The 144,179-nt window shown below is 48.4% G+C and overlaps 2 protein-coding genes across 5 annotated transcripts; one reads left to right on the top strand and one right to left on the bottom strand.

The window, feature by feature from the left end:
• Positions 1-1,159: 1,159 nt before the first annotated feature.
• RMND5A (required for meiotic nuclear division 5 homolog A) lies at positions 1,160-16,466 on the bottom strand. Of its 2 annotated transcripts, none has more exons than XM_073562087.1 (9): positions 15,994-16,466; positions 6,851-6,996; positions 6,257-6,391; positions 3,518-3,618; positions 3,240-3,406; positions 3,008-3,173; positions 2,673-2,775; positions 2,192-2,346; positions 1,160-1,977 (listed from the first exon to the last, which is right to left on the bottom strand). In XM_073562087.1, the coding sequence occupies exons 1-9, from the start codon at positions 16,133-16,135 to the stop codon at positions 1,914-1,916; spliced, it is 1,179 nt and encodes a 392-aa protein (XP_073418188.1). In that variant the 5' UTR covers positions 16,136-16,466; the 3' UTR covers positions 1,160-1,913. The 2 variants fall into 2 exon arrangements, with proteins under 2 accessions (XP_073418188.1, XP_073418189.1); XM_073562088.1 differs by having other exon boundaries at positions 6,851-6,993; positions 15,994-16,465.
• Positions 16,467-32,118: 15,652 nt separating this feature from the next.
• On the top strand, positions 32,119-131,236 carry LOC141074831 (charged multivesicular body protein 3). 3 transcript variants are annotated; one of them, XM_073562085.1, is made up of 8 exons: positions 32,140-32,353; positions 35,042-35,305; positions 37,335-37,474; positions 117,576-117,636; positions 120,644-120,823; positions 121,366-121,487; positions 122,073-122,187; positions 130,075-131,236. In XM_073562085.1, exons 2-8 carry the CDS (start codon positions 35,080-35,082, stop codon positions 130,215-130,217), a joined length of 987 nt encoding a protein of 328 aa, XP_073418186.1. In that variant the 5' UTR covers positions 32,140-32,353; positions 35,042-35,079; the 3' UTR covers positions 130,218-131,236. The 3 variants fall into 3 exon arrangements, with proteins under 3 accessions (XP_073418184.1, XP_073418186.1, XP_073418185.1); XM_073562084.1 differs by lacking the exons at positions 32,140-32,353; positions 35,042-35,305; positions 37,335-37,474 and adding an exon at positions 110,369-110,570; XM_073562083.1 differs by lacking the exons at positions 117,576-117,636; positions 120,644-120,823; positions 121,366-121,487; positions 122,073-122,187; positions 130,075-131,236 and adding exons at positions 40,845-40,960; positions 42,145-44,076 and having other exon boundaries at positions 32,119-32,353.
• The last annotated feature ends 12,943 nt before the right edge of the window (positions 131,237-144,179 follow it).

Below are 144,179 nucleotides of genomic sequence, written 5' to 3'. Positions count from 1 at the left end.
CACTTTATGTCTCGTGTTTACAGCACTTTTTTTGCACCTTTTCTATTGTTGCCTAAACCTACCCTTACCGGCGACACCTTTACACTCCTTTCCTGGTTAAATGGTGATTGTGTGTTGCACCAAATTGAATTTTTGAGCTTACGTTTCCAATTCTGATATAATAAAAGCTCCAATCAGAGCAGGAGAATGGAGAGGTCCTGAATCCCAGAGGAGACAGGAGCAGCTATCCGAGGAGGAAGGACCGGTGATCGACTCAATCTGCCCAGCTAAGGAAAGGTACTGTGATCAGTGTCTGCTGCCAGCCACAGACCACACCAAAGGCTGACCTCTTCATGCCCCATGGGGACAGGAAAAACACTGATAGGAAGTCAGAAGGCACTTTTTGACCTTCAAGTCTCCTGTCCCCATTAGGATGAGGTGTCAACTTCCTGCAGTACTGTCATGGAGGATGACTTGAGGGGAAAAAAAAAAAAAATCTATTTTGACAACTTTTTCAGGTTACTAGCAAATGCTGGTTATATACCTTATTTTTTGGACTATAAGACACAATTTTTTTCTGAAATTTTGGGGGAAATTGGGGTGCGTCTTATAGTCTGAATGTAACTTACCGGGAATGGGGGCAGCAGGGATAAGAAGATACTGTGGGCCCTGGGCTGGGAGCAGGGGGGGTGTTCGGAGGTGGTACGCTGAAGAGGGCTTCTGAGAGTCCCAGATGTTCAGTAGTGCGAGGGCTCTGTCGACATTCAAGCCCCTTCACTTCCATGGTTTCGATGCTGCGTACTCTGGGAAAATGTCCGCCGGAGGCGTCGCCTGCACAGATTGAGATGTTGGCATCAGGATCTTGTCTCCCGAGATCAAAATCTGTGCATGTGTTGCCTCCAGTGGCCATTTTTCCCCAGAGCCCACTGCATTGAAACCATGGACTGCAGGGGCTCTGGGCTTTCACAAAATGACACCCCCTTCTACAAGCCTGGAATGGGACTCGCAGCATCACCCTGCAGCGCTGCACCTCCGACCCCCTCATGTATGTGATTTTCCTCCAGGTACCACTAAATCAGACAGGTCTGGTCTATCCTTTGCACACCTGATGGAATGGCTGCTGTTGTCCAAAGATGACGGAGCGCAGTGCAGACCCCCCCCCCCGACAAACACCCCAAAGTCATATTATTTTTTATTGAATATTCTGTTCACACAAACATTTCTTATCTCAGTAAAAGCACAATATACCCCCGTTATACCATAGCAGCAAAAAGCTCCTCACTCTTATTAATTTATAGTCACGGCGCTCGGCTTATTTACATTTTTTTTTTTTTGTTGTGTTACGTACAGAAGAAAAAAAAAAAAAAGGGGGGGGGAAATCAAAAAAAGTTAACTGTGGAGATAATACAGCAAGTTCTCTTAGCAAAAAAATATGTTAAATCCTCTATGTCCTGTGCTAGACGTCTCTGCAGAACGGTCCGGTTATGTACAACATACGGGGGGGGGGGGGGGGGGGGAGGACACACGACATTGCTCTATACTGACAATGGGGTGGGATAGGAAGAAGAAAAGGGGGGAAAAAAAAGAGGCAAGGGGAGGAGGAAGGGGCTTTACCAATAGAAACTTTACATCATCTCTTGCTTTGTAAGTACAAATACACCTGCATTGTGCGGCAGCTGCCGGAGCGCGGCCGTGTACAGAGTTACAGGAAGGTCCTTGGGACGCACGTTTTTCAAGACTTCAACCCTGGCGCGCGCTGGCCTGTGGTCAGGATTATAATCGTCGGTAGTATCCACGTTGGATTCGCTTTACCAAAAAAAAAAATTCAGGGTTTTTTGTATTAAATGGAAATTATGGAAAAAACTTCCCCAAGCTTTCTTCCAAAGCACTAAAAACCTAGGAGGCCGAACGCCAACGCAGCGAGCTCCCCGTGTTCAGAAGAAGATCTGCTTGGCGTCTCCGGGACTCTGCTCCATAGGGCAATACGGGCACTTTAATCTGCAGACGAGAGAGAGTTAATGACCATTGAGATCCGTACGAGCAGCAGACTGGAGACCCCCCCCCCGTGGACTGTCCTAGCACCGTCCCATGTGGATCTAATAGAGGTTTGCCGGGGCAGGAGCAGACATACTGCCTTATAATGGGGAGGAATCCTCTGAGGTGGATAAAGACCAGAGGTGATGGACTTGGGGTGGTGGGTTCACATACTTACTTGCTTCCATTAAACATTTTATTTAATGCATCTCTTGATATTATATGTCCACAAACGAGTTTCATGGGAGGATTATTGTCCGTAGTTTGCTGACGGAGGATCGGGCAGGCGAATATTGAATGGTACCAGCACTTTTTACCTAGATCCACTTCAATCTGAGGAGAGAGGGAAAACAGAAGACACGTGACCTTCACTTCATTCATGGCCGTCTCCGCCACAGAAGTGAAGGGAGTGGTAGTCGGGTTCACACTCCATTCCAAAAAGACTCTCAGGACCCAGGTGGGCAGCCCATGTCTGCTGGACCAGAGCACCGTGAACCTCCCTGCTATGCTCCTCTTCTGAACAGTAGGCCCTGCAACAAGCCAACTCATCTGATGACCCCACCAAGGATGCCGCAGGTAGGAGATTCTTTCGGTCGCAGACTAACAACCAGGGTCCTGGTAATCTTTTGCTCAACTCTGTGCACAGAAGATCCACTCACCGGTAACTCATCCTTCTGGTTCCACACTCCGGTGCACTGCCGCTGTTCAATTACCGCCTTTATGTTAATTAACGCTGGAAGTGCCACGCACCCCGCCGAAAAGCTGCAAAACAGAGGAACTCACACGTCATCCCCTACATCCAAACTGATGCAGCGCACAGACTGTTCGACCTCCGTCTGCAAACTGGGGAGCTCAAAGAGGCTACTGTCACTACTAGCTCTCCAATTTGGCTCACAGAGGGGTGTGTAGAGCAGGAGACCCCCTGCATGATACCCATATAGTAGAGAGGGGGCTTCGGGGCCATCGGGGGATCCATAGACGCGGCAGTGCTCACCTAACGCTAAGAGGAGACTCTACCGAGAGCCCCAGCAGGGCGCAGGCGTCGCGGGTGAAGATGTCGCAGATGTCTGCCCACTGGTTGGCATCCAGCAGATGAACGTAGGGCGAGTTCTCGATCCCCTGCCGCAAGTACACCAGGCTTCCCATCAGCACCTGGATATCTAGGAGAAAGGCGGACAGATTAACACCTGGACGAACCATGCGGCACCCGGATGATGAACGCTCACCTTTCTGATGATTTATCGCAAAAGGCTGGAAGTTTTTGGCATACTGTAGCGCCTCCCTTTGGTTGGCTGCACCCCCCATCAGTAAACTGATGAAGTACAACCTATGAAGCTTGAACTCCAGTGAGCTGTTCTGGGCCATCAGCATCTCCCGGTTGGACACTGCCCATCTAGGAAGAAAAGGAAAAACGGATAATCGGCTCTGGTCAGCGAACGATAACGCGATGTGCAGCCAAAGGCAAGAAACCACCGCAGACCCGAAATACAAGCAGATCACTCACTCCAATGCCGGCCGGAGGACCCGGACCTTCAGCGCCTCCAGGATCCTGTTCAGCTCCACGAACGGCTCTTTCTGGCAGGGGTCTATGGCGAGGCCGGCTTCCTGCAGACCAGAGGACGCAGCAATGACAATGTGCCCTGAGACACTGTAACAGAAGGGCAGCAAGGACAATAGGACGGCCCCAATTGGCCGCGTGTGTCGCCCCAGGCAAATGTCATCCGAGGACTCAGTGGAATATGTACTGGGGCCGAGAGGAGATTATTGTGTGTGACTATGCCGCGTCAGCAGGGGGCACCGCCATACAAAGGGGCATCCAAAGGGGGGACAGCTCCAACATGAAAGGGGGGAGAACATGGAGAACCTTTCCTAAAAGGAACCAAAAACCTCATTCAGCTGACAGCTCTGCAGTATAATACAGGGTAATGTAATGTATGTACACAGTGATTCCACCAGCAGAATAGTGAGCGCAGCTCTGGGGTATAATACAGGATGTAACTCAGGATCAGTAATGTATTATACCCAGGGGCTGCACTCACTATTCTGCTGGTGCAGTCACTGTGTACATACATTACATTACTGATCCTGAGTTACATCCTGTATTATACCCCAGAGCTGCACTCACTATTCTGCTGGTGCAGTCACTGTGTACATACATTACATTACTGATCCTGAGTTACATCCTGTATTATACTCCAGAGCTGCACTCACTATTCTGCTGGTGCAGTCACTGTGTACATACATTACTGATCCTGAGTTACATCCTGTATTATACCCCAGAGCTGCACTCACTATTCTGCTGGTGCAGTCACTGTGTACATACATTACATTACTGATCCTGAGTTACATCCTGTATTATACCCCAGAGCTGCACTCACTATTCTGCTGGTGCAGTCACTGTGTACATACATTACTGATCCTGAGTTACATCCTGGAGTATAATATGACTCAGGATCAATATAGGATATGAGGCGACATCCTTGCTCATATAGTATAGTTTTTACAACCAATAATCTGAAGTAGTAGCCACTAAGGGATGGTCTGTGCTCCTGAATTGATCTCATGTATAGTTGTATTCTCCATTTCGAGTTGTAATGTAGGTGACCGGTTTTGCCTAAATGTTGTAATAGCTCTTTCCCCCACTAGAGGTCGCATTGTGGAGATTTACGTTGCACACAGAGCAGTGTTTGGCTGGACTAGTGTGCGGAGATCCTCAAGTGCCAGAACAGCAGAAAAACTACAAAAGGGAGATCACATCCCTCGGGGAATTCATCTACGGCTGCCGTGACTATTTGGGCCTCACGTGTGTTTATAATTTGCAACACACCTGCCATGCTTTTTTTATTGGAAAAAACGCAAATATGTAATTGTAGTGCGCCATACATTGCCGTGGCCCCAGACATTATAGTGCCCCATGTATTGACCTGCCCAGCTCGTGCTTCTGGAAACACACACTCTAAAAATTAAGGCGGGCCCTCCTAGCTACAGTAATGTCGAACATGGACTCGAACTGTGGTTTAGACACACTGTGGGGCTCAGAGGAGAGTGAGTGTAGCGCAGAACATATTTGATTTCTTTGGGGGGGGGGGGTGAGGAGCCATAACGCTTTTCCAGAGCCTTTGAACTACCAGTAATGTGGACACCTCCTATATTTCCACTGACAGATGACAGTCCTGAGTGGGGACTTACCTTTTGTGGGTTGAATTGGTGGCATTTTAGGGTACAGAACACTTTGGATCATTTTTAATTCTCAGTTCACAATTATCCTGCACTCTACACTGAGCACTTACATTGGGGTTTCTGTTTAAACCCCAAAAATGGAGATTCAGATGAAACCCTGGATGGATCCACTCACTAACACCTGGCATCTGGTCAGCAGTGCTCGGTCTCCTTAGTGGTGTGGTCAACCGTTGTTTGATGCATGCCTAAAAAACAGGAACACTGCCAGATCCCAGACCAGACGGGTGTCATCTGCCTCAGTACATTGAACGTTCGTTCAGTGGTTCCAACAGAGTTGCATTTTTGTAGCAGAGGGGGGGGGAGGGGATTTGACAGAAATCCCGATGTAAGCGATCAGCGCAGGAAAAATGTGAGCTGAGCCTAACTGAGATGTTTGGGAGGCAGAATGAACAAATCAACAGTACAAAACTTTTTTTTTTTCTTTACGCCATTCGATATACGAGCTGAAGATCTGATAAAAAGTTTTCTTTAATTTTGTCATGTCTGTTGCGGAGTTATCGACTTGTAAATCTTAGTTGCCAATTTCCACTAGAACCAAGGAGGTGTTAGAGCAGAGCCGTGTGTCATTGCAAACACCTCTCTACATCTATCCTATGCTGCAAATCTGCTAGATTTCACCCTCTAACATTGCACAGTGAAAACCAGCAGCATAAATGCACATGCTTTTTTATGGCAAGGTGTGAATTAGTATTTAGTAAATCTCAGCCCGCCTTGCCGTAACTGTGATACCTGGAAAATATTTGCCAGGGTCTGGTATGGACAATATGAGTTGTAGAAGCAAATTACCAGTTCGGACAGCTCGGTAGGAGAATATAACAGGCTGGAAACTACGCCTGTACAAAGGGACGCTACTTCTTAATGTATGGAAAGAGAAAGTGAATCCTTCCCATGTTACCTCTCCACTACATTCCCCCCCTCCGACATAGCTGGGTGTATACGGCCGCTGCACCCCTTTATAGTAAGCACTGCCAGTATATACTGTTCCTCCTGAGGCTGTGGGTACCTGGCACAGCTCCTCCGCCACATCCAGCATTCCCTGCCGGAAGAAGTGCTCCACCATGACTTCATTGAGCGTGCGCTGGCTGTCCGCCTGCCAGCAGCCGTCGATGCCCACACTGCTGATGTCTGCATCGAAATTCTGCAACAGAGAAATAAAACCTGGGCATGAAAGATCCGGGAGAGCAATGGACCAGATTTATGGACATGTTCTCAGTAAGCGAGTCTTGTCCAGATTGGTGGCGCTCCCCCAATGGTGAAGTGTGCCCATCATCATGGCCGGACCACTCAGTCCATGCTGCATAGAGAGGAGGAAGGTGACCACCAAACCTCACCACCTTCTAATACAACACAGACACCACCCCGAAAATAACATCCAAACTGTCGGGGGGGGTCAGCTTATTTTCTAGGAAGTCAATCGGTCAGAAAGTCACCGTGCTCCTCTATGAATGCAGCAAGCGACGCTCCCGGCCGCCATCCACACCCTGCACCACCGACATCCACCATCGCTCAGTAGGTGCCATACAGCGTTCTGCGGTGGTCCATCGGATGCTGAACACGGAGGGAAGCCACCGCCCGCCATGCCGTACACATACTGTACCTTGTCTATGGCCTTCCCCACCCTGGACACGCTGCTGTGGATATCCTTGTGGTCGGAGGCCAGCTTCTGCACGGTGTCCTTTATCCGCTTACAGCACTGCGTTAGCACCAGAGACAGCGTCCCGGATAATTCTTCATCCTGTTCTACTGGAAAGAAGGAGATGGTCACTTATGGATAGAGGTGGGCGCACACAGCGCAGTACACAGGCTGTGCACGCACACACACGAGCTACACGCACACAGACACACAGAGCTGTATACAGGCTGTGCACGCACGCACACACACACACAGCGCTGTATACAGGCTGTGCACGCACACACACGAGCTACACGCACACAGACACACAGAGCTGTATACAGGCTGTGCACGCACGCACACACACAGCGCTGTATACAGGCTGTGCACGCACACACACGAGCTACACGCACACAGACACACAGAGCTGTATACAGGCTGTGCACGCACACACACAAGCTGCACGCACACAGAGCTGTATACAGGCTGTGCACGCACACACGAGCTGCACGCACACAGACACACAGCTGTATACAGGCTGTGCACGCACACACGAGCTGCACGCACGCACACACAGCTCTGTATACAGGCTGTGCACGCACACAGACACTCTGTATACAGGCTGTACACACACACACGAGCTGCACGCACGCACACAGACACAGCTCTGTATACAGGCTGTGCACGCAGACACTCTGTATACAGGCTGTACACACACACGAGCTGCACGCACGCACACAGACACAGCGCTGTATACAGGCTGTGCACACACACAGACACACAGCTCTGTATAGAGGCTGTGCACGCACACACACGAGCTGCACGCACACAGACACAGCTCTGTATACAGGCTGTGCACGCACACACAGACACTCTGTATACAGGCTGTACACACACACACAGCGCTGTATACAGGCTGTGCACGCACACACACGAGCTGCACGCACGCACACAGACACACAGCGCTGTATACAGGCTGTGCACGCACACACACGAGCTGCACGCACGCATGCACACAGACACAGCTCTGTATACAGGCTGTGCACGCACACACACGAGCTGCACGCACACACAGACACACAGCTCTGTATACAGGCTGTGCACGCACACACACGAGCTGCACGCACGCACACAGACACACAGCTCTGTATACAGGCTGTGCACGCACACACACGAGCTGCACGCACGCACACAGACACACAGCGCTGTATACAGGCTGTGCACGCACACAGACACAGCGCTGTATACAGGCTGTGCACGCACACAGACACGAGCTGCTCGCACACAGACACACAGCGCTGTATACAGGCTGTGCACGCACACACACGAGCTGCACGCACACAGCGCTGTATACAGGCTGTGCATGCACGCACACAGACACAGCGCTGTATACAGGCTGTGCACGCACACACGAGCTGCACGCACGCACACAGACAGCGCTGTATACAGGCTGTGCACGCACGCACACACAGCTCTGTATACAGGCTGTGCACGCACGCACACACAGCTCTGTATACAGGCTGTGCACGCACGCACACACAGCTCTGTATACAGGCTGTGCACGCACGCACACACAGCTCTGTATACAGGCTGTGCACGCACACACGAGCTTCACGCACACAGACACACAGCTCTGTATACAGGCTGTGCACGCACACACACGAGCTGCACACACACAGCTCTGTATACAGGCTGTGCACACACACACACGAGCTGCACACACACACACAGCTCTGTATACAGGCTGTGCACGCACACACGAGCTGCACGCACACAGACACAGCTCTGTATACAGGCTGTGCACGCACACACGAGCTGCACGCACACAGACACAGCTCTGTATACAGGCTGTGCACGCACACACAGACACTCTGTATACAGGCTGTACACACACACGAGCTGCACGTACACAGACACACAGCGCTGTATACAGGCTGTGCATGCACACAGCGCTGTATACAGGCTGTGCACGCACACACACGAGCTGCACGCACGCACACAGACACAGCTCTGTATACAGGCTGTGCACGCACACACACGAGCTGCACGCCCGCACACAGACACACAGCTCTGTATACAGGCTGTGCAAGCACACACACGAGCTGCTCGCACACAGACACACAGCGCTGAATACAGGCTGTGCACGCACACACACGAGCTGCACACAGACACACAGCGCTGTATACAGGCTGTGCACGCACACACACGAGCTGCACGCACGCACACAGACACACAGCGCTGTATACAGGCTGTGCACGCGCACACACACAGCTCTGTATACAGGCTGTGCACGCACACACACACAGCTCTGTATACAGGCTGTGCACGCACACACACACAGCTCTGTATACAGGCTGTGCACGCACACACACACAGCTCTGTATACAGGCTGTGCACGCACACACACACAGCTCTGTATACAGGCTGTGCACGCACACACACAGCTCTGTATACAGGCTGTGCACGCACACACACAGCTCTGTATACAGGCTGTGCACGCACACACACAGCTCTGTATACAGGCTGTGCACGCACACACACAGCTCTGTATACAGGCTGTGCACGCACACACACAGCTCTGTATACAGGCTGTGCACGCACACACACGAGCTGCACGCCCGCACAGACACACAGCTCTGTATACAGGCTGTGCACGCACACACACGAGCTGCACGCACGCACACAGACAGCGCTGAATACAGGCTGTGCACGCACACACACGAGCTGCTCGCACACAGACACACAGCGCTGTATACAGGCTGTGCACGCACACACACGAGCTGCACGCACACAGACACACAGCTCTGTATACAGGCTGTGCACGCACACAGCTCTGTATACAGGCTGTGCACGCACACAGCTCTGTATACAGGCTGTGCACGCACACAGCTCTGTATACAGGCTGTGCACGCACACAGCTCTGTATACAGGCTGTGCACGCACACAGCTCTGTATACAGGCTGTGCACGCACACAGCTCTGTATACAGGCTGTGCACGCACACAGCTCTGTATACAGGCTGTGCACGCACACAGCTCTGTATACAGGCTGTGCACGCACACAGCTCTGTATACAGGCTGTGCACGCACACAGCTCTGTATACAGGCTGTGCACGCACACAGCTCTGTATACAGGCTGTGCACGCACACAGCTCTGTATACAGGCTGTGCACGCACACAGCTCTGTATACAGGCTGTGCACGCACACAGCTCTGTATACAGGCTGTGCACGCACACAGCTCTGTATACAGGCTGTGCACGCACACACGAGCTGCACACACACAGCTCTGTATACAGGCTGTGCACGCACACAGACACACAGCGCTGTATACAGGCTGTGCACGCACACACACGAGCTGCACGCACACAGACACAGCTCTGTATACAGGCTGTGCACGCACACACAGCTCTGTATACAGGCTGTGCACGCACACACAGACACTCTGTATACAGGCTGTACACACACACATGAGCTGCACGCACACACACACAGACACAGCTCTGTATACAGGCTGTGCACGCACACAGCGCTGTATACAGGCTGTGCACGCACACACACGAGCTGCACACAGACACACAGCTCTGTATACAGGCTGTGCACGCACACACACAGCTCTGTATACAGGCTGTGCACGCACACACACAGCTCTGTATACAGGCTGTGCACGCACACACACAGCTCTGTATACAGGCTGTGCACGCACACACACAGCTCTGTATACAGGCTGTGCACGCACACACACAGCTCTGTATACAGGCTGTGCACGCACACACACAGCTCTGTATACAGGCTGTGCACGCACACACACAGCTCTGTATACAGGCTGTGCACGCACACACACAGCTCTGTATACAGGCTGTGCACGCACACACACAGCTCTGTATACAGGCTGTGCACGCACACACACAGCTCTGTATACAGGCTGTGCACGCACACACACGAGCTGCACACAGGCTGTGCACGCACACACACGAGCTGCACACACACAGCTCTGTATACAGGCTGTGCACGCACGCACACAGACACTCTGTATACAGGCTGTACACACACAGCGCTATATACAGGCTGTGCACGCACACACACACACGAGCTGCACGCGCGCACACACACACAGCTCTGTATGCAGGCTGTGCACGCACACACGAGCTGCACGCACACACACAGCTCTGTATACAGGCTGTGCACGCACACAGACACACTCTGTATACAGGCTGTGTACGCACACAAACACACGAGCTGCACGCATGTATACAGACACAGTGCCCCGTATACAGGCTGTGCGTACACACACTTACACGAGCTGCAGGCACGCACACAGAGCCGTATACAGGCTGCACGCAAGAGTGCACACACACACAGTGCCGTATACAGGCTGCACGCACACATTTTTTCCTATATTCTACCCAACATTCAATAGTTTCCATTTATGTTCCCAGCCTGAAGAAAATAAGACTGTACCCTACCCCTCCTCCCCAGGTCCGGCACCAAGTCTCCCTCACTGCTTCCGGTGTCTCCAGCCGGAGGACAGATTCTGACGCCTTATGGCTAATGGTTACTGGCACAGGCTCCAGCTTACTAGAGTCCATCATGGCCGACTCCCAGATAAACACCCAAGAGCAGGCTGCCTGGCATGCATGCTTACTGCGGGATAAGTGGTGGCCGGGGATTTGAAAGGGGGGTGTCCCACTAAATCCATAGATCGCCAGGTACAATCGCTGGGGATGGAGGGCACAGGTGTGAATTGTAATCAAGAGTGCGGCCCCCTCTGAGCGATGGTCATACATCCCTGATTAGCACCATTACTGGGGGTCCCTGCAGCCAGCTATGTGCTTCCTATGCTGATAAATGCCCGGAAACATCTTTGAGGGTCTGTCACTGATGTAACACTGCTGCCCCTGGTTTTAGGTTCTTTCCTGTTTATCCACAAGTCCTGGGAAGCGCATCCGCTGCTGACTGCTGGTACAATCGCACCCATTGTGTCCGGCGGGGCGAGACAACCATTGTCCCCACACGGGTCACTGTGGCCTCCGAGACAATGGGCGATGCAGAGCCGTCACCCGCCCTGATCCAAAAATAAGAACCAGCGTGTGATACAGTCCCTGTGTGCGGAGCGGAGGCCGGATCCCCCCAGTCACGTGCGGCGGGCACAAGACCACAATTCGGGCATTATCAGCCATCAGGTGGCCGTCTCCCATGTGGGCACTGCCGCTGATCGCCCCATGAGCCGCTTCTCACCAGACACAGACCCTCTGTGCAGGTAGAGGACGGTATCACGGGGTACAGCGTGCAGGGCCCCACTGATCCCGAGAGTGGGGTGTGGAGCCCCCATCTGACCTGTGTGGCCTCTACAGACTGGCGCTAAGTCTATGGGACATGGAACCAGCTGAGCACCTGACCGACAATACTACTACACGGGGACATAAGACCCCCACTGTGATCCTAGACCCCCTAGGGCTGATCCTGTCAGGTCAGGGTACAGACTCCCCAAATCTGGGGGAAGAGAAGGGGCACCGGGCCGCAGATCTGGGGAGTGGGGGGAGGAAGGGAAGGGGCACCCGGCCGCAGATCTGGGGAGTGGGGGGAGGAAGAGAAGGGGCACCCGGCCGCAGATCTGGGGAGTGGGGGGAGGAAGAGAAGGGGCACCGGGCCGCAGTTCTGGGGAGGAGGGGGGGGGGGGAGGAAGAGAAGGGGCACCGGGCCGCAGTTCTGGGGAGGAGGGGGGGGGGGGGGGGGGGGGGGAGGAAGAGAATGGGCACCGGGCCGCAGTTCTGGGGAGGGGAGGGGAGGGGGGGAGGAAGAGAAGGGGCACCGGGCCGCAGATTAAGGGGGGAGGAAGAGAAGGGGGGAGGAAGAGAAGGGGGGAGGAAGAGAAGGGGGGAGGAAGAGAAGGGGGGAGGAAGAGAAGGGGGGAGGAAGAGAAGGGGGGAGGAAGAGAAGGGGGGAGGAAGAGAAGGGGGGAGGAAGAGAAGGGGGGAGGAAGAGAAGGGGGGAGGAAGAGAAGGGGGGAGGAAGAGAAGGGGGGAGGAAGAGAAGGGGGGAGGAAGAGAAGGGGGGAGGAAGAGAAGGGGCACCGGGCCGCAGATCTGTGGGGGGGGGGGGGGGAAGAGAAGGGGCACCGGGCCGCAGATCTGGGGAGGGGGCACCGGGGCCGCAGATCTGTGGGGGGGGGCAAGGAAGAGAGGGGGCACCGGGCCGCAGATCTGTGGGGGGGGAGGAGAGAGGGGGCACCGGGCCGCAGATCTGAGGGGAGGGGGGGGGGGAGAGGAGAAGGGGCACCGGGCCGCAGATCTGTGGGGGGGGGGGAGAAGAGAAGGGGAACCGGGCCGCAGATCTGGGAGGGGGGGGGGGGGGGGAAGAGAAGGGGCACCGGGCCGCAGATCTGGGGAGGGGGGGGGGGGAAGAGAAGGGGCACCGGGCCCGCAGATCTGGGGGGGGGGGGGGGGGGGGGAGGGAGAGGGGCCACCGGGCCGCAGATCTGGGGGGGGGGGGGGGGGGGGAGGAGGAGAGAGGGGCCACCGGGCCGCAGATCTGGGGGGGGGGGGGGGGGGGGGGAGAGGGGGCACCGGGCCGCAGATCTGGGGAGGGGGGGGGGGGGGAGAGGGGGCACCGGGCCGCAGATCTGGGGAGGGGGGGGGGGGGGGAGAGGGGGCACCGGGCCGCAGATCTGGGGAGGGGGGGGGGAAGAGAGGGGGCACCGGGCCGCAGATCTGGGGAGGGGGGGGGGGAGAGGGGGCACCGGGGCCGCAGATCTGGGGAGGGGGGGGAAGAGAGGGGGCACCGGGCCGCAGATCTGGGGAGGGGGCACCGGGCCGCAGATCTGGGGAGGGGGGCACCGGGCCGCAGATCTGGGGAGGGGGCACCGGGCCGCAGATCTGGGGAGGGGGCACCGGGCCGCAGATCTGGGGAGGGGGCACCGGGCCGCAGATCTGGGGAGGGGGCACCGGGCCGCAGATCTGGGGAGGGGGCACCGGGCCGCAGATCTGGGGAGGGGGCACCGGGCCGCAGATCTGGGGAGGGGGCACCGGGCCGCAGATCTGGGGAGGGGGGGGAGAGAGGGGGCACTGGGCCGCAGATCTGGGGAGGGGGCACTGGGCCGCAGATCTGGGGAGGGGGGGGAAGAGAGGGGGCACCGGCCCGCAGATCTGGGGAGGGGGCACCGGCCCGCAGATCTGGGGAGGGGGCACCGGCCCGCAGATCTGGGGAGGGGGCACCGGCCCGCAGATCTGGGGAGGGGGCACCGGCCCGCAGATCTGGGGAGGGGGCACCGGCCCGCAGATCTGGGGAGGGGGCACCGGCCCGCAGATCTGGGGAGGGGGCACCGGCCCGCAGATCTGGGGAGGGGGCACCGGGCCGCAGATCTGGGGAGGGGGGGGGGGAGAGAGGGGGCACCGGGCCGCAGATCTGGGGGGGGGGGGGGGGAGAGAGGGGCCACCGGGCCGCAGATCTGGGGGGGGGGGGGGAGAGAGGGGCCACCGGGCCGCAGATCTGGGGGGGGGGGGGGGGAGAGAGGGGGCACTGGGCCGCAGATCTGGGGAGGGGGGGGGGGGGGGGAGAGAGGGGGCACTGGGCCGCAGATCTGGGGAGGGGGCACTGGGCCGCAGATCTGGGGAGGGGGGGGGGGAGAGAAGGGGCACCGGGCCGCAGATCTGGGGAGGGGGGGGAAGAGAAGGGGCACCGGGCCGCAGATCTGGGGAGGGGGGGGGGGGGGGAGAGAAGGGGCACCGGGCCGCAGATCTGTGGGGGGGGGGGGGAGAAGAGAAGGGGCACCGGGCCGCAGATGTGTGGGGAGGGGGGGGGGGGGAGAAGAGAAGGGGGCACCGGGCCGCAGATCTGGGGAGGGGGGGGGGGGGGGGGAAGAGAGGGGCCACCGGGCCGCAGATCTGGGGAGGGGGGGGGGGGGGAGAGGGGCCACCGATCTGGGGAGGGGGGGGGGGGAGAGAGGGGCCACCGGGCCGCAGATCTGGGGGGGGGGGGGGGGAGAGAGGGGGCACCGGGCAGCAGATCTGGGGAGGGGGGGAAGAGAGGGGGCACCGGGCCGCAGATCTGGGGAGGGGGGGGAAGAGAGGGGGCACCGGGCCGCAGATCTGGGGAGGGGGGGGAAGAGAGGGGGCACCGGGCCGCAGATCTGGGGAGGGGGGGAAGAGAGGGGGCACCGGGCCGCAGATCTGGGGAGGGGGGGGAAGAGAGGGGGCACCGGGCCGCAGATCTGGGGAGGGGGGGGGAAGAGAGGGGGCACCGGGCCGCAGATCTGGGGAGGGGGGGGGGAAGAGAGGGGGGCACCGGGCCGCAGATCTGGGGAAGGGGGGGAAGAGAGGGGGCACCGGCCCGCAGATCTGGGGAGGGGGCACCGGCCCGCAGATCTGGGGAGGGGGCACCGGGCCGCAGATCTGGGGAGGGGGGCACCGGGCCGCAGATCTGGGGAGGGGGCACCGGGCCGCAGATCTGGGGAGGGGGCACCGGGCCGCAGATCTGGGGAGGGGGCACCGGGCCGCAGATCTGGGGAGGGGGCACCGGGCCGCAGATCTGGGGAGGGGGCACCGGGCCGCAGATCTGGGGAGGGGGCACCGGGCCGCAGATCTGGGGAGGGGGCACCGGGCCGCAGATCTGGGGAGGGGGCACCGGGCCGCAGATCTGGGGAGGGGGCACCGGGCCGCAGATCTGGGGAGGGGGCACCGGGCCGCAGATCTGGGGAGGGGGCACCGGGCCGCAGATCTGGGGAGGGGGGGGGAGAGAAGGGGCACCGGGCCGCAGATCTGGGGAGGGGGGGGGGGGGGAGAGAGGGGGCACCGGGCCGCAGATCTGGGGAGGGGGGGGGGGGGGGAGAGAGGGGGCACCGGGCCGCAGATCTGGGGAGGGGGGGGGGGGGTTAGAGAAGGGGCACCGGGCCGCAGATCTGGGGAGGGGGGGGGGAGAGAAGGGGCACCGGGCCGCAGATCTGGGGAGGGGGGGGGGAGAGAGGGGGCACCGGGCCGCAGATCTGGGGAGGGGGAGGGGGGGGGGGGGGAAGAGAAGGGGCACCGGGCCGCAGATCTGCTGTCATTCCCAGGGTGGTCTCTCCCATACAACTGAGGTCACATGATCACGTCGGTGATGACGTCACGTCTGCCCCGTCTCCCCCGGTGTTCTCACCCGCCGCCTGCACGATCTCCCGCCTCAGGCCGCCGGCGTGCTCGATCAGCTCCTCCAGGCTCCGCTCGCAGTGCTGCCCGTACCCCCCGAACTTCTGCAGCACCTTCTCCAGCTCCCGCTCCACCGTCACGCACTGCTCCATGTCCCCGGGAAGGCCTGAGGACGGCGCCGGGGGCCCCGGTAACACGGGGCGGCGGGGGGGCGGCCCCGGGGCCTCCTCTTCCTCCGACAGCAGCAGCAGCAGCTCCTCGGCCCGGGCCGGAGCGGCCCCCGCCAATGCGACCTGCGGGAGAGGGCGAACGAGCGCGGCCTGACTCTGCCTCCCGGCCCGGCCTGATCGCACGGTGCCGGCGCTTGTCGGCCGATGCTGACGGCTGCGCTTCACGGCCGCGACCACCGGCAGATCTCCGTCAGCGCCGCTTGTTTTTGTTTTTTACCGGAGCTCATCATTGACCTGTTTTACCGGGATTGAACCACTGTACAATGTGGGGGGGTTCTAAGTAACTGTCAACCTAAATGTTCACAGACATCCTACACAGACCTGCCCGGGATGTCAGCTCACGATTACAGAGCGGATTACTGCACGTTCCGGGCAGACATTAACCTGCGTTTCTTATTCATCAACATCAAACATCCCATTCTTTAGCCTCCCTCCTGGAATAATGGAATATTCCATCTGATGACGTCAGCTCTACTTCCCTCTGCCCGTAGTTGAGTCCAGCTTTTTTTTTAACATCCGGGTCTCGACAGTTGTTGCTGGGCGGGGCTACAGAAGCTGCCACGCTGACGTCACCACGTCATTCTATTAGCTGCAGCACAGGGACTTCCCACGTTTTGATTGGCTGCTCATGAAAGAAGCTTGGACGTTAACCCCTTAACCACCATGGGGCATTTTTGGACAAGGCCAAACTTTTGCATGAATATTTTTATGCTAATAATGGCATTTTTAAAATCTAAATATTCATTTTTTGTATGTTAAATTTTTTTTTATACTTTTTCTATTATTTCTGAAAAAAAACATTTCTGGCTTTTTGTAAGTGTTCTTACATGATTTCATTTCCTATCCAAATCACAGCTTTAAAATATTCGTGTCACGTCTCTCGGTGCGGTGGATCCTCAGAGCACTTTAGTGCGCAGTGCAGTGGGGAGACTGGAACAACGGAGGCAGATGTAGCAGAGCTGGAACTCTGACGTAGCAGAGCTGGAACAACGGAGGCAGATGTAGCAGAGCTGGAACAACGGAGGCAGATGTAGCAGAGCTGGAACACTGACGTAGCAGAGCTGGAACACTGACGTAGCAGAGCTGGAACTCTGACGTAGCAGAGCTGGAACACTGACGTAGCAGAGCTGGAACTCTGACGTAGCAGAGCTGGAACACTGACGTAGCAGAGCTGGAACAACAGAGGCAGATGTAGCAGAGCTGGAACACTGACGTAGCAGAGCTGGAACATTGACGTAGCAGAGCTGGAACACTGACGTAGCAGAGCTGGAACACTGACGTAGCAGAGCTGGAACTCTGACGTAGCAGAGCTGGAACACTGACGTAGCAGAGCTGGAACAATGGAGGCAGATGTAGCAGAGCTGGAACACTGACGTAGCAGAGCTGGAACATTGACGTAGCAGAGCTGGAACACTGACGTAGCAGAGCTGGAACTCTGACGTAGCAGAGCTGGAACAACGGAGGCAGATGTAGCAGAGCTGGAACTCTGACGTAGCAGGACTGGAATGGTGATGTAGGAGAGCTGGAACAGTGATGTAGGAGAGCTGGAACTGTGACATAGCAGAGCTGGAACACTGACGTAGCAGAGCTGGAACATTGATGGAACTCTGATGTAGCAGAGCTGGAACACTGATGTAGCAGGACTGGAATGGTGATGTAGGAGAGCTGGAACACTGACATAGCAGGACTGGAACGGTGATGTAGGAGAGCTGGAACAGTGATGTAGGAGAGTTGGAACAGCGATGTAGGAGAGCTGGAACAGCGATGTAGGAAAACTGGAACAGTGATGTAGGAGAGCTGGAACAGCGATGTAGGAAAACTGGAACAGCGATGTAGGAGAGCTGGAACATTGATGTAGGAGAACTAGAACACTGACAGCAGGGCTGGAACAGTGATGTAGGAGAGCTGGAACAGCGATGTAGGAGAGCTGGAACAGCGATGTAGGAGAACTGGAACAGCGATGTAAAAGAACTGGAACAGTGATGTAGGAGAGCTGGAACAGCGATGTAGCAGACCTGGAAGAGCGATGTAGGAGAGCTGGAACAGCGATGTAGGAGAGTTGGAACAGCGATGTAGGAGAACTGGAACACTGACAGCAGGGCTGGAACAGCGATGTAGGAAAGCTGGAACAGCGATGTAGGAGAGCTGGAACAGTGATGTAGGAGACCTGGAACACTGACAGCAGGGCTGGAACAGTGATGTAGGAGAGCTGGAACAGCGATGTAGGAGAGCTGGAACAGTGATGTAGGAAAACTGGAACACTGACAGCAGGGCTGGAACAGTGATGTAGGAGAGCTGGAACAGCGATGTAGGAGAGCTGGAACAGCGATGTAGGAGAGCTGGAACAGCGATGTAGGAGAACCGGAACACTGACAGCAGGGCTGGAACAGTGATGTAGGAGAGCTGGAACGGTGATGTAGGAGAGTTGGAACAGCGATGTAGGAGAACTGGAACAGCGATGTAGGAGAACTGGAACACTGACAGCAGGGCTGGAACAGTGATGTAGAACAGCTGGAACAGCAATGTAGGAGAGCTGGAACAGTGATGTAGGAGAACTGGAACACTGACAGCAGGGCTGGAACAGTGATGTAGGAGAGCTGGAAGAGCGATGTAGGAGAGCTGGAACAGCGATGTAGGAGAGTTGAAACAGCGATGTAGGAGAACTGGAACAGTGATGTAAGAGAACTGGAACACTGACAGCAGGGCTGGAACAGTGATGTAGGAGAACTAGAACAGTGATGTAGCAGAGCTGGAACAGCGATGTAGGAGAGCTGGAACAGCGATGAAGGAGAACTGGAACAGTGATGTAGGAGAACTGGAACACTGACAGCAGGGCTGGAACAGTGATGTAGGAGAGCTGGAACAGCGATGTAGGAGAGCTGGAACAGTGATGTAGGAGAGCTGGAACGGTGATGTAGGAGAGTTGGAACAGTGATGTAGGAGAACTGGAACACTGACAGCAGGGCTGGAACAGTGATGTAGGAGAGCTGGAAGTGCGATGTAGGAGAACTGGAACAGCGATGTAGGAGAGTTGGAACAGCGATGTAGGAGAGCTGGAACACTGACAGCAGGGCTGGAACAGTGATGTAGGAGAGCTGGAACGGTGATGTAGGAGAGTTGGAACAGCGATGTAGGAGTACTGGAACAGCGATGTAGAACTGGAACACTGACAGCAGGGCTGGAACAGTGATGTAGGACAGCTGGAACAGCGATGTAGGAGAACTGAAACAGTGATGTAGCAGAGCTGGAACAACGATGTAGGAGAGCTGGAACAGTGATGTAGGAGAGCTGGAACAGCGATGTAGGAGAGCTGGAAGGAGAGCTGGAACAGCGATGTAGGAGAGTTGAAACAGCGATGTAGGAGAGTTGAAACAGCGATGTAGGAGAACTGGAACACTGACAGCAGGGCTGGAACAGTGATGTAGGAGAGCTGTAACAGCGATGTAGGAGAGCTGGAACAGCGATTTAGGAGAGTTGAAACAGCGATGTAGGAGAGTTGAAACAGCGATGTAGGAGAACTGGAACACTGACAGCAGGGCTGGAACAGCGATGTAGGAGAGCTGGAACAGCGATGTAGGAGAGCTGGAACAGCGATGTAGGAGAGTTGAAACAGCGATGTAGGAGAACTGGAACACTGACAGCAGGGCTGGAATAGTGATGTAGGAGAGCTGGAACAGCGATGTAGGAGAGCTGGAACAGCGATATAGGAAAACTGGAACAGTGATGTAGGAGAACTGGAACAGTGATGTAGCAGAGCTGATACGGTGATGTAGGAGAGTTGGAACAGCGATGTAAGAGAACTGGAACACTGACAGCAGGGCTGGAACAGCGATGTAGGAGAGCTGGAACAGCGATGTAGGAGAGCTGGAACAGCGATGTAGGAGAGCTGGAACATTGATGTAGGAGAACTAGAACACTGACAGCAGGGCTGGAACAGTGATGTAGGAGAGCTGGAACAACGATGTAGGAGACCTGGAACAGCGATGTAGGAGAACTGGAACAGTGATGTAGCAGAGCTGGAACAGTGATGTAGGAGAGCTGGAACAGTGATGTAGGAGAGCTGGAACGGTGATGTAGGAGAGTTGGAACAGCGATGTAGGAGAGTTGGAACAACGATGTAGGAGAACTGGAACACTGACAGCAGGGCTGGAACAGCGATGTAGGAGGGCTGGAACAGCGATGGAGAGCTGGAGCAGCGATGTAGGAGAGCTGGAACGGTGATGTAGGAGAGCTGGAACGGCGATGTAGGAGAGCTGGAACGGTGATGTAGGAGAGCTGGAACAGTGATGTAGGAGAACTGGAACAGCGAAGTAGGAGAACTGGAACACTGACAGCAGGGCTGGAACAGTGATGTAGGAGAGCTGGAAGAGCAATGTAGGAGATCTGGAACAGCGATGTAGGAGAGTTGGAACAGCGATGTAGGAGAACTGGAACACTGACAGCAGGGCTGGAACAGTGATGTAGGAGAGCTGGAACGGTGATGTAGGAGAGTTGGAACAGCGATGTAAGAGTACTGGAACAGCAATGTAGAACTGGAACACTGACAGCAGGGCTGGAACAGTGATGTAGGACAGCTGGAACAGCGATGTAGGAGAGTTGAAACAGCGATGTAGGAGAACTGGAACACTGACAGCAGGACTGGAACAGTGATGTAGGAGAGATGGAACAGCGATGTAGGAGAGCTGTAAGCAATGTAGGAGAGTTGAAACAGCGATGTAGGAGAGTTGAAACAGCGATGTAGGAGAACTGGAACACTGACAGCAGGGCTGGAACAGCGATGTAGGAGAGCTGGAACAGCGATGTAGGAGAGCTGGAACAGCGATGTAGGAGAACTGGAACACTGACAGCAGGGCTGGAACAGTGATGTAGGAGAGCTGGAACAGCGATGTAGGAGAGCTGTAAGCGATGTAGGAGAGTTGAAACAGCGATGTAGGAGAGTTGAAACAGCGATGTAGGAGAACTGGAACACTGACAGCAGGGCTGGAACAGCGATGTAGGAGAGCTGGAACAGCGATGTAGGAGAGCTGGAACAGTGATGTAGGAGAGCTGGAACAGCGATGTAGGAGAGCTGGAAGGAGAGCTGGAACAGCGAAGTAGGAGAGTTGGAACAGCGATGTAGGAGAGTTGAAACAGCGATGTAGGAGAGTTGAAACAGCGATGTAGGAGAACTGGAACACTGACAGCAGGACTGGAACAGTGATGTAGGAGAGATGGAACAGCGATGTAGGAGAGCTGTAAGCGATGTAGGAGAGTTGAAACAGCGATGTAGGAGAGTTGAAACAGCGATGTAGGAGAACTGGAACACTGACAGCAAGGCTGGAACAGCGATGTAGGAGAGCTGGAACAGCGATGTAGGAGAGTTGAAACAGCGATGTAGGAGAACTGGAACACTGACAGCAGGGCTGGAACAGTGATGTAGGAGAGCTGGAACAGCGATGTAGGAGAGCTGTAAGCGATGTAGGAGAGTTGAAACAGCGATGTAGGAGAGTTGAAACAGCGATGTAGGAGAACTGGAACACTGACAGCAGGGCTGGAACAGCGATGTAGGAGAGCTGGAACAGCGATGTAGGAGAGCTGGAACAGCGATGTAGGAGAGTTGAAACAGCGATGTAGGAGAACTGGAACACTGACAGCAGGGCTGGAATAGTGATGTAGGAGAGCTGGAACAGCGATGTAGGAAAGCTGGAACAGCGATATAGGAAACTGGAACAGTGATGTAGGAGAGCTGGAACAGTGATGTAGGAGAACTGGAACAGTGATGTAGCAGAGCTAGAACAGCGATGTAGGAGAGCTGAAACGGTGATGTAGGAGAGTTGGAACAGCGATGTAGGAGAACTGGAACACTGACAGCAGGGCTGGAACAGCGATGTAGGAGAGCTGGAACAGCGATGTAAAAGAACTGGAACAGTGATGTAGGAGAGCTGGAACAGCGATGTAGCAGACCTGGAAGAGCGATGTAGGAGAGCTGGAAAAGCGATGTAGGAGAGTTGGAACAGCGATGTAGGAGAACTGGAACACTGACAGCAGGGCTGGAACAGCGATGTAGGAAAGCTGGAACAGCGATGTAGGAGAGCTGGAACAGTGATGTAGGAGACCTGGAACACTGACAGCAGGGCTGGAACAGTGATGTAGGAGAGCTGGAACAGCGATGTAGGAGAGCTGGAACAGTGATGTAGGAAAACTGGAACACTGACAGCAGGGCTGGAACAGTGATGTAGGAGAGCTGGAACAGCGATGTAGGAGAGCTGGAACAGCGATGTAGGAGAGCTGGAACAGCGATGTAGGAGAACCGGAACACTGACAGCAGGGCTGGAACAGTGATGTAGGAGAGCTGGAACGGTGATGTAGGAGAGTTGGAACAGCGATGTAGGAGAACTGGAACAGCGATGTAGGAGAACTGGAACACTGACAGCAGGGCTGGAACAGTGATGTAGAACAGCTGGAACAGCAATGTAGGAGAGCTGGAACAGTGATGTAGGAGAACTGGAACACTGACAGCAGGGCTGGAACAGTGATGTAGGAGAGCTGGAAGAGCGATGTAGGAGAGCTGGAACAGCGATGTAGGAGAGTTGAAACAGCGATGTAGGAGAACTGGAACAGTGATGTAAGAGAACTGGAACACTGACAGCAGGGCTGGAACAGTGATGTAGGAGAACTAGAACAGTGATGTAGCAGAGCTGGAACAGCGATGTAGGAGAGCTGGAACAGCGATGAAGGAGAACTGGAACAGTGATGTAGGAGAACTGGAACACTGACAGCAGGGCTGGAACAGTGATGTAGGAGAGCTGGAACAGCGATGTAGGAGAGCTGGAACAGTGATGTAGGAGAGCTGGAACGGTGATGTAGGAGAGTTGGAACAGTGATGTAGGAGAACTGGAACACTGACAGCAGGGCTGGAACAGTGATGTAGGAGAGCTGGAAGTGCGATGTAGGAGAACTGGAACAGCGATGTAGGAGAGTTGGAACAGCGATGTAGGAGAGCTGGAACACTGACAGCAGGGCTGGAACAGTGATGTAGGAGAGCTGGAACGGTGATGTAGGAGAGTTGGAACAGCGATGTAGGAGTACTGGAACAGCGATGTAGAACTGGAACACTGACAGCAGGGCTGGAACAGTGATGTAGGACAGCTGGAACAGCGATGTAGGAGAACTGAAACAGTGATGTAGCAGAGCTGGAACAACGATGTAGGAGAGCTGGAACAGTGATGTAGGAGAGCTGGAACAGCGATGTAGGAGAGCTGGAAGGAGAGCTGGAACAGCGATGTAGGAGAGTTGAAACAGCGATGTAGGAGAGTTGAAACAGCGATGTAGGAGAACTGGAACACTGACAGCAGGGCTGGAACAGTGATGTAGGAGAGCTGTAACAGCGATGTAGGAGAGCTGGAACAGCGATTTAGGAGAGTTGAAACAGCGATGTAGGAGAGTTGAAACAGCGATGTAGGAGAACTGGAACACTGACAGCAGGGCTGGAACAGCGATGTAGGAGAGCTGGAACAGCGATGTAGGAGAGCTGGAACAGCGATGTAGGAGAGTTGAAACAGCGATGTAGGAGAACTGGAACACTGACAGCAGGGCTGGAATAGTGATGTAGGAGAGCTGGAACAGCGATGTAGGAGAGCTGGAACAGCGATATAGGAAAACTGGAACAGTGATGTAGGAGAACTGGAACAGTGATGTAGCAGAGCTGATACGGTGATGTAGGAGAGTTGGAACAGCGATGTAGGAGAACTGGAACACTGACAGCAGGGCTGGAACAGCGATGTAGGAGAGCTGGAACAGCGATGTAGGAGAGCTGGAAGGAGAGCTGGAACAGCGATGTAGGAGAGTTGGAACAGCGATGTAGGAGAGTTGAAACAGCGATGTAGGAGAGTTGAAACAGCGATGTAGGAGAACTGGAACACTGACAGCAGGACTGGAACAGTGATGTAGGAGAGATGGAACAGCGATGTAGGAGAGCTGTAAGCGATGTAGGAGAGTTGAAACAGCGATGTAGGAGAGTTGAAACAGCGATGTAGGAGAACTGGAACACTGACAGCAGGGCTGGAACAGCGATGTAGGAGAGCTGGAACAGCGATGTAGGAGAGTTGAAACAGCGATGTAGGAGAACTGGAACACTGACAGCAGGGCTGGAACAGTGATGTAGGAGAGCTGGAACAGCGATGTAGGAGAGCTGTAAGCGATGTAGGAGAGTTGAAACAGCGATGTAGGAGAGTTGAAACAGCGATGTAGGAGAACTGGAACACTGACAGCAGGGCTGGAACAGCGATGTAGGAGAGCTGGAACAGCGATGTAGGAGAGCTGGAACAGCGATGTAGGAGAGTTGAAACAGCGATGTAGGAGAACTGGAACACTGACAGCAGGGCTGGAATAGTGATGTAGGAGAGCTGGAACAGCGATGTAGGAAAGCTGGAACAGCGATATAGGAAACTGGAACAGTGATGTAGGAGAGCTGGAACAGTGATGTAGGAGAACTGGAACAGTGATGTAGCAGAGCTAGAACAGCGATGTAGGAGAGCTGAAACGGTGATGTAGGAGAGTTGGAACAGCGATGTAGGAGAACTGGAACACTGACAGCAGGGCTGGAACAGCGATGTAGGAGAGCTGGAACAGCGATGTAGGAGAGCTGGAACATTGATGTAGGAGAACTAGAACACTGACAGCAGGGCTGGAACAGTGATGTAGGAGAGCTGGAACAGCGATGTAGGAGACCTGGAACAGCGATGTAGGAGAACTGGAACAGTGATGTAGCAGAGCTGGAACAGTGATGTAGGAGAGCTGGAACAGTGATGTAGGAGAGCTGGAACGGTGATGTAGGAGAGTTGGAACAGCGATGTAGGAGAACTGGAACACTGACAGCAGGGCTGGAACAGCGATGTAGGAGGGCTGGAACAGCGATGTAGGAGAGCTGGAATAGTGATGTAGGAGAACTGGAACACTGACAGCAGGGCTGGAACAGTGATGTAGGAGAGCTGGAACAGCGATGTAGGAGAGCTGGAACAGTGATGTAGGAGAACTGGAACACTGACAGCAGGGCTGGAACAGTGATGTAGGAGAGCTGGAATAGCGATGTAGGAGAGCTGGAACAGTGATGTAGGAGAGTTGGAATAGCGATGTAGGAGAGCTGGAGCACTGACAGCAGGGCTGGAACAGTGATGTAGGAGAGCTGGAACAGCGATGTAGGAGAGTTGGAACAGCGATGTAGGAGAGTTGGAACAGCGATGTAGGAGAGTTGGAACAGCGATGTAGGAGAATTGGAACAGTGATGTAGCAGAGCTGGAACAGCGACGTAGGAGAGCTGGAACAGCGATGTAGGAGAGCTGGAACAGTGATGTAGGAGAACTGGAACACTGACAGCAGGGCTGGAACAGTGATGTAGGAGAGCTGGAAGAGCAATGTAGGAGAGCTGGAACAGCGATGTAGGAGAGTTGGAACAGCAATGTAGGAGAACTGGAACACTGACAGTAGGGCTGGAACAGTGATGTAGGAGAGCTGGAACGGTGATGTAGGAGAGTTGGAACAGCAATGTAGGAGTACTGGAACAGCGAAGTAGAACTGGAACACTGACAGCAGGGCTGGAACAGTGATGTAGGACAGCTGGAACAGCGATGTAGGAGAGTTGAAACAGCGATGTATGAGAACTGGAACAGTGATGTAGCAGAGCTGGAACAACGATGTAGGAGAGCTGGAACAGTGATGTAGGAGAGCTGGAACAGCGATGTAGGAGAGCTGGAAGGAGAGCTGGAACAGCGATGTGGGAGAGCTGGAACAGCGATGTAGGAGAGTTGAAACAGCGATGTAGGAGAGTTGAAACAGCGATGTAGGAGAACTGGAACACTGACAGCAGGGCTGGAACAGTGATGTAGGAGAGCTGGAACAGCGATGTAGGAGAGCTGGAAGGAGAGCCCGAACAGCGATGTGGGAGAGCTGGAACAGCGATGTAGGAGAGTTGGAACAGCGATGTAGGAGAGTTGAAACAGCGATGTAGGAGAACTGGAACACTGACAGCAGGGCTGGAACAGTGATGTAGGAGAGCTGGAACAGCGATGTAGGAGACCTGGAACAGCGATGTAGGAGAGTTGGAACAGCGATGTAGGAGAGTTGAAACAGCGATGTAGGAGAACTGGAACACTGACAGCAGGGCTGGAACAGTGATGTAGGAGAGCTAGAACAGCGATGTAGGAGAGCTGGAACAGCGATGTAGGAGAGTTGAAACAGCGATGTAGGAGAGTTGAAACAGCGATGTAGGAGAACTGGAACACTGACAGCAGGGCTGGAACAGTGATGTAGGAGAGCTGGAACAGCGATGTAGGAGAGCTGGAACAGCGATGTAGGAGAGTTGAAACAGCGATGTAGGAGAGTTGAAACAGCGATGTAGGAGAACTGGAACACTGACAGCAGGGCTGGAACAGTGATGTAGGAGAGCTGGAACAGCGATGTAGAAGAGCTGGAAGGAGAGCTGGAACAGCGATGTGGGAGAGCTGGAACAGCGATGTAGGAGAGTTGGAACAGCGATGTAGGAGAGTTGAAACAGCGATGTAGGAGAACTGGAACACTGACAGCAGGGCTGGAACAGTGATGTAGGAGAGCTGGAACAGCGATGTAGGAGAGCTGGAACAGCGATGTAGGAGAGTTGAAACAGCGATGTAGGAGAGTTGAAACAGCGATGTAGGAGAACTGGAACACTAACAGCAGGGCTGGAACAGTGATGTAGGAGAGCTAGAACAGCGATGTAGGAGAGCTGGAACAGCGATGTAGGAGAGTTAAAACAGCGATGTAGGAGAACTGGAACACTGACAGCAGGGCTGGAACAGTGATGTAGGAGAACTGGAACACTGACAGCAGGGCTGGAACAGTGATGTAGGAGAGCTGGAACAGCGATGTAGGAGAGCTGGAACAGCGATGTAGGAGAGTTGAAACAGCGATGTAGGAGAACTGGAACAGTGATGTAGCAGAGCTGGAACAACGATGTAGGAGAGCTGGAAGGAGAGCTGGAACAGCGATGTAGGAGAGCTAGAACAGCGATGTAGGAGAGTTGAAACAGCGATGTAGGAGAACGGGAACACTGACAGCAGGGCTGGAATAGTGATGTAGGAGAGCTGGAACAGCGATGTAGGAGAGCTGGAACAGCGATATAGGAAAACTGGAACAGTGATGTAGGAGAGCTGGAACAGTGATGTAGGAGAACTGGAACAGTGATGTAGCAGAGCTGGAACAGCGATGTAGGAGAACTGGAACACTGACAGCAGGGCTGGAACAGCGATGTAGGAGAGCTGGAACAGCGATGTAGGAGAGCTGGAACAGCGATGTAGGAGAGCTGGAACATTGATGTAGGAGAACCAGAACACTGACAGCAGGGCTGGAACAGTGATGTAGGAGAGCTGGAACAGCGATGTAGGAGAACTGGAACAGTGATGTAGCAGAGCTGGAACAGTGATGTAGGAGAGCTGGAACAGTGATGTAGGAGAGCTGGAACAGGGATGTAGGAGAGTTGGAACAGCGATGTAGGAGAACTGGAACACTGACAGCAGGGCTGGAACAGCGATGTAGGAGGGCTGGAACAGCGATGTAGGAGAGCTGGAACAGTGATGTAGGAGAACTGAAACACTGACAGCAGGGCTGGAACAGTGATGTAGGAGACCTGGAACAGCGATGTAGGAGAACTGGAACAGTGATGTAGCAGAGCTGGAACAGTGATGTAGGAGAGCTGGAACAGTGATGTAGGAGAGCTGGAACAGTGATGTAGGAGAGTTGGAACAGCGATGTAGGAGAACTGGAACACTGACAGCAGGGCTGGAACAGCGATGTAGGAGGGCTGGAACAGCGATGTAGGAGAGCTGGAACAGTGATGTAGGAGAACTGGAACACTGACAGCAGGGCTGGAACAGTGATGTAGGAGAGCTGGAACAGCGATGTAGGAGAGCTGGAACAGTGATGTAGGAGAACTGGAACACTGACAGCAGGGCTGGAACAGTGATGTAGGAGAGCTGGAACAGCGATGTAGGAGAGCTGGAACAGCAATGTAGGAGAACTGGAACACTGACAGCAGGGCTGGAACAGCGATGTAGGAGAGCTGGAACAGCGATGTAAAAGAGCTGGAACACTGACAGCAGGGCTGGAACAGTGATGTAGGAGAGCTGGAACAGCGATGTAGGAGAGTTGGAACAGCGATGTAGGAGAGTTGGAACAGCGATGTAGGAGAGTTGGAACAGCGATGTAGGAGAACTGGAACAGTGATGTAGCAGAGCTGGAACAGCGATGTAGGAGAGCTGGAACAGCGATGTAGGAGAGCTGGAACAGTGATGTAGGAGAACTGGAACACTGACAGCAGGGCTGGAACAGTGATGTAGCTGGAAGAGCGATGTAGGAGAGCTGGAACAGCGATGTAGGAGAGTTGGAACAGCGATGTAGGAGAACTGGAACACTGACAGTAGGGCTGGAACAGTGATGTAGGAGAGCTGGAACGGTGATGTAGGAGAGTTGGAACAGCAATGTAGGAGTACTGGAACAGCGATGTAGATCTGGAACACTGACAGCAGGGCTGGAACAGTGATGTAGGACAGCTGGAACAGCGATGTAGGAGAGTTGAAACAGCGATGTAGGAGAACTGGAACAGTGATGTAGCAGAGCTGGAACAACGATGTAGGAGAGCTGGAACAGTGATGTAGGAGAGCTGGAACAGTGATGTAGGAGAGCTGGAAGAAGAGCTGGAACAGCGATATGGGAGAGCTGGAACAGCGATGTAGCAGAGTTCGAACAGCGATGTAGGAGAGTTGAAACAGCGATGTAGGAGAACTGGAACACTGACAGCAGGGCTGGAACAGTGATGTAGGAGAGCTGGAACAGCGATGTAGGAGAGCTGGAACAGCGATGTAGGAGAGTTGAAACAGCGATGTAGGAGAGTTGAAACAGCGATGTAGGAGAACTGGAACACTGACAGCAGGGCTGGAACAGTGATGTAGGAGAGCTGGAACAGCGATGTAGGAGAGCTAGAACAGCGATGTAGGAGAGCTGGAACAGCGATGTAGGAGAGTTGAAACAGCGATGTAGTAGAGTTGAAACAGCGATGTAGGAGAACTGGAACACTGACAGCAGGGCTGGAACAGTGATGTAGGAGACCTGGAACAGCGATGTAGGAGAGTTGAAACAGCGATATAGGAGAGTTGAAACAGCGATGTAGGAGAACTGGAACACTGACAGCAGGGCTGGAACAGTGATGTAGGAGGCTGGAACAGCGATGTAGGAGAGCTGAAACAGCGATGTAGGAGAGTTGAAACAGCGATGTAGGAGACCTGGAACAGTGATGTAGCAGAGCTGGAACAACGATGTAGGAGAGCTGGAAGGAGAGCTGGAACAGCGATGTAGGAGAGTTAGAACAGCGATGTAGGAGAGTTGAAACAGCGATGTAGGAGAGTTGAAACAGCGATGTAGGAGAACTGGAACAGTGATGTAGCAGAGCTGAAACAACGATGTAGGAGAGCTGGAAGGAGAGTTGGAACAGCGATGTAGGAGAGTTGGAACAGCGATGTAGGAGAACTGGAACACTGACAGCAGGGCTGGAACAGTGATGTAGGACAGCTGGAACAGCGATGTAGGAGAGTTGAAACAGCAATGTAGGAGAACTGGAACAGTGATGTAGCAGAGCTGGAACAACGATGTAGGAGAGCTGGAACAGCGATGTAGGAGAGCTGGAAGGAGAGCTGGAACAGCGATGTAGGAGAGCTGGAACAGCGATGTAGGAGAGTTGGAACAGCGATGTAGGAGAACTGGAACACTGACAGCAGGGCTGGAACAGTGATGTAGGAGAGCTGGAACAGCGATGTAGGAGAGCTGGAACAGCGATGTAGGAGAGTTGAAACAGCGATGTAGGAGAGTTGAAACAGCGATGTAGGAGAACTGGAACACTGACAGCAGGGCTGGAACAGTGTTGTAGGAGAGCTAGAACAGCGATGTAGGAGAGCTGGAACAGCGATGTAGGAGAGTTGAAACAGCGATGTAGGAGACCTGAAACAGCGATGTAGGAGAACTGGAACACTGACAGCAGGGCTGGAACAGTGATGTAGGAGAGCTGGATCAGCGATGTAGGAGAGCTGGAAGGAGAGCTGGAACAGCGATGTGGGAGAGCTGGAACAGCGATGTAGGAGAGTTGGAACAGCGATGTAGGAGAGTTGAAACAGCGATGTAGGAGAACTGGAACACTGACAGCAGGGCTGGAACAGTGATGTAGGAGAGCTGGAACAGCGATGTAGGAGAGCTGGAACAGCGATGTAGGAGAGTTGGAACAGCGATGGAGGAGAGTTGAAACAGCGATGTAGGAGAACTGGAACACTGACAGCAGGGCTGGAACAGTGATGTAGGAGAGCTAGAACAGCGATGTAGGAGAGCTGGAACAGCGATGTAGGAGAGTTGAAACAGCGATGTAGGAGAGTTGAAACAGCGATGTAGGAGAACTGGAACACTGACAGCAGGGCTGGAACAGTGATGTAGGAGAGCTAGAACAGCGATGTAGGAGAGCTGGAACAGCGATGTAGGAGAGTTGAAACAGCGATGTAGGAGAGTTGAAACAGCGATGTAGGAGAACTGGAACACTGACAGCAGGGCTGGAACAGTGATGTAGGAGAGCTGGAACAGCGATGTAGGAGAGCTGGAACGGTGATGCAGCAGAGCTGGAACAGTGATGTAGGAGAGTTGACTTAGCAATGGGGAGGCGGTGTAGGAAATCTGAGTTTACAAGGCAGGATCACTACTGCAGAGCTGGAACAGCGATGTAGCAGAGTTGACCCAGCAATGAGGAACATGTGTTGCAGAGCTGAAATGGAGTCTCAATGCAGAAGAGCTAAAAGATTTAAATAGCAGAGTTGAGTCAGCAATGAGGAATCGTAGCAACAGAGGCTGGAACAGTGCTGTGGTGAAGCTGACTCCGCAATAAGGAGCCAGTGTAGCAGTAGAGTGTCATGGCAGCAGAGCTGGCACTGCCCCTCATTGTAGAGATGACTCACCCCTAAGGAGCCAGTGTAGCAAAGCTGAGTTTGCAATGGAAGCAGCAGATCAGACACAGTGATATAGCAAAATAACTCAGCAATTTGGATCCAATCTAGCAGAGCTGAGTTTGCATTGGAGACTCCACTCATCAGAGCCTAAACAATGATAAAGCGGAGTTGACTCAGCGACGAGCAGCAGATGTATACAGAGCTGATTTTGCAATAGTCACAGCGATGTAGCAGAGTTGATTCAGCAAACTGAACACCGCCATGTAGCAGAGCTGAGTTTGCGACGGAGACTCAATACAGAAAAGCTGTCAGAATGATATAGCAGGGCGGAATCAGCAATGGGGAAGTGTTGTAGGAGAGCTGAGTTTGCATTGGAGACTCCATTCAGCAGAGTTGACTCTGAGTGAGGAGGAAATGGTGCAAAAAATAAGCACTCTCCTCCCTCTCCCCGGGTCCAGCCATGCGTGTCCGCCGCTGCCCCTAGTTTCTGATATTTGGCTGCAGCGGTGATATCACGTAGACAGCGCTGCAGCCAATCACTTAGCATGTCTTGCCCAGAGCTGCTGAGCTCAGTGATTGGCTGCAGCGCTGTCTACGTGATGTTACCGCTGCTGCCAAATATCAGAAACTAGGGGCAGCGGCGGAGACTCAGTGCCGGACCCGGGGAGGGTGAGGAGAGCCGAGGCTGTCCGGTCACAACATACTGATGACCAATCTTCACTATCAGACCTCCGCCCCCCACAGTCAGTGCTGACGCCATATCTATAGCGCTGAGGGGGTTGTTTTTAATATCATTCATTGTGCGGTAAAAAGGACCCGAAAACATGAGACCAAAACAATGTATTGTGTGTCAGTGACCACATCCGGCCACAGTGGCGCTGCTGCACCGATGCGTGACTTCCTGTCTCATGTCTATGGTGAGCGCCTGTTCCCTCTATCTCTCAGCTCCTCTCTACGGTTAGTCCCCGCCCACACGCAGAGGCATACACACAGCCGGGGTCGGAGGTCGCGGTGACGTCACAGCTGTCTTGTTGCTCAGCTGATCGCAGCCCGGAGATCGCCGCCCGTGATAGCGGAGCAGCCGGGGATGGACCGGGGAGTCGCGCCCTGCAGCGCCTGAGACACCGCTCCTCCTGATCCTGCCGCTGATGAGGTAGGGGGTGTGGGCCGGGGGAGGCTCGTCCTGGGCACGGTGCAGCCCTGCTGGGGGGCTCTGTACGCGACTCCTGCAGCTGTCACAGTTCATGTATCCCCCCCCCCCGTGTCCTGCCTCACTACCTCCGCCCACAGTCACATGTAGGGGGCTGCACTTTGTCTGCCTATGCAGAACGCAGTGGTGGAGAAGAGTTTGTCAAGGGCTACAGTGCTCTGCATAGCAAGTGATCAAGTTAAAGCTCTGCCGTCAGCTCTGTCATCCCAGTCTCCGCCTATGCAGAGCTCTGGTTAGTGAGATTGCTGCTCTGAGACACAAATCCTCTGCTATTCCTCCTGGAAATGTCTCTGTCCGCTCACAGCTCCTCTGCCCTGGTCAGGAGTTGTCCTCTGGGCCGCCTCGTCCGCACTGTCTTCTGAGCCGCCCCGTTCTCTGGGCCCCCCTGTCCACTTATTAATAAGAGATTTTCTGTTCACTTGTCAGTTTCACACATTTCCAGGAGGAATATCAGAGGAGCGACACTGCCTGGCCGAGGGATGTCAGCTGCTTCTCCTAACTCCCCCCCCCCCCCCCCAAACGCACACAGTCACTGGCAGGAATACCCCATCCTCCTCCTGGTGCCGCGTTTCTTCTGAGCAGTTATCGTTCGTTTTGTTACCCTGAGATTCCAGTAAAACAAGTTTTGTCCCATGTGATGTGCGGCCGGAGCGCTGCGGTTACCAGGCTTGTAAATGTTTATATATACTTCTCCGATATTGGAGCAACCGCACCGCCCCAGCCTGTTTCCCCTCCCCCCACTCTCTAGGATTGCTCTGGCCTGTCCCCCCTGACCCACTAGGGCAGCTCTGACCTGTCCCCCCTGAACCACTTGCACAGTCCCCAGCCTGTCCACCCTCACTCCCCCCTACCCCCAAACTGGATGGACTACTCTTGCCTATCCCCCCCTGCTTGGACTGCCCCCCCTTCCCTTCCCCCCCTTCCCTTCCCCCCCCTTCCCTTTTCCCCCCCCCCTTCCCTTCCCCCTCTTCCCTTTCCCCCCCTTCCCTTTCCCCCCCCTTCCCTTTCCCCCCCCTTCCCTTTCCCCCCCTTCCCTTTCCCCCCCCTTCCCTTTCCCCCCCTTCCCTTTCCCCCCCTTCCCTTTCCCCCCCTTCCCTTTCCCCCCCTTCCCTTTCCCCCCCTTCCCTTTCCCCCCCTTCCCTTTCCCCCCCTTCCCTTTCCCCCCCTTCCCTTCCCTTTCCCCCCCTTCCCTTCCCTTTCCCCCCCTTCCCTTCCCTTTCCCCCCCTTCCCTTCCCTTTCCCCCCTTCCCTTCCCTTTCCCCCCCTTCCCTTCCCTTTCCCCCCCCTTCCCTTCCCTTTCCCCCCCCTTCCCTTCCCTTTCCCCCCCCTTCCCTTCCCTTCCCCCCCCTTCCCTTCCCTTTCCCCCCCTTCCCTTCCCTTTCCCCCCCTTCCCTTCCCCCCCCTTCCCTTCCCCCCCCTTCTCTTTCCCCCCTTCCCTTTCCCTCCCACCCTTCCCTTTCCCCCCACCCTTCCCTTTCCCCCCACCCTTCCCCCCCCTTCCCTTCCCCCCCCTTCCCTTCCCCTCCCTTCCCCCCCTTCCCTTCCCCTCCCTTCCCCCCCTTCCCTTCCCCCCTTCCCTTTCCCCCCTTCCCTTCCCTTCCCCCCCTTCCCTTTCCCCCCCTTCCCTTCCCCCCCTTCCCTTTCCCCCCCTTCCCCCCCTTCCCCCCCTCCCCCCCTTCCCCCCCTCCCCCCCTTCCCCCCCTTCCCTTCCCCCCCTTCCCTTCCCCCCCTTCCCTTCCCCCCCTTCCCTTCCCCCCCCTTCCCTTCCCCCCCTTCCCTTTCCCCCCCTTCCCTTTCCCCCCCTTCCCTTTCCCCCCTTCCCTTTCCCCCCCCTTTCCCTTTCCCCCCCCTTTCCCTTTCCCCCCCCTTTCCCTTTCCCCCCCCTTCCCTTTCCCCCCCCTTCCCTTTCCCCCCCCTTCCCTTTCCCCCCCCTTTCCCTTTCCCCCCCCTTTCCCTTTCCCCCCCCTTTCCCTTTCCCCCCCCTTTCCCTTTCCCCCCCCTTTCCCTTTCCCCCCCCTTTCCCTTTCCCCCCCCTTTCCCTTTCCCCCCCCTTTCCCTTTCCCCCCCCTTTCCCTTTCCCCCCCCTTTCCCTTTCCCCCCCCCTTTCCCTTTCCCCCCCCTTCCCTTTCCCCCCCCTTCCCTTTCCCCCCCCTTCCCTTTCCCCCCCTTCCCTTTCCCTTTCCCCCCCTTCCCTTTCCCTTTCCCCCCCTTCCCTTTCCCTTTCCCCCCCTTCCCTTTCCCTTTCCCCCTTCCCTTTCCCTTTCCCCCTTCCCTTTCCCTTTCCCCCTTCCCTTTCCCTTTCCCCCTTCCCTTTCCCTTTCCCCCTTCCCTTTCCCTTTCCCCCTTCCCTTTCCCTTTCCCCCCCCCCTTTCCCTTTCCCCCCCTTTCCCTTTCCCCCCCCCTTCCCTTCCCTTCAGACTAGCTTAGTGGAGGAGCGTGCAGCTGATGTGGTGGAGGTGTCACCGTTCCATTCCTGCACACGTCACACATCGTTACTCATGGCACGTGCGGCCGCGCACTCATCACACATCTCCGCAGCCTCCGGGGACGACGTTGGGATAATTAAATGATTGTGTGACATCTTGTGGTTGTTTTTATTAACACTCGCTGTACCTGTGTCTGATCCCACAGGGCAGGGCACATACGCTGCCTCCACAAAGACTGGCAAGATGTGGCTGAAGCTCTTACTCCTCCTCCTCTACTTTCTCATCCTCTTCGTCCTGGCAAGGTTCTTCGAGACCATCGTGTGGTATGAGACGGGTATTTTTGCCAGCCAGCTCGTGGATCCAGTGACACTAAGCTTTCACCAGCTGAAGACCATCTTGGAATGCCGGGGACTGGGGTACGCTGGGCTGCCGGAAAAGAGAGATGTCCGGGAACTGGTAGAAAAATCAGGTAACAAACGCACTGTGTGGGGAGGGCGCCGCTGGCTGCCGGTGTGTGGGGAGGGCGCCGCTGGCTGCCGGTGTGTGGGGAGGGCGCCGCTGCCTGGCATAGAATAAACATGTTAGGTGAACGGGAGGGCGACACACTGTGGAGGGCGACGCACAGCGGAGGGCGCAGTACGAGGAGGGCGACGCACAGCGGAGGGCGCCGTACGAGGAGGGCGACGCACAGCGGAGGGCGCCGTACGAGGAGGGCGCCGTACGAGGAGGGCGACGCACAGCGGAGGGCGCCGTACGAGGAGGGCGCCGTACGAGGAGGGCGCCGTACGAGGAGGGCGCCGTACGAGGAGGGCGACGCACAGCGGAGGGCGCCGTACGAGGAGGGCGACGCACAGCGGAGGGCGCCGTACGAGGAGGGCGACGCACAGCGGAGGGCGCCGTACGAGGAGGGCGACGCACAGCGGAGGGCGCCGTACGAGGAGGGCGACGCACAGCGGAGGGCGCCGTACGAGGAGGGCGACGCACAGCGGAGGGCGCCGTACGAGGAGGGCGACGCACAGCGGAGGGCGCCGTACGAGGAGGGCGACGCACAGCGGAGGGCGCCGTACGAGGAGGGCGACGCACAGCGGAGGGCGCCGTACGAGGAGGGCGACGCACAGCGGAGGGCGCCGTACGAGGAGGGCGCCGCACAGCGGAGGGCGCCGCACAGCGGAGGGCGCCGCACAGCGGAGGGCGCCGTACGAGGAGGGCGCCGCACAGCGGAGGGCGCCGTACGAGGAGGGCGCCGCACAGCGGAGGGCGCCGTACGAGGAGGGCGCCGCACAGCGGAGGGCGGCGCACAGCGGAGGGCGCCGTACGAGGAGGGCGGCGCACAGCGGAGGGCGCCGTACGAGGAGGGCGCTGTACAGCGGAGGGCGCCGTACGCGGAGGGCGCTGTACAGCGGAGGGCGGCGCACTGCGGAGGGCGCTGTACGTGGAGGGCGGCGCACTGCGGAGGGCGCTGTACGTGGAGGGCGGCGCACTGCGGAGGGCGCTGTACGTGGAGGGCGACGCACTGCGGAGGGAGCTGTACGTGGAGGGCGACGCACTGCGGAGGAAGCTGTACGTGGAGGGCGACGCACTGCGGAGGGCGCTGTACGTAGCTCAGGTGCTCTGGAGGCCTGTCTTCCATGCAGCTTTATAACCTGACTGCAGGTGATTATCTCTTGCTTGGGGAAGTCTGGCGCTCTGTACATTTGGATTTCTCCGCTCTCCCTTCAGTAAAGTCTGGGCCGTCTTCTCCCCACCGCTCCTTGCTCCCCACTTGCTGTCTCTGGGGGGATCATGTGTCACATACTTGGGGGGCCCGTGGTGCAGTCAGTGAGATGCAGGATCCCAGAGCATCTGATACCTTCTGATAATGAGACACCAGGCGGCTGTAACCAGAGGCAATATATAGTCTGCCAGACGGAAAGCATCATGGGACCTGTAGTCCATGTGGAAGCATGAAAACAAAGGTTCAGGGCAGGAATCAAGTAATCAGTGAGGGACGCATAAAGATTTTACTTTTGTGTGTTTTTGTTCATTGTTTCCTTGGTCTGCGCCGGCCCGCGCTGTGCTGGCAGCATGGTCTGCGCCGGCCCGCGCTGTGCTGGCAGCATGGTCTGGGCCGGCCCGCGCTGTGCTGGCAGCATGGTCTGCGCCGGCCCGCGCTGTGCTGGCAGCATGGTCTGCGCCGGCCCGCGCTGTGCTGGCAGCATGGTCTGGGCCGGCCCGCGCTGTGCTGGCAGCATGGTCTGCGCCGGCCCGCGCTGTGCTGGCAGCATGGTCTGGGCCGGCCCGCGCTGTGCTGGCAGCATGGTCTGCCCCGGCCCGCGCTGTGCTGGCAGCATGGTCTGGGCCGGCCCGCGCTGTGCTGGCAGCATGGTCTGGGCCGGCCCGCGCTGTGCTGGCAGCATGGTCTGGGCCGGCCCGCGCTGTGCTGGCAGCATGGTCTGCAGTGATTGTGTATCTGCTATTTTGCCTGTTGATGTATTTTACAATGTGACTGTCATTACCAGGAGATCTTATGGAAGGGGAGCTGTACTCCGCCTTAAAGGAAGAAGAGGCCTCCGAAGCCGGATCCAGCACCAACTTCAGCGGAGAAATGCACTTTTATGAGCTGGTGGAGGACACGAAGGACGGCATCTGGCTGGTGCAGGTATCTGCTTACCCCTCCGATTAGCATAACCTAACAATGGCACGTGATAGTTGGGGGACACAGCGCTGACACCGCAGGATCGGCACCCATCCAGGACAGGAGTCTTTTCTCTTTTATTCTTATGAAGCAGTTGAGGAGGCATTATCGAGGCGATAATCAGGAATTAGCGCTTGAGATTTGGTCGCACCCAGTATAAACGAGTCATAGGTGCAAGTTCACATCCCTCCTGCAGTCAGTGCCTGTAAAGCATTTTCTTCGTGCCAGATCCCAGGGTATTTCCATTATACAATGAGATCTCAGGTTTTATTATAATTTCTAGATTATTCTTTGTTGATTTAAATCCGCTTTGGCAGCTGAAATCCCCAGCGATCAATCAGTCGCTAAAGAAAGCTGCAGTGACCACTAGAGGAATAATGTGGCATTACATGACACCCATAAAGGCTACTCCAGGATGGAGGCCGCTCTCTACCCCTTTAATTCCACTGTGCACGACCAAGTACTGGGATAAAAAAAGGCAGTTTTGGCAGCACAAGTGATGTGGATGCAGTGACCCATGACCCTGATTGTCAGCATTGTCTTTTTGTTATATGCAGCTTATGTTTGTTTCTAAGTGAAAGGGTGTGTGCAATTTTGTTGCATTTGGCGACTCTAAAATCACAAGAACTTGTAGAACAAAATGAATTTTTGAAATTTTAAAAGTTTGGTGGACACCCTAGGAGATTTGTGCTCAGATAAATTTTTGACCAAGGTTTCAGACCTTAAGTAGCCTGTTAGGGTTATGGCTTGCTCACTATAATCGTCAGGAAAGGCCAGGTGATGCAAATTTTCCAGCTACGTGAAAACCCAGCGTCCTCTAACCTTGTGCCAAAAAACAGCAGCCATGGGCTCTTCTAAGCAGCTGCCTAGCACTCTGACAATGGAGGAGGCCCACAAAGCAGGAGAAGGCTATAAGAAGATAATAAATCATTTTCAAGTTGCCCTTTCCTCAGTTTGAAATGTAATCAAGAAATTGGCAGTTATCAGGAACAGTGGAGATCAAGATAAGGTCTGGAAGACCAAGAAAAATTTCAGTGAGAGCTGCTTGCAGGATTGTTGGAGAGGCAAATCAGAAGCCCCCCCCCCCCCCAGCTTTGAAAGTTTTTCTTTAAACCATCACAGCATTTTAGAGAGAACCTAGTTTTAAGAAGGCAGCTGGGGGCCATCGGGGGAGAGCTGTCAATCATCAGCTTGAGCAGGGCGGGCAGTGCTCTCTATAGTCCATGGTTGTCTTTCAAAGCACTGCAGCTGTAAATGCCGGGCTGTATTAATCTAATCTTCCAGGATATAATAATGCATTGTAGGGATGATGATGGTGTATGGATGAGCTTTAGGAGCCGAGCCCCGACCATAACCCGTTGTATGCAGTCGCCACCGGGAGCTAGACTCCAGCATTTAAGCTACGCAATCCAGTGCTCATGCAATTTTGTGCTCCCATCTGATATCCCTCATAACGCAATCGTTGGGCTCCCCGATGGCACCTGTCATGTCAGTGCTCCAGTGAAGCCCAGGCTGAGTTTCGCACTAGTCTGTGATTTTACTCTGTATACTGCAGTACTGAACTATCCGTTCTCTAAAAGGACTTTAACAAAAAGAAAATATTTTTAAAAATATGAAAAAGTAAAAAAAATGTTGCCCCCCTTCTATTAAGAATAAATAAAAAATAAACATTCAGTATTGCCGCGTCCGTAAAAGTCCGATCCATAAAACTATGCATCATTAAGGGGTTGAAGAGTTTGTACGTTGTCTCCTATCCTATAAATAGGGAGTAATTAACTGTATATACCCGTGTATAAGCCGACCCCCCCCCCCCCCAATTAAAAAAACTGGGAAAACTTATTGACTTGCGTATAAGCCTAGGGTGGAAAATGCAGCAGCTACTGGTAAATTTCAAAAATAAAAATAATGCCAATAAAAGTAAAATTAATTGAGACATCAGTAGGTTAAATGTTTTTGAATATCCATATTGAATCAGGAGCCCCGTATAATGCTCCATACAGTTCATGATGGCCCCATAAGATGCTCCACACAAAATACACCCCATATAATGCTGCACTAAGGTTAATAATGGCCCCAAAAGATGCGCCATAGAATATGCTGCCCCATAAGATGCTCCACAGATTATGCCCCCATAAGATGCTCTATAGAATATGCCCCCATAAGATGCTCCATACATTATGCCCCCATAAGATGCTCCACAGAATAGGCCCCATATGCTGCTGCAAATAAAAAAAAAAAAAATGACATACTCACCTCTCCGTCGCTGCTGGCTCAGGACCTGGCACCTGAGATATTCACCTGTCCATGTTCCCACGCTGTCTGCCACGTCATCTCTCAGTGACGTTCAGGCAGCAGAGAGCACGGCGCTCACTAACAATGTCACCCCGCCCTCTGACCTGAATATCACAGACAGAGGACGTGACAGACAGCGATGAGCAGCGTGGGAATGGGGACAGGTGAATATCGCTATACTTACCCCCTCCTGGCGCGGTCTCTGCAACCCCGTTCGCCCACGGTCTCCAGCGCCTGCTTTCAGCAGTCATGTGATACCGCTCATTAAAGTCATAAATATGTGCATATTCATGTCTTTAATGAGCGGTACCACGTAACCGCTGAATGCCGGAGACTGTGGGACAAGCAGGGGGGCTGCCGAGACCGCACCAGGAGGTGGTAAGTATGATCTCTGACACCACCACTCCCCCTCCCCTGCCGACCCCGGTATATGACTCGCGTATAAGCCGAGAGGGGGACTTTCAGCCCCAAAAAATGGGCTGAAAATCTCGGCTTATACGCGAGTATATACGGTACTAATTTCTTGGGTGCGCACTGATGGGACACCGCCAGTCCCAAGAAAGAGGCGCTGCTCTGAATGGGGCGTTATCCCCTCTCTATGGGACTGCCGGAGATGGCTGAGGAGCTGTATCTTAGACACTCTATGGTCACCCAGTCTTGTAGTTGGTGGGTCACAGTGATCAGACCCCCAACGATCAGAAAGATATTACCTATTCTGTGGAGAGGGAATAACTTAAACCTTCGATGCAGGAAATTAGTCAGCCACCATCCAGTTGTTTGGGTGTAGACACCGGTCACTTTGCTTTGGGGCACAGTCACACGGCCATATAAATTGGACCACAATGCACAGACTGGCCGGCGACCCTCCCGACCCGAGCGTAACAGCTGCATATATTTCTATCCTCTGGCCGGGGAAGTCGCCGGCTAGTCTGAGCATCGGGGTCCGATGCATATGGCACTCTGACTGCGTGCGCCCTTATTGTTATCTCATATTCTTTTTATTCCGGTCTCATCATGTTGTCGCCTCTCTCATCACTTCCAGGTGGTCGCACACGACAGGAGTCCTCTTGTGAGTAAAGTCCATTGGGAGAAAATGGTGAAAAAAGTGACCAAATTCGGCATCCGGACGGGAACTTTCAACTGTTCCAGCGATCCTAGGCGAGTGCTGCATCCCAACCATTGTTACTGGTCCCATCGTATGATGCGCCTGAGTAAGCGGCGTTCTAGTCCACGGACCGGTCTGTTTAGCTAAAACCGAGCAAAAGAATATGGAAAATGAACCAAAACACAAAATGGTTAAGTTTGTCAAGACTGTCTGCCCTTAAAGGGAATCTGTTACCCCATTTTTGGCCTATAAGATGTGGCCACCGCCATCAGGGGCTTATCTACAGCATCGTGTAGTCCTGTAGATAAGCCCCTGATGTAACCTGAAAGATAAGAAAAAAGACTTAGATTATACTCACCCGGGGATCCGGTCCGGCGCCTCCCATCTTCTAGAGATGACGTCCTCCTTCTTACTTCTCCCTCGGCTCCTGCGCAGGCGTACTTACTCTGCCCTGTTGATGGCAGAGTAAAGTACTGCAGTGCGCAGGCGCCGGACCTCTCTGACCTTTCCCGGCGCCTTTTAAAATAATGAGGCAATGGGCATGGACCCAAATTCAGCAGCGGAGCAGAGGGTGCACACACTGGATGCCCACTGAACAGTAATGCCCGATATTACGGTTCAGCAAAAACATTTGTGCTGGCCACTTTGCTCCACCGTGACAGCCGTACCTGGGCAGCCTTCACGTCTGCACTCATCTGCGTCTCGGCATCCTGGGAACCTATTGCATTTACAAGGGCCAACGACTTTGATACTGTGGGGGGCCTAGTAAATTCCAGAGACGCCCAGTATGCCAGGACGAAAATGCCGGCTGCAGAAGTGAAGACTACCCTGGTCCTCCGGCTGGCACCGAGGAGCAGTTTGGACACGAGCAAGGTCTCCGTATGTACAGCGCTATGTCTGGAAACCACCAGTTTTGGGCCTATTTGATATTAATGGCCTATCCAGTTATTTTCTTGAGGAATGACAACCCTTCTCCTTGCGTATAAAGAAAATCGACGTGGGAGAGAAAGCGTAGGGCAATGGAAAAGGAGGAATAGTTGTCCATGGCACCCAATCATATTCCATGGCCCATTGGAAAAAACAACGGGTTTCTCCTCCATTTTTATTTTGCGCTAGTCTTAATTAATCTCCCCTCACTGAATGCAGCACTGCTTTGTTCCCATGCGATAGCCCTAATTTTACACATCCACCTATTCTTACGAGAGTCTAACCTGTTTTTGGTTCTTCCTATCTCCAGATATTGTAGGAAGAGAGGATGGATGAGATCAACCCTCATAATGTCTGTGCCCCAAACCAACCACTCAAAGGGGAAAGTCATGCTGAAAGAGTACAGCGGCCGTAAGATCGAGACGGAGCACATTTTCAAGTGGATCACAGCCCACGCAGCGTCGCGCATCAAGACCATCTACAACTCCGAACACCTGAAGGAAGAGTGGAACCGGAGCGACCAGTACAAGGTCAAGCTGTACCTGTTTGCAAATTTGGATCAGCCTCCAGCTTTCTTCTCCGCGCTGAGCGTCAAGTTCACCGGAAGAGTAGAATTCATATTCGTCAATGTGGCAAACTGGGACAATACGAGTTACACGGCTGAAATCGGCATCTCCAGGACGCCATCGTACGTTCTGAAAACGCCGGAGGGAATCTACAAGTATGGGAATAATACAGGGGAATACGTCTCCCTGAGAGCCATGGATTCCTTCCTTCGCACTTTACAACCGGAAGTCAATGACTTGTTTGTGCTCAGTTTGGTTCTGGTGAACCTCATGGCTTGGATGGACTTATTTATTACCCAAGGAGCCACCATAAAGAGATTTGTGGTTCTGATCAGCACTTTAGGGACCTACAACTCCTTGCTCATCATTTCGTGGTTACCGGTTTTAGGTTTTCTCCAGCTTCCTTACCTCGATAGCTTTTACGAGTACAGCCTCAAACTACTCCGCTACTCCAACACCACCACTTTAGCTTCGTGGGTCAGAGCCGACTGGATGTTCTACTCTTCTCACCCCGCTCTTTTTTTAGGCACTTATCTCGGCCACGGGTTGCTCATCGATTACTTCGAGAAGAAGAGACGGAGCAATAATAACACAGATGAAGCCAACGCTAATAATCTGGAGTGGCTGTCCAGCCTTTGGGATTGGTACACCAGTTACCTGTTCCACCCAATTGCTTCGTTTCATCACTTTCCCAATAATTCCGATTGGGATGAAGATCCGGAACTTTTTTTCGAACGTTTAGCCTTTCCTGATTTATGGCTTCATCCTCTGATCCCCACAGATTACATCAAAAACCTACCAACCTGGCACTTTCACGATTATCGGCACCACCATGTCGAAGAAAATTTGTCTGAAAGTTCACAAGAAAGCGACAGCGACTCCGAAATTGAACGATGCCAGAATGAAATGAGTCAACCTCCTGGATGCATGGAGTCCGCCGACCAGACTTGGTCATGCGAAGGTGGAGGAAAAGTTGGGACCTCGATTAAAGAGAGCTCTGAACCGGACTGGTCCTCGTGGCCCGAGAACATGTTGCACTGTACAGAATGTGTCGTGTGCCTGGAGAATTTTGAAGACGCCTGTTTGCTTATGGGTCTACCGTGCGGTCACGTGTTTCATCAAAACTGCATAGTGATGTGGTTGGCCGGAGGTAGACATTGCTGCCCGGTTTGTCGATGGGCATCCTACAAAAAGAAACATTTCACCCAACCTATGTCATCCATGTCGGGTCCTGCCCAATCTTAGCACCTGCGTTTCCATCTGGAAGCCTCCTGTAATTGCTCGTATCTGTGGTTTGATGTCATGTTTCTTTCCTGTCCAGTGGATTAATTATTGCACACTGTTTCCGTCATGATTCATTTTTCTTGCCTTGCGTGTTTAAGTGTAAGCAACGGGAAGGGGGAAAAAAAATATTTTTATGATTTTCACAAATTATATTCCTATTTCAACCTATTTTTAAAAGAAAAATAATTATCTGCCAAATTGTAGAAAAAATACAATTCTGATTTTTTATTTTTTTTTTTTTTTTTTTTTCCCAACCGCTTTCAGTTCTATGCTCTCCTCGCTCAGTGTTTTCATACATTTGTGAAGGTATGTAATGAAAGTCTCAAGATTTCACTTAAGTGTTATCATTATTTTTTTTTTTCCTTTTTAATAAAAATATAACGAGTCTTCTGTTTTGGTGTAAATCAAACTGCTCATCATTAACAGGAATCAGTGGGTTTGTGATATGTAATCTGACAGCAGCATGATGTAGGGGCTGAGACCCCAATTCCAGCAATGTGTTACTTAGTTACTGGGTGCAGCAGTTGTGATACAATCAGTTTTCTCTGCTTGGAATGCTGAGCTCTGTATAACTCCGCCCACTCCACTGATTGGGAGATATGTGACACTGCCTACAGAATTCTGCCAATCAGTGGTGGAGGTGTGGCTGGACCTGAAGGCACTAGACACCTAGTCCTGTAGTGATCATATCCTGCTGATAAAACACTGATTTCTCTAATCACCTCCACGACAGCACATAGGAGGTTGCCTCCCCATCCTGATTAGGGACAGGAAACAAGAGGCTAAATAGCCCTCCCCTTCCTCTAATCACCAGTGTTTTCCTGTCCCTAAACAGGAAAGAAGAGGTGCTATGTGCTCCGGGGATGGGGCCGGCGACATCCCGGGGTTCTCCTTACCATTAGCCGGGGTCGATCATCCTGCACCTTCCTCCCCGTTCCTGCTCCCGCTGCTGGCAGGACCCACACCATCCTCCGGAGCTTCGGCAACGCTGGATGGGGCTGGGGGCCTCCCGTAGCTCCCCAGCCCGCTATTCGCTCTAGCCGTGCGCCGCATGCCTGTCTCCCCTGAGCGGCATGCACCGGAAGTGACGCGCACCACGAGGCCCAGAGACACGATGTTGCTTCCTCCTTGCGTTCCACAGTGGAACGCACAGCCATTTTGGCGGGAAATTTAAAAAAAAAAAGAGGAAAGGTGGTGCCAGGAACTTGAGGGGGAGAGATCTCATCCGATTGGATGAGGAAAAGGAAGCTGGATTTCGGTTCCTATTTAAGGACCCTGATGGAAGACGCCATAAGGTAGGACAAACGTCTGCATGATGGATGCGCCTTCCCTGAAAGCTGTGTCTGCAGAGCCCAGCTCAAACCCTGGCCCAGTGAGTATACTTGGAAAAGGGTATATACCTTTTTGGTTTAGGACCCATTCTTAGGGGCCCCCCTCCTTCTCTCTCAGGGAGACAAGGATCCTACACCAAAAACGGAAGAAAAACCTACAAGCCGAAAATGCGCCATCTGTAGGAAAAAACTCCTCCGATTATAAAAAGACATTGTGCCAGCAGTGCACAGCAAAAATCGTACGGGAGGAACAACCATCCCTGATAGAGGAATTAAGAGGGATGATGCGACAGGAAATCCAGTCATCCGGGGGGGGGCCCTCAACCTCAAGGAAGAGGAAATACGCCCCTGAGGACATCTCAGATTCAGAACCCGAATCATCAGTTTCGGCGGACTGGAGGGAAGAGGGTGAACTAACCCCAGTCCAGTCAGAAGCTAAGAAGTGGTTCTTTTCCTCAGACGATATGGAGGAACTACTCTCAGCAGTCAGGAACACAATGGGAGTAGAAGAAGATAGGCCACCCCACCCCGCTCAGTGCAGGATGACCTATTTGGCAGCGTGAAATCCAGGAAGAAAATGGTTTTCCCTATCCATGATAATATCCAGAGTCTCATCCTGGAAGAATGGGAACTCCCGGATAAGAAGCTAAGTATCCCGGGCGAAATGAAGGATCGATTTCCCCTGGACAAAGTAGCCGCGAAACCTTGGACTGAGATTCCAAAAGTGGATATCCAGGTAGCCAGAGTAGCTAAAAAGACTACGCTACCCTTCGAGGACTCCTCACAGCTGAAAGACCCGCTGGACCGAAAGATGGATAGCCTATTGAGAAAGTCCTGGGAAGCCTCAGCGACTTCCTTGAAAACAAATGATGCATCGGCCTGTGTAACCAGGACCCTGTACCTCTGGCTTCAGCAGCTAGGAGACCATATAAAAAGGGGAACTTCGAAGGAAGATCTCCTAGCCTCTCTACCACTTCTACAGAAGGCAGCCGCCTTTTTAGCAGACTCCTCGGCGGAGTCAGTCCGTATTGCGGCAAGAACGTCCGTGCTCTCTAACACCACTCGAAGAGCCCTATGGCTAAAAATGTGGAGTGGGGATATCCTAAAAGTTATGCTCTATCCCATTCAATGGCGAATACGTATTTGGACCGGCATTGGACGAACTATTAGAGAAGGTGACCTACAAGAAGAAAAACCTTCCTGAGCCGAAACCACCAAAGAAAAAACCCTATCATCCACCCCAGACTCAAACCCTGCAATACAGGGGTAAAGGGAAGACGGGACGTTGGAGCTACCCAAAAGAAGAAGAAAGAGGCAGGAATATTTTTCACGATTCCCGTTCACACAGAAACAAAAAATGACGCCAAGCAAATATTCCAGATTACTTCCCGAGCTGGCAGGAGATAACAACGAACCAAAAAATCCTGGACTCTGTCAGATGGGGAGAAAAAATAGAATTTTCCTCCAGCCCCCCACAAAACTTGGAAGTTACACATCTTCCGTCAGCAAAACTGCAAAAGATTCTACGCGGTGAGCTCCAAAAGATGTTATCATCAGCGGTAATCTCTCCAGTCCCAGAACTGGAACAAGGTCAAGGCCACTACTCACAACTGTTCTTAGTAAAAAAGCCAAGTGGGAAATACCGGGTCATCATCAACCTGAAGAAGCTAAACCAATACGTCAGGTACCAACGCTTCAAGATTGAATCGATAAAGACTACGATACCACTGATTGGATGAGCCTTTGCCATGGCCACCATAGATCTCCAAGAGGCCTATTACCACGTTTCCATCCATCCATCCCATTGGCAATATCTAAGGTTCGCAGTCACTCTAGACACGGAAGTACACCACTTCCAATTCAGAGTTCTACCCTTCGGCATCTCTTCGGCACCCCGAACATTTACAAAGGTAAAGGCAGAAGTGGTAGCATTCCTCAGAGGGAAGGATATAGGTGTCGTCCCTTACTTAGACGACCTCCTGGTCTTGGCTCCCTCCAACACCATTCTAAGACACCTACAAACAGTCCTGCAGACCCTGACGTCCCTGGGCTGGATGGTAAATATGGAGAAATCAGACCTGAATCCCTCAACCAGGAAGATCTTTCTAGGGATACTCCTGGATTCCCACAACCAAATATCTTTTCTTCCGCTCACCAAGCAGGTGGGTGTGAGATCAAAAGTTCGGACTCTAAAAAGTCAGAAAACAGTGACCATAAGGTTTGCCATGTCAACATTGGGGTCAATGACTTTGTGCATCCAAGCGGTCCCCTGGGCCCAGACCCACTCAAGGATACTCCAGAGATATATGCTTTCCCACTTGGAACAATGACCCGGAGACCCTCAATACGAGAATCTCCCTACCCCAGCACGTAAAACTGTCTCTCAACTGGTGGCTCAACCAGGGAAATCTAGCGAAAGGGACACCCTGGATACAAGATCCCATGACGGCACTCACAACAGACGCCAGCAATCGCGGCTGGGGAGTGGTATCATCTCAGGGAATCTTCCAGGGACTCTGGCCCAGAGACATGGAAAAACAATCTTCAAACTACAGAGAACTGAGAGCGGTAGAAGAAGCCCTAAAGGCAGCAGAAACATTAGTCCAGGGAACCCATGTCCGAATTTACTCCGACAATATGACCACTGTGGCCCATCTACGTCATCAGGGCAGCACAAAATACGGAAGTCTGCAAAACGTTTTGGCACGGATATTCAGCTGGGCAGAACACAATCTCCAGTCCCTTTCAGGTCTCTACCTAAAAGGATCCGACAACACTGAGGCAGACTTCCTAAGCAGGACAGACTTAGATCCAGGGGGATGGAGCCTCAACACCAGATTATCCAGACCTTAAACAAAAAATGGGGTCTCCCAGAGGTAGACCTATTTGCGAGCTGGGAGAATGCCAAAACAAAGCATTACTTCTCCATAGGGTCGAACGAGAAACACTCAAGAGTAGACGCATTCGCTCACCTGTGGAACTTCGGACTGGCATACGCCTTTCCGCCGATTCCCCTAATACCAAGAACTCTGCAAAAGGTCAGGACAGACGGGGTCAACACTATCCTGATCACCCCTCTCTGGCCAAAAAGGAGCTGGTTCGGAGCTCTAAAACTGATGAACTGAGGGTCCCCTGATCCTGTCCACGGACCGTGACATTCTACATCAAGGTCCCATCCTTCACCCGGCTCCCCACAGCCTAAGCTTGGCAGCCTGGCTTCTGAAACCACAAATCTGAAAGCCAGAGGCCTCTCAGATGCAGTGATAGGTTTCCTACTTTTTTGAAGTGTAGCTATCACAAATGCCATATATTCCAAAATATGGAAAACCTTTTCAGCATGGTACGGATCCACTCCCATAGATCCCTTCCACCCCAACGTGTCAAAGATCCTAGACTTTTTACAGGACGGGTTATCCAAGGGTCTGAAACCAAGCACCTTGAAGGTACAAATATCAGCCCTAAGTTCTTTCTTCGATCAAAGCCTGGCAGAGCATCGATGGATCAGGAGGTTTATGTCAGCAGCTTCCAGAATCCAAATAAATCCAACATGGCCCCGACATGGGACCTGAATATAGTACTAAAGGGTCTAACGAACCCTCCATTTGAACCTATCGACCAGGCCCAGATAGATAAACTATCCTGGAAAACAGCAATACTCGTAGCCCTTACAGCGGCAAGGAGAGTGGGAGAAATTCAGGCTCTGTCCATCAGAGAACCCTATCTAAAAATTCTGGACGATAGGCTAATTCTTCGGCTAGACCCTTCCTTTGTGCCAAAAGTGTCTTCAGATTTCCACAGATCCCAGGAAATAATACTGCCCTCCTTCTGTGATAGCCCGAGGGACGAGAGAGAAAGAGGATTCCATTCACTGGATGTCCGGCGGGCAGTTCTGACCTATTTGGAAGAGACAAAACTTTGGAGGAAGGATCAGAATCTCTTTGTTCAGTATGGCGGACCAAACAAGGGGAAGAAAGCGTCCAAAAGCTCCAGCTAACTGGATCAAAAAGCGATAACGGCCGCTTATAAAAGCCAGGATCTACCTCCTCCGGTATCCCTGAAAGCCCACTCCACCAGAGCTGTCTCCGTCTCCTGGGCAGAAAAAGCTGATGCATCCATTGAGCAGATCTGCAAGGCCGCGACCTGGTCTTCAGTCCACACCTTCACGAGGCATTATAGATTAGATCTTATGTCAGTACGAGATCTAGCCTTTGGCAGGAAAGTCCTGCAAGCTGTGGTCCCTCCCTAAACCATTATCCTTTGGTATACCTCCTATGTGCTGTCGTGGAGGGGATTAGAGAAAATAGAACTACCCTAACCGGTAGTTGGGTTTCTAAGACCCTCCACGACAGCACGGGTAATTCCCCCCCTAACAACATTTTGTTCATGTGACTTATGTGAATAAATAATAATTCAGGCATTCCCTCTATGTGGTCCTTGGAAAACACTAGAGATTAGAGGAAGGGGAGGGCTATTTAACCTCTTGTTTCCTGTCCCCAATCAGGATGGGGAGGCAACCTCCTATGTGCTGTCGTGGAGGGTCTTAGAAACCCAACTACCGGCAAGTGTAGTTCTATTTTTATTGAAACGGCAAAACACAGCCTAGTAAGTGACGCATCACTGGAAGTGGGGTCGCTGCTCCTACATCATGTTGCTCTCAGATTACATAGCAAAAGCTGCTGATCATTCCCATAAATATCTGACTAATTCCTGTACTGAATATTAAGGTTTACAGTTTTTACATTCAATTGCATTTGCAGTTCTAACCCATAAAAACGGTATTTTTTCTTCATTTCTTAGATTCTAAAATTTTCTAAATAAAATGTCATGATTTGACGACTAAACAGGGTCCAAGCCGGCAGAAAAAAAAACTTTTTGCCTTTTATATATTGTAGGGTTTTGCACTCCGTGAGCTGCAGTTTGAGAGAGGCTCAGAAAGTGGTTTCATAAAAAATGTCCAGTCAGGTTTCTAACCTCCATAAACCTGCTCAACTACAAGCAAACAATAAAAAAAGCCTTTGCTGGCAAAAAGTGAAAATAAACAGTCCATATAGCACCGCGGGTCCGCCTACTCAGGTCAGTAGCAAACACAATGGAGCCTCCACACCTCCAGTCACAGACACTGAATGAGACACTCGGTCTCCATTTTATCTGCCAAACCACTCCCCTGGGGTGATGTTATGTGTGCATTCATTCCCACCCATCTCATATGACTGCTCATAAAACTCAGCCCTGGAATGGCCTAATAACTCTATCAGCACTATATGTGCTGGAGCATGCTTTCCAAGCCCGCGTCACCGAAGCTACCACCCGCAATGTTGCATATCTCCCCTCAAGGACGTGTCTGGTGGCCAAGCTGGGGGGCTTGGGACCTTCTGCCATCAAACAGTGGACTCTCGACAGAGCGTCGGCATTGCCATGCAGTTTCCCTGGCCTATGCTCCACATGGACGTTAAAATCCTGAAGTGCCAGGAACCACCTGATCACTCAGGCATTGTTCCCCTTCTTCTCCCTCATCCACTTCAGTGGGGCATGGTTTGACACTAGTCTGAATTTCCTGCCTAGGAGGTAATACCTTAGCGTGTCCAACGCCCACTTGATGGCTAACTATTCCTTCTCTACTATGGAGTAATTCTTGCAGAATGACAACTTCCGACTTGGATACATAACGGGGTGCTCTTCCCTGTTCACTTTTGATAAGACAGCACCCAATCCGACATCTGACGCATCCATCTGGACCACAAACTCCTTGGAGAAATGCAGTGCCACCAGCACTGGCTGATCACACAGGGCTAGCTTCAGTTCCTGGAAGGCATTCTCCACGGTACCTGGGCCCTTATGACCGGGGACGGGATAGTACATATAAGCGATCAGCGGCGCTCCCGGGGCGGGGGGGAGCCGCTGATCGCGGCCGGGTGTCAGCTGATTATCACAGCTGACACCCGGCACTATGTGTCAGGGGCGGTCACGGACCATGCCCGGCACATTAACCCCTGGCACACTGCGATCAAACATGATCGCAGTGTACCAGGGGATTAGGGAAGCATCGGCAGGGAGGGGGCTCCCTCTGTGCTTCCCTGAGTCCTCCACAGCAGTGGGATGTGCAGCGCTGCTGCAGGGGCCTCCTTCCCTGCAGGCCCCCGGATCCAATATTGCCGCGGGGGCCTGCAGGGAGGCGGCTTCCTCAGTGCCTGCTGAGAGCAGGCACAAGGAAGCCTGTGCAGCGCCTGTCAGATTGCTGATCTGACGGAGTGCTGTCCAAACTGTCAGATCAGCGATCTGACAAATTACAGTGATGTCCCCCCCAGGACAATGTAATAAAGTAAAAAAAATAAATAAAAGTACACGTATTTAGTATCGCTGCGTCCGTAACGACGCGCCCTATAAAACTGTCGCACTAGTTAACCCCTTTAGTGAACCCCGTAAAAAAAAATTTAAAAAAAAACAAGCAAAAAAAAATGCTTTATCATCATACTGCCGAACAAAAAGTGTAATAACGCGCGATCAAAAAGACGCATATAAATATCCATGGTACCGCTGAAAACGTCATCTTGTCCCACAAAAAACGAGCCGCCACACAGCATCATCGGCGAAAAAATAATAAAGTTATAGCTCGCAGAATAAAGCAATGCAAAAATAATTATTTTTTATATAAAATTGTTTTCATTGCATAAAAGCACCAAAACATAAAAAAAGACATAAATGAGGTATCGCTGTAACCGTACTGACCCGAAGAATAAAACCGCTTTATCAATTTTACCACACGCAGAATGGTGTAAACGCACCCCCCAAAAGAAATTCATGTAATGCTGGTTTTTGTTCATTCTACATCCCAAAAAGCGGAATAAAAAGCGATCAAAAAATGTCACGTGCCCGAAAATGGTACCAATAAAAACATCATCTCGTCCCTCAAAAAATAAGACCTCACATGACTTGGTCGGTCAAAATATGCAAAAATTATAGCTCTCAATATGTGGTGATGCAAAAACTATTTTTACAATAAAAAGCGTCTTTTAGCATGCTACAGCCGCCAAACATAAAAACCGCCATAAATAGTAAATCAAACCCCCCGTTATCACCCCCTTAGTTAGGGAAAAATAATAAAATTAAAAAAATGTATTTATTTCCATTTTCCCATTAGGGTTAGGGCTGAGATTAGGGTTAGGGCTAGGGTTAGGGCTAGGGCTAGGGCTGAGATTAGGGTTAGGGGTGTGATGGGGTTAGGGTTGGAGTTAGAATTGGGGGGTTTCCACTGTTTGGGCACATCAGGTGCTCTCCAAACGCAACATGGCGTCTGATCTCAATTCCAGCCAATTCTGCGTTGAAAAAGGCAAACGGTGCTCCTTACCTTCCAAGCTCTGCCATGTTCCCAAACAGTGGTTTACCCCCACATATGGGGTATCAGCCTACTCAGGACAAATTGCAAAACAACTTTTGGGGTCCAATTTCTCCTGTTACCCTTGGGAAAATAAAAAATTGGGGGCAAAAATATCATTTTTGGGGAAAAAAATGATTTTTTTATTTTTATAGCTCTACGTTATAAACTTCTGTGAAGCACTTGGGGGTTCAAAGTGCTCACCATACATATAGATAAGTTCCTTTGGGGGTCTAGTTTCCAAAATGGGGTCACTTGTGGGGGGGATTTCCACTGTTTTGGCACATCAGAGGCTCTCCAAATGCGACATGGCGTCCGATCTCAATGCCAGCCAAAAAAGTCAAATGGCGCTTCTTCCCTTCCAAGCTCTGCCATGCGCCCAAATAGTCGTTTATCCCCACATATGGGGTATCAGCGTACTCAGGACATATTGCAAAAATATGATTTTTTAATTGTATGGCTGTACGTTATAAACTTCTGTGAAGCCCTTGGGGGTTGAAAGCTCTCACCACATATCTAGATAAGATCCTTGGGGGTCTAGTTTCCAAAATGGGGTCACTTGTGGGGGGTTTCCACTGTTTAGGTTCATCAGGGGCTCTCCAAACGTGACATGCCGTCCGATCTGAATTCCAGCCAATTTTGCAGTAAAAAAGTCAAACGGCGCTCCTTCCCTTCTGAGCTCTGCCATGCGCCTGAACAGTGGTTCCCCCCCACATATCAGGTATCACGGTACTCAGGACAAATTGCACAATAACTTTTGCAGTCCAATTTCTCCTGTTACCCTTGGTAAAATAAAAAAAATTGGACCTGAAATAATTTGTTTGTGAAAAAAAATTAAATGTTTATTTTTTTTAAACATTCAAAAAATTCCTGTGAAGCACCTGAAGGGTTAATAAACTTCTTGAATGTGGTTTTGTGCACCTTAAGGGGTGCAGTTTTTAGAATGGTGTCACTTTTGGGTATTTTCTATCATATAGACCCTCAAAGTGGCTTAAAATGTGATGTGGTCCCTAAAATTAAAATGGTGTTGTAAAAATGAGAAATCGCTGGTCAACTTTTAACACTTATAACTTCCTAACAAAAAAAAATTTTGGTTCCCAAATTGTGCTGATGTAAAGTAAACATGAGGGAAATGTTATTTATTAAGTTTTTTGTGTGCCGTATCTCTGTGATTTAAGGGCATAAAAATTCAAAGTTGGAAAATTGCAAAATTTTCGCCAAATTTCCTTTTTTTTCCACAAATAAACGCAAGTTATATGAATGAAATTTTACCACTAACATGAAGTACAATATGTCACGAGAAAACAATGTCAGAATCACCGGGATCCATGGAAGCGTTCCAGAGTTATTACCTCATAAAGGGACAGTGGTCAGAATTGTAAAAATTGGCCCGGTCATTAACGTGCAAACCACCCTTGGGGGTAAAGGGGTTAAGGAGGTCCGTCAGAGAGTCAGCTATTGTGGCAAAGTTAGGGATAAACCGGGAGTAATGGCCCACAATGCCCAGGAATGCTCTGACCTGCTTCTTTGAGAGGGCTTGTGGCCAACTCTGGAAAGCCTCAACTTGATTTGGGGCTTTGATTCACCTCTGCCTACGACATAACCCAAATATTTAGCTTCCCCCAATCCCATGGCACATTTCTTCATGTTTATGGAAAACCCTGCCTTCCGTAGAGCATCAAGTATCGCCTGGACTTTGCTTAGATTGCTTCCCCAATCCTGGCTGAAGATCACGATGTCATCCAGGTAGTCTGCTGTGTACCTCTTGTGGGGAGTTAGGATCTGGCCCATGGCTCCCTGGAAGGTAGCTGGAACGCCTTGTAACCCGAATGGCTTCCTTGTGTACTGGAAGCATTCATCTGGCAATGAGAAGGCAGTCTTCTCCTTTGGCGTCTTGGGACATGGGAATTTGCCAATACCCTTTTGTGAGGTCTAGCCTCTCAATTAATTAATTAACAAGGGGCATTGGGTATGTATCGACCATAAGACCTCATTCATCTTCCTATAGTCACTTCTAAACTACCATCCTCCAACTGGTTTTGGCACTAAGACTATGGGACTGGACCAGCCACTCTTGGATTCTTCAATTACTCCCAGGCTAAGCATCCACTTCACCTCTTTCGAGATCACCTCTGGGTGGGCTTCGGGAATCCTTATACGGAGACAATCCATTTTATACTGCAACTGCATTTACTTGTGATTTACATATTTTTTCTTTTTCCAAACAGGCAGAAAGAATCTTTCCATGAATCTGACAGAGACAACGCTATAAGTAGCTTGCCATCTTCGCCCCCAGTGTCAGGTATGTACATGTCTATAGCACCAAAAATGGAAATCAAAACTCAAATATTTCCACATAGTTTTCCTGTAATCGGTGTCTCCAACGTTATCCATGTTTCATGGATCCCAATTATATTGCCCATGGGCCCATATTGTATCTCTATTTCCCTAATGTTGGACAGTTTTACCAGATTATCAGGACTATATGAGACAGGGCTAGAACAATTCTACTATACACAGGAAAGATACATAGCAGATCCTATAAGAATATGTTGTAACTGAGGGTTTTTTTTAACTTTTTGATCAGAAGTTCCAGCTGAGGAGGAAAGAAAATCTGAAGAAAATGTAAAAAAGGGGAAAAAGAGACGAGGTAAGTGTGAGAATCAGCTCCATGTCGTGTGATGTCAGTCAGTGGGAATCATTCATGTGGAGCAGATGTCATCTGTCAGTGATGGGATTATCACATATATGATGGCTGACAATGATCCCTGACCTCTGTGTGATAATATTCCTCTGCCGTCCGGCCACAGTGACCGCACAGTAGTATCATGTCATATGGAGTCCCATCACTTACATTATATTTATTTCTCTTCTTATAGGTTCCATCTTCCGCCGGATCTTATCATCCTGCCGGCGTGGATTATCCAGGGCTGCTCGAGTATTTGCTTGTTGTCACTGTTGCCCTAGAACCAGCTGAAAGACAGGACACCTAAGTATCGAGCACCCTGAAGTCCAGCAGATCCACCATCACTGCTGGACCTGTTTAGAAGCGGAACTAACTCCTAGCCGCGGTCTACGGACCAAACATTGGGCATGGGCAGGGCCTTGGGGGCAGATCCCAAGTGCGCTCAACCATGTGACATACCTTACACTCAGGAACATTGAGGGATAGCGCTATCGGACAGCGCTACCCGTTCATTTGCTTTAAGAATAGAGCTATGGGATAGCTCTACCCGTGCACTTTCTTCATGGATAGCGCTATCGAATAGCTCTACCCAAACAGTATTAACGACAGCTTTTTCATACACATATTGATTCTGTTCCTAGTTTTAACCCTCTCTTATTCTTCTATCCTATTATTAATTAAAATTAAAAAATTTAAAAAATTTCTAAGTTTACTTAATTTTTTTCACATTTATTAAACTTATCTATGTATTTTGTGTTAGGGACGGCGGAACGCACTAAATAATAAATAATAGAAAGCGCGTTCGCCGCCCGGGGTCCGCCGTGCAGAAGGTGTTACTCTGCTGCTAGGTAATGGCGGACACTCAATAAGGCGGTATATCACACGCGGGTTGAACGTCACCTGGAGTGCGCTGGGCATACTCTGTTGATTCACAGAGGCGCCAAAGCAAATAAACATAAATACCGAGCCTGTTGGACTCACAGGTCTCAGCGCAATGCACGCACGGTATATGGTCACAGGACTAGGGCCCAAGACACAGGGTCAGTGTCCGTCTAGACCTACCGTGCGACTGCAGTGCGGCGACTGACACCGCCGCTATACGACAATGCCCAGGAGAGGGCGCACTGTCGGACGCTAGTTCTGTGGAGATATGCACTGAGGCCTGTAGCTTGCCACTGATTCTAAGACTAAGTCCATCTCCACACATGTAATATCAGAGGGAGGGGAATCTTAATGAGTCATTCGCAGGTTCATGCATCCATCATCATTCACACAGGTAGCAACTAGAGTCTATACTAGCGCATGGCCGAGCGGCCATGCGAACCTTTTACAGCCAGGACCTTCCGGAAGCTTCCAGATCCCTGAGATGGACCAATCAGGTCTGGAGAAGGACCTGTGCATGTGGCTCCCAATCTCCAATGGGAGATCGTCTCGTGAGCATGCTCAGTGGAGCGACAGAAGGACTTAGCCTCTGGAGCGGTTTTCTGCTGAGCAGCCTGTATTGCTATTGCTGGCCCAAAGGTGGCAACAGACAGACCCACAGAGCAAGGCCCAACAGCTGTGCCGCTGCAGGAACCCGACGCCTAACATTTTGTTATCTGATAAAATTCAGTACATATACAGATACTGGCCGGTGGCCGAACCTTATACTACAAACACTTATTACATTTTGTGTCCAACATTTTACTTATGAGTTGTGCCCCTAAAGACATCTAAAATACAGGAAACCTCCATATCTTGCTCCCACAAATCCAGCAGATCCACCATCACTGCTGGACCTGTAAAGATGGACCTTCACCATCTACTTGTGGCCTTCTGTTATATCTGGGTCGCCCCTCGTCCCAGGGCTGTGGGGTACTCGGTACCGGGTCAGTGTCAGGGGGATGTGTCACAGCAGCAGTGACCCGGTCCGTGGCCCTGGGCGCCCAATGAATTGGCGGGAGATGTAGTTATATTACAGTTTATAGGAATAGTTTGTGACGCCACCTGTGGTGCTCGGCAAGTGTGGTGTTAGGCCGACGCTGCGGGCAGATCCACTGGGACTGATGGTGTGTGCAGCATAGATGGTAAAGCTCCCAACAGGCGGAGCTGTAGTCCCAGGGCAGTGTAGATGAAGTAATGGCGGGGAGGCGTAGACGGTGTAGGTACAGGTACTCAGGTGTAACGATGCGGAATAACTGGAGGACACCAGGGTGTGCGGTTCCAAAGCTTTACTCACTGTTTGCAGTTCACTCACACGCCTGCCTCCGTACTGTGTTCTCCGGGTCAGGGCTCCAGCCAACCTCCAGGCCAGATAGGATTCTCCTTTCCACACTCCGCCAACATGTACCTTTCTGAACGACTCCTCCAATGCGCCTTTAGGTGCGAAGCACTCCAGTACTTAGTTACCCTGGAATGCCTCTCTCTAGGTGTTCCTAGTCTTTACTTGTATGACAGATAGCTGTAGCCTGCTTCGGGGACTCCACTATCGCGTCCCGGCTCACTATCCAAGTGCTGTTGTGTCCCAAGTCTATGATGGGAGCAAGGCGTTAGCGGCTCACTACTCCACCGGTGTCTGTTGCTGGACATAAAGATCCGATCAACCTCGGGGACCGGGCCCCGGCCTTTGCGCTCTGGACTGAAAGGGTTATCTATCTTTCTTCAACCCGCTTCCCACCATCCTTCTATTCTCCTTCGTTCCGATCGGTTCTCTCTCTCTTATGGAAGGTTAGGTTATCAATCTTATCAGTCTCTTTCTCTGTCTTTCTCGTGCCAGCAGCCCAGATCAATGGGACCTGCTGCAGCACGTCCTTCAGACATCCATCTTCTCTCCTCTCTCTCCAACTACTCACTGACTAACTAACTTCACTCTTCCCACTCTTTTGTATCATCTCACTCCATCCACCTTCCAGCACATCTCGTGTTACGAAGCAGGGTTCCACGAGGGGTGCTCTGCTACCCCCAGCCTGTAGCTGTTAGGTGTCCCCACTGAACTATCCTGTGTGTGGAATGCAGGTGTGGAGTGTAGTCAGGAGTTCCCACCTTACCTGGATGGTGGGGCACTACACCTTAGGAGAAGGTGCAGTACCTCTGTGGCGACTGAAGCCTCGGGGGCGCCACATACCCCCCCATTAAACACAGCACGTCCGTGGGCTGCAAGACAACAAGATTAACAGTGCAAGAACACACAAAATTTTTAAATGCTGATTAACAATACTTATTTAATCTTCCTAATGTAGGAGGCACATTTCTTAAACGTTACAAACAGACTAACTTCCTATCCTAGTATCAAAAGTTGACTTAAGTGCAATTCTTAATTCAAAGTGCTATACTCAACACATTTTCTTTATTACATTCTCTATGAATTATTCTAATTTTCTTTCTCTATTGGACGCAAGACACTGACCATCTACACTTGGCCTGTCACCTGTCACTTTATTCAATTCTCACATTCTTTATTCAAGTTTCTCATTCTATCTCAAAATTTTCTAATTCTCTATATCAAACATTCTATAAAAGACATTTACTTTTCATAACATACAACATTATCAAATACTTTTTCATAAAACATTCAAAATTCTTGTAAGGTGCTGAACACTGCTCCCAGCCGGGATCTCTTGCAGTGACCCTTGAGGTAGACATCATTCTTCGAAAAGTGTTCATTCAAAAACATCATCTTCGCAAAGTGTCTATATGTAAAACATTATCTTCGCAAAGGGTTCCATATGTAAAACCAAGAGAGATCACCCAAAGGGGTGCAAACTATTTACAGATAAAGTTTTGGACCAATCAGCGTCTATGATCTCCACAGTTCCATTTCAAAACAACACTGCCAATCACAAACTGGGCAACATGATGAACAAAAATAGCAATGGCACAACTGGTGCAAATGACCCTCCTGAGTAACGAGATTTGTAAGTTTTTCCTGTTTCTTATTTACTGGTGATCCCCTCCTGGGGTTCGGGTACTGGAACCAGATGTAATATCTTCTCCAGCTTGTTCGGGTACCAAAGTAACTAATGGGTCTGTTGTTGGTGATTCTGCTACCAAGAAATCGGGTTCTTCATGATCCTCCTGATTTCTTGCCAAGCGCATATATTGAGTTTCCCATAGAGAGGGATAGGGGGGACTAGTGGGGCCCAGGGAAAGGGCCATGGAAATTTCTACTGTCTGCGGGGATATGGGTCCTTCCAGTTCCATGGGAAGTTCAGGGGATGGTGCTGCAGCCCGAGGCTGCCAGCCAGGAACAACTTGATCATCCCCCCGTGGGCACTGCAGCCAGGGATCGTCGGCGAAGGTCAGTGGACCCGTTCCTATCGGTGGGTTCCGCTCCCAAAACCAGGGGTAGGCCGGGGGTAGCAATCATACCTGGCGTTTCCAGCCGCGATTCTGGCTCCGGTATCTGTTGGTGAATGGCCGCGGCTGCAGCTCCCGGGGTGGTAGAAGGGATGGACCTCCGCCGGGCCCGGGCCGGGGTGAGGCTGGCCTCGGCCGGGGTCATCAGCGGAGGCCGGTGCAGCTGCATCCGGTCCAGACGGGAGCGCGGTCTCGGGCCTCCAGTCTGCTCCAGCACCCTCATATACCTCCTCCGAACGGGACTCACCCAATGGCAATATCGGGGATGAGGTGGTGGCGGGCGCAGCTGTGGGTGGATCAGCAGCCGCAGCCTCCGCAGGGGCGGCTTGGAGGCGAGTGGTTTCTCCCCCTTCTGTTCCACTGACTTCTTTTCTTTCATCATGGCATTCTGGCGTGCTTCTCCTTGCTCCGCCCTCCTCGCCACTGGCTTCCTCTGCCCCTCCTTCCGGGGCGGCGTCTTCTTCCAGCGCCTCCATACCAAGCCAGTATACGAACCCCTTGGGGGTGGGCCATGCATCTGTCACATAGTAATTCAGGCAGGGAAGGCCCAATACTCTTTGCGGTCTTTTCTTAGGACCTCCCACCTCTTCATGCCCTTCTTCTCCGTGCCAGCGGCCATTTTTAGGATTCATGTCACAGTCTATTAAATTTGGTCTTTTCCACATCTTCAAAAGTTGTAAATCCAAGGCACACAGAACCCGATGGCATCGGGTCTCGTGATCCTGTGGGGTACTCGGTACCGGGCCGGTGTCAGGGGGATGTGTCACAGCAGCGGTGACCCGGTCCGTGGCCCTGGACGCCCAATGAATTGGCGGGAGATGTAGTTATATTACAGTTTATAGGAATAGTTTGTGACGCCATTTGTGGTGCTCGGCAAGTGTGGTGTTAGGCCGACGCTGCGGGCAGATCCACTGGGACTGATGGTGTGTGCAGCATAGATGGTAAAGCTCCCCACAGGCGGAGTTGTAGTCCCAGGGCAGTGTAGATGAAGTAATGGCGGGGAGGCGTAGATGGTGTAGGTACAGGTACTCAGGTGTAACGGTGCGGAATAACTGGAGGACACCAGGGTGTGCGGTTCCAAAGCTTTACTCACTGTTTGCAGTTCACACACACGCCTGCCTCCGTACTGTGTTCTCCGGGTCAGGGCTCTAGCCAACCTCCAGGCCAGATAGGATTCTCCTTTCCACACTCCGCCAACATGTACCTTCCTGAACGACTCCTCCAATGCGCCTTTAGGTGCGAAGCACTCCAGTACTTAGTTACCCTGGAATGCCTCTCTCTAGGTGTTCCTAGTCTTTACTTGTATGACAGATAGCTGTAGCCTGCTTCGGGGACTCCACTATCGCGTCCCGGCTCACTATCCAAGTGCTGTTGTGTCCCAAGTCTATGATGGGAGCAAGGCGTTAGCGGCTCACTACTCCACCGGTGTCTGTTGCTGGACATAAAGATCCGATCAACCTCGGGGACCGGGCCCCGGCCTTTGCGCTCTGGACTGGAAGGGTTATCTATCTTTCTTCAACCCGCTTCCCACCGTCCTTCTATTCTCCTTCGTTCCGATCGGTTCTATCTCTCTTATGGAAGGTTAGGTTATCAATCTTATCAGTCTCTTTCTCGTGCCAGCAGCCCAGATCACTGGGACCTGCTGCAGCACGTCCTTCAGACATCCATCTTCTCTCCTCTCTCTCCAACTACTCACTGACTAACTAATTTCACTCTTCCCACTCTTTTGTATCATCTCACTCCACCCGCCTCCCAGCACATCTCGTGTTACGAAGCAGGGTTCCACGAGGGGTGCTCTGCTACCCCCAGCCTGTAGCTGTTAGGTGTCCCCACTGAACTATCCTGTGTGTGGAATGCAGGTGTGGAGTGTAATCAGGAGTTCCCACCTTACCTGGAAGGTGGGGCACTACACCTTAGGAGAAGGTGCAGTACCTCTGTGGCGACTGAAGCCTCAGGGGCGCCACATATCTCTACCCGGACATGTATCACCTCTGTCACCAGGCTCTGCGGTAATCCTACTGCTCGCCTGACTGGGTTCATACTGGTATCTGACCCCGGCTGCCCTCCTGACTATGATTTAGACTTCTGATTCTGTTCCCGATCTTCTCCCTCCCTGAAGTCCATCAGATCCACCATTACTGCTGGACCTGTATAGAAGGACCTTCACCATCTACCTGTGGCCTTCTATTTCTCTACCCGGACATGTATCGTCTCGGTCACCAGGCTCTGCGGTATTCATACTGCTTGTCTGACTGGGCTCTTACTGGTATCTGACCCCGGCTGTCCTCCTGACTATGATGTTGCCTTTTAATTCTGTTCCCGATGTCCTCCCTCCCTTTTCCTTCTATCCTATTATCAATAAAAAAAATTATAAATATTTTTACTGAGATTTTTTTCATCTTTTAATGATCAAACTTAACTCTGCATTTTGTTAATTGATAAAAACAATGCAGTAATATTTCTGTTTCTAAACATATGAATGTCTATATAAACAGCATATACATTATTGATTTTACTTATTATATAGAGCCATTAAGTTCACAGCACTTTACAAACATTGTTGAAATTGTCTCCATTGAGGCTCACAATCTAAATTCCATATCAGAATGTTTTTGGAAGAAAACCAGAGACCCTGAAGGATACCCACTGTGAGAATCATGGGGGAATAGTGGATGAGGGCAGGTATATCTGCCCAGATTCCTTTCCTATGTGGCCTAGTCTGGTCAGTATCACACCTGCTTACTAATGAATAATGGGAGGTGGATATAAAAGGATGCCAGGTGGTTGTGTGAGTGTCTCAGCCTGGGAACACAGAGAGCCTGTCTGTGTGAGAGACACACGTGAGTGAAAGCAGTGCCCACTGCAACTGTGGTTTGGCTGGACGGGAGAAGCCCGCCAGTTGGTAGTTAGGTTGTCCATTGTTTAGTTAGTGCCGGACAGGCAAGGATTTGTTTTATGTTTTATTTCCTTTTGCATTGCTTTCACCATTAATAAACCTGACCCAGGGTCAGTTACACCCGAATCCCAGCTCTGCGCCTGAGTTTCATGCTGAACGCACGTGACCTTTGACCCCAGCAAAGCCGATCCCGGAGTGTTTTATCACATTGTGGTGGAGAACGCGGGCATCACGTTGCAAGCATGAGCATGGAGGACGTGGTGAAAGCGCTGGTACAGTCCACCGCCGTCCAGCAAGAAGCTAATCGGGTGATGATGGCCCAGCTGAAGGAGTTGGTGGACATGACAGTTACCGATCGTTCGCTTCTCCTGCAGGTGGCGCAGCGCTTGGCAAGCTTACCTGAGCTTAACCTGGAAGCCGAGTCGAGAGTGATTCACGTGAGTCGGTACTGGCAGAAAATGACGACTGAAGATGACGTCGAGGCATATCTGACCACGTTTGAACGGATGGCGGTGCGAGAAAAATGGCCGAAGGCATGATGGGCCGGCCTGATTGCCCCGTTTCTTTCCGGTGAGGCCCAAAAGGCTTATTATGACTTAGAGCCTGAAGCCGCGCAGGACTTTGACAAATTGAAAGCCGAGATCTTGGCCCGGCTGGGAGTGACGACCGCTGCCCGTGCACTGAGAGTGCATCAATGGACTTATCAGCCGGATAAACCACCGCGGTCACAGATGTTCGACCTGATCCACGTGACGAAGAAGTGGCTACAACCCGAGGTGCTGACAGCACCAGAGATAATCCAGAGAGTCGTCATGGACAAGTACCTGAGAGCTCTACCGCCAGCCCTGAGGAAGTGGGTAAGCCATGGAAATCCTACGACGGCAGATCAACTGGTGGATCTGGTTGAACGTTACTCCGTGGCGGAAGGACTCCGAGACGACGCTACCCCACCTCGTTCTTCATCATCTCCACGTGGAACCGGTAAGACTGTTCCAGGGAGTATGGGAGAAGGAAAAATCCCTAAGACAGTGGGGGAGGAAAACGGGACTGTCCGCACTGCGAGGCCGAGAGTAACGAACTATGGTCTAAGCAAGGGGCCCGTTAGGTGTTTCCGCTGCCAAGAGATGGGACATATTGCTACGAACTGTCCGGTCACTACTGAACCCATGCAGTGCGACCTCACAGACTCTAAAAACCGCATGTCTATGGTTGCACGGGTAGTGAGTGTGAATGCCGGTCAAAAGGATGTGGAGAAACACCTGTGTGATTTAACTGTTGATGGAAAAAAGGTGGTGGCATTGTTAGACTCGGGAAGTGTGGTGACTCTGGTGAAGGCCAGTCTGGTGTCAGCCCCGACTGGACCATCAGACAAATTTTCTGTAACGTGTGTGCATGGAGACACCTGTTCGTACCTCACCACGGTCATATGCATTACTACTTCCTATGGGTCTGTGCAACATAAAGTGGGACTCGTCCCGGCGTTATTGCATGATTTAATCCTGGGCCGGGAGTTTCCCCACTTCTGGCAATTGTGGGAGAATCAGTTGATACCCCTGGGTAATAGTGTACATGATTCTTCTCCCAGGGCGCGTGTGGGTCCCGAACCCCTGGAAGAGGTCTCCCCGGAAGACTCTGGGGAAGAGTCTACGGGAAATGACCTGCAGTTCCCATTTTCAGTCATGGCGGGTGATACGGAGGAGACCGGGGAAGAGGCGGAGGCCGACAGCCGTCCACCTCCCCGGTTGCCGGATTTAGAAGTTCAGAAAGATGACTTCCAAAGCGAGCAAATAAAGGATCCTACCCTTTCTCAGGCTAGGACAAATGTAAAAGTGATAAATAGGGTACCCGTAGAACCTGGCTCTAGGCTGGCATATCCTTACATGGTTCTGGAGAATGATTTACTCTATCAGATAGAGAAAAAGGGGGAAGATACGGTGCAACTATTAGTCGTGCCAAAACCCTACCGGCGGCAGGTGCTGGACCTGGCCCACGGACATGTGATGGGAGGTCACCTGGGAGTCCAGAAAACCACCGAAAGGATATTACACTGTTTTGTTTGGCCAGGCATGCATCACGATATTCGAGTATATTGTGAGTCTTGTCCTGACTGCCAAGCCTCTGCACCTAAGCCCCGTTTCTGTAGCACTTTGGTACCCCTACCTATTATTGAAGTCCCGTTTGAGAGGATTGGGATGGATTTAGTTGGACCCCTTCCACGGTCTGCACGTGGACACCAACATATCCTGGTCATCTTGGATTATGCCACTCGTTACCCGGAGGCCATCCCTTTGCGTAACATGGCCACCAAGACGATTGCCAAGGAACTGGTGCATGTGTTTAGTCGGGTCGGTATACCAAAACAGATACTCACCGACCAGGGGACCCCCTTTATGTCCAGGGTAATGAAGGAGCTCTGCCGATTGTTACAAATCGAACCGTTGCGCACATCCGTGTATCACCCTCAAACAGACGGGTTGGTCGAACGGTTCAATAAAACTCTGAAGCAGATGCTGAGAAAGGTGATAGACAAGGATGGGAAGAACTGGGACTATTTACTTCCGTATTTGCTTTTTGCCATCAGGGAAGTACCCCAGTCTTCCACGGGATTCTCGCCTTTCGAGTTATTGTACGCCCGACGTCCTCGCGGACTGTTAGACGTTGCAAAAGAAACCTGGGTCAGGTCACTCCGTTTAAAACGGTGATAGATCACGTCACACAAATGCAGGACCGTATTGCGGCTGTTATGCCTATCATCAAAGAACACATGATACAGGCTCAAGGAGCCCAAAAAAGAATCTATGATAGGGGCGCCAAGATCCGTACGTTTGCACCCGGAGATAGGGTGTTGATCCTGGTCCCCACGGTGGACAGTAAGTTCCTGGCAAAGTGGCAGGGCCCCTTTGAGATCAAGGAAAGAGTTGGTGAAGTAAACTACAAAGTATACCAGGCAGGTAAACGGAAACCTGAACAGATTTATCATGTAAATCTGATAAAGCCCTGGAAGGATCGGTCTGCCTTGTCAGCGGAGCTGGCCCGTCCTGTCTGCTCGCATACCGTACCGGAGGTACGGGTTGCAGAGACTCTCTCGGAGCAGCAAAAGACTGAGGTCAGGCAGTTTCTACTTCACAACCAAAAGTTTTTCTCAGAAAAACCCGGGCAGACTATGCTAATGAAACATGACATCATAACGGAACCTGGTGTCACAGTTCACGTAAAGCCCTACCGAATCCCGGAAGCACGCCGTGAAGCCGTTTCCCGAGAAGTGAAGGCAATGTTAGAGTTAGGAGTCATTGAGGAATCGCACAGTGTGTGGTCCAGCCCGATTGTGCTAATTCCTAAACCGGACGGCACCATCCGGTTCTGCAATGACTTCAGGAAACTGAATGCGGTCTCAAAATTTGATGCCTATCCTATGCCCCGGGTCGACGAGTTAATAGATCGGTTAGGAAAAGCCCGGTATATTACGACCCTAGATCTAACAAAGGGGTATTGGCAGATCCCTCTGGCTGAGGCTGTGTCACGCTTACCGGCTCCACGCTCCCCGCCTCTGCCTCGGCTCCTGCTGCCGCCTCTCCTCGCGCCGGGTGCGCCCGCTGCCTCTGGCGTGCTCCCGCGGCGGGCGCGCGCTCGCCTGCACTCCTGTCCTCTGCCCCGCGCTCTGTCCCGGCGTTCTGCCCGGGGCGCATGCGCGCCCTGCGCTCCAGATCCCAGTGCAGACCAAGCCAGGCCTTCTCCCCGCCTTCCTGACCCTGCCGACCTGACCCGGAACTCCTGTCTCTATAAGAGGCAGCCTCTTCCTCCAGATCACCGCCTGATCGTTACCTTTCTCCCTCGGTGACTCTGGCCCCAGCCTGCCTGCCTTTTCCTGCTGCTCCTTCCCTCTCCTCGTGCACCCTGTTTAACCTGGTCCTTGTGTTTCTCCCAGTGCCCGTCATCTCGTGTCCGTGTCCAGCCTGTACCTGCGTCTGACCCGTGTCTGCCCGTTCCAGCCTTGCCTGCCAGTATCCTTCAGCCTCCGTTCCTGGCTCCCAGTCCTGCCGGTTCCGGTCCAGCTCATTCTTCTGCAAGCCCGCTGCATCTTCTGTTGTGCTCCTCCGTCCTCGGGTACCAGCTGCCGTGGTGAGTAGTTTCCCCTGGGCCTGTCCCAAACGCTCCCTGTATAGGGGGTGGTCCACCTGGTCCGCTCGCCCAGGGGAGGTTCACTTGCCGCGGTCCAGTGGGTTCACCCTTGGGAATCATCACAGAACGATCAGGCCATGGACCCCGCTGGTACTTCTAACCCGACCCAAAAGGAACTTCTGTTCCTGCGGGAAAATCAATTGAGGATCATGTCGTTCCTCAAGTCCATGGAGTCTCGTCTCTCGTCACTACAGGCCTCGGATCCAGGGAGTACCACCCAGATCGCCGGCCTCCAGCAGGAGCTTGCCCAGCAGCGCGACACTCAGGCTCATATCCTGAACTACATGGCCTCAGTGGGCAACCGCTTGCTGGCCCTCCAGACCGCGGCCGCAGCCCCGGTACAACCTGCGGTTCCGCTCTCTTCCCCTCGCCTGGCTAAACCCCCGCGATATAGTGGCGACCCCAAGACGTGTAGAGGGTTTTTAAATCAATGCCAGCTACATTTCGAGTTGCTGCCACAACAGTACCCCACTGACCGTGCCAAGGTGGCCTTCATCATGTCCCACTTAGAAGGAGAGGCTCTAGCTTGGATTAACCCCCTCTGGGAAAGAGACGATCCCGTGGTCACCCAACTCTCCTTTTTTCTAGACACCTTTCATAAGGTGTTTGATGAACCCGGTCGCCTTGCCTCCGCTACCGAGGCACTGTTCAACCTTCATCAAGGCACGCTCTCAGTAGGTCAGTACGCCATTCGGTTTCGCACCCTGTCCTCAGAGTTGGGTTGGAACAATGAGGCCTTGGTGGGAGCCTTTTGGCGGGGTCTTTCAGGGCGGATCAAGGATGAGTTGGCGGGTCGGGATACCCCCACCTCCTTGGAGGACTTAATCTCTTTGGCCACCCGCATCGACCTCCGCTTTCAAGAACGTTCCCGAGAGCTCGCTAGGGACAGGAGACCTCTTCGCGCTCCTCCGGCCGCTCGGAGTCCACCTCGAGTCCGCTCCACTCCAGTCTCCACGCTCCCGCTACCGGAACCCATGCAAGTGGATCGCCTCAAACCGGTGGAGGAGCGTCGGAGAGAGAGGGTCGAACAGGGGCTCTGTTTCTACTGTGGGAGTGCGTCCCACTTTCTTCGTGCCTGCCCCACTCGTCCGGGAAACGCCTCCGCCTAGGACAGGTAAGAGAGGTCTTCCTAGGTAATTTTGATTCCTCTCTACCCTTGACCCTATCTGTCCTTTTGCACCTGGATTCTAAACGTTTTTCTGAATGGGCCTATATAGATTCTGGGGCGGCCGGTAACTTCATTCAACTTGAGGCGGTTAAGAGACTCGGAATTCCTGTCAGATCCCTGGAGACCCCTCGGCAGATTGCTTCGGTCGACGGTCAACCCCTGCGGGAGTCCGTTACTCAGGTTACCGAAGAGGTGGAGCTTCAGATCGGAGCCTTACACCGGGAGAAGATAGTTTTCTACATGCTGCCTTCTTTGTCCCATGCCATCCTTCTGGGACTTCCCTGGCTAAGGACCCACGAGCCTATCCTGGATTGGCGGTCTGGTGACGTTCTGCGATGGGGTCAACTTTGTCAAGAGAAGTGTCTACTCCCTGTACAGCCACCGAAATTTCCACGTCCAACGTCGATGTCTACCGAATTTCCCTCCGCCTACTGGGCCTTTTTGGATGTCTTCAACAATAAGGAAGCAGAGACCCTGCCCCCGCATCGTCCATATGACTGCCCCATCGATCTGCTCCCCGGTTCTTCGCCGCCTCGTGGTCGGATCTACCCGCTGTCTCCCTCCGAGACCCAGGCCATGTCCGAATACGTTCAGGAAAACTTGGCCAAAGGCTTTATTCGTAAGTCTTCCTCACCTGCAGGCGCTGGGTTCTTTTTTGTCAAGAAGAAGGACGGGTCCCTGCGTCCCTGTATCGATTATAGAGGGCTCAACAATATCACCATCAAGAATAAATATCCTCTGCCCCTCATTCCGGAGCTATGCGACCGTCTACGGGGTGCACGGATCTTCACTAAATTAGATCTTCGAGGGGCCTACAATCTGGTCCGGATCCGCTCCGGTGATGAATGGAAGACCGCCTTCAACACTCGTGACGGCCATTATGAATACCTTGTTATGCCCTTCGGCCTATGCAATGCTCCCGCGGTGTTCCAAGAATTTGTCAATGACATTTTTCGAGATCTTCTTTACTCCTGCGTGGTGGTTTACTTAGACGACATTCTGGTGTTCTCTCCGGACTTGTCCACACACCGTAAGGACGTGCGTCAAGTTTTACTTCGTCTGAGAACACATCGTCTCTACGCCAAGCTGGAGAAATGCGCCTTCGAACAGTCGTCTCTGCCGTTCTTGGGTTACATCATTTCCGATTCTGGCTTGCGCATGGATCCGGGAAAAGTGTCTGCGGTACTCAACTGGCCGCGTCCTCAGGGAATTAAGGCAATCCAACGGTTCCTGGGATTCGCCAACTATTACCGGCAGTTTATCCCGCAGTTTTCCTCTCTGACCGCTCCCATCTCTGCTTTGATCCGAAAGGGAGCCGATCCTCACCACTGGCCTCCTGAGGCCGAGAACGCCTTCCAGACCTTGAGGCAAGCCTTTGCCACAGCCCCGGTGCTACATCGTCCAGAGGCGAACAAACCGTTCACCCTAGAGGTAGACGCTTCTGCCACCGGCGCCGGTGCTGTTCTCTCCCAGAGATCTCCTTCCGGTCGCTTGGTGCCCTGCGGCTTCTTCTCCAAGACATTCTCCCCTGCGGAGAGAAACTATACCATCGGGGACAGAGAGCTGCTTGCCATTAAGCTAGCCTTGGAAGAGTGGCGGCATCTTCTGGAGGGAGCGGTACACCCACTTCAGATCTACACCGACCACAAGAATCTAGCCTACATTCAATCAGCACAAAGGCTTAATCCCCGGCAGGCCCGATGGTCACTATTCTTTAACCGGTTCGATTTTGAGCCCCATTTCCGTCCGGGTGATAAGAATCTCAAAGCGGATGCTCTGTCTCGATCCTTTCTGGTCACCGACAACGAGGAGGAGCCTTCACACATTGTGGAACCAAGCAAGCTCATCGTAGTTGCGCCTGTTAACCTGACTTCCTTGCCCCCCGGCAAGACTTTTGTCCAAGATGATGACAGGAGGCGAGTTCTACATTGGGGTCATGCTACCAAGCTAGCGGGTCATGCCGGCCTCAAGAAAACATTCTCCCTCATCTCTCGTTTTTATTGGTGGCCTTCTTTGTCTCAAGATGTCCGAAGTTTCATCCTATCCTGCCCATCGTGTGCCAAGAACAAGGTCCCACGTCAGCCACCCTCCGGTCTTCTGCATCCACTTCCGATTCCCTCGGCTCCGTGGCAGCATATCGCGATGGATTTTATTATGGATCTACCTCGTTCCTCAGATCACACGGTCATTCTGGTGGTCGTGGACCGCTTCTCCAAGATGGCCCACTTTATCCCTCTGCCCGGTCTACCTTCCGCTCCTGACCTGGCGAGAATTTTTATATCTCATGTCTTCCGGATTCATGGCTTCCCCAAGCACATTGTCTCGGACAGAGGGGTTCAGTTTACGTCGCGTTTCTGGAGGGCTCTATGCAAGCTGATGGAAGTAACATTGAACTTTTCCTCCGCTTACCACCCTCAGTCCAACGGTCAAGCGGAACGCACGAACCAGATCCTCGTAGCATACCTCCGACATTTTTCCAACGCCCATCAGAACAATTGGTCCAGCTTGCTCCCTTGGGCCGAATTCGCTTACAACAACCATACCAGCGAATCCTCCGCCAAGTCGCCTTTCTTTACGGTCTACGGTCAACATCCTGGTATACCTCTGCCGGTACTCCCGACCTCGGGTGTGCCGGCGGCCGATCTTCTGACCGAGGAGTTCTCCAGGGTCTGGCAGGAGACCAAAACCGCACTTAAGCGAGCACGAGACAGGTTCAAGAGGCACGCCGATAAGAGACGTCTGGATTCTCCGCTGTACCACCCTGGGGATAAAGTTTGGTTATCCTCAAAATTTGTTCATCTCAAAATTCCCTCCTACAAACTAGGTCCCCGCTACATCGGTCCCTTTGAGGTTCTAGCCCGTATCAATGACGTTGCCTACAAGCTAAAACTCCCCGCTTCACTGAGGATTCCTAACTCATTTCACGTTTCCCTCTTAAAACCGGTCTTACTCAACCAGTTTCATGCTTCTACTGACAGCATTCCCGCGCCCGTGTCCGCACAGGATGTCTTTGAGGTTAAGGAAATTCTTGCTATGAAACGATCTAGAGGTAAAACTTTCTTTTTAATTGACTGGAAAGGTTTTGGCCCTGAGGAGAGATCCTGGGAACCCCGGGAGAACATTCAAGCTCCCCAGATTTTAGCTAAGTTTCTTTCCGGCCGTGGGAAGAGGGGGCGTAAAAGGGGGGGTACTGTCACGCTTACCGGCTCCACGCTCCCCACCTCTGCCTCGGCTCCTGCTGCCGCCTCTCCTCGCGCCGGGTGCGCCCGCCGGCGTGCGCCCGCGGCGGGCGCGCGCTCGCCTGCACTCCTGTCCTCTGCCCCGCGCTCTGTCCCGGCGTTCTGCCCGGGGCGCATGCGCGCCCTGCGCTCCAGATCCCAGTGCAGGCCAAGCCAGGCCTTCTCCCCGCCTTCCTGACCCTGCCGACCTGACCCGGAACTCCTGTCTCTATAAGAGGCAGCCTCTTCCTCCAGATCACCGCCTGATTGTTACCTTTCTCCCTCGGTGACTCTGGCCCCAGCCTGCCTGCCTTTTCCTGCTGCTCCTTCCCTCTCCTCGTGCACCCTGTTTAACCTGGTCCTTGTGTTTCTCCCAGTGCCCGTCATCTCGTGTCCGTGTCCAGCCTGTACCTGCGTCTGACCCGTGTCTGCCCGTTCCAGCCAGTATCCTTCAGCCTCCGTTCCTGGCTCCCAGTCCTGCCGGTTCCGGTCCAGCTCATTCTTCTGCAAGCCCGCTGCATCTTCTGTTGTGCTCCTCCGTCCTCGGGTACCAGCTGCCGTGGTGAGTAGTTTCCCCTGGGCCTGTCCCAAATGCTCCCTGTATAGGGGGTGGTCCACCTGGTCCGCTCGCCCAGGGGAGGTTCGCTTGCCGCGGTCCAGTGGGTTCACCCTTGGGAATCATCACAGGCTGCCAGAGAAAAGACGGCATTTGCTACGCCGGAAGGTTTATTTCAGTATGTGTATATGCCGTTTGGACTGCACGGGGCACCGGCGACCTTCCAGAGACTGATGGATCGACTCCTGAGGCCACATAGGCGGTACGCTTCGGCCTATTTGGATGACCTTGTCATTTACAGCTTGGACTGGGAGACTCATCTCCAGAAAGTACAAGCTGTGATTGACGACCTGTGGGAGGCAGGTCTAACCGCGAACCCCAAGAAATGTCACATCGGGCTAGAAGAAGCCCGGTATTTGGGGTATGTAATTGGGAGGGGTGTTGTTAAACCCCAGGTTGATAAGATTCAGGCGGTTCAGGACTGGCCACAACCTGTCAACAAGAAGCAGGTGCAAGCCTTCCTGGGGATCGCCGGCTATTATCGCCGGTTCATACCCAATTTTGCAGCCATCGCTACCCCCCTGACGGATCTTACAAAAGGGAAAGACTCCGTCATGATTAAATGGAGTTTAGCGGCTGAAGAAGCCTTCCATAGCCTAAAACGGGCACTTTGCTCTCAGCCCGTACTGGTGACTCCGGACTTCTGCAGCGAGTTTGTGGTACAAACGGATGCCTCTGATACCGGTATCGGGGCCGTACTCTCACAAGTGAGGGACAGAGTGGAACACCCAGTCCTCTATCTCAGCAGGAAGCTGAATAAACACGAGCAAAGGTATGCAGTCGTAGAAAAAGAGTGCCTCGCCATTAAGTGGGCTTTAGAGGCCCTCAAATATTACCTGGTGGGCCGAAAGTTCAGGCTGATCACTGACCATGCCCCTCTCAAGTGGATGCACTTGAACAAGGAACGGAATAGCCGGGTGACCCGGTGGTTCCTTGCCCTGCAGGCCTACACTTTTACGGTGGAGCACCGCCCAGGGGTACAGATGGGAAATGCCGATGCCCTGTCCCGAGTGCACTGTTTGGCGGGTGTCATTGCTCGACCGGAGTGGTCTGAGCAGAGGGGGGGATATGTGAGAATCATGGGGGAATAGTGGATGAGGGCAGGAATATCTCGCCCAGATTCCTTTCCTATGTGGCCTAGTCTGGTCAGTATCACACCTGCTTACTAATGAATAATGGGAGGTGGATATAAAAGGATGCCAGGTGGTTGTGTGAGTGTCTCAGCCTGGGAACACAGAGAGCCTGTCTGTGTGAGAGACACACGTGAGTGAAAGCAGTGCCCACTGCAACTGTGGTTTGGCTGGACGGGAGAAGCTCGCCAGTTGGTAGTTAGGTTGTCCATTGTTTAGTTAGTGCCGGACAGGCAAGGATTTGTTTTATGTTTTATTTCCTTTTGCATTGCTTTCACCATTAATAAACCTGACCCAGGGTCAGTTACACCCGAATCCAGCTCTGCGCCTGAGTTTCATGCTGAACGCACGTGACCTTTGACCCCAGCAAAGCCGATCCCGGAGTGTTTTATCACACCACCCAAACATGGGAGAGCATTCAAACTCATGGAAGATGTTGTCTATGGTGGGAGGTGAACACAGGTCGTCAGTGCCTAGGATGGGGGGACATTATACCAGGAAGGAGCCCAGGAAAGGGTGCATTGTTATAGGATGAGGCCCAGGATGGTGGACATTATTACTGGAAGGGAACCCGGATGTTGGACATTATTAAGTAAAGGGCCCAGGATGGGGGACATTATGTCAGGAAGGGGCCCAAGACAGGGGAGCATTATTATGAGAAGGAATCCAGGATGGGAGACATTATATCAGGATAGGGACATTATTACTGGAAAGGGCCAGGATGGCGGACATTGTTATGGGGGGGAGAACACGTATGTCTAAATAGGATATAGAACGGTGTTAGGGCCCATACATCTGACCAACATGCAGGGGGGAGCCCATGTCCAAATTTGCACAAGGGGCCCATAGGTCTCTAGTTATGCCACTGGTAGGAAGTATTAAATATTGGTCAGACGGTGGATCACAATCACTACATTCAAAACTATCAATGCTCACTTCATCCATAAAAATAAACTTTGCTTATGTTGAAATGTATCACTAAAGCCAGGTTCAGATGGGCGTATTTCACAGTCTGTATACAGACTGCAATGCCAAAACTTACAGCCTCATGTGTGACTATGAGGCTGTAAGTTGGGGGTGAGATCCATATACGGATCATGAAATATGCCTGTCTGAACCCGGACTATCAGGAAGTGGAGAGAGGGGCCTGCAGCACTGAGAAGAAGCAGGGAACTATAGGGAAATGGAAAAAGAATAGGATCGCCAATACTGCTGTGTGAAGCTGGATACACAGGGGGACAAATGGTATATGAACAGAGACACAAAAGTACAAGAAAGAAACATTATGGTGGGCTTGTACCATATTAACAATTGTTATGTAGATGCTGAACTTTGTTAAAGAAAAATTGTCATTGTAAGGAAATCCTTTTAAGGTTTGTATGACACAACAGATCAGTAGTAACTATAGAGAAATATACAGCAGAAAATCTACAACAAATCATGTGGATTTTGCTGGATATTTTCCTGTGGAAAATGGGCTTTTCCCTGCTTTTGTCTGCGCACCCCGCATTGGGCTGCCATCAGGAATTTCAGGGCCCCACACTGACAAAATTTCCTGGCCCCCTTGAGACATCGCACAGGCTTCAAAGCAGCTGCGTCTCCACCGCTCGAACCTTCCACAGTCCCACCACCCTCTCTTGGATAAACTCCTCTTCTGCACCATGTCCTCACTAATCACACATTTACAGTTCCCATCTAACACCAGATCACTTACATAGCCATCAGCTTTTGTTTTGGCCAAAGGATTTTTTCAGCCTGCCACCATGACAAGGTACTCTTTTGACCGGGCCCTACTCTACCATATGTGAGGGTCGATATGTGTCCCCCAGGAAGCGGACAGAGTCATATTAAACCCACTGGAGCGCCTTATGTTTACAGCAGAATGCCTGTGAGTCACAAGGCAAAATAAAATGAAGTATAGATTGGGTCCAAGTAGTGACCCAGTCAGATTTTTAAGAAAACCCTACAAGGGCTTTTAATTTGAGAGGGATTTGCAGGTTTGGTAGTGGGGCGAATCCCTCTCTCCACTTCGGGATTTGGAAGTGGCTCTATGACCACAATTCCATTTAATCTCTGAGTTTGGCCTTGGGTGTGTCGGTGTTGGAGTTTGCAAGCTGCAGAGCAGGAGGCTCTGTGCAACCCAGGCCTGTGTGAAGCTAACACAGAGCCAAGGACTTCAAAACGGCTGATACACCCAAGAGACATGGCAGTGCCACTGCCCATGGCAGCGGGATGAAACAGGGACTATTTGTGGTAACCCGGCTGCGAACCAGAGGATATTGCTTCTGTTTATTTGAGTCTGGAAAAATACATTTTTTTGATGAACTTTCTATGGTCCCTGTCTGTCGCACTGTATCAACTCCAATGCATTACACCTATTAAGCATTTCTTAAAATACCCAATACTCTTTTTAGGTATATTTGTATTTATTTTTCTTTAAGGGAATGTGCACATAAGTTTTTTGTAAATGACCAATACTACCACATGCAGGGGACAAATACCGTCACACAATGGCCGGACCACATATTACCACCACATAGTGACCGAAAAAACCCACATACAAGGGACAAATACCATCACTCCGTGACAGAACAACATATTACCACCACATAATGACTGAATACCACAAAACTGATCATTAATAAAAAAAACAAAACAAAAACAACAAAATACTAATATTACCATGAAAAATATTCAGGATTGAGAGTCCTCAGTAGTTGATACCTTTTAATGGCTAACTGAAAAGATGGTAACACATTGCAAGCTTTCGAGACTACTCAGGTCTCTTCATCAGGCTAGACTAATACAAAATCTGAAGTCACATATTTATGCACAATACAGCCTAGAAAAAATGCAATAGATAAGACAAGTGACGTGAAGCAGAACTATCAATATGGGAGAGGGAGAAACATAAATATAAACATTGGACCAGTTCATAGATAAGGAGTCCGGATGTTTTATGGTCCTCTGATTGGGGTCTAGTTCTGTGTTGTGATGCCCCCACACGGTTTTAAAAGGAAATTCCTTAATTGATGTAAAAAGACATAAATCCATGCGACACATTCATTCCAGCACTGAGAGTGTCAAAGTTCATCATAAATTTGTACTCCCAAACTCGTCTCTCTCTCTGAGAATTGAAGTTACCTTTCAATACCAGTAATTTCATATCCATGCTGCTGTGATCAGGGATACAGATTGTCAAGGAATCACCTGCTAAATTACAAAGCTAAAGAAGAAAATAACCGAGTGCCTCTAGTAGTCACCTACAACCCAAATCTGGAGGTGCTAAGGGGAGCTGCACGGAAATTACAACCTTTACTACAAAAAGATGCCCGATTGAAATCCATTTTTCCAGACCCCCCACTGCTGTGTTTTAGGCAGCCCCCAAATTTAAGAAGCATCATTGTCAGAAGCTCCCTGTCCTCTCCAACAGCTGCAGGAACCTTTCCTTGCAACCAGAAAAAATGTAAAACCTGTCCATTTATAATGACCACGGACAAGATAAAGATCCCCAACTCACATCAGGACTACAAGATCGCAGGTACTTTCAGCTGCATTACATCTAATGTGGTGTACTTAATTATTTGTACTAAATGTCCAACTGGGGGTCTGTATGTGGGGGAGACAGGGCAAAAGCTTAGAACAAGGATGAATGCTCATCCTCACACAATAAGAGAAAAAAGAATGGATCTACCTGTGGCAAAACATTTCTGTATCCCTGATCACAGCAGCATGGATATGAAATTACTGGTATTGAAAGGTAACTTCAATTCTCAGAGAGAGAGACGAGTTTGGGAGTACAAATTTATGATGAACTTTGACACTCTCAGTGCTGGAATGAATGTGTCGCATGGATTTATGTCTTTTTACATCAATTAAGGAATTTCCTTTTAAAACCTTGCGGGGCAACACAGAACTAGACCCCAATCAGAGGACCATAAAACATCCAGACTCCTTATCTATGAACTGGTCCAATGTTTATATTTATGTTTCTCCCTCTCCCATATTGATAGTTCTGCTTCACGTCACTTGTCTTATCTATTGCATTTTTTCTAGGCTGTATTGTGCATAAATATGTGACTTCAGATTTTGTATTAGTCTAGCCTGATGAAGAGACCTGAGTAGTCTCGGAAGCTTGCAATGTGTTACCATCTTTTCAGTTAGCCATTAAAAGGTATCAACTACTGAGGGCTCTCAATCCTGAATATTTTTCTATCTACTGGCTAACACGGTACAAAGATAAACATCTTTCCTGTATCAAAATGGAGGATACCAGAATGTACCGCATCTTTATGGAACTAAAACCACTTCTGAAGAAACGTGCACAAATGGACAGCGACATTTTTTTCTTATCTAAATGCAAAAAGGAGAATCTAATTCCCAAAGGACTCTGGATTACAAACCCAATTCTTCATACCTACAATACCCATTATGCACAAAACCTTTGTCACAGGACTTCTGAGAGACTAAGGAACCACCTTTTACATGTCTGCTACAGCATAAGGAGTAAAGTCCAGGGGCAATTTGAAACTCTGAGGAAAACACTTACAGAAAGCACAGAGCAAAAATTACAACAATACTACAACAAACTACGGACCTTTCTGGTTCATAACAAGGAAAAGAAACTGCACAGACTGCGTCTCAAGTCAGGACTCTATACAAACAGATACAAAACAAGCCAAAACCTGACAACTTGGACAACCACTTCACTCCAGACACAAAAGCATCTAACTGTGTCATCAATCTCTCAGATTATAAACCCAACAAAGTGGAACTGGCCGTGCTTTCTAGAGGACTCTCATTTTGTCCCACTAAGGCCCTAGATAAAACTGAACTCTGCAGTGATATGGAACAGTATTTCAGGAGACTGCGCCTGAGGGAATATTTCAATGATACAGAAGATTCAGAAAACACTCAGACCGAAGGAAAAGGGATCGTAACAACTAGGAAAAGGTCAGACTGGACACCTTCACCTGGACGCAACCCTCATTTGGATAAATATATAGACTCCTTCAGACATTTGATAAAATCCACAATCATAGACACTAACAGGAGACAAGCATCCAACATCTGTGCCCAGGAGAGAAAGGCCATACAGTCTTTAAAAACCAACAAAGAAATCATCATTAAACCTGCTGACAAGGGAGGTGCAATAGTCATGATGAATACGTCAGACTACATGAAGGAAGCAAACAGGCAACTTATGGACACACGCTACTATAGAAAATTGGAGTCGGATCCTACACAGGACTATTACAAGGAACTAAACAAGTTGGTTTCTTGTCTGCCTGACCAGTCCTTAAGAGCTGGCGATGACCTGATACCAGAGACTCCAAGAATAGGGACATTCTACATGCTTCCCAAAATCCACAAATCTAGAAATCCAGGAAGACCAATTATTTCATGTGTGGGCACCCTCACTGAGCAGGTATCTGGATGGGTAGAGGGTATTCTTAAACCACTGGTGAAGGATACATCCAGCTACATTCAGGACACAACTGACCTATTGAATAAACTAGCAGCAATAGGTCCTCTACCAGAAGGAACCATCCTGGCCACCATGGATGTGGAATCTTTGTACTCTAATATCCCACACCAAGATGGTTTAAATGCCTGCAAATTCTTCATGGAAAACACAGGGACTGATGCTGATGCTGTGGTGAAACTTATAAAATTCATCCTCACCCACAATTACTTTGAATTTGACAACAGGATCTATCTACAGGAGAATGGCACAGCTATGGGAAGTAAAATGGCTCCACAGTATGCAAATCTTTTCATGGCAAAGCTTGAAAGCGACTTTTTGTCCTCATGCCCCATCAGGCCCCTGGCCTACTACCGCTTCGTCGATGATATTTTAATCATCTGGACGGAGTCTGAGCAACAGCTAAAGACGTTCCACGAACAGTTTAATCAATTTCATCCCACCATCAATTTAACACTCAACTACTCCAGTACTGAGATTAATTTTTTGGACACCATCATTAAGCTAAAAAACAATGAAATAGAGACATCCCTGTATCAGAAGCCAATCGACCGTCCAACATACCTTAAATGGGACAATTTCCATCCAAAACACATAAAGAACTCTATTATCTATAGCCAAGCCATTAGATACAATCGTATATGTTCCAACCCCATGGATAGAGACAAACACCTTGGTCGCCTCAAAAAGACCTTTTTGAATCAGGGTTACCATCCAAGAACAATTGAAAACCAAATTACAAGAGCCACCAGATTGTCAAGGAATCACCTTCTAAATTACAAAGCTAAAGAAGAAAATAACCGAGTGCCTCTAGTAGTCACCTACAACCCAAATCTGGAGGTGCTAAGGGGAGCTGCACGGAAATTACAACCTTTACTACAAAAAGATGCCCAATTGAAATCCATTTTTCCAGACCCCCCACTGCTGTGTTTTAGGCAGCCCCCAAATTTAAGAAGCATCATTGTCAGAAGCTCCCTGTCCTCTACAACAGCTGCAGGAACCTTTCCTTGCAACCAGAAAAAATGTAAAACCTGTCCATTTATAATGACCACGGACAAGATAAAGATCCCCAACTCACATCAGGACTACAAGATCGCAGGTACTTTCAGCTGCATTACATCTAATGTGGTGTACTTAATTATTTGTACTAAATGTCCAACTGGGGGTCTGTATGTGGGGGAGACAGGGCAAAAGCTTAGAACAAGGATGAATGCTCATCCTCACACAATAAGAGAAAAAAGAATGGATCTACCTGTGGCAAAACATTTCTGTATCCCTGATCACAGCAGCGTGGATATGAAATTACTGGTATTGAAAGGTAACTTCAATTCTCAGAGAGAGAGACGAGTTTGGGAGTACAAATTTATGATGAACTTTGACACTCTCAGTGCTGGAATGAATGTGTCACATGGATTTATGTCTTTTTACATCAATTAAGGAATTTCCTTTTAAAACTGTGTGGGGGCATCACAACACAGAACTAGACCCCAATCAGAGGACCATAAAACATCCGGACTCCTTATCTATGAACTGGTCCAATGTTTATATTTATGTTTCTCCCTCTCCCATATTGATAGTTCTGCTTCACGTCACTTGTCTTATCTATTGCATTTTTTCTATGCTGTATTGTGCATAAATATGTGACTTCAGATTTTGTATTAGTCTAGCCTGATGAAGAGACCTGAGTAGTCTCGAAAGCTTGCAATGTGTTACCATCTTTTCAGTTAGCCATTAAAAGGTATCAACTACTGAGGACTCTCAATCCTGAATATTTTTCTATCTACTGGCTAACACGGTACAAAAATATACATCTTTCCTGTATTAATATTACCATAAGTGTCATTATATACAGGAGCTCTGTACATAGTATACTGTTATGAATGGGTCACCGAGGAGGATAGCAGGCCCAGGCTAAGCCACAGAAAACCAGAGAGGTTGGTAACTAAGTGGATTGCAGACCCCTGATCCTGTCCACACAACTAGCCATAGCCGTGGAGCATACCTACGATGATCCTAGACATCTCGGCACAGCCGGAGAGCTAACTAAGCCTAAAGCAAGAAAGGGGAAATCTAAACTGCCCCGGAGCAAAGCCCAAAGGAATAGATAGCCCCCAAAACATATATTGTCAGTGAGACAAGATGAAAACACAAACGCAGGCAGAAAAATAGACTGAGCAAACGATGGGGCACACACTGACTAGACAGGACAGGAAAGGAAAGACACTGTCTGCAATCACGCAAAAACCCTGCAAAAAGTCCAACACGTCTGATGCACAAAAACACTAAAGTCGCACGACTTCACCCCCACTAATCAGCACTCTGGTATATTCTGAAAGCAAAGCAAAAAGAGTCCAACATAAAAGGGGACAAAACAAACTGGCACATGCAGTAACAAATGGGCGGTGATTCAGCACAGCCCCAGTCGGAGCTAGCTGACCCACACAAAGCAGAGATAAACAAAACCAGATCAAATGCAAACAGAATAGCAAATGAACCACTTAGCTGAACATGCAGGGAAAGAGGAGACATCAGACCTCAGGAGGCACAGGAAGAAAATCACCAGCAGGGATAGAGGGAGTCAGCTGTCTTAAATCCCAATCAGAAACCCCAGAACTCCAATTGTCTTCCTCATTATCAGGTGGCAAGCCTCTGTCAATCAGATCAGCTCCACTACCTCCAGTAACCACCAGAGGGAGCCCAGAAAGAGAACTCTCAATCTGACCAGCTCCACTATCTTCAGTAATCACCAGAGGGAAGCCAGAGAGCGAATTCACAACAGTATCCCCCCCTTGAGGAGGGGTCACCGAACCTCATCCACACCACCAGGCCGGTCAGGATGGGCCCGGCGAAAAGCACGAACCAATCTTTCGGCATGAATGTCAGAAGCAGAGACCCAAGAATTATCTTCCTGGCCATAACCCTTCCATTTGGCCAGGTACTGGAGTCTCCGTCTAGCCAAACGAGAATCCAATATTTTCTCTACCTCATACTCCAGATTACCTTTAACCAATACAGGGTCAGGAGGCGCCGCCATGGGAACTACTGGCTCTACAAACCTCTTCAACAAGGATTTATGGAACACGTTATGAATCTTAAACGTAACTGGAAGAGCCAAACGGAAAGAAACGGGATTAAGGATTTCCAAAATCTTATAAGGTCCAATGAATCTTGGCTTGAATTTTGGAGATGCAACCTTCATAGGAATATTCTTTGAAGACAACCAAACCATATCACCCACTTTAAACCGGGGACCAAAGGTCATATGCCGGTTGGAAAACTGAGAGTGGGACAACTTATCCACCACTTGGTCCCAAATCTGCTGCATTCCCTCTACCACACTTGGGCAGGCCAAAGATTCCACCTGCCCTGAGGAAAATCGAGAATGAAACCCAAAGTTACAGAAAAAGGGCAACATCAAAGTGGCAGAACTAGCCCTATTGGTTAGCGCAAATTCGGCCAAGGGCAAAAATGAGACCCAGTCATCCTGATCAGCAGATATAAAACATCTCAAATAGGATTCCAAAGTCTGGTTTGTTCTCTCAGTCTGCCCATTGGTCTGAGGATGAAATGCAGAGGAGAAGGATAACTGAATTCCCAGTTTGGAACAAAAAGCTCTCCAAAATCTGGAAACAAACTGGACTCCTCTGTCCGACACAATGTTCTCAGGAATCCTGTGCAACCGAACCACCTTTTGAAAAAACAAGGGCACCAACTCACAAGAAGATGATGGCAACTTTGGGAGTGGTACAAGATGGACCATCTTAGAAAATCTATCACAAATCACCCAGATAACAGTCATTCTCTGAGAGACAGGAAGATCTGAAATAAAATCCATTGAGATATGAGTCCATGGCCTCCTGGGCACCGGCAGGGGCATCAACAACCCACTAGAGCGAGAACAGGGCTTGGACTGAGAACAAGTCCCACAGGACTGCACAAAATTCCTGACATCACGAGATAAGGCAGGCCACCAAAAAGACCGACTCACCAAATCTCTGGTACCAAAAATACCTGAATAACCAGCCAACGCGGAGCAATGAATTTCAGACATTACTCTTTTCCTCCACTGGTCAGGGACATACAATTTTCCCATAGGGCAACATTCAGGTTTGTCCTCCTGAAATTCCTCCAGGGCACGTCTCAAATCGGGTGAGATGGCGGAAAGAACTACACCCTCATATAGAATGGTAGTAGGCTCGGTCACATCAAGAGAAGCCGCAAAGAAACTCCTAGAAAGAACATCCGCCTTAACAATCTTAGTGCCCGTGTTCTGTAATGACTCTTAAATGTTTATTTTATAGCATAAATTCAGTGATAATGCGCAGTGTGCCATACAGTTTGATGTGCATTGTTTCCAGCTTCATCTAGTGGCCAAAAATAATAACTGCAGTGTTATTCTCTTCCTGCTTTCGTTTCATTTTCCCTCCAACTCCCACTGTATCATGGGTAGATTTGCAAGGGATTATGGTCTAGTCCAGCCCCATTTCCCTGTCCAGCCCTCCATTTTCAATCTGCTTGCATACTGGAAACACCTCATCCATCTTTCCCCCAGTGTTAGCATCGCTGGTAAGTGACACGCTCCCTTTATATATCATTATCTCCCATATTGGCCAGCTTACATAGTTCCCTTGTTCAGCTATTAGTGCAGTCATGTGCGTTATGTGTATATGTATTTTCTATGTACCCGGCACTGATTGTCTCCATGTATTTCTGTTTATAGTTTCACCTCATCTATATACCTACGTTTCAATAAAACACAGATTCAACTACAGTCTCCCTCATTGGACCCGGTATAGCGGTTTAGCTGCTTGCTAAGCTATTTGAATCCCATTCATTTAGTGAGAGCATGACAGTGAAACAGTGGCTTTCCAGCTAGTGGGAATACAGAGAGGAGTTTTCCATCTTACAGGACCATAGTAAAACACCGGCTCTCCAGCTAGTGGGAAATAGAGAGAAGAATCTTCCATTCTGCAGAGGCCAGTTACACAGCGCTATCCAGCTAGTGCAATCCAGGGAAAAGACACCCCTTCATCCAGCTTGCAGAAACTAGTGATGCTGCAGAGATCCATCTAGTGAGATTCAAGTCACCGGCTACACAGAGACTAACACAGCTTCAGCAATCTCTGCACAGCCAAGCATCCGTCTAAGACACCATGTCCCACAATTCACACAGGACAAAATCTGCTACATCCGTCTCCTCAAAGATTGTATCTATCAGCAGTGCTGTCGCCATTGCCCGCGCAAACGCTGAATGCGAGCAAGCTTTGTTGCAGAAGAGATGGAACTTAAATTAGAGAAAGCACGCTTAGAAGATCAAGAGAGAAAGTCATGCATAGAAAGAGATGAGCAAGAGAGAAAGACGCAGTTAGAGAAGGCACGTGTGGATGCCGCCTTAGAGAGCCTAGCAGTAAAAAGAGAGGCTGCTGCAGCATTGGCCGAGACGGAAGCACTGGAAGCCGCACACAACCCTGAGCTACATAGTCGCAGCAGTACGTCACGTCTGAAGTTGCCGCTGCAAGATTCACCACAACGCACATCTCAATATGTTAATGAACTTCCTGATCCAAACTATAACCAAGATCACGACACATCCAGTGAAACAAGTGAGAGTCATCATGAGGCTCAGCTCCAGGAAAACGTGAAGCAAAGCAACTCTCCTGTCTTCCTTGCCCCTCACCAGGTAACCAACGTGAATCACCTTGCTGACACATCGCATGTCAGACCGAAGCAATATGATACCGGCTGGCGCCACCCTGAGGATACTAACAGGTATGAACGCACCTCACATCACTATCAGGATGACCCATCACCAGTATACTCTGCTGACAACCAGTTCACATCAGAACTTGCTAGGATCTTCACACGACATGATCTAGTTGCAAAGGGACTCATGAAATTCACTGATCACGCTGAAGGTTACAGAGCTTGGAAAGCTTCCTTCCAAAATGTTACCAGAGACTTGGGGTTAAAAAACAGGGAAGAGATAGACCTCTTAGTCAAATACCTGGGAGAAGAGTCAGTCAAACACGCAGTAAGGATCAGAGACATTAACATAAACCACCCTCATATAGGCCTTAAAGAAATCTGGAAGAGGCTAGATGAGTGTTACAGCTCTGCAGAGGTAATAGAGAGAGCCTTGTTCAAAAGAATCAATGACTTTCCTAAAATATCTAACAAAGGTCTCCCAAAACTTAGAGAGCTAGGTGACCTGCTACAAGAGGTCCTAGTTGCCAAATGTGAAGGCGACCTACTGGGACTTGCATACCTCGACACAGCCAAAGGTGTTAACCCTATAGTCCAAAAGTTGCCCTATAATCTACAGGAGAGGTGGCTCACACGTCGCTCCACGTACAAATAAAAACACAGTGTTTCATTCCCTCCCTTCTCCGTTTTTGTAGACTTTATACACGAACAAGCGGCCATTAGAAACGATCTCAGCTTTGACTTTACAACGTCATATGCCGCACCACCACCAGCTGCAAACCCACGCAGAACATCAGTGGCAGTGCACAAGACTAATGTTTCTTCTCCAAGTTCCAAATACAGGTCTACTGGCTGCTCTCAATCAGAGACAAAGGTACAAGAACCTGACAAGCAGTGCCCGCTCCATCAGAAGCCTCATCCTCTCCTGAAATGCAGAGCCTTCAGAGGAAAATCTATGCCGGATCTCAGAAGCTTCCTGAAAGAGAACGGTATCTGCTACAAGTGCTGCTCATCCAGCACTCATCTCGCCAAGGATTGTAAGGTCAGTGTAAAATGCACAGAATGTGGCACCACAGATCATAACACTGCCCTACACCCTGGCCCAGCTCCATGGAGTTGTAACGAATGGAAGCGGAGGCAGAGATGGTGAAGTTCACATTGGTTTTTATTTTTTAAGTGGAACCTCGGGACCACGGTCCGGGGGGCTCCGAAAGGGGCGTGACTAGTGAGCCCTGGGTACCCGTAGTAAAGCCCCTCAGGCAGGGCCAGAATGGAATACCCGGAGGACACAGGTGCTACCTCCAGTTAGACCCCGAACACGTGGCAGCTGTCCCAGTGGGACCAAAGGGGATAACAAAAGTTACAGCAGAGTCCATAATGAGACGGGTCCTGGATCCGGGTAGTTGGAAAGGAGTCGGTTCCAGTGACCTTCACACAGTCCTTGGACTCGGATGGCTGTTGGCGGAACGGGATGGCTTAGGCTCAGATGGTTGCTGATATAACCAGGTAACACAGGATACTGATATGCTGTAGAGACAGAGAGCAATAGACAATGCACAGAGACTGCAGAAGCAGCGCAGACAGGTTAGCATGAGAACCGGATGTAGCAATGATAGATACTCGTTGCTCCGGCGCTCTCCCTATAGAGGAGAGACCAGAAATAGCAGCAAGTGTGCTGCCATTGGTTAATTGCATTTTTTGAATAATGCACGCCGCCCTTTTAAGAAGGCAAGAGAGCAGGCGGGCGTGCCCTAATTGCCTTAGCTACAGATCTCCTCACAGGACGCCAGGAGGCAGACCAGAACGCTGAGCAGCAGCATGAGAGGCTCGAGGTGAGTGCCCAGAATGGAGAGCAACGGCAGGCCTGGACGCAGCGCCAGGACGGGGGCCAGGTGTAACAGTGGCAGACCTGGGCGCAGTGCCAGGACGGGGACCGGGTGTAACAGTATCCCCCTCTTTACACCCCCTCTTCTTCAAGCCTGCGTAGAACCGTTTAAGGAGAAGAGGAGCCTGGATGTTCTCCCTAGGCTCCCACGATCTCTCCTCAGGACCAAAACCCTTCCAGTCCACCAGGTAGTAGGTCTTACCCCTTACTTTTTATGGCCAAGATATGTTTTACCTCAAAAACATCATCCTCCAAGACAGGGTCAGGAGTGGTACCCGGATCCTTAAAGAAGGGGCTCAAAACTACTGGTTTGAGGAGAGAAACACGAAAGGAGTTAGGCACACGTAGGGAAGTGGGCAACTTCAGCTTGTATGAGAAAGGATTGATCAGCCTCAAGATCTCAAATGGTCCGATGAACCGGGGACCCAATTTGTAGGATGGCATCTTTAAACGGATGTACTTAGAAGAAAGCCATACCTTGTCTCCAGGGAGAAAGATAGGCGCATCCAAACGTCTCTTGTCCGCATGCCTTTTCATACGCTGGGAGGCTTTCTCCAGAGCAGTTTTGGTATCCCTCCAGACCTTAGAAAAATCTTCGGAGAAAGTATCGGCAGCTGGAACGCCAGATGATCCGGAGATGGGAAGAGGTATTCCGGGTTGCAATCCGAAGACAATCTGAAAGGGAGACTTTCCAGAAGATTCACTTACTTGATTGTTGTAAGAAAATTCGGCCCAGGACAGTAAGTCAACCCAGTCGTCATGATGGGCGTTGCCAAAGTGACGCAGGAATCCAGCCAGGATTTGATTTGTCCTCTCCACTTGTCCATTGGACTGGGGATGGTATGCTGAGGAAAAATCTAGTTCAATTCTTACCAGTTTACAAACTGATCTCTAGAATCTTGAGGTGAACTGGACTCCTCTGTCGGACACGATGTGGAGAGGGAAACCATGGAGACGGAAGATGTGCCGGATGAACAGATCCGCCAACTCAGGAGCAGTTGGAAGACCGGGTAGCGGAACAAAGTGAGCCATTTTAGAGAAGCGATTCACCACTACCCACACCACAGAACAGCCAGATGAGATCGGAAGATCTGTGATGAAGTCCATCGCGATATGTTGCCAGGGAGCAGACGGAATTGGAAGAGGCTGAAGCCTACCTGCGGGTAGGTGCTTGGCCGTCTTGTTATGAGCACAGGAAGGACAGGCTGTGACGTACTCCAGAATGTCCTTAGCCATGGCAGGCCACCAGTAGTACCGGGAGATGAGTTGCAGAGTCTTTCTCTGGCCGGCGTGACCAGCTAACTTGGACAAGTGACCCCACCGAAGGACACGAGTACGTTCAGAGGCTGACATGAAAGTCCTCCCGGGGGGAAGCCGGGCAAGTTCAGCAGAAGCGACCGCGACTAACCTTGAGGGTTCAATGATGTGCTACGGTTCTTCTTCTTGATCTGGAGGTAGAAAGGCTCTGGAAAGTGCGTCTGCTTTGACATTTTTGTCAGCTGGGCGAAAATAGAGAAAATTAAAACGAGCAAAAAACAAAGTCCAGCGGGCTTGACGAGGATTTCTGGGTTAGTGCAGCTCCCGCAACTACAGAAGAGGCATCGACCTCAAGAAAAAATTGTTCATTGGAGTTAGGGCGATGAAGAACAAGTGCGATAGCAAAGGCCTTTTTGAGAGAAACAAAAGCCTCCTCAGCCTCAGGAGGCCAATCCTTCGGATTTGTACCTTTTCCGGGTTAAAGCTGAAATGGGCGCCACTCGGGTGGAGAAGTTAGGAATGAATTGTCTGTAGTAGTTGGCGAAGCCCAGAAATCGCTGTATGGCCTTCAGCCCAGACAGATGAGGCCACTTGAATACAGCCAATAACTTCTCTGGATCTATTTTTAATCCTGTGGAGGAAACAATGTAACCGAGGAAAGGCAAAGAGGATTGTTCAAAGAGGCACTATTCAAACTTGGCATATAGTCTGTTCTCCCTGAGCCTCTGTAAGACCAGGCGCAATTATCTGCGATGCGAGACCAAGTCAGTAGGAAAAATCAGAATGTCGTCTAGGTAACCAACAACACAGGTGTAAAGCAGATCCCTGAAAATGTCATTGATGAACTCTTGGAAAACAGCGGGTGCATTGCTTAGACCAAACGGCATTACCAGGTTCTCGTAGTGGCCATCACGGGTGTTGAAGGCTGTTTTCCATTCGTCTCCATCTCTGATTCGGATCAAATTGTAAGCACCTCTGAGATCCAGCTTGTTGAAGATCCTGGCCCCTCGGAGATGGCCAAACAGTTCTGAAATTAGAGGCAAAGGGTACCTGTTTTTTACCGTGATCTTGTTCAGTCCTCGGTAGTCGATACAGGGCCGCAGGGATCCGTCCTTTTTCTTCACGAAGAAGAAGCCTGCTCCTGCTGGTGATGATGATTTTCGGATAAACCCTCTGGCCAAGTTCTCCTGGATGTAGTCCGACATAGCCTGAGTCTCTGCCTGGGAAAGAGGGTAAACTCTCCCATGGGGAGGAGATGTTCCAGGAAGAAGGTCTATTGGACAGTCATATGACCTGTGGGGAGGAAGTTTTTCAGCCTCCTTTTTCCCGAAGACATCCGAGAAGGACCAGTAAGCGGATGGTAATCCAGGCAGGGTAGCAGGTTGGACCGGGGGTGAAACTGGTTCAATCCGGGTTAAACAACGGTCCGAGCAGGAATCTCCCCAACGTAGAATCTCGCCTGTACTCCAGTTAAGGACTGGTTCATGTTTCTGAAACCAAGGCAAACCTAGAAGCAAGGGGTGAGACAAACCAGGGTACACATAAAAACGGATTCTTTCAGAATGCATAAGACCTACCCTGAGTTCCACTGGCTCAGTCTGGAACTGGACGGGTTCGGTCAGAGGCTGGCCATCGACAGCGGTTACCCGCAACAGATTGGGAAGAGCCCGAACTGGAAAGTGGTAGCAATCCACAAGCGACTGCTGGATAAAGCTTCCGGCGGCTCCGGAGTCCAACAGAGTCCAGAAAATTTTATTGCTCCGCAGGTCACGGAGACTGAAATCTGCAACGAAGGAGAGGAACGTTCTCTACCTAGGATGGCCTCTCCTACCGAGCCTAGGCACAGGAGTTTTCCGACTTCTTTGGACAGGAGCGGATCAGGTGTTCGGAACTACCACAGTACAGACAGCTTCCGTCTTTGCGACGCGCCTCCTGGCTGCGGCTGGCCAGACTTACTCGATCTACCTCCATAGCTTCGGGAGAAGAGGATGAGGTAGACGTTTTGGAAGAATTAGAGTCCAGGTGGTAGGACCTCCTGTCACGCTTAATCTCCATGGAACGTTCCTGAAAACGCAAGTCAATCCAGGTCGCCAAGGAAATCAGGTCATCCAAGATGGTAGGCCTGTCCCGTCCCGCCAGCTCATCTTTAATTTTTCCAGATAGGCCCTCCCAGAAGGTAGGCAGCAAGGCCTCATTGTTCCAGGATAACTCAGATGAGAGGGTGCGGAACTGAACAGCATACTGAGCCACAGTGAGGGTTCCTTGGCGTAAGCGAAGCAGCGCAGAAGCGGTCAATGTGACCCGGCCAGGTTCATCAAAGGTCCTGCAAAAAGTTTCTAGGAAAGATTGAAGATCATTAACCAGCGGGTCTCCTCTCTCCCATAACGGATTCAGCCAGGCGTGAGCCTCTCCTGCTAGATGTGACATAATGAAGCCCACTTTGGCACGATCAGAAGCAAACATATGCCCCAAGATTTCATAGTGTAGGGAACACTGATTGAGAAAACCCCGACACTGAGTGGGATCACCATGGAAGCGGGTTGGCGCCGCCAGGTGGGGGCCCTTGCTTGTCATGACAGCAGGTACCTGGGTGTTGCTAGGTGAATCAGGAGCAGCCGGGTTCGGTAGAGAATCCATGCAGGTGGACAGGTTACGTAGATATGTCATGATCTTATCCTTTTGATCTCTTAAACGGGTCACCTCTTGGCACAACTCCAACGTCGGAGGCCTCTGGGGTCCAGCGGATTCCATGGCCGGAGCAATCGGTAACGAATGGAAGCGGAAGCAGAGATGGTGAAGTTCACATTCGTTTTTATTTTTTAAGTGGAACCTCGGGACCACGGTCCGGGGGGCTCCGAAAGGGGCATGACTAGTGAGCCCTGGGTACCCGTAGTAAAGCCCCTCTGGCAGGGCCAGAATGGAATACCCGGAGGACACAGGTGCTACCTCCAGTTAGACCCCGAACACGTGGCAGCTGTCCCAGCGGGACCAAAAGGGATAACAAAAGTTACAGCAGAGTCCGTAATGAGACGGGTCCTGGATCCGGGTAGTTGGAAAGGAGTCGGTTCCAGTGACCTTCACACAGTCCTTGGACTCGGATGGCTGTTGGCGGAACGGGATGGCTTAGGCCCAGATGGTTGCAGATATAACCAGGTAACACAGGATACTGATATGCTGTAGAGACAGAGAGCATTAGACAATGCACAGAGACTGCAGATGCAGCGCAGACAGGTTAGCATGAGAACCGGATGTAGCAATGATAGATAATCATTGCTCCGGCGCTCTCCCTATGGAGGAGAGGCCAGAAATAGCAGCCAGTGCGCTGCCATTGGTTAATTGCATTTTTTTAATAATGCACGCCTCCCCTTTAAGAAGGCAAGAGAGCAGGCGGGCATGCCCTAATAACCTTAGCTACAGATCTCCTCACAGGACGCCAGGAGGCAGGAGGAAGGCCAGAACGCTGAGCAGCAGCATGAGAGGCTCGAGGTGAGTGCCCAGAACGGAGAGCAGCGGCAGGCCTGATCGCAACGCCAGGACGGGGGCCAGGTGTAACAGTGACAGACCTGGGCGCAGCGCCAGGACGGGGACCAGGTGTAACAGGAGTGCACAAAACACGCCAGCTGACAGTGAGCATGGTGGGGAGGAAAAGAGCACTGATGCAGCTACGCCAGAGATCACTTCACAATGTACTGAAGTCTGTAAAAGGACAATAGACAGTAGGTCTTGTTGAAAAATATGCCTCATCAGAGTGTACCCAAAGGGCCATAGAGACAAAGCTGTGAGACTGTATGCTATCTTGGATGATCAAAGTAATTGATCCCTGGCCAAATCAACATTCTTTGACCTATTCAACATTAAAGGACCAAGCACTCCTTACTCATTAAAGACGTGTGCAGGTACTGTGACAACAGCGGGCAGGAAAGCCGCTGACTACCAAATTGAGTCCTTAGACGGACAATTCTGCCTGCCATTACCTACAATCATCGAGTGTAATCAGATCCCAGACAACAGGTCTGAAATCCCTACACCAGACGTGGCAATTCATCATGCTCATTTAAAACGCATAGCACACCTCATACCGGAACTCGACCCTCAGGCACAGATAATACTGCTGTTGGGAAGAGACATCCTGCAGGTTCATAAAGTGAGAAGTCATATCAACGGACTCAACAATGCTCCCTATGCCCAAAAGCTAGACCTACAGTAGGATGGGTCATAATAGGAAACGTATGCTTGGGACACATGCACACCCCATCTTCTGTGACAAGCATGCAGACAAATACACTGGAGAAAGGACGCCAATCTCTGTTTCAAACTTGCAACAACAAGTTCCATGTTAAGGAATTACCACACAGCATCCAACTACCCAATCCTTTAATTGACTTTACTCATGGCAGCAGTATGATGTCAGGAAGATATGAGGATCAGCTGGGGTGCACAGACTTCCAGAGAACTAAGCAAGACAACCAGGTAGCAATGTCAGTAGAGGATAAGTTGTTCCTGGAAGTAATGGACAAGGGACTCGTAAAAGATGAGACCAACAGCTGGGTCGCACCTCTTCCCTTCAGAACCCACAGAACACGTCTACCAAACAACAGAGATCAGGCATTCAAACGTTTCTCCTCTCTCAAACATAATCTGCAAAAGAAGCCAGAGATGAGAAATCACTTTTTCTCCTTCATGTCAAAGATATTTGAGAACTGCCATGTTGAACTAGCTCCCACTCTCAAAGACTCTGAAGAATGCTGGTTCCTACCCATGTTTGGCGTATACCACCCTAAGAAACTGGGCCAGATTAGAGTGGTGTTCGACTCCAGTGCTAAGTTTGATGATGTCTCCCTGAATGATGTTCTACTGACAGGACCAGATCTCAATAACAAACTACTGGGAGTACTTATGCGCTTCCGTAAGGATTCCATCGCCTTCATCGCTGACATCCAGCAAATGTTCCATTGTTTCCTTGTGAGAGAGACAGGAACTTCCTAAGATTCTTCTGGTACAGAGACAATGATCCTACTAAAGAAGTCACAGAGTACCGCATGAGAGTGCACATCTTTGGCAATAGCCCTTCTCCTGCAGTCGCCATCTATGGACTCAAAAGGTCAGCTCTAGAAGGAGAAACAGAATACGGGTCAGATGTCAGACAATTCATAGAGAAAGACTTTTACGTTGATGACTGTCTGAAAGCCATGCCTTCAAATGAGACTGCCATCATTCTTCTCAGAAGAGCCCAAGTGATGCTTGCTTGCTCTAACCTCAGGCTTCACAAAATAGCCTCAAACAGCCAAGAACTCATGGAAGCATTCCCTTCACAAGACTTGTGTAACGGTCTCAGAGACCTGGACCTGGGGTCAGACCCCACACCAATGCAAGGCAGCCTCGGGCTTCTCTGGGGTCTACAGTTAGACACCTTTCAGATCAGCCTGGAAGAAAAGCCCTTCACACGCAGAGGTGTCCTGTCTACCATCAACAGCCTGTACAATCCCTTAGGTTTTGCAGCTCCTGTTACTATACAAGGCAAAGCCATACTAAGAGACTTAACCAAGGAGACCTCTGACTGGGATGCACCTCTGCCACCTGATAAGAGAACCCAGTGGGAAGCATGGAAGAACTCTTTAGCAGCTCTCTCCAACCTGAATGTGCCGTCTACAGAGATACAGAGCCAAAGACTGTATGTATTTGCAGATGCTTCCGTCAAAGCAATTGCTGCTGTTGCTTATCTCAAAACTGTGGACTCTGAATGTCAAAGCCACATTGGATTTGTTATGGGGAAGGCCAAACTTGCTCCACAACCAGAGCATACCATACCAAGGTTAGAACTTTGTGCTGCAGTCTTAGCCGTCGAGTTAGCAGAGTTCATCACATCCGAGATGGATATCGACCTGACACAAGCCAAGTTCTACTCAGACAGCAAAGTAGTCCTGGGATACATCAACAATGAAACCAGGTGATTCTACGTTTATGTCAACAACAGAGTGCTACGAATTAGGAGATCAGTTCATCCAAAACAGCGGCATTATGTCCCCACGGACCAAGACCCTGCAGATCATGCAACTAGAGCAGTTGGCGCAAGTCGACTAGTGAGCACAACATGGCTCTCAGGACCAAAACTATTGTACACTGAGGAGCGTAGTCCAGACACCTTTGAACTTGTGAGAGAGGACTCAGGTGCTGAAATCCACCCTCAGATGTCTACACTTCATACAAAGACTCCAGCTACTTTTCTAACACAGAACACAGGACTATACAGTGCCCCTCCAGGAGGATTAGACACTAAAGACCTCTACAAGCGCCAATGGAGGCAGGTACAAAGTCTTGCCAATGCATTCTAGGACAGATGGTGCAAACGACGCTTGTCTACCCTGCAGCCACGGAGAAAGTGGCAATTTATCAGGCCTAATCTTAGGATGGCCAAAGGAGATGGACCTAAGACATTCTGCAGACCAGTTACTGGACTGGTCCTTTGTTGTCTTCGGAGAATAGGAATGGTGGCATCTGTTCAATGCCAGACGGGGAGTGTTCTGTCTCTGACATAAATAATGACTCTTAAATGTTTATTTTATAGCATAAATTCAGTGATAATGCTCAGTTTGCCATACAGTTTGATGTGCATTGTTTCCAGCTCCATCTAGTGGCCAAAAATAATAACTGCAGTGTTATTCTCTTCCTGCTTTCGTTTCATTTTCCCTCCAACTCCCACTGTATCATGGGTAGATTTGCAAGGGATTATGGTCTAGTCCAGCCCCATTTCCCTGTCCATTCCTCCATTTTCAATCTGCTTGCATACTGGAAACACCTCATCCATCTTTCCCCAAGTGTTAGCATCGCTGGTAAGTGACACGCTCGCTTTATATATCATTATCTCCCATATTGGCCAGCTTAGATAGTTCCCTTGTTCAGCTATTAGTGCAGTCATGTATGTTATGTGTATATGTATTTTCTATATACCCGGCACTGATTGTCTCCATGTATTTCTGTTTATAGTTTCATCTCATCTATATACCTACGTTCAATAAAACACAGATTCAACTACAGTCACCCTCATTGGACCCGGTATGGCGGTTTAGCTGCTTGCTAAGCTATTTGAATCCCGTTCATTTAGTGAGAGCATGACATCCTGGAAGAAAAGAGACCACAAAATTAAAATGCGTGAAAAACCAGGCCCACCTAGCCAGTCTAGGATTCAAGCATTTGGCTGATTCAAGATAAATCAAATTCTTGTGGTCGATGAGGACCACAACTTGATGTCTAGCTCCCTCCAACCAATGTCTCCACTCTTCAAATGCCCATTTCATGGCCAACAATTCCCGATTCCCCACGTCATAGTTACGTTCAGATGGGGAGAATTTTCGAGAAAAGAAGGCACAGGGATTCATCTAAGAAGTCACCGGATCTCTTTGGGACAAAACGGCTCCTGCACCAATCTCAGAAGCATCTACCTCCACCTGAAATGGGAGTGAGGTATCAGGCTGCCGTAGAACCGGAGCAGAAGTGAATCTCCGCTTAACCTCCTGAAATGCTGAGACAGCCTCTGGAGACCAATTCACCACATCAGCACCCTTTTTGGTCAAATCAGTCAGTGGTTTAACAATACCAGAAAAATTACTTATAAATTTACGGTAGAAATTAGCAAAACCCAAAAACTTCTGGAGAGCCTTCAAAGAAGTGGGCTGAACCCAATCATAAATGGCCTGAATCTTGGCCCGGTCAATTTCAATAGTCAATGGAGATAAGATAAATCCCAAAAATGAAATCCTATGTACCCCAAAGAGGCATTTCGATCCCTTAACATACAGAGAATTTTCCCTCAAAACCCGGAACACAGTCCTGACATGTTCCACATGAGAATCCCAATCACTGGAAAAGATCAAAATATCATCCAGATAAATGATCAAAAACTTATCCACAAAGTCCCGGAAAATATCGTTCATAAAAGACTGGAAGACAGAAGGGGCATTAGTGAGCCCAAAAGGCATCACCGGGTACTCAAAATGTCCCTCCGGAGTATTAAACTCCGTCTTCCATTCATCCCCGTGCTTGATGCGAATAAGATTATACGCCCCCCTGAGGACAAGCTTGGTAAACAACAAGCACTTTTAACTCTGGAAAATAAATCAGAAATCGGGGTAACGGATACTGATATTTAACAGTGATTTTGTTAAGGGAACGATAGTCAATACAAGGCCTTAATGACCCATCTTTCTTGGCCACAAAAAAAAAAAACCAGCACCTAAAGGTGAAGAGGATGGTCTAATAAGACCTTTCTCCAACGACTCCTTGATATAAGATCGGATAGCATCATGTTCAGTTACCGATAAGTTGAAAAGCCGACCCTTGGGAAATTTACACCCGGGCATTAACTCAATTGCACATAACGCCTATGAGGAGGCAAAGACGCAGACTTATTCTCACTAAATACATCAGAAAAATCAGCCAAATAGTCAGGAATATCATGAGACTGAGGAGAGGTGGAGAAAACAGGAGTGTCACTAAGAACACATTTGACAACCCCAACTCACCACGGACACAGAATTGCAATCTAAAACAGGATTATTATTTTCTTGGTGGTCCGGGGTGACCCGCATTATCACCTGGGTCCAAAACTGGGGTTTATTCTCCGCCAAGGGAGTAGCATCAATACCCCTCAAAGGGATAGGCGTCTGCAGAGGCGTCATGGGAAAACCACACGTTTAGCAAAGTCCAAATCCATAAGATTCAAATCTGCTCCTGAATCAACAAAAGCCTTAGCGGAAAATGTAGACAAGGAGCAGATCAAGGTAACTTAGGCTCTACACTGCCCACCGCAAATGTGTGAGCAAAACGCTTTTCTCGTTTAGGGCAGACAGAAATAGTATGAGGCGTCTCCACAGAAAAAACACAGCTTATTACGCCTTCTAAACTCCTGACGCTGCGCCCTAGACAAAACTCTATCACATTGCATGGGTTCAGACATTCGTTCAAAAGGCGGCAATGCCTCTCGTGTAGTTTTACGTTCACGTAAACGCCGATCAATTTGGATGGCCAATGACATGACATAGAGTCGTCAAGACCAGAGAGAACAGGAATTCCCACCATAACATCTTTTACGGTTTCTGCCAAACCCTTCCGAAAGAGAGCTGCCAATGCATCATTCCATGTAGTAAGGACCGCCCACTTTCGGAATTTTTGACAGTATAACTCTGCAGAATCCTGACCCTGGTTCAATGCCAATAAAGTTTTCTCAGCTTGATCAATAGCATTAGGTTCATCATACAACAACCCCAAGGCTTGAAAAAACACGTCCACATTAGCCAGAATGGGATCTCCGGGTGTCAAAGAAAAAGCCCAATCCTGGGGATCGCTGTGCAGCAGGGAGATGACAATTTTAACCTGCTGCACAGAGCTCCCCGATGAATTAGGTTTCAAAGCATAAAATAATTTACAATCTAATATATAAAGCTCAAAGTGTGTATGTATGTGTGTATGTGTGTGTGTATGTATGTGTGTATGTGTGTATGTCCGGGATAGGCATCCGCACCGTCGCAGCTACAGCCACAAAATTTGGCACAGTCACACGTCTGGACCCCGAGAGCGTCCTAAGCTATGCTGTGAGGCGAAATTTTAACCCCGCGCGTTCCAATTCACCAAACAATTTTGCCCCTATCTACATAATGGGGAAAAAGTGTGTGCGTGTTAAGCCCCGCCCCTCATTATGATGTCATAATGCCCCTATCGGCATAATGGAGAAACAGTGTGTGCGTATCAAGCCCCACCCCTCATTATGATGTCATAATGGTTGCCATGGCAACGCTGATTCATCGTAGGTTGCAAGCCCGCCCCTCATTATGATGTCATAATGGTTGACTATGGGATGGAGGATGTGTGATGGGTATATGGGCACTGGACTATGGGATGGAGGATATGTATGATGGGTATATGGGCACGGCACTATGTGATGGCGGATATGTATATGGGCACAGGACTATGGGATGGAGGATGTGTGATGAGTATATGGGCATGGGATGGAGGATATGTATGATGGGTATATGGGCACAGGACTATGGGATGGCGGATATGTATGATGGGTATATGGGCACGGGACTATGGGATGGAGGATATGTATGATGGGTATATGAGCACGGGACTATGGGATGGCGGATATGTATGATGGGTATATGAGCACGGGACTATGGGATGGAGGATATGTATGATGGGTATATGGGCATGGGACTATGAGATGAAGGATGTGTGTGATGGGTATATGGGCACTCGACTATGGGATGGCGAATATGTATGATGGGTATATGGGCATGGGACTATGGGATGGAGGATGTATGATGGGTATATGGGACTATGGGATGGAGGATGTGTGATGGGTATATGGGCACTCGACTATGGGATGGAGGATATGTATGATGGGTATATGGGCACGGGACTATGGGATGGAGGATATGTATGATGGGTATATGAGCACGGGACTATGGGATGGAGGATATGTATGACGGGTATATGGGCACAGGACTATGGGATGGCGGATATGTATGATGGGTATATGGGCACGGGACTATGGGATGGAGGATATGTATGATGGGTATATGGGCACAGGACTATGGGATGGCGGATATATATGATGGGTATATGGGCACGGGACTATGGGATGGAGGATATGTATGATGGGTATATGAGCACGGGACTATGGGATGGCGGATATGTATGATGGGTATATGAGCACGGGACTATGGGATGGAGGATATGTATGATGGGTATATGGGCATGGGACTATGAGATGAAGGATGTGTGTGATGGGTATATGGGCACTCGACTATGGGATGGCGAATATGTATGATGGGTATATGGGCATGGGACTATGGGATGGAGGATGTATGATGGGTATATGGGCATCTGACTATGGGATGGAGGATGTGTGATGGGTATATGGGCACTCGACTATGGGATGGAGGATATGTATGATGGGTATATGGGCACGGGACTATGGGATGGAGGATATGTATGATGGGTATATGAGCACGGGACTATGGGATGGAGGATATGTATGACGGGTATATGGGCACAGGACTATGGGATGGCGGATATGTATGATGGGTATATGGGCACGGGACTATGGGATGGAGGATATGTATGATGGGTATATGGGCATGGGACTATGAGATAAAGGATGTGTGTGATGAGTATATGGGCTCTCGACTATGGGATGGCGCATATGTATGATGGGTATATGGGCACGGGACTATGGGATGGAGGATGCGTGATGGGTATATGGACTATGGGATGGAGGATATGTATGACGGGTATATGGGCACGGGACTATGTGATGGCGGATATGTATATGGGCACGGGACTATGGGATGGAGGATGTGTGATGAGTATATGGCACTGGACTATGGGATGGAGGATATGTATGACGGTATATGGGCACAGGACTATGGGATGGCAGATATGTATGATGGGTATATGGGCACGGGACTATGGGATGGCGGATATGTATGATGGGTATATGGGCACGGGACTATGGGATGGAGGATATGTATGATGGGTATATGGGCATGGGACTATGAGATGAAGGATGTGTGTGATGGGTATATGGGCACTTGACTATGGGATGGCGAATATGTATGATGGGTATACGTGCACGGGACTATGGGATGGAGGATGTGTGAAGGGTATATGGGCTCTGGACTATGGGATGGAGGATATGTATGACGGGTATATGGGCACGGGACTATGGGATGGCGGATATGTATGATGGGTATATGAGCACGGGACTATGGGATGGAGGATATGTATGATGGGTATATGGGCATGGGACTATGAGATGAAGGATGTGTGTGATGGGTATATGGGCACTCGACTATGGGATGGCGAATATGTATGATGGGTATATGGGCATGGGACTATGGGATGGAGGATGTATGATGGGTATATGGGCATGGGACTATGGGATGGAGGATGTGTGATGGGTATATGGGCACTCGACTATGGGATGGAGGATATGTATGATGGGTATATGGGCATGGGCCTATGGGATGGTGGATATGTATGATCGGTATATGGGCACTATGGGATGGAGGATAATTATAATTTGTTATAACTAACCACAGTTAGTTACTATGCCCGGGAAGCGCCGGGCTCTTCAGCTAGTTATTCTTAAAATTCAAAAATTTAGACCGATCCTCAGAAAACACATCAGGAGTAGGGATTTTTGGTTCAACAGCAGATGATTGAGCGAGATAGGCAGAAATTCCCCGCACTCCGGCAGCGAGCTGCTCAACACGATCAGACAATAGCTTATTCTCCATTTAGACAAAAAATATCCTCCTACAGCCCCAGAAAAAAAAAAGAGGAAAAAATATATGAAAAAAAAAAATTCTGACACTTCTTTTTTTTTTTTTAAATTCTTTCCTTCTTTATAGTGCCCTAGAGTCTACAGTTAGGCCGGTGATTCTGTTACCGGGTCACTGAGGAAGATAGCAGGCCCTGGCTAAGCCACAGAAAACCAGAGAGGTTGGTAACTAAGCGGATGCAGACCCCTGATCCTGTCCACACAACTAGCAGTAGCCGTGGAGCGTACCTACGATGATCCTAGACGCCTCGGCACAGCCAGAGAGCTAACTAAGCCTAAAGCAAGAAAGGGGAAATCTAAACTGCCCCAGAGCAGACCCCAAAGGAATAGATAGCCCCAAACATATTGTCGGTGAGACAAGATGAAAGCACAAACGCAGGCAGAAAAATAGACTGAGCAAACGATGGGGCCCACACTGACTAGACAGGACAGGAAAGGAAAGACACTGTCTGCAATCACGCAAAAAACCCTGCAAAAAGTCCAACACGTCTGATGCACAAAACACTAAAGTCGCACGACTTCGCCCCCACTAATCAGCACTCTGGTATATTCTGAAAGCAAAGCAAAAAGAGACCAATATAAAAGGGGACAAAACAAACTGGCACATGCAGTAACATATGGGCGGTGATTCAGCACAGCCCCAGCCGGAGCTAGCTGACCCGCACAAAGCAGAGATAAACAAAACCAGATCAAATGCAAACAGAATAGCAAATAAACCACTTAGCTGAACATGCAGGGACAGAGCTAGAGAAATCAGACCTCAGGAGGCACAGGAAGAAAATCACCAGCAGGGATAGAGGGAGTCAGCTGTCTTAAATCCCAATCAGAAACCCCAGATCTCCAATCGTCTTCCTCATTATCAGGTGGCAAGCCTCTGTCAATGAGATCAGCTCCACTACCTCCAGCAACCACCAGAGGGAGCCCAGAAAGAGAACTCTCAATCTGAACAGCTCCAATATCTTCAGTAATCACCAGAGGGAAGCCAGAGAGAGAATTCACAACAGTATATACTAAACAGTATATACTATATATTGTCAATGTACAGTTAATACAGTGATCACCAGTGACAATATACACAGGAGCTACAGTACAGACCAAAAGTTTGGACACACCTTCTTATTCAAAGAGTTTTCTTTATTTTCATGACTATGAATATTGTAGATTCACTCTGAAGGCATCAAAACTATGAATTAACACATGTGGAATTATATAATTAACAAAAAAGTGTGAAACAACTGAAAATATGTCTTATATTCTAGGTTCTTCAAAGTAGCCACCTTTTGCTTTGATTACTGCTTTGCACACTCTTGGCATTCTCTTAATGAGCTTCAAGAAGTAATCACAGGAAATGGTCTTCCAACAGTCTTGAAGAAGTTCCCAGAGATGCTTAGCACTTGTTGGCCCTTTTGCATTCACTCTGCAGTCCAGCTCACCCCAAACGATCTCGATTGGTATCAGGTCTGGTGACTGGAGGCCAGGTCATCTGGCGTAGCACCCCATCACTCTCCTTCTTGGTCAAATAGCCCTTACACAGCCTGGAGGTGTGTTTGGAGTCATTGTTCTGTTGAAATTTAAATGATGGTCCAACTAAATGCAAACTGGATGGAATAGCATGCCGCTGCAAGATGCTGTGGTAGCCATGCTGTCTCAGTATGCCTTCAATTTTGAATAAATCCTCAACAGTGTCACCAGCAAAGCACCCCCACACCATCACACCTCCTCCTCCATGCTTCACGGTGGGAACCAGGCATGTAGAGCCCATCCGTTCACCTTTTCTGCGTCGCACAAAGACATGGTCGTTGGAACCAAAGATCTCAAATTTGGACTCATCAGGCCAAAGCACAGATTTCCACTGGTCTAATGTCCATTCCTTGTGTTCTTTAGCCCAAACAAGTCTCTTCTGCTTGTGGCCTGTCCTTAGCAGTGGTTTCCTAGCAGCTATTTTACCATGAAGGCCTGCTGACAAAGTCTCCTCTTAAAAGTTGTTGTAGAGATGTGTCTGCTGCTACAACTCTGTGTGATATTGACCTGGCCTCTAATCTGAGTTGCTGTTAACCTGCGATTTCTGAGGCTGGTGACTCGGATGAACTTATCCTCCGCAGCAGAGGTGACTCTTGGTCTTCCTTTCATGGGGCAGTCCTCACGTGAGCCAGTTTTTTTGTGGTGCTTGATGGTTTTTGCCACTACACTTGGGGACACTTTCAAAGTTTTCCCAATTTTTTGGACTGACTGACCTTCATCTCTTAAAGTAATGATGGCCACTCTTTTTCTTTACTTAGCTGCTTTTTTCTTGCCATAATACAAATTCTAACAGTCTATTCAGTAGGACTATCAGCTGTGCATCCACCAGACTTCTGCACAACACAACTGATGGTCCCAACCCCATTTATAAGGCAAGAAATCCTACTTATTAAACCTGACAGGACACACCTGTGAAGTGAAAACCATTTCCGGTGACTACCTCTTGAAGCTCATCAAGAGAATGCCAAGAGTGTGCAAAGTAGTAATCAAAGCAAAAGGTGGCTACTTTGAAGAACCTAGAATATGACATATTTTCAGTGGTTTCACACTTTTTTGTTAATTATATAATTCCACATGTGTTAATTCATAGTTTTGATGCCTTCAGAGTGAATCTACAATTTTCAAAGTCATGAAAATGAAGAAAACTCTTTGAATGAGAAGGTGTGTCCAAACTTTTGGTCTGTACTGTATATATATACTATATAGTGATAGGTAGCACACTGACTCACCGGTGGCGACTCTAGCTGAAGTCCTTCATCTTTGCTTTTCTTCTTCATCCAGCACAGACCACAATCACTTCTTCCACCCAGGACTCCTCTCTGCAGAAAATAATGCAATTATCTAGAGCACGGCTTCCAGAGCACATTGCACATTTTTTCCCCAACTTCTACACTATGTCAGATGAAAAGTGAAAGAGTGCCGTCCTGCACAGTAAAAGGACCCCCCACACACACACACTGAAAACAGTATCCTCAAAATAAAATATATCACAGCAGTAATAATATCCCTTAATTAGCCCCTACAGTGATAATCCAGCATTGGTTTATTGCAAACAAGTCACTCCAGACTAATTGCGGGAGATAATAGAATATCTCGGCTTTACCAAAGCATTTGATAAAGTATCTCATACTATCCTTATTGAAAAAATGAACAAGTATGGGATTAACAAGGCTACTGTTAGGTGGATTCATAACTGGCTTAGTTATTGTACTCAAAGAGTGGTGATACAGTGGGTACAGAAAGTATTCAGACCCCTTTAAATTTTTTACTCTTTGTTTCATTGCAGCCATTTGGTAAATTCAAAAAAGTTCATTTTTTTCTCATTAATGTACACTCTTGCACCCCATCTTGATGGAAAAAAAACAGAAATGTAGAAATTTTTGCAAATGTATTAAAAAAGTAAAAAACGAAATATCACATGGTCATAAGTATTCAGACCCTTAGTTCAGACACTCATATTTAAGTCACATGCTGTCCATTTCCTTGTGATCCTCCTTGAGATGGTTCTACTCCTTCATTGGCGTCCAGCTGTGTTTAATTAAACTGATAGGACTTGATTTGTGAAGGCACACACCTGTCTATATAAGACCTCACAGCTCACAGTGCATGTCAGACCAAATGAGAATCATGAGGTCAAAGGAACTGGCCAAGGAGCTCAGAGACAGAATTGTGGCAAGGCACACAGTGGCCTCCATAATCTTTAATGGAAAAAGTTTGGGACCACCAGAAGTCTTCCTAGACATGGCCGTCCAGCCCAACTGAGCAATCGTGGGAGAAGAGCCTTGGTGAGAGAGGTAAAGAAGAACCCCAAGATCACTGTGACTGAGCTCCACAGATGCAGTAGAGAGATGAGAGAAAGTTCCACAAAGTCAATTATCACTGCAGCCCTCCACCAGTCGGGCCTTTATGGCAGAGTGGCCCGACGGAAGCCTCTCCTCAGTGCAAGACATATGAAGAGTTTGCTAAAAACACATGAAGGACTCCCAGACTATGAGAAAGAAGATTCTCTGGTCTGATGAGATGAAGATAGACCTTTTTGGTGATAATTCTAAGCGGTATGTGTGGAGACAACCAGGCAGTGCTCATCACCTGCCCAATACAATCCCACCAGTGAAACATGGTGGTGGCAGCATCATGCTATGGGGGTGTTTTTCAGCTGCAGGGACAGGACGACTGGTTGCCATTGAAGGAAACATGAATGTAGCCAAATACAGAGATATCCTGGATGAAAACCTCTTCCAGAGTGCTCTGGACCTCAGACTTGGCCGAAGTGGTTCACCTTCCAACAAGACAATGACCCTAAGCACACAGCTAAAATAACAAAGGAGTGGCTTCAGAACAACTCTGTGCCACGTGAAACATAGAATCGTAGAGTTTGAAGGGACCTCCTGGGCCATCTGGTCCAACCCCCTGCTCAATGCAGGATTCGCTAAATCATCCCAGTCAGATGTCTGTCCAGCCTCTGTTTGAAGACTTCCATTGAAGGAGAACTCACCACCTCTCGAGGCAGCCTGTTCCACTCATTGATCACTCTGTCAAAAAAAAATTTCTAATATCTAATCTGTGTCTCTTCCCATTGCTTCTAGTCTTTCCTTGTGCAAATGAGAATAAAGATGATCCTTCTACAATGTGACAGCCCTTGAGATATTTGTAGACAGCTATTAAGTCTCCTCTCAGTCTTCTCTTTTGCAAACTATACATTCCCAAATCCTGCAACCTTTCCTCATAAGACAGGGTTTGCAGACCGGTCACCATTCTGGTCGCTCTTTTCTGAACTTGCTCCAGTTTGTTGATGTCTTTTTTAAAATGTGGTGCCCAAAACTGGACACAATATTCCAGATGAGGTCTGACCAAAGAGGAGTAGGGGGCAATAATGACTTCACGTGATCTAGACTGTATGCTTCTGTTAATACATCCTAGAATTGCATTTGCCTTTTTTGCTGCTGCATCACACTGTTGACTCATATTCAGTCGGTGATCTATTAGTATACCCAAGTCTTTTTCACATGTGCTGTTGCTTAGCCCTATTCCTCCCAGATGTAGTACTTTGCATTTTTCCCTGTTAAAAACCATTCAGTTAGTTGCTGCCCACTGCTGCAGTTTATTTATATCTTTTTGAATCCTCTCTCTCTCTTCTCTAGTATTAGCTATCCCTCCTAGCTTTGTGTCATCAGCAAATTTAATCAGTTTACCCTCAATTCCTTCATCTAAATCGTTGATAAAGATGTTGAACAATACAGGGCCCAGGACAGAGCCCTGTGGTACGCCACTTGAGACATTCTTCCAACTGGATGTGCAGCCATTTACGACCCACTCTTTGGGTCCGATCACTAAGCCAGTTATGAATCCACCTAACAGTTGCCTTGTCCATTCCACACTTAGTCATTTTTTCAATAAGGATTGTATGAGATACTTTGTCAAATGCTTTGCTGAAGTCAAGATATACTATATCTACAGAATTTCCTTGATCCACCCAATCAGTGATTCCGTCATAGAAGGAAATTAAGTTAGTCTGACATGACTTATTAGTTACAAACTCATGCTGACTCTGTTTAATCACTTCATTCTTATCCAGGTACTGACATACATGTTGTTTAATAATTTGTTCAAAGATCTTTCCTGGTATAGAAGTCAGACTCACCGGCCTATAGTTGCCTGGGTTCACCCTCTTCCCCTTTTTGAAGATAGGAACAGCATTTGCTCTTCTCCAGTCTTCTGGGACTTCTCCTGTTCTCCAAGAATTTTCAAAGATTATGGAGAGGGGTTCAAAAATTTCTTCTGCTCCTTCAGTACTCTGGGGTGTAATTCATCTGGACCTGGAGACGTGAATTCATTTAGGTTAGATAAGTGTTTCCTCACTATCTTTCTGTTTATAGATATCCTGGATTCTTCTATTCCCTTAATAGGACAGTGAAAAACAGTTGATGTTACATTTCCTTTCTGAGAGAAAACAGATGCAAAATAGGAATTTAAAAGTTCGGCCTTCTCAACATCCTGTCTTACCATTTCATCATTTTCATCCTGTAAAAATCCTATAGCATCTTTGACTTTTCTTTTACTTTTGACATATCCCCAAAATCCTTTATTACTGCTTTTGACATCTCTTGCAAGCCTCAATTCATTGTCAGCTTTAGATAATCTGATTTGTGCCCTGCAAGTTCTGCAGACAGCATTATATTCTTCTTTAGATATGCCTCCCTCTTTCCATTTTATAAACATTTCTTTCTTCCTTTTTAGCATGTGCTTAAGTTCTGTGTTCATCCATCCTGGTTTCCATAAATGCTTCCTATTATTCCCTCTTTTCGGAATTGTTAACAATTGTGCTTTGAGAATTTCATTTTTCAAGATTTCCCATCCTTCCTGGACATTTTTGTCTTTAAGGATATCCAGCCATTGGATCCCTCCATTTCTCTTTCTGAATCCCTTAAAATCTGCCTTTCTGAAATCTAACCTTGACGTCTGAGTCTTCACAGGTCTTCTTCCTCTAGTTATCCAAAATTCTAAAATAGCATGGTCGCTACCTCCTAGGGTCCCAGCCACTTTTACCTCCTCAACCATTTCCTCCCTGTTTATAAGGACTAGATCTAAGGTAGCAGTTCCCCTTGTTTTCTCCCCTACCTTTTGGAAGATAAAGTTGTCAGCAAGAGAGGATAAGAATTTCCTTGACCTGCTAGTTTTGCCTGAGAGAGATTCCCAACAAATGTCTGGATAGTTGAAATCTCCCATGACAACTATGTCATATTTTTTGGAGAACTTGGCCATTTGATGCATAAAGAGTTCATCCATATCTTCAGCTTGCACAGGCGTCCTGTAGTAAATGCCTACAATGGTGTCCTTTCCATTGTTCTGTCCTTGTATTCTTACCCAAACAGTTTCCACAGAACTCCCAGTCTCTGAAGCTTCAATCTCTGTGCAGATATACGCGTTTCTAACACACAATGCGACACCTCCTCCTCGTTTATCAAGTCTGTTTCTTGCAAATAAGTTGTATCCTTCTAGTCTTGTATTCCAATCATGTGTATTGTCCCACCAAGTTTCAGTGATTCCAATGACATCATATTTCTTTTCCTGTGTTAGTAGTTCCATTTCTCCTTGTTTGTTGCCCATGCTTTGTGCATTAGTATAGAAACATTTTAGTTTGTGATTGGTTTCTATTTCTCCAATATTTTTATTAATTAGATTCTTTTGTCTTTGTTCTTCCTTTCCACTTCTAATAGCAGAGTTCTCAATAGCATTTGTCAGGTGTATGGCTTTTTCTGGTCTTTTGCTTCCCTTCCCACGTTGTTCTAGTTTAAAGCTCTCCTTACAAGTGTAGCAAGGTGACTTCCAAATACTTGTTTTCCAGTCTTCGTAAGGTGCACCCCATCTCTAGCAAGTAGTCCATCGTAAAGGTAATTCACTCCGTGATCCAGAAATCCAAATCGTTGCTGACGACACCATCGATGTAGCCAGTTGTTCACCTGCAGAATCTTATTCCATCTCCTTGTTCCATGGCCATCCACTGGGAGGATGGAAGAGAAGACCACCTTCGCTCCCAGTTCTTTCACTTTCTTGCCGTGTACCTGTCCTGTGTGACACGACCCGCAGGTCGGTAACTGAAACAACAAGACAATGTCACGTATACCTGTCCTGTGAGACACGACCCGCAGGTCGGTAACTGAATCAACAAGACAAATGGGGAACACCGGGGAAACAGTTACAACGGTGGGCCCTGCAATAGGGAACGGGGACGTGGAGACCTCCTGCACTCCCCTGAGGCAGTGTCCCTGAACACTCCTAACGTTCCCTATACAGGCTCTTCACCTGTCGCCGAGCAGGATACCTGAATCCCTCACTATCCCTTGCTAGGGAACTGGATAGTGGAGACACTGGTCCCACCGCTGCACTAATATACACGAAGGAAAAAGGGGAAACACCAAAAAACTTATCTTTCTCTGCTGCAGGCAGCAGAGTGCAGCACCAGATCAGCTTTCAGCAGTGGTTGGACACCTCAGAGCCAGCTGCTACTTTCACCATCATCTCTGCTGCAGTCACCAGAGTTCATCACCGGATTAACTTTCAGCAGTGGCTCGACACCTCAGAGCCAGCTACCACCTTGACCTCTTTCTCTGCTGCAAACACCGGGCAGGCAGAGTTCAGCACCAGTTTCAGCAGTGGCTCGACACCTCAGAGCCAGCTGCTCACTTCACCGTGGTTGGAATCCAAAAAGGAACTGCTATAACCAACACCTGCTGATAGACCATGTGACCATATATAGTCAAGAGAGTGGTCACATCAGCAGGGAAAACAACAGTCATGTAATAACACTTGTGGCCACCGGGGGGGCAAAAACCCATATTATTCCCCGAAGGCCTGAAAGGAAAAAAAAAGGATTTACGGTAAATGATGGAATCCAGAATCTGACACAGATCCAAGAATTGGACTGTGACACTCTGACCATTCCTGACTGGCCCAGCCAGAGTCCTGACCTAAACCCAATTGAGCATCTCTGTAGAGACCTGAAAATGGCTGTCCACCAACGTTCACCATCCAACCTGACGGGACTGGAGAGGATCTGCAAGGAAGAATGGCAGAGGATCCCCAAATCCAGGGGTGAAAAACTTGTTGCATCATTCCCAAGAAGACTCATGGCTGTACTAGCTCAAAAGGGTTACACAACGATTCTCAAGGAAAAAAACACAGGTATAGTAGCCAAATGCTAGCCAGTCGTGGAAATACTAGAGGTGAGAGAGAAAAAAATCACCACCACATGTGTGTGTAGGAAAAATCAAGACCCAATGGTGAAACTATAAATACGTGCAAAGGAAACAAACCGAATTTAAGAGTCCAAAAGGTGAAGAATAAAGGTATATCTTTATTTGTAACATGACAATAAAATTTGGAGGGGGTGGGGATGAATGACCAGATGGAAAAGGACGTGATACCAGGGACAATTGCATAATGAAATAAAAAATTAGATATGTATGAAATTCATAAAAATGCAAATATCAGAAGAAAATGAACAACACAATACAAGGCAAGTTATAGGCATAAAGTGCGTAAATATAGGGCAGTGGCAAGTTAATTAAATTACCCAATATGGTTTTGAAGAAAAATGATATTGCAGGGTTTTCAGATGGACACTTAGGTAACTAACGTTAAGGTAAAGTGCTTGTGCATACAATAAAGAACTAAGGCTAAGTTCACACTTGCGTATCAGGGCTCTGCGGATGGCTGCGTACGTCCTCCCTGAAGCTCCGCCCACTTCCGCACTTCATCCGTTTAGGTCTGCCTACTTCTGCATGCATCCTACGTACCTATCTTTAATATTGGGTAAGCAGGACATGCGGATGTACGCGGATGCGTCATTTTGACGCGCCCGCCAGCAAGTTGCGTTCCCGTGTAGAGAAGACAGAAAAAGGATTCAGAAGGATCTAGATAAGCTTGAACAATTGGGAACAACTAATAGAATAGTATTTAACTGGGAGAAATGCAAGATTCTACATCTGGGCAAGAAAAACGAAAATCACATCTACAGAATGGGAGGAATAGAACTAAGTAACAGCACGTGTGAAAAAGACTTGGGTATACTAATAGATCACAGGCTACACATGAGTCAACAGTGTGATGCAGCAGCAAAAAAGGCAAACATAGTACTAGGATGTATTAATAGAAGCATAGAGTTTAGATCACGTGAAGTCATTATCTCCCTCTACCCCTAAAATGGTCAGACCTGATCTGGGATACTGTGTCCAGTTTTTGGGCACCACATTTTAAAAAAGACATCAACAAAATGGAGCAAGTGTAGAGGAGAGCTACCAGAATGGTGAGCTGACTGCAAAGTAAGTCCTGTGAAGACCAGTTCAAGGATCTGAGAATGTGTAGCTTGCAAAAAAGTAGGATAAGAGGCGACTTAATAGCTGTCTACAAATATCTCAAGGGCTGTCACATTGTAGAAGGATCAACTTTGTTCTCATTTGCACAAGGAAAGACTAGAAGCAATGGGATGAAACTGAATGGGAGGAGACACAGATTAGATATTAGAAAACTCTTTTTGACAGTTAGAGTGATCAATGAGTGGAACAAGCTGCCACGAGAAGTGGCGAGTTCTCCTTCAATGGAAGTCTTCATACAGAGGCTGGACAGACATCTGTCTGGGATGATTTAGTGAATCCTGCATTGGGCAGGGTGTCGACACGATGACTCTGGAGGTCCCTTCCAACTCTACCATTCTATGATTCTATGTCCCACATCCTGGCCCCCTTGTGTGTCCATCCTGCCCCACAGCAATAGACTTTAATTGAACAGGCAGAAGCAAAAAAAAAAAAAAGAGGGGGGCCCTAGTAAGGAGAGTAATGCCCTGACGGCGGCCCTGACCCAGCATGTTGGATTTGGTTTTTTTGGTGCGGTTCCTTCTTACACTTCTACAGGGAGCTTAGATTAAAAAAAATATATTAAATCAGAATGTGTCTTCCCTAAAAATGCATAAAAAAAAATTAACTCCGCACCAAAAATGCAATAAAAGCAGCAAAAATGTCGCCGACAGGAGAGTTTACTGTTATATATTTCAGTGCAAATACCTGAGGAAAATGTGGGGGGAAAATGCAACATTTCCACAAAATTTCTGAAAAAAAAATACAGAAAAATAAAACTATTTCTCCTGCATGAAACAAAGCCTCATACAGGCACGGCCGTGAGAAAAAAAAGGTTATGACTGCTGGAATATGGAGAGGAAAATGTAAAAAGAAATAAAAATAAGTTATAGTGTGGAGAGGGGGCAGTCATGGAGAAAAAAAATGACTAAAATAAAAAGTTCTAGCAGTTATAGGGAGGAGTAAAGGTCTGGTCACAGAGGGGTTAAGCAGCACGATTAACCCCTTACATCTCAGGGTGAAATCCGCAGATTACGCACTGCCTGTGGTCGGCCTGATGTAAGCGTGGCTTATATGTAACGGAGGGGTCCTTTCTCCTCCTCCTTCTTTATTATGTCTTTTTGTAAGTTGACAATAAAGTTACATGAATACAAATTAAAAAAAATAAAAATAAATAGAAACTAGAGCCAGCTAGTGCGCGCACGTCACCAGACTGAGCGTATGACGTCACCAGACTGAGCGTATGACGTCAGTTGAGGGCGGAAGTCGTAGGAAGGCTGCGGAGTTAAGGGCGGAAGACGGAAGTGTAGTGACACCGGAAGCGCTGTGCGAAGGCTCTGGGTTGTTGGGGTCTTCGGGTACATAGACATGGGGCTGTTCGGGAAAACGCAGGATAGGCCGCCCAAGGACCTGGTGAGTGTGGACGGGGACTTATGGAGGGGTCGCAGTGTGTTATTACATGGTGCTCATACACGGGCTGTTGTGTTTCTGTGCTTCCAGCTATGCCTTCACCACACACACTACTCCTATAGACAGGAGAGATTGATATCTGTATCTTAAAGGGAGATATATATACCTTAAAGGGATGCCCACCCACCCTATAAGGGTGGTAAAACATGAGAACAGCAGTGTTGTGTTTAACCCTTGCAGCCACAGTCTCCGTGTGATAGTGGCCTCAATTGCTGCTATGACTAGTAGGAAAACAAGGTTTAAAAAGGAGCTAAACGAAGGGAGACAGAAGAGGCATCACGGGAATGAAGGTCGGAGTCCGGGGTCCCCATTCTCTGCTCCTGCTCTGCGTGATTGACGAGTGGTTTTCTGTAGGTGTGCGGGGGGTGGCAGCCCAGAGACGTCCGCGTGACTGTTCTCCTGTGTAAACTATAGGAGGGGATTTATTAAGGGCTTTGTTGTGTACCGGTTTTATGCAAAAAAAAAAAATCTTTAAAAAAAAATCCCAAGTCTTCTCCTGCTTATAACAGTGTTAAAAACAGCACAGTGATGTTTCAGCAAGAGTGTAAAGGGGCTGTCCACTACTAGGACAGTCCCTTCTCATTCTCCACCCTTGACCCCAATAAAATTTTTTAAAAAAGCTTATACTCCCTTACCGTGCTGGTGCCGTTTCTACTCTGTCAGCACTCGCGGTCCTGGGTTTCCCGTGCGGTTGTTATGAGCCAGTGCCCAATCAGCATTGCCGTCGCTGCCCCCGCATTCTGTCGACTTGAACATGAAGAGGAAGTTGGGGATCAACTGCAACCCGGACTTCCTTTTCATGTTCGATTTGTCCAAAAGCGGGGACAGTGACACCAGCGCTGTTTTGGCTTCTGGCCCCATGTGTCGTATATCCACATGGGAGCCCCAGGACTGTGAGTGTCAAAACCACAGGGAACGGCGCCGGCACGGGAGGTGAGTATAAGGTGTTTTTTTTTTTTTTTTTGTATCGGGGGGAATGAGTTGTCCTAGTAGTGGACAGCCCCTTTAAAGTTTTGTTGCCAAACTCAAACAGTGCTCAACATATTCCACAAGAAGGTATATCATGTGGAAAAAAAAAAAAAAGTGAAAATAAGAGAAAATATTGATTGTTAAAAATAATTCTTTATTAAAAGGAGAAGTTAAAAAGACAGGGCTAAAGGCCTCCAAAAAAGGGGGGATAGGCTGTGGCAAAACAGTACACAATGATGTAAAAGAAAATATTACACACAATAATAACCCTGTAGATTTAAATATAAATACAAAAATGGTTCTTGCATGCAAAAGTAATAATAATTCCTGCCAGAGTCAGTGCACCATAGTAGATGACAATGAACACATTGCTTGTTACTACTAGGTTTTGTAAAAAAAGGCAATATTGCACGTTGCCCGTGTGGTTGTGGAAAAAGTAGATGTAAATATAAAGAGGTATTGACATGCAAAATAATCACTGCAGTGTTCAACATGCCTCAGTAGACAAAAGCCGTTGTTTGTTGCTGCTGAGTATCTGCAAAGGAAACAGTATTGCACATTGCCCATGTGACTATTAGCATCCTGAGTGTGCTAAAGGGTTAATGAGTAAAGTGTGCCAGGGAGCTGCACAGAGTATAATAGAAATAAAGTGCCTGATATAAACCGGGGACTGGTTGTTAATACCTGAGTTAGAAGAATGTGCTGGATTCGGTGCAGCGTCCACCAGTAACAGCTGAGGGAATGCTGCAGGAGTCTCTCCCACCACCACCACTACTAACAGGCCGGTTATGGGAGAATTAGCATTGTCCGTATGGTATATATACTTTTGGTTCCAAAACATTGAGTATATACAGTGTACCCCGGTACAGTCACTGATAACTGCAAGATAACCCAAGAACTACTCACTGCCAGCACCAGTTGTTTATACAGGTAGCATATGCTTTGGGGTGTGGGTTACAGAACAAAAAGAACAAAACAAATTCATTTTATATTTAATCCAGAACGTTAGGCAGTGTTTATAAAAACAAATAATAAAATATATATATATTTCCAGGACGTCCCTCCTGACAGCAGCAGGGAGGACGTCCCTCGCCTCCTTGCAGGGACAGGATGAGCACACAAGAGGTTAAAAACAGTCTCCACCCCCATTCCCTCAGTGTTTCTTCCTGTCCCTGCATGGAGGGACGCACAAGAGGAGTCGGCTTACCGGAGGGGTCCAGGTTGATCGGGCGGCCCTGTCAATCCTTCCTCCTGTGAAGCGGCCTCGGCGCTGAAACCCTCCTGGGTGGGGGTCCCTCAGCCACAGAGATCAGAGGAGGACGAGCCCCCTGGGTAGAGCTGCTTCCTCCCGCAGCAGAGACTCTCAGCTCCGACGCCGGCAGCAGCGCGGGGACCGGAAGTCGCGTGCAGAGAGACTGTGACGCACTTCCGGTGAGGTCAGAGCGCCGGAAATACAGGCCGCCGGCGGGCGCTCTGAAGGAGCAGAGCGCGGTATCAGCAAGACAGGCAGCACCCTCCTGTCCTGCCCTCGCAGAGGCTCTCAACAGCGATGGAGAACCAGGGCAGAATCGACCCGGATGGGGTAAGTGCGCATAGCGCAGACCGACTGACTGACACCCTGAAGGCCCAGATCAGAGCCTGACTGTCCCTCTCTTGCACTATGCAGGAAAAGGCACAACCGACAGCGCCCATTCCCACGACCAAACAGGCAGAGAAAGACCCAGGGAAGACCAATAAGTGTCCCGTATGCAGAGTTAAGCTCCCCAGCAAGCACAAGAAGTTGCTGTGTGACACTTGTCCGGCCAAAGTAATGAAAGGCGAACAGCCGTCCCTCCTATCGGAGATGAGATCGCTGATTCGAGAGGAGGTCCAGGCTTCCGTGGCCACCTTGTCCCAGACACAGCCAGGCAGTCCAGGCCCCAGTACTAAGCGAACCAGACAGGAGATGGAGCTTAGTTCGGAGGAAGGTTCCTACTCCTCGGAGTCGGATCAGGAAGAAGGCGAGCTGGGCACTAGCGAACCGGAGTATGGGAAAAGATACCTATTTTCCTCGGATGATACAATCTGGTTCAGGTGGTCAGAGACACAATGAGATTGAGGAGGTCCGGAAACCTCAGTCTAGGCAGGACATGATGTTCGGGGGCCTTAGGGCGCAGAGGAAAGTAGTATTTCCAGTGAACGACCATGTGCGAGCTATGGTCCTGGAGGAATGGGAGGAGGCGGAAAAACGTCTCGTGATATCCCAGGACTTTAAGAGATGGCTCCCCGTCGACCCCCGAGGACATTAAAGAATGGGAAGTAGTTCCCAAGATTGATGTCTCTGTGGCAAAAGTAGCCAAGAAAACAACGATCCCTTTTGAGGACGCGTCTAGTCTGAGGGACCCCATGGATAGGAAGGCGGATAACCTACTAAGGCGGGCCTGGGAAACATCAGCAGCCTTAATTAAAACAAATGAAGCCGCTACTTCGGTGGCAAGGTCTGTGTGTTTATGGTTGGGCCAGTTAGAGGAACATTTAACTAATAAAACCCCAAGGGAGGAAATTATAGATTCTCTTCCGATCATGAAGTCAGCCACAGCCTTCCTAGCCGATGCATCGGCGGAATGTTAGAAATGCCGCCCGGAATGACTTTGTCAAATTCGGCACGCAGAGCCATCTTTTAAAGACCTGGACGGGTGACGGAGCCTCTGAAAACAAGCTCTGTGCCCTTCCCTTCTCTGGGTTAAAAGTCTTTGGCCCAGCATTGGATGATATATTAGAAAAAGTATCTGATGTAAAGAAAGGGTTCCCTGAGGAAAAGAAGCCTAGGGACCAGCCCTTTCGTAGACCCGGGGGATTATAGAAGGCATCAGTACTATAGGTACCAGGGGAGCTCTCAGAGGGGTTCCTACGGTAGCACCCACTCTTGAGCTGGAAGATCTAGAGCCCCCCCCTTCTGGATCACGTACTAGATCCAGGAGAACATGACTATACCAACATAGGGGGTCGACTCAGAGAATTCAGTTCCCAGTGGTCTCAGATCACAAAAAATCAGTGGGTACAATAGCAGAGGGTTACCAAATAGAATTTTCATCCCCTCCCCCGAAAGGTCCATTTCTCCCTGCTGAATAAAAGACGACTCCCAGATGTGGGTCGACGTGACAGAACTGGCAAACTTAGGGGTGGTAATTCCGGTTCCCTGGGCAGAAATTGGGACGGGCCACTATTCGTCCCTATTTGCCATACGGAGAATCCCGTACCATTATAAATCTGAAACCCTTAAATGCCTGGGTCACGTACAAAAAATTCTGAATGGAGTCAATCAGATCCACAGTCCATTTGATAGTCAAGAATGCCCTGATGTGTACCCTGGACCTGAAAAGTGCCTACTATCAGGTGCCAATTCACCCAATGTCACAGAGATTCTTGAAGTTTGCAGTAAGACTTCAGAATCGGACCTGCCACTTTCAATTTCAGTGTCTTCCTTTTTGTCTGGCCTCGAGTCTTCATGAAGCTAATCGCGGAAGTGGTGGCGTTCCTAAGAAATCACGGAATATTCATCATTCCATACCTAGACGACTTCCTTCTGGTGGCGAGATCGGCAGAAGAACTACGGCGACACAAGGAGAAGACAATAGAGGTTCTAGAGTTTCTGGGCTGGATCATAAACAAAGAAAAATCGAACCTAGTACCAGAAAGAATATTTTTTTTTTTTGGGGGGGTACTACTAGACTCCAGAAGCAGAGCTTCCTTCTTACCACCAGAAAAACAGACAAGGATACGGGACAGCATGAAGCAACTTCAAAAAGGCCGCGTTTCCATCAGAATAGCCATGCGCGCTCTGGGCTTCATGACATCCTGCATCCCTTGTGTCCGATGGGCACCGTTCCATGCGAGAACCCTTCAAAAAGAAGTACTGGCCGCCTGGGATCGTCACCAGACCTCCCTAGACGAGAAAATGGCCTTGTCTCCAGCAGTAAAACGATCCCTGGTGTGGTGGATGCAGTGACAAAACCTAAGCAAAGGTGTCCCCTGGATCACCTCCCCATGAGTCATAATCACTACAGACGCCAGAAAATGGGGCTGGGGGGCTCATCTAGAAGGCAGAATTCTTCAGGGAGAATGGCTGGCAAACATGCGGTCCACCTCCTCCAACTACAAGGAACTTTACGCCACATGGGAGGCCCTAAGAAGAAATCGGGTCAAACTAAGAAATCAACATGTCAAGATTCTATCGGACAATGTGACGGCGGTATCCTTTCTCCGGCATCAAGGAGGAACAAGGCATTGGGCACTCCAGGATCTGGCACAAATTATAAAATTTTTTATATATATATATATATATATATATATATATATATATATATATATATAATATTATGATTTTACAAAGGGGACGAGACAATACAGTATACAAAATTACATAGAAGTAAAGAGAATAAACAGAGAAAAATTACTAAATAGGTCATCACAGCAGTGGCTTCAGATTTATGGAGGGAGGCACTCCAGGAAGTTGGACAGCACCCACAGTGAACTGTGTCTCCATGCCCCCAAGTACTGTCCACGTCCAAAAATTTGTCATTTGCCTTTTATTAGCTCCTAAGTTACAACCACGCACCTTCGCTTGATGATTCATAACAGGGCTGTCATGGGAAGTGGCCACATTTTCATAAAATTGAGATTCACTAAATACACTATTTTTGCTTCTCATGGTCACAGGCCCTGAACATTGTCATCATATTTTTTTATTATGATTTTAACCTTTCATAGACACCAAATATGACCCCCGGTTCACACAATCTATCAGATGGTTATATAATTGGAAGGAGTGCGTCACGTCCATATTCTCACTACGACAACGAAAATCTCCTAAATATCGGGTCTATGTAAATCCCAATATTCATAACTTCCCATCGGATACACAAATCCTGGGGAAGTTATTTCATCATAACAGCTCAACCTGGAGAGGAGCCCCTCTTCCAATCAAACAAACACCAAACGTCATCACAATAGGTATCCTGTCCTAATTACCTGTCCCCACCAGGGAGTCTGGACTTCTAAAGGATTTTTTGTTCTGTCACTTCTCAGCTATACATGATTTCCCATATGCTAACTTGTGTAATTCAACTACTAAAAGAAGTTGATTGTTAGCTCTTTTTCCTACTGGAAACTCTGTGACAGAGGAGGGGGGGTGAATGCCCCTTCATTGGAGCTGTGTTATGGATCTTAATATTTTCTATGACAATCCAAATCATGGGGAATACCTGGTGGTCCAACTGCTGAGATCCAGTGAACTGAACTCTGCAGACCTCCAGCTTAGATGGAGCGGAGATTGAACGTTCAAAGTCTATGGGACTCACTGAAAATAGCCGAGGACATCGCTCCTCATCTCAGCACTGCAGGGGCTGGGTCCTGGGACCCGTAACCCTGGCCTTGGGACCCAAGCGATTAAATTAAGGGATAACTTTTGATTCTAGGAATACCCCATAAAGCCATATTTATTAATTGCAAATTTAAAAAAAAAAAAATCTCAAACTCTCCAGCTTGGTGAGAAAGTGAAGAATCTTTTCAAGACAGAAGTCTGGAATTTAAAAATGTACCAAAGTTTTCAAACTTCATAAGAAACTTTGATAAATTTGGTGCAAATAATGACACTAGAATTGAGCAAGAAGGTTCGTAGGACCTTGGTCCTGATCAGCCACTCTGCGACGAGATCCTACTCCAACCCCAGCACCACTTCTGATTAGTTGGTGTGACGCTGTGCTGGATTTAACTGATCAGAAGCAAAGCTGGGGTTGATGGCATCTCAGAGGGGGCTCTGGACCACTGCAGTCGCCGATGGGCCAGGGTTCAGCAGTTCTTCTTGCTCAAAACTGGCAGCCCCAGGCAAGGCTGACAAAAAAAAAAAAAAAAAAAAAAAAATAACCTGAAGAGCAAAGTGTTAACAGCTTTCCGTATTCGTCCTGTATTGATTTCTTAATCATTGTCTTTCCTCATTAGGTGAATGAATGGTCGCTGAAAATCCGCAAGGAAATGCGAGTGTTAGACAGACAAATAAGAGGTCGGTTTATATTTGCTGAATTTCTTTGTTTTGTTTTTTTCTCAGTCTTATCTTCCTCCCTATGTTATAGCAGCCCTACCCCTGTACTCATCGGTCCAGGCACTGGGCCTTGTGACTTGGGCGTGGGCCCCTATAAATAGAACCTGTTCTCAGCTCTTTGGATCTGGTTTCTCTGAAGTCGAGGTGTGAATACAGTCATCACTATCCTCACAGGCAACGAATGCACAACAGGAGCCATAGTCATCAGTAACATAAGGAATCGGAAGGAAAGGGCACACTGGTGACTCTCCTATATACCTGTAATTTGTGTGTGTGTGTATATATATATATATTTTATACTGTCATGGCCAAAAGTGTGGGCACCTTTGAAATTGTTCCAGAAAATGCAGCATTTCTCCCAGAAAACTATTGCACTTGCACATGTTTTGTTATACACGTGTTTATTTCCTTTGTGTGTAAATGGAAGAAGTTTACTCAATCTTTGCATTGTGTGTCTGTGTGTGCCACACTAAGCATTGAGAACAGAAAGAGGAGAAGAGAAATATCTGACGACATGAGAAGCAAACTTGTTGAAAAATATCAGCAATCTCAAGGTTACAAGTCCATCTCCAGAGATTTGATGTTCCTTTGTCCACGGTGCGCAACATAATCAAGAAGTTTATAACCCATGGCACTGTAGCTAGTCTCCCTGGACGTGGACGACAGAGGAAAATTGATGAAAAATTGGAACGCAGGATAGTCACCTTGGTAGATATCCAGCCCCAATCAAGTTCCAAAGAAATTCAAGCTGTCTTGCAGGCTCAGGGTGCATCAGTGTCAGCACAAACTATTCGCCCACATGAGAATGAAATCAAACACTATGGCGGGAGACCCAGGAGCACTCCACTGCTGATATAGAAATACTAGACTGCAGTTTGCAAAAATGTACATGCATAAGCCAAAATCCTTCTGGGAAAGCGTCTTGTGGACAGATGAGATCTTTGTGGTAAAGCACATCATTCTACTGTTTACCGAAAACGGAATGAAGACTATAGTGAAAAGAATACAGTGCCTACAATCAAAAATGGTGGAGATTCAAAGATATTTTGGCGTTCTTTTGACTGTGTGCAAGGCATCATGAAATCTGAAGATTCCCAATGGATTCTGGGTGGCAGTGAAGTGCCCTGAGTCAGTTATTTATTCCAAAGGGTGTACAACCAAATATTAAAAGGGGTTCTCCACTACTAGGGCAACCTCTTCTTAAACTATGTTGTCTGCACTCGTGGTCTCGGGCTGTGATGCGCTGGAATGACATGTAATGCCCGGTGCCTAATCGGCGCTGTCGTCACTGTCTCTGTCTTCAGACAAACTGAACATCAAGAGGAAGTCTGGGCTGCAGCTGATCCCTGGCTTCCTCTTCATGTTCATTTTGTTTGAAGGTGGAGACAGTGAAGCCAGCGCTGATTGGGTGCCAGTGTCACAACACTACCTCACAGCCGCCGGGGAGAACACCGCTGGCACGGGAGGTGAGTATAGGATTTATTATTTTATTGGGGTTGAATATTTGGTTTAAGAAAAGGCGGTCCCTAGTAGTGGACAACCCTTTAAGTTAAAGGTGCCAATCATGTTGCCATATATATATATATATATATATATATATATATATATATATATATATATATATATATATATATATATATATATATATATATATATATATAGCAACATGATATATATAGCAACATAAAAAAAAAAATAAAATATATATATATATATATATATATATATATATATATATATATATATATATATATATAATTTATTTTTATTTTTTTTCACTTTCTCAAACAATTTTTGAGGGTGCCAACATTTCGGCCATTACTGTATATCTCAGCAATGGGGGCTTGTTTCACCTTTTCAGTGGTATAGATGGTGAATGATTGATTTACTTGGGGTCGGACTTCTGGGCCTCCTTGGTTTACAGGAGCACCTATCCCAAATCCCCCAGTGTGCATTCACTGGTAATAAGTCATGTGTGACCACAGCTCTGTTTTCAAGGGTCTGACTGCCAGAAATCATATTTATTCACCTTATCCTGTGTACAAGTATTAGGGTGTGTGCACACGCTGCGGATTCTGCTGCTGATCCGCAGCGGTTTTGGTCCTGCGGATCCGCAGCAGTTTTTGCTGCGGTGTACAATACCATTATTACCTATGTAAAATGAAAACCGCGTGCAGACACTGTGGAATTTTCCGTGCATTTTTTTCTGCGGTTTCAAATCCGCAGCATGTCAATTCTTTGTGCGGATTCCGCTGCGGTTTGGCACCTGCTCCATGACAGGTGTCAAACTGCAGGCTAAACCGCAGAAAAACCGCAGGTCTTTTGACCTGCAGATTTACTTGCGGTTTTCATCAAATCTGCTCGGAAAATTCCGCAGAGCAATCTGCAGCGTGTGCACACACCCTTAAATGTTGGGATGACCCTTGATGCCTGTGTTCATTTTTATATATATTTGGGTGGTTCTGTCTCGATTGGACACTTATTCACATTAGTGTATACCACACAGCAGGAAATATGACCCTGACGCGCGTTTCGCCCGTATTATCAGCTTTTTCCAAATGTTTTCATTTTACACTTGAGGGTTTCTTTCCCCCCCCTCCTTCTTCCAAGAGTTATGCATGGACTGACTATAATGTCATCTACGCACCACTGTCGGTGCTTGACAACAGCATATAAATGGTTAAACTGCAGAGATTGGAGCCCTCTACAGGCAGTTACTGCAGTTACAAGACAGGTGCAGACATGCATCTATAATACAGCATGGAAATTGTTTCACACAAAGAAAAGCAAGGCTCCATATGGTGACGGGGAAAATAGAAGTTAAAACTCTTGGAAATTGGGGTTGTGGGGGAAAAAAGGATTAAAAACTTGCAGTTTTGTGTCTGCTGATGTCCTGAATCCAGACCCTGATTCTATGGAGTATTACTTTCTGTGGGGATCTATGTGACTGTTTCTACATCTATTTTAGATATCCAGAGAGAGGAAGAAAAGGTGAAACGATCCATAAAGGACACAGCGAAGAAAGGCAACCGGGAGGCCTGTGTGATATTGGCCAAGGAGGTGGTGCAGTCCAAGCGGGCTGTGAATAAGCTGTACGCATCCAAGGCTCACATGAACTCCGTGCTGATGAGCATGAAGAACCAGCTGGGTAAGGAGCCGCCGACAGCAGCAGGGACGTCTCATCTAATGAGCCTGCGACACATGACTACCAAAAAACGGCCACGTAGTCCGGGCCTAAATGTGCTCCGTCATCTGTGTACAGTAGATCTGATAAAGAAAGAGTTGTGCAACTTTTGCAAACTTCTATTTCTTCACGTGCATCGAGTTTGGTGCCGTATTGTATTTTTCATGGAGGCCTACTAGGCAGAGACGTGCTAATGGCAGACATGGGTGCCTTTTTTTTTCTTTCTTTTAAGGACCCTCGCTGTCCTAGTGACTGATCATGTCCCATAAGGGCCTCTGGGCTTACAAACAGTGGCCTCCTTCCAAAAAACTCCGATCTCTGGATTGCTGGGGGTCCCAGCATCGAGAAAGTTATCCTTTTTTTTTTTTTTTTTTTTTTTTTTTTTTTTTCATGGAAAGGGGATTAACCCTCAAGATTGCAAGAAGCCGCTTGTCCTTGTGTCTTACAGTCGCTACGCTGCATGTAGCAGGACATCAATGGTTTATTTCTTACTTGTGTCCCTCCAGCTGTACTCAGAGTTTCCGGCTCCTTACAGAAAAGCACGGAGGTCATGAAAGCCATGCAGAATCTGGTGAAGATTCCAGAGATCCAGGCCACCATGAGAGATCTTTCCAAAGAAATGATGAAGGTAAATGTCCAGAACATCAGAAATGGATAGATTATCAGCCATCCATGTACAAGCATGTAATTATCCAGCCTGTCAAACGTTGGCTATTACCTACTTCCTGGCCGACCATAGACGATGAAACATCCGGGCCATCCGTGGCTTTGTGAGACACAGCCGGACTTCCCGTTGAGAAGGCAGAGATGGTTTATTACAGTCTCTTCCTTCCGTATCGCCATATACACAGGACTAAACAAAATCCGCAGCTGAAATCCGAGACTCGGCATTATATTTCTAATCCCGGATCTGCAGTTCTGTGTGCAGTTTCCACCTTAAAAGATGACATGTAAAGATGTTCATTTTGCTGGTGACCAAGCCGTATGGGAGACTGGTCAGACAGGCTGGTCCCTGGCGGCTTCTACCGGCCTGCTGCCAGTGATTGACAGGACTTTCCCTGTGTGCGTTTATAGGGAGCGATCTGTCACTCCAGAGAAGCGAGCGGGGAAAAACTGCCAGGGACCCGCCTGTCCAACTAGTCTCCCGTGCAGCTTGGTCCCCGGGTATTGTTCCCTCTGCCATGTAATAGCATGAAGCCTTATTTTCCCGTAGGCTGGCATTATAGAAGAGATGCTAGAAGATACATTTGAGGGAATGGAGGACCAGGACGAAATGGAGGAAGAAGCAGAGCGGGAAGTAGATAAGATCCTTTTCGAAATCACGGCAGGTAAGGAAAGAAATTCAGCTCTATATGGTATGCACACCAAACAGATCAAGGAAAAATATTGCCATAAAATACATATTGCTTTATTGAAATACATACAAAAGACAGACATAATAAAAAGAGATGGATATACCAATAGAAATCACAGATACATATGTGTTCATAAGATGTAAAAAGTATATACCAAAGGTAATATATCAGGAAGGTCATAGTAAAATATACCCAGTGTGGAACATAAGGGGGGAAAATCTGACTAACCTGTGGTCGGTCTTCTGTGATTGTTGTATGCAAAAATTTGGGATCTCCTTCTTTTTAAGAAAAATCTATATATCAGCATGTTTATTTGTCCTCTTCAGGCTCTTATAATAAAGATTATATATCCCTTGGAGGGATTTATCCCTTTAAGTGTGACACACTATGTGCCGAGAAACCTGTGATGTATTGAGAAGTAGTGGACATTTTGGCTGCAATTGTCATATATATACTTTGTGTTAATGATCAATTTTGCCTATAGGAAAGTAATTTTATAAAGTAATAGGCTTGCCCTTTTAGGTCTTAATATGTTTGCTATACATCCCTTGCAAGGATTATTTTCCGTACCTTTATTTACCATATGCTGTGTAATTTGCAACATATTGAGGACTAGTGGATATTTCATGCTATAATGACTTCTCATGTATCTTGTTCATGTGATTAATATCCTATGTAGGAGAGACTCTCAACCACTGGCATAATTGAAATGCTAATATTGAATTTATCCTTAGGGGACTTCAGTATGGGTAGTGTATATTAATATTTTCCCGGAATTTCTCTCTATGTTGTGTTTTATTATATGATTATAAATCTGTTTTTTATATATCAAAAATTGGGGGACTATTGAGTATATGGATCCCTAACACAATATAGTGGGGCGATTTCTGTACTTTATTTGCATTTGTATGCCATGTATTTGAGTATTAGAGCTCTCTATCCGTTGGCATAATTATAATATGACATTGAACCTTTGGTACACTGTCTTTCCATTATATCACTCAGTACACTGTGCACACTCTGCGTGGAAACGTCTGCTGGATGCGCTAAGACCGCCTCTCGGCCCTGACACGTCGGGCGGAGTAGTGGCTTCCATGTCCGCGGCGTCATCCTGCAGCGTGGTGCGTTGCCTTGGCAGCGCGTACTCCCTGGCCTGACCCAGCCGTCTCCACATCGTGACTTGTCTGATGGGGAGTGGCTGTATGGCCGGGAGGCACGCGCCATGATGACGTCACACGCCGGGCACTATGTGACTTCACAGATGTAAGAGGTCTTTTGTAATTATGCCGCTATATATGCTCTTGTGCACCATGTGACCATACTCACTCACCTACCAGGACGAAGCTAAGGCGAAACGCGCGTCGGGGATCGCGTTATCACAGGTCATATGTTTATTTCTTTTTCTTAAGGGGCTGCTGTTACACACTTTGAACAGGGGAACACATGCTATGTGCATATCCCTATTGATAGTAATACTGCTTACATGGCATTTAACTTTGAATACACAGTGTGAGATATGCTTTATGCCATTGGATTATTATGACTTAGCATTTGTTGCTAGTGCATTATATCATATACTTTTTGTCCATTATTAAGACAGTGGTAAGCATTGAGTCTGGCGACATGCTTACATAGATTATAATGAGTCTTTCAACTGATACTTTTTCTCTGTGTTCATTGCTTTGGCCATAGTTAATGTAATTTTGGAAGACACTGGAATACCATTGCCCAGTGTTTACTGTAGCAGATTAACACTAACTGTTAGCACTTTTTCAGTATATGTCTTCTGCTTGAAAGCTTACTAGTGATATGCACTGAATTTAGCGATATGTCTACATAGATTATAGAGAGCTTTCCTTCCATTTCCAGATTCATTACCTTGGTTGTACTAAACATATTACTTCATAATCTTGGATGCTCTTGGAGCATTTCTCTCAGGTATCACTGTCATTGCAGTGGGTTACATTCTTTTTGCTCATGATTTTTGCCTCCTGTGTGCCCCTCATGTTCCACACTGGGTGTATTTTACTATGACCTTCCTGATATATTACCTTTGGTATATACTTTTTTACATCTTATGAACACATATGTATCTGTGATTTCTATTGGTATATCCATCTCTTTTTATTATGTCTGTGTCTTATGTATGTATTTCAATAAAGCAATATGTATTTTATGGCAATATGCTTCCTTGATCTGTTTGGTGTACACATTTGTTGGGAAGTGCCATGTTTTCTCAGGCCCTCATTGTGGACCTCTATGGTATGCAGTAAGAGCTTGCAGCATCGGCTTCGCTCACCTCCTCACTGTTCACAGGTTTTGCGTTTTAAAATTAAGAATTAAAAGATAAGGACATGTCCTGGGACATGATTATTTATAGGAATTTTTGCATCATAAATTGATTAAAAAAAAATGCAAAATGCTTTTAAAAACAAATTACTTTACAATTTTAATTTTTGAAAAATTTCCACCATAAATGTGGTATAAACACTGGGATGAATAAGCCTCAAAACATAAATATAAAAATTAAAATAAACATTTTCTACCACCGCATGGCAACGGTAAGGCTGTGTGCCCACGCTGCGTTTTTTAAGTGTTTCCGCGGCGATTTTAAACGCGCGATTCTGCCATGGAAACGCTTAAGAAAAGCATTCCATGCAATCCTAATTCCGCACATGTTGTGCCAATGGTGCGGTTTTTTACCGCTGCGGAATCGTTTAGCGGTAAAAACGCAGCATGTTCAATAATTTTGCGGAATCGCATGCGATTCCGCATACCTTCAATTGTATTGCCAAAAACGCTTGTCAAAACGTTTGACAAACGCTCAAAAACTGCATGCGTTTTCCCGGGAAGAGGTTGTGCGTTTCCGCTCAGGAATATTCTGCTTAAGAATCGCTATGTGGGCACATAGCCTTAAACTTGTGGTCTAGCTGTGCGTTCTGCAAATTTACAGTTAGGTCCATATATATTTGGACGGAGACAACATTTTTCTAATTTTGGTTCTAGACCTTACCACAATGAATTTTAAACAAAACAATTCAGATGCAGTTGAAGTTCAGACTTTCAGCTTTCATTTGAGGGGATCCTCATTAAAATTGGATGAAGGATTTAGGAGTTTCGGCTCCTTAACATGTGCCACCCTGTTTTTAAAGGGACCAAAAGTAATTGGACAATTGACTCCAAGGCTATTTCATGGACAGGTGTGGGCAATCCCTTCGTTATGCCATTCTCAATTAAGCAGATAAAAGGGCTGGAGTTGATTTGAGGTGTGGTGCTTGCATTTGGAAGGTTTTGCTGTGAAGGAAACATGCGGTCAAAGGAGCTCTCCATGCAGGTGAAACAAGCCATCCTTAAGCTGCAAAAACAGAAAAAAGCATCCGAGAAATTGCTACAACATTAGGAGTGGCAAAATCTACAGTTTGGTACATCCTGAGAAAGAAAGCACTGGTGAACTCATCAATGCAAAAAGACCTGGGCACCCACGGAAGACAACAGTGGTGGATGATCGCAGAATAATCTCCATGGTGAAGAGAAACCCCTTCACAACAGCCAACAGGTAGGCGTATCAATATCCAAATCTACCATAAAGAGAAGACTGCATGAAAGTAAATACAGAGAGTTCACTGCATGGTGCAAGCCACTCATAAGCATCAAGAATAAAAGGCTAGAAAAAAACATCTAAAAAAGCCAGCACAGTTCTGGAAGAACATTCTTTGGACAGATGAAACCAAGATCAACCTCTACCAGAATGATGGAAAGAGAAAAGTATGGCAAAGGCGTGGTACAGCTCATGATCCAAAGCATACCACATCATCTGTAAAACATGGCGGAGGCAGTGTGATGGCTTGGGTATGCATGGCTGCCAGTGGCACTGGGTCACTAGTGTTTATTGATGATGTGACACAGGACAGAAGCAGCCGAATGAATTCTGAGGTATTCAGAGCCATACTGTGTGCTCAGATCCAGCCAAATGCAGCCAAACTGATCGTCGTTTCATACTACAGATGGACAATGACCCAAAACATAAAGCCAAAGCAACCCAGGAGTTTATTAAAGCAAAGAAGTGGAATATTCTTGAATGGCCAAGTCAGTCACCTGATCTCAACCCAATTGAGCATGCTTTTCACTTGTTAAAGACTAAACTTCAGACAGAAAGGCCCACAAACAAACAGCAACTGAAAACCACCGCAGTGAAGGCCTGGGCAGAGCATCAAAAAGGAGGAAACAGAGTCTGGTGATGTCTGAGTTCAAGACTTCAGGCAGTCATTGCCAACAAAGGGTTTTCAACCAAGTACTAGAAATAAGCATTTTATTTACAATTATTTAATCTGTCCAATTACTTTTGGTCCCTTTAAAAACAGGGCGGCACATGTTAAGGAGCTGAAACTCCTAAACCCTTCATCCAATTTTAATGAGGATCCCCTCAAATGAAAGTTGAAAGTCTGAACTTCAACTGCATCTGAATTGTTTTGTTTAAAATTCATTGTGGTAATGTCTAGAACCAAAATTAGAAAAATGTTATCTCTGTCCAAATATATATGGACCTAACTGTATTACAAATCCTCTGTTCTTGCTCCTGGTACTGATGGCTCTCTGCTCTCTCCGTTCCTTCTTTCAGTGCATTAGAGAGAGGGGAGGTGGTAAAAAGGGAACCTGTCAGGCGATTCTTGCTGCCCAAACTGACTGCACTATGGCAGCTGGGTATATCATTCTCTCAAACACCGCCGCATTACAAAGAAAATAGGCTTAGGAGAACCCGCCAGAGACTGGACTAGTCTAGTGCCATTCAGCGCTGCTGCAGGTGATTGACGGGTCTCTCCTTTTGCGTGTACGTAGGAAGAGACCTGTCAATTATCTGCAGTGTTGTCGGAGTAGTCTCTTATGGCTATGGTCACTAGCCGGATCTTCAGAGTATTTCTTCTCTGAAAGACTGATGGCATTTCAAAAATTGATATACCTGGCTACACTTCATGCTGCACGCAGTTAGGCAGCATGAATCATCTGACATGTTCCCTTTTATACACAGGTATCCACAGGATGGAGATAAGGGAAAAGGTACACTCTTAGGCCTGATTCACACTTCCGTTTTTGACCATCAGTCAAAATCCGCCGTTTTAAAAAAAAAAAAAAAAAAAAAAAAAAAACGGATCCGTTTTTTCCCCATTTGAGATTGCGCCGACATGCCCTGACGGACCATGCAACGTTTTTTTTTTACCCTGAAATCATGTCTGGCAGATGGAAAAATCCTCTTTTTTCTTTCTTTCTCTTCCCCCCCCCCCCTCGGGCCTCCTTTTCTTTTCTTTTTTCTTTTCTTTTCTTTTTTCTTTTCTTTTCTTTTTTCTTTTCTTTTCTTTTTTCTTTCTTTTCTTTTTTCTTTTCTTTTCTTTTTTCTTTTCTTTTCTTTTTTCTTTTCTTTTCTTTTTTCTTTTCTTTTCTTTTCTTTTCTTTTCTTTTCTTTTCTTTTCTTTTCTTTTCTTTTCTTTTCTTTGCTTTCTCGCGCTTTCTCGCGCTTTCTCGCGCTTTCTCGCGCTTTCTCGCGCTTTCTCGCGCTTTCTCGCGCTTTCTCGCGCTTTCTCGCGCTTTCTCGCGCTTTCTCGCGCTTTCTCGCGCTTTCTCGCGCTTTCTCGCGCTTTCTCGCGCTTTCTCGCGCTTTCTCGCGCTTTCTCGCGCTTTCTCGCGCTTTCTCTCTCTCTCTCTCTCTCTCTCGCGCTCTCTCTCTCGCGCGCGCTCTCGCTCTCTCTCTCTCGCGCGCTCTCTCTCTCTCGCGCTCTCTCTCTCGCGCGCGCTCTCGCTCTCTCTCTCTCTCTCTCTCTCGCGCGCTCTCTCTCTCTCGCGCTCTCTCTCTCGCGCGCGCTCTCGCTCTCGCTCTCTCGCGCGCTCTCTCTCTCGCGCGCTCTCGCTCTCTCTCTCGCGCTTTCTCTCTCTCTCTCGCGCGCTCTCTCTCTCTCTCGCGCTTTCTCTCTCTCTCTCGCGCTTTCTCTCTCTCTCTCGCGCTTTCTCTCTCTCTCGCGCTTTCTCTCTCTCTCGCGCGCTTTCTCTCTCTCTCGCGCGCTTTCTCTCTCTCTCGCGCGCTTTCTCTCTCTCTCGCGCGCTTTCTCTCTCTCGCGCGCGCTTTCTCTCTCTCTCTCGCGCTTTCTCTCTCTCTCGCGCGCTTTCTCTCTCTCTCGCGCGCTTTCTCTCTCTCTCGCGCGCTTTCTCTCTCTCTCGCGCGCTTTCTCTCTCTCTCGCGCGCTTTCTCTCTCTCTCTCGCGCTTTCTCTCTCTCTCTCGCGCTCTCTCTCTCTCTCTCGCTTCTCTCTCTCTCTCGCGCTCTCTCTCGCGCTCTCTCTCGCGCTCTCTCTCGCGCTCTCTCTCGCGCTCTCTCTCGCGCTCTCTCTCGCGCTCTCTCTCGCGCTCTCTCTCGCGCTCTCTCTCGCGCTCTCTCTCGCGCTCTCTCTCGCGCTCTCTCTCGCGCTCTCTCTCGCGCTCTCTCTCGCGCTCTCTCTCTCGCGCTCTCTCTCTCGCGCTCTCTCTCTCGCGCTCTCTCTCTCGCGCTCTCTCTCTCGCGCTCTCTCTCTCGCGCTCTCTCTCTCGCGCTCTCTCTCTCGCGCTCTCTCTCTCGCGCTCTCTCTCTCGCGCTCTCTCTCTCGCGCTCTCGCTCTCGCGCTCTCTCTCTCGCGCTCTCGCTCTTTCTCGCTCTCGCTCTTTCTCGCTCTCGCTCTCGCTCTTTCGCTCTCTCTCTCGCGCTGTCTCTCTCTCTCGCGCTGTCTCTCTCTCTCTCGCTTTCTCTCGCGCTGTCTCTCTCTCTCTCGCTTTCTCTCGCGCTGTCTCTCTCTCTCTCGCTTTCTCTCGCGCTGTCTCTCTCTCTCTCGCTTTCTCTCGCGCTGTCTCTCTCTCTCTCGCTTTCTCTCGCGCTGTCTCTCTCTCTCTCGCTTTCTCTCGCGCTGTCTCTCTCTCTCTCGCTTTCTCTCGCGCTGTCTCTCTCTCTCTCGCTTTCTCTCGCGCTGTCTCTCTCTCTCTCGCTTTCTCTCGCGCTGTCTCTCTCTCTCTCGCTTTCTCTCGCGCTGTCTCTCTCTCTCTCGCTTTCTCTCGCGCTGTCTCTCTCTCTCTCGCTTTCTCTCGCGCTGTCTCTCTCTCTCTCGCTTTCTCTCGCGCTGTCTCTCTCTCTCTCGCTTTCTCGCTCGCGCTTGCTTTCTCTCTCGCTTTCTCGCTCGCGCTTGCTTTCTCTCTCTCTCGCGCTTTCTCTCGCTCGCGCTTGCTTTCTCTCTCTCTCGCGCTTTCTCTCGCTCGCGCTTGCTTTCTCTCTCTCTCGCGCTTTCTCTCGCTCGCGCTTGCTTTCTCTCTCTCTCGCGCTTTCTCTCGCTCGCGCTTGCTTTCTCTCTCTCAAAAAAACGGTCCGGTGGCATCCGTTCACATCAGTTTAGCAACGGATCCGCTTTCCGCCATTTTGGCGGATTTTGACTGACACAAAAAAAATGAAGTGTGAAACTGGCCTTAGAAGGAAGAGAACACAATCTTTATAGTAGGAATAAAACATATGAAGATTAAATAAGTGCAGGATAGAAGCTGTGCTGATGCGCAGCTCACATCCAGCCTGTATTACTGTGAGGGACAAGTGAAACTTGAGCCAGACTGCAAAACTGGAGCATCTGAAATTGAAAGGTGATTGCAGCCTGAAGCAATTTTATTAACTAAAGGAAACTACTTGGGTATAATCATTTTGTCTGTGGCCTTTAAATCTTAGTAGTTTGTGAAGATCCCCAGGGCTTTCTGACCATAACGCTCTAACAACTGCCCATATTCAAGCAAAAGGTCAACTGTCAGCTTTTTATTTTCACTTTGATTTTTGCCGATTTTTTACCATAGCTTCCATGTTTTCCAGGGGCATTGGGCAAAGCTCCCAGCAAAGTCACAGATGCCTTACCAGAGGCCATCGAAGATGGAGCCACAGCCGCCGTTGTATCCGATGAAGAGGAGGAGGACTTGGAAGCCATGCAGTCCCGGCTCGCAGCCCTCCGGAGCTAATGACGCACTGTATAGACTCTCTTCTTTATTTTACTTGTAACTTTCTTTTGTGAAAGTATTTTGGGTTATATATACATATATATTTACTATGTCTCCTCTATCTGCGGCTTATTAATGGTGACAGACTCCTGCTGTTGTCTGTTATCCCCTGGTTCACAGTACGCTAGCCCTTTAAGGAGGCGCGCAGCAGAGATGACTGCGGACGTCTCTCGCTGGCCGCCATGCACTCGTCTCGCCTTTCTGTGGCTGGATAAACCGTGACCCCCCCGGGTGATATTGGCGGGGTTTGCATCTGGTAAATCAATGCTAAGTATATAGCGGTTTCTTTATATAATCCATACTCTACGTTCTTTATCTGATGTCTTGGATGATGCTCATTGATTTTTGAAGGAAAGGAAGGACCCGTACGACACACGTGGGTATGTTTCACTGGCTCGCCTGTCGACACATGAGACGACAGGTATGTCCAGCTGCTAGAATTTGCCTTTTATCCACTTTATATCTGTACTGGATTGGAACTATCGTCATGTATTACACACTCCAAACTGTCTAAGATGCGTTTTCACGAAAACTTTTTTTTTTTTTTTTTAGCAAATTTACACCTATACATTGTAAAATGTAAACTTTTCCAAAAATGCCCATAATTAATCACCGTTCCCAAGATTTCCACCTACTATCATTAACCGGAGAATTTCCAGTTTATTATAGGTCGTTAGTATGTGACTGGTGTTGGGGGTGTGATGCCTCCACATGGATGTGAACAGCACAGATCAGTACGTTATGTGGTTTTACTGAAGCTCCTATCGAAGTGAATGGAAGCTGAGCCACCGTAACCGTGAATGACCACTAGTCTCTGGGGGTGCCGATCTGATGACCTAGCCACATCAAAGTATTGGACAATTCCTTTAAATGTCTCTGCAAATATTTATGTCGTAGTGGTCAGGACAAGCACATCATTGTTTCCATGTAGAATTCATCTGTAAAGTCTTAATAAAAATTGAGAAATCCTTTAAAGACAACTTTAGTGGGATAAACCTTCCTGTCGGCCATTTATATCATATAAATGGCAATACTTCCCATGTACTTCTATGGGTACGAGGAGACTGTGAGTGATTATAAGAGTCACTCGCTGATTATAGCATCAGGTTATGGCCTGCATGTATCGGGGTCCGGAGGACTGAGAGAATGGGACTTTTTTTTTGTTTTCTTAACACGTAAGTGGCAAAGTTTATAATCTCTTTTTCCTGACTTGTTTCACTACAATGAATGAATAGAAACGCTAACCTATATAAATCCTGCTCCAATACCCACTCTATCTTTATAGTCCTCCCGTCTTGGTCAGAACACTACAACTTGCTGTCCTCTATGTCAGAACATTCTGGTACTTTAAGCTTGAGCCAAATGACAAAGAAATTATAGGATTAGTGTGCACTATGGTTTATGCGCTAAGGACTGGGCAGGATGGGTATTTCACTGTTTTAATTCCATGTGACAGCGTTCTTATTTTTGAAGAGGTTTTACTGTCACTTTCTGCACTGGCATCTTTATCTTGTATTTTCAAATATATCGAGCGGGCAGCTTCCATACGAAACCGCTCGAAGAATGAACACGTCACTTCTTTTAACTGCGTCATGGTTTTTGAGCTCTGAAGTGGTTAAAAGAAGCCACAAAAAAAATGGAACAGCATCGTTTTATGGATTACAAGCAGATTTCATGAGCAAATATCCTTTAAAGGGTTTTGCCTATGAAAGCAAGTTATTAACTATACACAGGAAGGATAATATCTTGCTGCTCATTATAGGCGGGATGGAGATCACTGGGACCGCCACTAATCCCGAGAACAAGGTTGTAGAGGGGCCATTCTGAAGCACCACCTCTCTCTTAATTCTCCGAGCGTGCTGGAGATGGCAGAGAACAACTCTCTATCTCTAGCCATCCCATAGACATTTAATGTCACTCTGGATTCCAGCTATGCCCATTGAAATGGCACCCTCTAGAGCATCGGGAGGGAGGTCCCAGTGATGGCCTGCAGCAGGAGGGAAAACTGACGCCACTGTCTTGTCGTGTAGAACCACCTCTATTGCAATCGACGATCAGGAGAGAAGGGACGGCGGATTTAAAGCTATAAAACATGACCAAAATTAATTCCTAATATAAAAGAATTATATTGTACCTCCCTTTTATTAAATAAGTCCCCAGTGTTGTTCTAGAATACAGTATCCGTCGTCTTTGTCCAAAATCAGGAAAACATGTCTGCCTCCTTCCAAAACAATAGCGACACGCCTTGGTTGTGTATTTTTGGAAGATGTTTCTCTAATCCTGGATGGACCGCTACTTTATCACCCTCCTTCTTTACTGGTGTGGCAGCCTTCGCAAATTATATCCTGAATGATCGATGGTATATTCTCTCCTTTTTTTTTTTTTTTTTTTTTCTTTTTTGTTTGTATGACGCTGAAAGTTTATTAAAGGCAGTTTCTAAAATGTTTGTCTGGTTGTATACATTGGCGCTCGCATAAAGCTCAGCAGCTCCATAGGGAATGTATGAAGGAAAGGACAACCCCCTTTAATTTTGCTCCTCCTTTTCTTCTATCACCTGGGGACCACATATGTTCCATAGGCTGCATATACAGCCAGGGCTGTGGAGTCAGTAAGCCACAGTTGCGACTCCTGGATTTTATCAGGCTCCGACTCCTTCATAAATGGCCAATTCATAACAACAAATTTACTGTTGTAAAATATTAAACATCGTGCTTATTCAGTTTCTCACCATCATATAAGTAATCAGACCACTTAGAGCAAAAACTACATTTATTAGAATACAATTAGAATATAGCAAATAACTTTTATAAACTTTTCTAAACTGTAAGTAAATATGCAATAAACACTTTTATGCAGTTAATAAGAAGAAATCTATAAATTTGTCCTCAGAAAGTATTGCCTCTGTCAGATCCTCCTTCATGGATGCCCTCAAATCTGATCTAATTATTTTGAGAGCAGAGAACAACCTCTCTACACTAACTTGTGTTGGTGGCAGGGCTGTGGAGTCGGAGTTAGTTTTTGTTGGAGTCGGTAGAAATGTACCGACTCCAGCTTTAAAAAAAAAATGTATTAATATTTCATAATTGAACTTTCATATGAATTTTATAAATGTTACTCAAATATATGTTCTATCAAACTATGAACAACAGTGATAAGCAGTTCTGCTGGAGATAGACATTTCTTACTACTTGTGTGTCACTGTTCTCCACTGCCCTTATCTAATCTTATACTTGGTTAACCTCATGCTGCCCCAACCCCCCTACTTACAATGTATGAAAGTGAAAATGTGTTGCAAATTCTTAGTAGTAAAGCTCCTCCTCTAGACTAGATCATACTAGGTGTGCGTCTTCCAAGCATCTCACAGCTGCCTGCTACTCAGAAGAGGAAGACTGTAAGAAGTATTATCCTTTCAACAAACTTTGCATCAGTTAACTGTGAGTACATGAGGAATAATAACAGTATTACTGACCACTATATCAGTTGTACGACCTGGCAATAATTTTGTACAATTGTTTTTAGGAAAAACAATTGTCATTTTGATTGTGAATGCAGAATTTAAAAACCTGAGAATGTCAAAGAAGCATCACATTAAATCAGCTGTATTTGAACATTTCACCATCACTCAAGATAGAAAACATTATGTCTGTCAGTGTATGACAAATGATCCAGACGAAAACAAATGCTGTGAAGCCAAGATGAGTGCATATTCAGGCAAAGATAAAAATGCTCCTACCAGAGCTTCTAATCTAAAGAGACATTTACAGCGCTTTCATCCAGAAGTACTGAAAGCAGTGGATGAGAGAGACTGCATCCAAACCAATGAACCAGTGCCCAGCTCTTCCAGCCAAACAAAGGAGCAGAGAACTTTGCAGCCATCAGTTGCAAGATATTTTGTCAGTGACAAAGTTACTGTGACAATGACAGTAGATACATTTAAAAAACAGATCATAGAGCTTGTTGTAAAGGATAGTGTGCCTATTTCATTATTTTCACGACCAGCTTTTATGTGTCTGAATGGGGAAATGGCCCGCAAGCTTGGTGTTTCTCTGGAGAGAGAGTATTAGAAAATTAGTAATCGAAGAAGCTTTTAAACAAAAGGAAGAACTTAAAAAAAACTCTCAAGGGACGCTTTCTGTTTCTTAAAATGGATGCCTGCACACGTCACAGAGTGAACTATTTTGCCATCAATGTCCGATTTGTTTGTGACAAAAATGAAATAGTTACCAAGACATTGGCAGTAAAAGACACCAAAGCTCATCACACCAGTGAGTTTCTCCAGGTCTTGGTGGAAAAGGTTCTGCAAGACTATGAACTTAAAAAAGAGCCAGTTCTTTCTGTCATAACTGACAATGCTTCAAATATGATAAGTACTATTAAGCTAATGAATGAGAGTAATGATGGTGACCAGCAGCTAGAAGAACATTCTGGGTCCACAGACAGAAATGTTTGAAATAGAGGAACACCGTATTGTAACTGAGGAGCAAACTGAAGTTGCTTCAGATGAACAGCAACATGATAGTTTAGATGATCTTGTTGAAACTGTGTCAATATGTTCTTTCATTCATCACATGCGCTGTGTTGTGCATACGCTACAGCTGGCTATAAGAGACAGTCTGCAAGAAGGACATGCTGCTGCACTGATTGGCAAGGTGAGAAAATTGGCTACTGTTGCCAGACCCCTAAAGTTGACTCAATTTTGAAGAGACGTGCTGGAAAAGGGGCAATTATTGATCAAGCCACACGATGGGGCAGTACTTAATGATTCAGCGCTTGGTTGAACTGAAAACCTTTCTTGTAGACATGGCTAACCCTCAACTGACGCTAAATGAAAGTCAGTGGAATCAGGTGACTGAGCTGGATAAATTGCTAGAGCACCCATTTACAGTGACTAAAAAATTACAAGCAGAGGATTTAACTCCAGGTATTTTCTTAAAGGGGTGGAAGAACCTGATGTTTCGCCTGTCCCAAAGAGGAGGGTTAATTGCAAGTGGCATTGCTACATCAATGAAACGGAGAGAGGAGCTACTATTACAAAATAACATTCTTTTGGCAGCTGTTTATGTAGACCCAATGCATCGGATTCTTCTAGATCAACAGCTAAGTAAAGGAAAAGAAGCTCTGTTTGAAATTGCAGTAAGGATGAAAGGGTTGCAGAACAGTCAGGAGGAACAAGAAGAATTTGGTCATCCTGCCACATCTTCACCCTCATCATCAACTGATGAAGAATTTTAATTTCGAAAAATATTTGGATCACAAGGACCATGCAAAGCGTTCCCGCATAGAAGAAGAGTCATCCCCATCAAGGAACACAGCCAGTACATTTCAGCAGAATTTTTCATGTGCACTAAAAGAAATTGAGAAATTTGACCGTTCATCAAAAATAACAGTGCAACAAGCGATTCCTCTGTATCCTGACATTGTCAGAGATGTTGCCCGAGTGGTTACTGCTTTGCCACCAACCAGGGCTGTGGAGTCAGTAAGCCACAGTTGCGACTCCAACTCCTTCATAAATGGCCAATTCATAACAACAAATTTACTGTTGTAAAATATTAAACATCGTGCTTATTCAGTTTCTCACCATCATATAAGTAATCAGACCACTTAGAGCAAAAACTACATTAGAATACAATTAGAATATAGCAAATAACTTTTATAAACTTTTCTAAACTGTAAGTAAATATGCAATAAACACTTTTATGCAGTTAATAAGAAATCTATAAATTTGTCCTCAGAAAAAGTATTGCCTCTGTCAGATCCTCCTTCATGGATGCCCTCAAATCTGATCTAATTATTTTGAGAGCAGAGAACAACCTCTATACACTAACTTGTGTTGGTGGCAAAGCAGTAACCACTCGGGCAACATGTCTGACAATGTCAGGATACAGAGGAATCGCTTGTTGCACTGTTATTTTTGATGAACGGTCAAATTTCTCAATTTCTTTTAGTGCACATGAAAAATTCTGCTGAAATGTACTGGCTGTGTTCCTTGATGGGGATGACTCTTCTTCTATGCGGGAACGCTTTGCACCGTCCTTGTGATCCAAATATTTTTCGAAATTAAATTCATCAGTTGATGATGAGGGTGAAGATGTGGCAGGACGACCAAATTCTTCTTGTTCCTCCTGACTGTTCTGCAACCCTTTCATCCTTACTGCTATTTCAAACAGAGCTTCTTTTCCTTTACTTAGCTGTTGATCATCTAGAAGAATCCGATGCATTGGTTCTACATAAACAGCTGCCAAAAGAATGTTATTTTGTAATAGTAGCTCCTCTCTCCGTTTCATTGATGTAGCAATGCCACTTGCAATTAACCCTCCTCTTTGGGACAGGCGAAACATCAGGTTCTTCCACTCCTTTAAGAAAATACCTGGAGTTAAGTCCTCTGCTTGTAATTTTTTAGTCACTGTAAATGGGTGCTCTAGCAATTTTTCCAGCACAGTCACCTGATTCCACTGACTTTCATTTAGCGTCAGTTGAGGGTTAGCCATGTCTACAAGAAAGGTTTTCAGTTCAACCAAGCGCTGAATCATTAAGTACTGCCCCATCGTGTGGCTTGATCAATAATTGCCCCTTTTCCAGCACGTCTCTTCAAAATTGAGTCAACTTTAGGGGTTCTGGCAACAGTAGCCAATTTTTTTTCACCTTGCCAATCAGTGCAGCAGCATGTCCTTCTTGCCGACTGTCTCTTATAGCCAGCTGTAGCGTATGCACAACACAGCGCATGTGATGAATGAAAGAACATATTGACACAGTTTCAACAAGATCATCTAAACTATCATGTTGCTGTTCATCTGAAGCAACTTCAGTTTGCTCCTCAGTTACAATACTGTGTTCCTCTATTTCAAACATTTCTGTGTCTGTGGACCCAGAATGTTCTTCTAGCTGCTGGTCACCATCATTACTCTCATTCATTAGCTTAATAGTACTTATCATATTTGAAGCATTGTCAGTTACGACAGAAAGAACTTGCTCTTTTTTAAGTTCATAGTCTTGCAGAACCTTTTCCACCAAGACCTGGAGAAACTCACTGGTGTGATGAGCTTTGGTGTCTTTTACTGCCAATGTCTTGGTAACTATTTCATTTTTGTCACAAACAAATCGGACATTGATGGCAAAATAGTTCACTCTGTGACGTGTGCAGGCATCCATTTTAAGAAACAGAAAGCGTCCCTTGAGAGTTTTTTTTAAGTTCTTCCTTTTGTTTAAAAGCTTCTTCGATTACTAATTTTCTAATACTCTCTCTCTCCAGAGAAACACCAAGCTTGCGGGCCATTTCCCCATTCAGACACACAAAAGCTGGTCGTCAAAATAATGAAATAGGCACACTATCCTTTACAACAAGCTCTATGATCTGTTTTTTAAATGTATCTACTGTCATTGTCACAGTAACTTTGTCACTGACAAAATATCTTGCAACTGATGGCTGCAAAGTTCTCTGCTCCTTTGTTTGGCTGGAAGAGCTGGGCACTGGTTCATTGGTTTGGATGCAGTCTTTCTCATCCACTGCTTTCAGTACTTCTGGATGAAAGCGCTGTAAATGTCTCTTTAGATTAGAAGCTCTGGTAGGAGCATTTTTATCTTTGCCTGAATATGCACTCATCTTGGCTTCACAGCATTTGTTTTCGTCTGGATCATTTGTCATATGCTGACAGACATAATGTTTTCTATCTTGAGTGATGGTGAAATGTTCAAATACAGCTGATTTAATGTGATGCTTCTTTGACATTCTCAGGTTTTTAATTCTGCATTCACAATCCAAATGACAATTGTTTTTCCTAAAAACAATTGTACAAAATTATTGGCAGGTCGTACAACTGATATAGTGGTCAGTAATACTGTTATTATTCCTCATATAATCACAGTTAACTGATGCAAAGTTTGTTGAAAGGATAATACTTCTTACAGTCTTCCTCTTCTGAGTAGCAGGCAGCTGTGAGATGCTTGGAAGACGCACACCTAGTATGATCTAGTCTAGAGGAGGAGCTTTACTACTAAGAATTTGCAACACATTTTCACTTTCAGTTTCATACATTGTAAGTAGGGGGGTTGGGGCAGCATGAGGTTAACCAAGTATAAGATTAGATAAGGGCAGTGGAGAACAGTGACACACAAGAAGTAAGAAATGTCTATCTCCAGCAGAACTGCTTATCACTGTTGTTCATAGTTTGATAGAACATATATTTGAGTAACATTTATAAAATTCATATGAAAGTTCAATTATGAAATATTAAAACATTTTTTTTTAAAGCTGGAGTCGGTACATTTCTACCGACTCCGACTCCAACCAAAACTAACTCCGACTCCACAGCCCTGTATACAGCAGAGCCGAATGCACACAGACTGTAAGGCAGAATCGGACCCAGTTGTGTGAAAAATGTATGACTTGCAGTCATCTGAAAATTTTGCCACCCTTGAGATAATTACAGAAAATTATCGCACTTACCGTGCATGATGTGTTATACACGTTTATTTCCTTTGAATGTATTGGAATAACACAAAAAAAAACAAATTTGAAATCATTTCACACAAAACCCCAAAAGTGGGCCAGACAGAAATGTTGGCACCTCTCAAAAATTGTGGGTAAACAACTTTGTTTTAAGTATGTGATGCTCATTCTGACTCACCTGTGGCAAGTAACGGCTGTGGCCAATATGAAAATTACACCTGAAACCAGACAAAAGGAAGAAGTTGACTCAATCTTTGAGTTGTGTCTCTGTGTTTTACACGGAGCATTGAGAACAGAAAGAGAAGAGAACTGAGTACTTGAGAGCCAAACTTGTTGATATTGTTCAATCTCAAGGTTATAAGTCCATCTCCAGTGATCTTGATGTTCCTTTGTCCACAGTGCACAAAATAATCAAGAAGTTTAAAACCCATGGTCTACAAAGAAAACAACAAAGTACCTACAGTCAAATATGGTGGAGGTTCAAAATTGCTTTGGGGTTGTCTCGCTGCCTCTGGCACTGGGTGCATTGACTGTCTGCAAGGCAATGTGAAGATTACCAAAGGATTTTGGGTGCAATGTAGTTGCCCAGTGTCAGAAAGCTGGGTTTGTGTCATGGGTCTTTCAGCAGTAGTGCCCAGTGTCGGAAAGCTGGGTCACGAGTGTTACAGCAGGACAAGGTCCCGAAGCATACTTCAAGAAGCACCCAGAAATTGGTGGAAACAAAGTACTGGAGAGTTCTGAAGTGGCAACAATGAGTCTGGATCTAAATCCCATTGATCACCTGAGGAGAGATCTTTAAAATTGCTGTTGGGAGGTGTCTTCAAATATGAGAGACCTAGAGCAGAAGAAAAGTGCTTCAAATTTCCAGTTGAGGTGTAAGAAGCTCGTTGATGGTTATAGGAAGTGATTGTTGCAGTTATTTATTCCAAAGGGTGTGCAACCAAATATTTGAAGTCAAGATATCTCATACAATCCTTATTGAAAAAATGACTAAGTATGGAATGGACAAGGCAACTGTTAGGTGGATTCATAACTGGCTTAGTGATCGGACCCAAAGAGTGGTCGTAAATGGCTGCACATCCAGTTGGAAGAATGTCTCAAGTGGGGTACCACAGGGCTCTGTCCTCGGCCCTGTATTGTTCAACATCTTTATCAATGATTTAGATGAAGGAATTGAGGGTAAACTGATTAAATTTGCTGATGACACAAAGCTAGGAGGGAGAGCTAATACTAGAGAAGAGAGAGGATTCAAAAAGATATAAATAAACTGGAGCAGTGGGCAGCAACTAACAGAATGGTTTTTAACAGGGAAAAATGCAAAGTACTACATCTGGGCAATAAAAATGAAAAAAACATACAGAATGGGAGGAATAGGGCTAAGCAACAGCACATGTGGAAAAGACTTGGGTATACTAATAGATCACAGTCAGAATATGAGTCAACAGTGTGATGCAGCAGCAAAAAAGGCAAATGCAATTCTAGGATGTATTAACAGAAGCATACAGTCTAGATCACGTGAAGTCATTATTGCCCTCTACTCCTCTTTGGTCAGACCTCATCTGGAATACTGTGTCCAGTTTTGGGCGCCATATTTTAAAAAAGACATCAACAAACTGGAGCAAGTTCAGAAAAGAGCAACCAGAATGGTGACCGGTCTGCAAACCCTGTCTTAGAAGGAAAGGTTGCAGGATTTGGGAATGTTTAGCTTGCAGAAGAGAAGACTGAGAGGAGACTTAATAGCTGTCTACAAATATCTAAAGGGCTGTCACATTGTAGAAGGATCATCTTTATTCTCATTTGCACAAGGAAAGACTAGAAGCAATGGGATGAAACTGAATGGGAGGAGACACAGATTAGATATTCGAAAAAAGTTTTTGACAGAGTGATCAATGAGTGGAACAGGCTGCCACGAGAAGTGGTGAGTTCTCATTCAATGGAAGTCTTCAAACAGAGGCTGGACAGACATCTGACTGGGATGATTTAGCGAATCCTGCTTTGAGCAGGGGGTTGGACCAGATGACCCAGGAGGTCCCTTCCAACTCTACGATTCTATGAGTGTAACAAAACATGTGTAATTGCAATAATTTTCTGGGAGAAATCCTTCATTTTCTGGAACAATTTCAAGGGTGCCAACACTTTCGTCTGAGACTGTATATAGAATCGTAGAGTTGGAAGGGACCTCCTGGGCCATCTGGTCCAACCCCCTGCTCAAAGCAGGATTTGCTAAATCATCCCAGTCAGATGTCTGTCCAGCCTCTGAAGACTTCTATTGAAGGAGAACTCACCACCTCTTGTGGCAGCTTGTTCCACTCATTGATCACTCTGTCAAAAAGTTTTTTCTAATATCTAATCTGTGTATCCTCCCATTCAGTTTCATCCCATTGCTTCTAGTCTGGCATTTGGTTTCAATTAAGCCGTATAGATTTTTTTGACCATAATACGACTTAGTGCTCATACTCACATGCGAGAAACTCGGACGAGTCTCGCACGTCAATACCCGGCACTGCCTCCGGCACTCAGATCGGAGCGTGGGAACCCCTGGTTCTCAATGTACTTCTTTGGAGTGATTTCTGTGGAAAAGCTTTGGTTATCATTATACCTGTAATGGGGGCTTTGGTTGACACTACTGTGAGGGGGGCAGGAGCTGGATGTGGCTCGCGACCCTCTCTCTAAGCTGAATGTGGCTCTCAAGGTCGGAAAGGTTGGGGACCACTGGTCTACAGGAATATGTTGGCTCATGATTAAGGGCACAATAATTATATAAACTGTAAAGCGCTGCGGAATATGTTGGCGCTATATAAAGAGATGATTATTATTAATGTAGTTGTAAGACCTGGCCATTGCCACTAGAGGGCAGTGTATCAAGTTACGATAAGAGCAAGTGTCTTGTCTTTGTGCAAAGTTATGGACTAAAGTTTCCATTTTGGAGTTTAGTTTTTTTTCATGTTTTATTATATATACATGCAGACACACAGGAAAACCATTGTTTAACCTGCTTACACAATAACGCTACATCAGGGTTTTATTGTTAATTATGTGGAAGCTTGTATCGTTGGGGAGGAGGGAGTGTGGATGCCTGTTATTACCCTCTGGTGCCACAAGGAGGCAGATGGTGATACAAGAGAGTTGCCTTCTCCTATAGGTACTGTGCTAATAGGAACCAAGCATCCATAACCGGCCTCACAATAGGTACTGTCCTGTGATTGGAGTGTGGGAGATATGAGAAACTGATGGTGCGACCGGCAGCCGCCACTTTATCGTGGTTTTCTCCATGCATCGGGGGCTGAGAAGAGCTATATTAATAGGTCGTATACGTCCCATGGGTGCCCGTTTCATTTTTTTGCTTTCTTTTTTACTTGTTCTTCCAAAAACCATTTTTTTTCCTCAATATAGCCATACGAGGGCTCAGTTGTTTGCAAGACGAGTTGTACTTTTGAATGACGCCATCTATGTTACCGGGTAATGTACTGTAAAGTGGGAAAAAATTCCAAGTGTGATGCAGTTTTAGAAACGGCACAATTCCGCAAATTTTTTTCTATTTACAGTTTTCATTATATGGTAAAAAAAAAAATGACCCGGAAAATATAATTCTCCAGATGAGTACAATTATGGCGATTGGGGATAGATACAATATTTTGATCGCCTCCTATTATATTTATTTGCTCTGTTTCGGTGACCAAAAAACTAAATTCTGGCGTTTTGTTCTGTTTTCTCGTTTCACTGTCTACTGATCGGGTTATTTCAGTTGACATTTTGATAGATTGGACTTTTAGTAGCGTAGTGATTCCACCGGTAATGTATGTGCATTTATTTTTTATTCATTTTTTAATTAAGAAAATAGAGGTGAATTGAACTTAATTTTTAAAAATTTGTTTTGTACTTGTTACTGTATTTTGTAGTCCCCTTAGGGCACTTGAACCTGCGATTTTCTGAACACTTTTACTATATACAGCAATACCACAGTACCCCACCCATTGGCACCCTGCGATCGCATCACGGCCATGACGATGATTTTATTGGTTTTTATTTTTACCGTTTGGGACTACATAAGATTTTTTTTGATTTGCTTTTAATTTTGAATGGCAGAGTGAACAAAAAATATTGGATTTTTGTACTCGCGATAATATCCGTTTCTTGTAAATACATTGGGAGACACAGGACCACGGGTATACACCCTGCCACTAGTAGGCTCAACACTAGGTGGAAAAAACAAGTGTCATCTCCGACCCTTTTTTTTTTTTTTTTTTTTCAGACACTGCTCGGCTCAGATTAGTATCAAAAGCAGTCAGAGCAAAAAAGCAACACAAGCAAAACTATTAAAAAAGCAAAAAAAAAAAACAACCAGGAACCAACATGACCTGAACCTGGGAAGAATACTCGATGGGCAGCGAGAACTGATCAATGGTCGGAAACAACTGAAATAAGGAGAAAGTTGAATCTTCCAATGAATTGTATTTTACAGCAAGTACAAAAATCCCATTTTCTCGTTGAATGCATTGATGGGGATACAGGACCTTGGGATGTCCTGAAGCAGTCCCAATGGGTGGGGAAAAAACAACAGCACCGCCCCACTTAATAGACCGCGGGCTACAGCACCTTCCGCCCAGAGCTAATATTGTCATGGAGCAGATTTTGTAAAATTTGGCAACTGTAAGGACAGAGGCCCAGGTGGCAGCATTACGGACATGAGCGACAGAGGCCTGATCCGACCACTCCCGAGTCCCCAAACGCCTTGGTAAAATGAGGAGTGACCTGAAGAGGCAGACATTTTCCCTTTTATTATTTATTTATATGGCACCATTGGTTCCATGGTGCTGTACATGAGAAGGGGTTACATACAAATTACAGATATCACTTACAGTAAACAAACTAACAATGACAGACTGATACAGAGGGGAGAGAGGACCCTGCCCTTTCGGGCTTACATGCTACAGGATGGTGGGGAAGGAGACAGTAGGTTGGGGGGTTGCAGCAATTCTGGTGTTGGTTGAATGATATCACCGGTAGTGGTGAGAGAGAAGGAGGTAGCGGGGTCATTGCAGGCTGTAGGCTTTCTTGAAGAGGTGGGTTTTCAGGTTCTGTCTGAAGGATCCAAATGTGGTTGATAATCGGACTTGTTGGGGCAAAGAATTCCAGAGAATAGGGGCTATTCGGGAGAAGTCTTGGAGGCGGTTGGGTGAGGAGCAAATAAGTGTAGAGGAGAGAAGGAGGTCTTGGGAGGACCGGAGATTACTTGAGGGAAGGTATCGGGAGTTTAGTTCAGAGACATATGGGGGAGACAGGTTATAGATGTCCTTGTAGGTCAGTATTATTAATTTGAACTGGATACGCTGAGGGAATGGGAGCCAGTGAAGAGATTTGCAGAGGGGAGAAGCGGAGGAGTAGCGAGGAGAGAGATGAATTAATCGGGCGGCAGAGTTAAGGATGGACTGGAGAGGTGCGAGGGTGTTAGCAGGAAGACCACAGAAAAGGATGTT

Source organism: Dendrobates tinctorius, unplaced genomic scaffold (assembly GCF_039654945.1).
Source record: "Dendrobates tinctorius isolate UK_male_01 unplaced genomic scaffold, ASM3965494v1 ptg000334l, whole genome shotgun sequence".
NCBI lineage: Eukaryota > Metazoa > Chordata > Amphibia > Anura > Dendrobatidae > Dendrobates > Dendrobates tinctorius.
The sequence above is the reverse complement of the archived record's forward strand: the minus strand, read 5'-3'. Positions and strand labels throughout refer to the sequence as shown.

Bases quoted from the DNA above. Each gene is read 5' to 3' on its own strand.
- LOC141074831 (XM_073562083.1), top strand. From the start codon at position 35,080: ATGTGGCTGAAGCTCTTACTCCTCCTCCTCTACTTTCTCATCCTCTTC. The intron at 37,475-40,844 runs GTATCTGCTTAC...CATCACTTCCAG, and splicing joins ACGGCATCTGGCTGGTGCAG to GTGGTCGCACACGACAGGAG. The intron at 40,961-42,144 runs GCGAGTGCTGCA...TCCTATCTCCAG, and splicing joins AACTGTTCCAGCGATCCTAG to ATATTGTAGGAAGAGAGGAT.
- RMND5A (XM_073562087.1), bottom strand. From the start codon at position 16,135: ATGGAGCAGTGCGTGACGGTGGAGCGGGAGCTGGAGAAGGTGCTGCAG. The intron at 6,997-15,993 runs GTGAGAACACCG...CCTTCTTTCCAG, and splicing joins GGAGATCGTGCAGGCGGCGG to TAGAACAGGATGAAGAATTA. The intron at 3,407-3,517 runs GTGAGTGATCTG...TTTTCTTCCTAG, and splicing joins GTCCTCCGGCCGGCATTGGA to ATGGGCAGTGTCCAACCGGG.